The sequence below is a fragment of the Plectrocnemia conspersa genome, unplaced genomic scaffold (assembly GCF_051122295.1).
Source record: "Plectrocnemia conspersa isolate PC_06_02 unplaced genomic scaffold, ASM5112229v1 ptg000009l, whole genome shotgun sequence".
Lineage (NCBI taxonomy): Eukaryota > Metazoa > Arthropoda > Insecta > Trichoptera > Polycentropodidae > Plectrocnemia > Plectrocnemia conspersa.
Window position 1 is genome coordinate 24,585,151 of NW_028277173.1, and position 144,179 is coordinate 24,729,329.

At 31.9% G+C, this 144,179-nt stretch overlaps 9 protein-coding genes across 24 annotated transcripts in view; 7 read left to right on the top strand and 2 right to left on the bottom strand.

Moving 5' to 3' along the window:
• Positions 1–527: 527 nt before the first annotated feature.
• SC35 (SR family splicing factor SC35) lies at positions 528–4,000 on the top strand. 10 transcript variants are annotated; one of them, XR_015810685.1, is made up of 5 exons: positions 528–950; positions 1,013–1,229; positions 2,596–2,672; positions 3,042–3,244; positions 3,549–4,000. XR_015810685.1 is itself a non-coding variant. In XM_088192412.1 (3 exons), the coding sequence occupies exons 1-2, from the start codon at positions 619–621 to the stop codon at positions 1,200–1,202; spliced, it is 522 nt and encodes a 173-aa protein (XP_088048538.1). In that variant the 5' UTR covers positions 528–618; the 3' UTR covers positions 1,203–1,229; positions 2,596–4,000. The 10 variants fall into 10 exon arrangements, 2 of the variants coding, with proteins under 2 accessions (XP_088048538.1, XP_088048539.1); XR_015810689.1 differs by having other exon boundaries at positions 1,025–1,229; XR_015810683.1 differs by having other exon boundaries at positions 2,596–3,244.
• A 2,331-nt stretch (positions 4,001–6,331) lies between these two features.
• LOC148232375 (uncharacterized) lies at positions 6,332–7,456 on the top strand. Its single transcript, XM_088192411.1, has 2 exons — positions 6,332–6,779; positions 7,093–7,456. Exons 1-2 carry the CDS (start codon positions 6,343–6,345, stop codon positions 7,424–7,426), a joined length of 771 nt encoding a protein of 256 aa, XP_088048537.1. The 5' UTR covers positions 6,332–6,342; the 3' UTR covers positions 7,427–7,456.
• A 3,169-nt stretch (positions 7,457–10,625) lies between these two features.
• U3-55K (U3 small nuclear riboprotein factor 55K) lies at positions 10,626–12,135 on the top strand. Its single transcript, XM_088192359.1, has one exon. The coding sequence runs from the start codon at positions 10,725–10,727 to the stop codon at positions 12,102–12,104; it is 1,380 nt and encodes a 459-aa protein (XP_088048485.1). The 5' UTR covers positions 10,626–10,724; the 3' UTR covers positions 12,105–12,135.
• Positions 12,136–13,886: 1,751 nt separating this feature from the next.
• On the bottom strand, positions 13,887–27,462 carry stc (nuclear transcription factor, X-box binding stc). Of its 2 annotated transcripts, none has more exons than XM_088192357.1 (14): positions 27,216–27,462; positions 22,847–24,278; positions 22,112–22,294; positions 21,825–22,050; positions 18,486–18,649; positions 17,328–17,532; positions 17,133–17,260; positions 16,590–17,074; positions 16,401–16,522; positions 15,177–15,446; positions 14,897–15,095; positions 14,671–14,823; positions 14,475–14,602; positions 13,887–14,406 (listed from the first exon to the last, which is right to left on the bottom strand). In XM_088192357.1, the coding sequence occupies exons 2-14, from the start codon at positions 23,982–23,984 to the stop codon at positions 14,244–14,246; spliced, it is 3,564 nt and encodes a 1,187-aa protein (XP_088048483.1). In that variant the 5' UTR covers positions 23,985–24,278; positions 27,216–27,462; the 3' UTR covers positions 13,887–14,243. The 2 variants fall into 2 exon arrangements, with proteins under 2 accessions (XP_088048483.1, XP_088048484.1); XM_088192358.1 differs by having other exon boundaries at positions 22,847–26,239; positions 26,309–27,462.
• Positions 27,463–29,558: 2,096 nt separating this feature from the next.
• synr (BH3-only protein sayonara) lies at positions 29,559–38,448 on the top strand. Its single transcript, XM_088192367.1, has 10 exons — positions 29,559–29,596; positions 29,706–29,823; positions 32,948–33,064; positions 34,367–34,438; positions 34,496–34,576; positions 34,647–34,773; positions 35,224–35,416; positions 35,482–35,667; positions 37,978–38,050; positions 38,118–38,448. The coding sequence occupies exons 2-10, from the start codon at positions 29,731–29,733 to the stop codon at positions 38,268–38,270; spliced, it is 1,095 nt and encodes a 364-aa protein (XP_088048493.1). The 5' UTR covers positions 29,559–29,596; positions 29,706–29,730; the 3' UTR covers positions 38,271–38,448.
• On the bottom strand, positions 38,292–78,109 carry LOC148232379 (thrombospondin type-1 domain-containing protein 7B-like). Of its 6 annotated transcripts, none has more exons than XM_088192362.1 (25): positions 77,741–78,109; positions 65,187–65,327; positions 55,771–55,966; positions 54,729–54,886; positions 53,410–53,580; positions 50,190–50,341; positions 50,017–50,122; positions 46,648–46,856; positions 46,384–46,579; positions 46,197–46,324; positions 46,007–46,134; positions 45,634–45,944; positions 45,396–45,573; positions 45,168–45,335; positions 44,992–45,104; positions 44,731–44,930; positions 44,410–44,673; positions 43,763–44,026; positions 43,544–43,692; positions 43,343–43,469; positions 41,758–41,898; positions 41,538–41,683; positions 41,300–41,478; positions 40,465–40,558; positions 38,292–40,389 (listed from the first exon to the last, which is right to left on the bottom strand). In XM_088192362.1, the coding sequence occupies exons 2-25, from the start codon at positions 65,299–65,301 to the stop codon at positions 40,356–40,358; spliced, it is 3,927 nt and encodes a 1,308-aa protein (XP_088048488.1). In that variant the 5' UTR covers positions 65,302–65,327; positions 77,741–78,109; the 3' UTR covers positions 38,292–40,355. The 6 variants fall into 6 exon arrangements, with proteins under 6 accessions (XP_088048488.1, XP_088048489.1, XP_088048490.1 ...); XM_088192363.1 differs by having other exon boundaries at positions 46,197–46,321; positions 46,384–46,582; XM_088192364.1 differs by having other exon boundaries at positions 41,300–41,469; positions 46,384–46,582.
• On the top strand, positions 57,939–61,537 carry LOC148232380 (larval cuticle protein 16/17-like). The gene is made up of 2 exons (XM_088193561.1): positions 57,939–57,977; positions 61,214–61,537. The coding sequence occupies exons 1-2, from the start codon at positions 57,939–57,941 to the stop codon at positions 61,535–61,537; spliced, it is 363 nt and encodes a 120-aa protein (XP_088049687.1).
• A 21,484-nt stretch (positions 78,110–99,593) lies between the features above and the next one.
• Positions 99,594–127,297, top strand: LOC148232381 (zonadhesin-like). The gene is made up of 41 exons (XM_088191244.1): positions 99,594–99,709; positions 100,787–100,990; positions 101,372–101,551; positions 101,621–101,833; positions 102,368–102,547; positions 102,617–102,829; positions 103,867–104,046; positions 105,195–105,329; positions 107,261–107,455; positions 107,519–107,701; positions 107,997–108,013; positions 110,580–110,676; positions 111,074–111,259; positions 114,392–114,586; positions 114,917–115,108; positions 115,557–115,757; positions 115,878–116,069; positions 116,351–116,545; positions 116,889–117,080; positions 117,515–117,748; positions 119,268–119,441; positions 119,632–119,823; positions 119,881–120,054; positions 120,244–120,435; positions 120,493–120,669; positions 120,807–120,974; positions 121,057–121,254; positions 121,562–121,738; positions 121,933–122,100; positions 122,174–122,368; positions 122,697–122,873; positions 123,064–123,231; positions 123,313–123,510; positions 123,818–123,994; positions 124,190–124,357; positions 124,431–124,625; positions 124,954–125,130; positions 126,260–126,427; positions 126,505–126,702; positions 126,783–126,959; positions 127,031–127,297. Exons 1-41 carry the CDS (start codon positions 99,649–99,651, stop codon positions 127,201–127,203), a joined length of 7,236 nt encoding a protein of 2,411 aa, XP_088047370.1. The 5' UTR covers positions 99,594–99,648; the 3' UTR covers positions 127,204–127,297.
• A 5,435-nt stretch (positions 127,298–132,732) lies between these two features.
• Positions 132,733–144,179, top strand: part of LOC148232382 (zonadhesin-like) — a 41,894-nt gene continuing 30,447 nt past the window's right edge. Inside the window, exons 1-4 of the mRNA XM_088191246.1 lie at positions 132,733–132,796; positions 136,328–136,498; positions 142,401–142,607; positions 143,551–143,748. Of these exons, the coding sequence (XP_088047372.1) occupies positions 132,733–132,796; positions 136,328–136,498; positions 142,401–142,607; positions 143,551–143,748 (640 nt within the window). The remainder of the gene's footprint in view (positions 132,797–136,327; positions 136,499–142,400; positions 142,608–143,550; positions 143,749–144,179) is intronic.

Consider the following 144,179-nt stretch of genomic DNA (forward strand, 5'->3'; position numbering starts at 1 on the left):
TCGTATATTATAGTTTCTGTGCATTTGTGATGTAACTAAAAGTTTGTAATGCATTTACTAAGAATATGCAGTAATAATTATATAATAACTGACTAAATGAAATTTAAAGAAAAAAAACGAAATAAGCAATATGTAAAATAATTGTTCCATAAAACGAATTGTTTGTGCATCACTGATGGATATATTGCTCAGAACAGTGAACACCTCTTTGTTATGATTAACTCTCTGCAACAAATTCTTTATTAATTTACCTTATATTAATGGGCAAAAAGTGAATTTTATGGTACAAATTATTTATTTAAATGCACATATCTCTCATAATAATTTTAACGTAAATAGTAAATAGTAAAGTAAAAATTTTAACTAAGTTAAATTATCGATAATTAATGATAATTGCATATAAAAAGTAAGTTGTAAATTTATCTTATATATAATTGAAAAAATATTTTGTATTCGGACGCTCGTTAGCGATTCGGTCGTTATTGTAAGCGTTCATGGTCGGCGGACGTCGACTCGTTGTAACGAACAGTCGGACTTCCGGCGGTGCGGCCGCATAGCATCGGCGTCGGCGTCCATACTCGCAGTTTTTCGCAGAGCCCCAACGTGGAAGGCGGCACGATGAGTTACGGCAGGCCGCCGCCTCGGATCGAGGGCATGGTGTCGCTGAAGGTGGACAACCTGACGTACCGCACCACGCCCGAGGACTTGCGGCGCGTGTTCGAGCGGTGCGGCGAGGTGGGCGACATCTACATCCCGCGCGACCGCTTCTCGCGGGAGTCGCGCGGCTTCGCGTTCGTGCGCTTCTACGACAAGCGCGACGCCGAGGACGCGCTCGACGCCATGGACGGCAGGCTGCTAGACGGGCGCGAGCTCCGCGTGCAGATGGCGCGCTACGGCAGACCCACGTCCCCGTACCGCGGCGCTCGCTACGGACGCCCCAACAGGCGCAGGTATGATTCGTACTATTCGTACGACGATGAGTCCGCACCCTCTAATGAGAGTCACCTTTCAGGTCTAATTCCAGGTCCAGATCGAGGTCTCGCTCGCGCAGGCGCTCCAGGTCTCGCTCTCGCTCCAAGAAGCGCTCGTACTCTCGCTCGCGCTCCCGCTCCAGGTCGGACTCGAAGAGCAGCCGCGGAAGATCCCGCTCCAGATCGGCGAGTCGACGCAACTCGGGCTCGGGCTCCGGGTGTCGTTATTGAATCAGTGTAATTTTACCTTCGTTAAGGGTGAGTGTGTCGCGTTCCGGACCGTCGGTGAACCTTTTATATACACGCCGCGCCTCACTTTTATTTTTATACCTTTTTACCCGACCTTTTCGTTCCTGAACAACCATGTGTAAATAAACAACGGTACTTGCCAACAATATCAGTTATAAACATTTTGTTGGCTATTCGCTTTTCTTTCTGGATAAAATAACTTTTTCAATTTAACTAACTCCGATTAATTAATGATTCTCTTTTGTCATAATATAAGCATACTACATATAAAGGTGTAATAATTAGAACTAGAACTACGTAATGTATGATAATAATTTAATTGTAGTTACCTCTAATTATTAAAATATATTTCAATTATATCTATTCTCATAAAACAAACTTTCTTTCTGGAGTTCCTAAAACTGTGATTTTGTATAAATGAGGATATGCAGAGGCGGCCAGTGTAACATGTCTTAGTCGCACGATTGCAAAACGCCGTGCTGATGCGTGCGTGTGTGATGGGTCCAGTTTCACCAGCTGCCTTTTGATGATATGTATTTTTATTTTCCTCCCAAACTTCTAAACTTTTTGCGATGTCGAAAGTAATATTTGATAATGCAGATCCAAATAGACTGCTCCTAGTATACTATCACTTTCTAATAACGATATTTCACTATTAGATATTTAATTCAAACAATTTTTTAAACTTTGTCATTTTATTTTGTTTCAACGTTTGTTTCCGGTTTAAAATACTAGTTTTCTTTCATAAATACGTTCTAAAACTTAGTTTTTTATCATTGTGTGCATGTTTATTCCCCAAGTATGTAAAGAAAATGTTCACAACCATTAGTTTTGAGCATGGCGCCGATATTCTTAACAAGTACCAAAACAACGTGAAATATATATTTATCAATGAATTTAAAATTACAATTTAAAATAGTATTTTATTTTATCAAAAACTCCACCTCTTACAATTCTAATAACGTTTTTTTTTTCAATATAGTGGTTGATATGTTAGTCCACTCGCTCTGTAGTTGTGGCTATTGGGGTGGCCGAATCATATTCTTTATTTTATTTTTAGAAACCTGCACAATTAAGAAGTGTTTGGGATCGTTGTCCTGTTTAAAAATGTAGAAACGTAGAATAAGGAAAAAAGCATGCAATAATATAGTAGTGTAGATAATATTTTTTTAAACTTATTTCACTATTTCGAATACAAAAGAGTTACAATATAATATTTTTTTGACAATAACCTCATATTTCCATTGGATAATTATTTGCCGTTTATTAAAATAATAATCGAATAGACAGTCACGAACGAAAAGGTCAAACCACACTATCATTACTACCCACATAGTAAAATGTGCATCTTCTAACTGTTCTTTTTCATTTTCAGATACGTATGGATAGATTAATCCACTAAATTTATTGACCGAAGGGTTCGCGGCGTGCGCCTTCTGCCGCATACAGAAGGTACTTCCCTATACAACCCTTCTGCAACACAATAACGATAGCATTTTTCTTGTCTCAATTACACATACTTAACGAAAGTGGATGTAATTTACTTAAGGTCTAGATTATTACTATTTTAACATAGAGCTCTAAATTTACATTTGAAACATATTCCTATATATATGTATACTGTGAAGAAACGTCGTAGCTTCGCTTTCGAGTTTGCTGCAATCGTGCGTATAATGTCAAACGGACCGTCCCCCGACCTCGCCAATTCCGCGATCGATCGTCATGTTATCATAATACACTTACTATAAGTTTATAATCAATATTTGTACTTTTACATTGTGTGTTTTCATTTATTATATAGACATGTCTTACCTGTGTCAGGCCGCGAGCTGTGCAGGCGGTTTAGCTGTGCGAGGGGGGGAAAGTGGGAGAGTATGGCGAAGCTGATTAGCAGCAGGTGCCTATCTAAGAGCGACAGGCAGAGTCGAGGCGGTGTTTATGGGGGTGTAGAGGTCCCAGAGCGGTGAGAGTAGAATGCAGTTGACCTCTCGGCGTAGCCGTAACTTCCTGTGCCTGGCCGCTTGGTATTTGTTTAATGGTTATCTTATTCGCAAGCATTTCGGCTCGATGAACATAACGGGGTCCTTTCGTTTTTGATATTTTTGCAAAAATAAAAAAAAATAAACGTAAACTGTAAAACATTAAACATGATGTTCATTGCATTTGAGGCATGTCTCGATTAGCTTCCTTCTGTGAGTGTTTATAAAGAATTAATTTTAAAATAACTTGTTATAATATTAAAATTTGAGTCTTTGATGCGAGCACGCCTGTTACTTGACCGTCGAGGATCTGATAATCTTTTGTTAACTTGGTTGTGATGTTCTACAGGCCGGGGCAGTTGCTGGCTGGCCTGTGCTGTTGTTCGTGGCACCGCCGCTGTTTGCTGTATTATAGTCGGTGTCGATCCTGTTGCAAAACGTGTATTTGTATCGATCCATCGTGTGCCATCCACGGTTCGGTTGTTTTATTTTATTTTTTTATTATTATTTTTGGTTACGTTCACGATTGCACGCTTCCGTCGCTACGAAGCAAAACGTCAAAACTGAGCGCACGGTTTTAAAATATAGAAAATGAGTCTCGTTTTACAATTTTGTTTTTTTAAACTTGTCCGATAGCTCTTGACGATTCGACGGCCCTTTTCCGTCGGCGTCGTTAAATAATTGATTTATCTGTATAAATCGCGTGATTGATTTCTTTATTTTTGCTGAACTGAATTTTAATAATTTGATTTGTAAGACGCAACAACATTGTAATTAATTCAATAAATATGTATCAATAAATAATTTGTTTTTGATCACAGTAGAAATTGTTTCCATCCTGTCATTTCTCTCAATAACTAACACTAATATTAGCTCTAGACCCTTCCAAAACTTCCTTTCCAGCAATTGCTAAATCTCTTCCCATGCTCTTTAATTAAAACACTAATGGAACTTCAGGGATGAGACCCTAATGGCATTATTCTATGACTCAAACGTCTTTCACTACTGAGGATTGGAAAAATAGATGGTCGCTTAGTTGTCGATAGAAATAAATTGCTTTATTTTTACAGTTATCTAGAGTTCATGTTGTACTTATGTTACTGATTTCGAATTTGCATTGGAACACTGGCAACTTATTCAAATACATATATATCTAGCAATCATATAGATATGACAATATTTTCTAAAATAAGACATTGTCTTATTAATAACAACTTGCTTCCCTTCGAAAAATAAATTGAGGGTATGTATTGGTTCAATGATGTTCTGAAAATTATGTACTGATTTTTATTATACATATAAATAAACTTTTTATGTGGCAAAACTGACTATAAAAAATTGCCTACCCCTTTACTCGACCCCCAAAATTAGCAAAAGAAAAAGTAATTATGCTGTTATAGAATATACTCTGGATTTTTAAATGATCGACGAAATAAAACATTTAATAGTAGTGAAATGTTATGGGTTATATAAAAATGTAAACTAATAATTTAAAACCTAGTAACAAAAAATAAAATTCACAAGTATTTAAAATGAATTTAGCCAAGTCTAAAACCAGTTTTGAAATATTATTTCATTCGACTTGTTATACCAGGGGTTCCTAACCTTTTTGTACCCTAGAGTACCTTCTAAAATATCACCACCTATTTTTTCAAAGCAAATTTATAGTTAGTAAAAAGTAATACACAAAAAAATTAGGTGCTTGCTTAGAATGATGGCGCCACGCTCAAAAAGCAATGGTTATGTACTCTCCGCTGCGTCACATTGCTGGTTTGGTCATAATGGCTGCGAAAGCGGCCAATAATGTTTGTTACATAAATACGTTTTAAAATTTAAACAGGTTAAGTGTGAGTGAGCTGCAGAAAGCGAGCATTGGTATTGGTCAGAACAGCGAACATCCCATTAAGAACTCGAACGAATCTACTTAAAAAGAGTATTATATATATTGACAAGATTTACCATACAAATTTTAAAACGTATTGATGTTGACCGCTTTCGTAGCCGTTAGGGCCAAACTATTGTCAATCTTGGTAATAGTACTAAATACTTTTTGAGCGTGACTCCGTCATTCTAAACAAGTATTAAAAATCATTTTAAAATATAAAAATTATTGTTTATATTCAGTAAAATGTTAAACACGTAATGGTTGCCTCATACATATAAAATAAACGTTATGTACAAATTATAATATCAATCTCAATCTATTGGCCAGTGCCTTACAGTTAGGAATTTGTTAGTAAACTTCCAATTCAGAAAACCCAAATGCACTAGCCAGTACGTCAGTTAGTATATCAACATTTTCATTTTTGGCGTTAAGATAATTTTTTATTCTTTCAAATCAGAGAATTAAAGCTATTAAATCGTTATATTCTAATTACCATTAATCGACGCACTCCAATAAAGTGTCATCAGAAGTCAGTGCCATGTTGTGACTAATGTCATTAATATTATCTTCTTCACTTTCAGTCTTATTCTCTTTCATTTCTGGTTGAATGAGATTGGAAATAATATCCGCGTCACTCGTTATTTGATAACCTGGATCACATGAATCATATTCCGATCACTCTTCAATATTTTCTTTATCAACTTTAGCTCACATAGTTCAGATATTTAATTTGTTTCAGGCTCGATAGAATCCAAAAATTCGCTTTCTACATTTGGTAGAATTTTTCTCCACGATCGAAAACAATACAAAGACGCAAACGTGATAAGACAAGACAAGGATTAAAAAAGCTAAGGAGGTAACCGACAGAATAATAAACCTATCCAAACAATATTTGAAACTTAACAAATTAAATAATTATTTTTCGGGCTAATGTTGGCGGATCAAAAAATAATAGAGGAAGCGGCGCTTCCTCAGCTTGTGTATATGGATGCACCGCTTCCTTAGCATATACAAAACGGGAGTTCACTTTTAAGATGAGAATAAATTCACAAATTTTCTATGCTGTATTTTGCATCTTCTAAATTTATAAACCCGGCAGTTGAGAAAGCGAGTTTTATTATAAATATTGTTCAAATTTTGTTGCTGTCTATATAAAAAACGAGACCAATGGTAATAAGTACTAGCGGTGCACCGTATAAAAAAAAACATGGACCGCCTTTTGTAATTAATCGACGCGATTTGTCGGCAGTCAGCGGCCATGAGCTTCGCAGATAAGGTTGTGTTGATAACGGGCGCCAGCTCCGGCATTGGAGCCTCCACCGCGGTCCACTTCGCAGAGAAAGGTGCCCTTCTCTCGCTCACCGGACGAAATGAATCCAATCTGGAAAGGGTCGCCGAGGAATGTCGAATCGTGGGCAGGTCCAAGCCCTTCCTCGTGACGGGAGATATGAACGTCGAAGCCGATGTGGAGAGAGTGATTGCATTAACTATAGAACGTTTCGGTAGATTAAACGTGCTGATTAACAACGCCGGCATCTTAGAGACAGGCAGCATCGAAAACACCAGCTTGGAGCAGTACGACCGTCTCATGAACACGAATATGAGGAGCCCTTATCAATTGACGATGCTAGCGACACCGCATCTGATCAAAACTGAGGGCAACATCGTGAACGTATCGAGTGTAGCAGGTTTAAGGTTATAATAATGTATTACAGCTCTGTCCAAACTGTGATCTATTTTTATATTGTGGATCAAGAGTAGGTAGCTAACATTTTCAGCGACGTGGACTACATTCGACTTATAAAATCAATATAACATGTATATCTATGACACTTCAATTCAAGGTCAGAGTGTGTAATACGTATACACCCCAACAAATTGGAAGACTCGACCATGTTCAATTACTACAATTATATATTCTTTCTTTATAAATTAAATAGCTAAATTATTAGTATAGTTATTTTTTTAATTTTAGCATCTGATTCATGTACTTATTTTTTAATTTTAGGTCGTTCCCAAACGTCCTGGCGTATTGCATTTCTAAAGCCGCACTTGACCAGTTTACTAAATGTATCGCCTTGGAGTTAGCACCGAAGAATGTCAGGGTGAATGCTGTTAATCCAGGAGTTATTGTGACCGACATACACAAGAGAGGAGGAATGGACGAGGAGGCTTATAAAGCGTTCTTGGATAGGACCAAGGAAACGCACGCTCTGGGTAGACCTGGTCGTCCCGAGGAAGTTGCTGATGCGATTGCTTTCCTGGCCAGCGAATCAGCTACCAACATTACTGGTGTGACTTTAGCCGTCGACGGCGGTAGACACGCCATGTGTCCTCGATGAAGCAGTCCAATAAAATTGCTTCCCAACGAAGTCGTTTGTTATTTAAAACCACCAATTTTATCATTATCTCTCGTTAAGGTTCGAAGCTAGCACCTAAAATATAACAGTGTTTCAATCTGTTATGGGCCACCAAGAGTTTTTGATCAGATTGATGTAACAGGCGATTATGTCAGTCGTTCTTTATTAAATGGATTCTACATCTTTCCTTTCCTTATATTATAATATATACAAAGAATTTATTGTTAAATCATATAACGCTATTTCACAATCGCTTTAATGAAAGTAAATACCAAACTGGTGGACAAAATGTTAGTCTTATATTTAGCATTAATCATCATGACTATTGTATTAATGTTAAATTAGTACTGTATTTGCATCTACAGTCAAGTGATCGCTTGTGACACTTGTGTAAATAATTATATTATATGCAATAATAATTCTCAAAAAATATGTTGGAAAATACATCATTTTGAGAAAATAATAATAAGCATATTATTTATCTTAGATTATCTAATTTAATTTCTATATATAATATCTGAATAATTTTGCGCCACATTAATTAATATTTTTGTTGAAAATTAGTTATATTTTAACATCCACTACACATTTTTTTCTCAAGACCCAGTGCACAAAACCTACTAACAAACTTTCAATTTACCAACTTTTAGAGATACGAACGAACACAATCGTAAATAAATCTTTTATTCTGCGCGCCATTCCGCCTAGTACAGAATCTAGCCGCTACTAACGCCGCGCAGCACCGTAGCGGCAGAATCCAGTTATTTGTAACCTGTGTTGAAAAGAAAAAATTGATGACGTAAACGTTGACGACCCTCCTCTATCATCTCCATCACCTCAAGCATTTTTTTACCGGTTTCAAAGATAAGTAAATCAGCATTAAAATAGGTATTATTATTAAAAAAAATGGTTTGTGTTTAGCATAGTGATGGGCAAAATTGGGAAATTTTAACGGAACGGAAAAAACAGAAAATTTGTATTGTGGGGCCCCATTTATATATTTATATAGGTCTTATTATAGCCAAAACTTGGCGGTACTCTGGTATCACTGGCGTAACGTACATGCTTCTCTTGCAACGGCTGGTTGTGAGCCCGGCCTGGTGCCCCGTTCACTGTACAATGTGTATTTCACAATCTCAATAAAATACTACTGCAGCAGCTTAATCTGTGTCTAATTGGCATTCGTCACCTCCTATCGCCAAAGTTGGATTGCGATATCATGGGAGTTTTACAATCACCTGATTTTTATTGGACACTCAAAGATCACTGGACACTGTTATCTTTTTTCTCTTTAAATATGTAATACTGAATCATTTTTCTCCTTATTTTTAGCTATTTTAATTATAATTTTTTGACTTTATAAATTTAATACCTTAATTTTTTATGATTGCATAATTAGTATTTATTAAAATAAAACAAATCTAGTAAGTATATAAATTAAAAAAATAATAAAACATAAAAATGATATTATAGAGAAAAAAAAATAATATGTAAATATTAGCAATTTAGTGCAAAATTTGGCAGTTTGCTTGACAAACAAGGTTACCAATATTGGCCTCGATATTTTTATCCGTTATCCTTATTCGAATATTTAAATTTATTGTATTTCATCCCCGAAAAAGTATTGTCAAAAGGCCCAATCATTTTCTTGCAACGTTCCTTAAATTACTGTTTTTTTTTCTGTTAAGTGTAATTAGTAAAATTCACCATAGTTAAACCATGAATTTAGCTCCAAATCTGCCTGAAGCCCGAGTTTCATCGATATGTTGTTTGGTGTAATATTTACAGTAAGTACAGTAAGGATTCGTTCTGGGCATGATCGCGTTAAGCAAAATTTCGCGATAACTGGCAAGTAATGCATTACAGCCACGTTCAACAGCACTCACCCGCTCGTAATTTTTGTCGTTCTCTTCTAACAACTCCATGCATTGATTGTGAAGAGAAAGGGCATTTTCGATGTTTTTAACAGTTAAATTTCGCACGGGAACAGGTTCGGGGACGGCATTTTCTAGGGATGTATGCCAGTCCATTTCCTGCAGTTCTTCGATAGTCAAGTCCATAAATAAATTTTGTGTCACCAAAAAACTGGTAAATTTTTTTTAGAGTAACCTGTAATGGTACGAAGATTTTCTGATTGATAGATCAACAAAGGTTTCAATTTTAATTCTCCGGATGCATTTACACCGAGAAGAGTTCAATTTTAATTCTCCGGATGCATTTACACCAATAAAGTTTAGTCTCATACACATAAAAATTAAATTTGGTGGATAATTTCCCTTTTCTACAATTTCACGGAACTCCATTGGATACTTTTTAGCTGATTCTATTTCTGCACTAGCCAATTCACCAATCATTTTAAGGTTATGCAAGTTTGATCGTTTTCTAAGCCGATCAAACCGACCTTTGCTTGCTTTAAATACTTCTTCTCCTTCATGTTGAGATTTTAAATGATCTCAAAGACAAAGTGATTTATTCATTCATTTAAAATATTCAATATTTTTTTAAATTGTCGGTCGCGATATAACGAATCCGTACTCGCCGGGGTCACGATGAACGGGGGATACCTGTATCTATTGGACGAGCAAATAAAGTGAATGCGGGGTATTTTTTGAGAACCATTGAACCTTGTTTCAAATTGCTCTTTTAGTACCTTCAGTTCATCTTATATTCTGAATCTCCTTTTTTTGATACGGCTCTCGGTATTTTTTTCAAATTTATAAGCGATATTTCGTATTTATCACGATTATAGAACAACTTGAATACACAGTCACGTTCGATGTTTTGAAGTAACTGAACTACTTTTAGTATGATTTAAACTCCACATGTCCACGGACCGGGGGTTACACACATGTGATGTATAGATAGTTAATCATTTAGTTCAGTAAAGATTAAAAAACGTAAATTCAACGTATTTAAACATAATAAAAGCTTTTATAAAATAATTTGGCATTAAAAATGTAGCATTTCTTTGAAATCTATGTATATAATACAATAAAAAATGTTAATATAAAGGTGACCAGATTTTAAAATGATCAAAATAGGACACTAAAAATAAAAAATTATATTGAATTTTATTTTCGAGGAGGATAAACTTTCCCATCGCCATTTATTTCTACCCAAAAAACTGTTTTTTCCGTCGGCACATTCCTACATACTCTTAATTTTATTTTGGCCTGTAGCAACTTATTCCTAACCATGTCAAGTTGGTGCATGCTTTTGCTCGCTGGCAACACTGCGCGTCAACTTTTGACGCACGTGCGAACCATACACTTTTGGAGCCATGCCGTTCTTTCAAACGGCTAAACCTAGAAAAGCCGTGAAGAGGAAATTCGAGCCCAAGTCTAAGAAGAGCAAAAGACCGACTCCCGCTAGAGATCAGAACAGAGATGACGATGGAGACGAGTCTTTGGACAGCGATTTGGATCTGGACGACGTTCGGGACGTTCCGGATCGTTCCGATTCCGAAGGAGAATTGGAGACGCCGCAGGAAAAAAAGCTGAGATTGGCGCACGAGTATTTAGAAGAAGTGGAGCGGGAAGAGAAAAGCAGAGAGGAGAACGAGGAAGATGCGGTCGGATCTAGATTGAGAGACGAATATTTAGAGCAACAAGGACGCTTACGCAGACAAGTGGCCGACGCGTGCGCGAAGCCTATTCCTTCCGACATTCAAACGTTGAGATGCAAAGATTTGAGGCTGTCCGTCACCTGCATGTGTGTATCTAGTGACGGACTCTGGTTGTACACTGGCAGTAAATGTTCGTCCCTAATCAAGTGGTGCTTGAAAGACATGAAGAAAGTCAAGAGTGTAACGCATAAAAAAGGCTCCGTTAAAAACGGTAAATTTGAGCATCACTTCTCGTCCATTTCCTCTGTTGCCATTTCAACCGATAACAAATATTTAGTCAGTTGTGAGCAATCGAACGATATTCAAGTCTGGGATGCAAATTCGATGCAATACTTGCACACGTTCAAAGGACATAGAGATCATGTTACGGACGTCGTTTTTAGAAAAGATTCGCATCAATTGTTCTCGGCTAGTAAGGATCGGTCCGTTAAGGTGTGGTCTTTGGACGAGATGGCTTACGTGGAGACGGTATTCGGACATCAGAGCGCCGTTACGGCGATCGACGCTTTAACTAAAGAGAGAGCCATCACTGCCGGAGGAAGAGATACTACTATAAGAATATGGAAGATCGTCGAAGAATCACAGTTGATATTCAACGGACATTCTGGCAGCATAGATGGCGTTAAATTGATCAACGAAGATAATTTCATTTCTTGCGGAGACGACGGTTCCATTTGCGTTTGGGGCAGTATGAAGAAGAAGCCGCTGTGCAGCGTCAGCGTGGCGCACGGAAGACAAGAGAATAGTCTACCTCGTTGGATAACGTGCGTGGCCGCGTTGTTGAATTCCGACCTGGTAGCTTCCGGATCGCACGACGGTTTCATACGACTGTGGAAGCTTATGAACGGATGTAAAGGAATCAAACCGCTGATGGAAATACCGATCAAAGGGTTCGTCAATTCATTGGTTTTTTCACCGGACGGTTCTAAATTGATTGCTGGAGTAGGACAAGAGCATAAATTGGCCCGGTGGTGGAAAGAAAAGGACGCTAAGAATTTAATTTATGTTATACCAATTATAAATATTGATAGATAGTAAATATTTTTAATTATACCATTTTAATTATTTATTTTTCTTTTCTTTTATGACCTGTTTTATTATATATTATATTTTCATCTCTTAATACACAATTGATACAAGTTCATTCCTGACTAAGATACTATTTTAATATTTTTTAAACAACATATTTATCAAACAAGGAAGTACCTACATTTTATGGGTATTTCGAATCATTTAAAACAATTTGTAGAAAGTGAAACTAGAAGCATTTACTTTATTTTTTTAATATTTCCTATCTTCATTTTGTTCTAAGACTTCGACAAGTTCGTTCATCAACTCATCACTATTATTATCATCTCATTGTGTAGTTTGAGCTTTGTTCTATTAAAACGTCAAAGCTTGTTTATCTAAACATCATACTACGTTTCATTCAGCTAAAGTCAGTAATAATGAAGTCCGATTTATAAATCGGACGTCATCCAACATTTGTAATACTAAACCTTTTTACATAGTCAATAAAGCTTCAGTCAATTTGTCAAAAATACCGGTGAAAAATAATAAAAAATGAAGAGCATGTGAAAGATTGAAAAAGAAAAAAAATTCTTAAATTATTACAACCCGTCAATTTGAGGGGTGCCATAAATCTAGGGGTGAAAATGATATTATTAATATAATAATAATGTAATTGTTGGGACCAACAAGTTAACTGCATATTATTTTTATTAAAAATAAATTCGCATAGCAACAACGAATAATTTTTTAGACGTGTTACAAATTAATTGAATTGTATGTAATCAATTATTTACACGTGCTTCTAATTAATACACGTGTATGGTATTTAAATATTTAGTATAAATATAGAGCGATTTAAGTAAATAAAGGTTATTAACCAGTCGTCACAACGACACACCGTCGTATTATTGCCGGAGCACCTCCGCCTAGCATCCACAATTGTAAAAACCAGATAAATTATATTTTCACTGATAAAAATATGTATCTACTGGTGAAAATGTATTCCGATATTAATTTCACTGAAATGATATGTTTGAAAAATTATTTTCCGGATAGATTCGAGACTGTTTTTTTAGATTTTCTTTGAGAGATAACCCGAGAAGTTTAGAATCAGGGATATCATTTCAACATTTATCAGGGGGGGGGAGGGCAAAAGTAGGCCAATTAGTGGTCATATTTCAATTTCAAATTCAAGGAGAGGGGGGGGAGGGCAAATGTCCCCCACCTGCCGTTCCTGTTGTGACGTGCGACCAAATACAATATCAGGAATGTGCAAATTGATTTATCGTTAAAAGTGTATTAAATCAAAAGATTGTCATTTTTATGACTTGCCGAACAAGTGTATTTGTTACGCCATAAAAACAAAGACCAGTATTTGTAAGTTTTTACAAAGTACAGAAAAATACTATTGTAATGGCATGTGCCAACAGTGTTGCTGAATCTCAAGCTGTTTGAATTATTTATGACTTACACAAAAAAGGTAATAGACATGAACAAATCTGTTTCTATCTCCGAATCTAAAAAATGTTTCAAACGTCGAAAGAGCATAGACTGAGACTTAGTGGTTTATCTTATAATGTGAGGCTATTTCATTCGCTGCATTCAGCAATTTACCTTCATGATCAATTGACTCTGATGACACTATTTATTCGCCGTTTCGAAACCTAGTCCATTCGTACACTTGTCGAGTGACAGATATGCATCACCTTACTAAGCTGTATGCAACACTGCTGTCAATTCACAGAACAATTGCTATTTTGAACGATTATCACAATTTTAAGGTTTTCATTTGAAATTAAAAACGTATTTCATGGAAACGAAACACTTTATTTATTTATTGAATCATGTTCGATTACAGTGTTCATAATGAAACTATAAAATAATTTTAAGAGAAAAATTCTTTCAGCATGGATGGATCATCATCATATCAAAAAACTTAAAATTAATTAGAGTAATTTGCATATTTTTAGATTGAATATGCATAAAAAAATAAAAATGACGATAATTAAAAAAAATTATAGAGTAACAAATACGTTATTCTTGAAATAAATAATAAAATCAAAAGGAATACAATATAATATTGAAAATTGAAGCATTCATAATAAAGGATGTTTTAAGCCGAAATATTTTCATAGCACATCTTCAGTAAAATTAAGAGAGGGATCAATCTTCAGGCGGGGCGTCGAAGTAATCGATTTTCGGTTTGCGTGCTGGTTCCGGAAGAGCATTTGGATCGGCTCCGAGTGACGCACTCGAGGTTAAACGTGTCGAATCAGATATAGCAGCTGCATAATTATTGGACAATGTCGACCAAGCACTGCCAGAACTGAAAAATAAATCTGAACTATTAGATTCATTATGATAATATATTAATACTTTCTAAACGATAATAACCTCGTAGATGATTTAGGTTGTGATCCTGCAAAATTGTTTACAGATCCGCTAATAATGGGTCCAGGTACGCGACGTTGTCCTTTATCGCGTCTAACGACTTCTATCAAGCTCAAAGCTGGTAACCATGACTGGTGAAATTAAATTAAATTAATTAATTTAATAATACATTAATTGTTGTAGAATAAATAAAACAAACCTTTTCTCTATAAGCAGTTGCCACAATATTCCTATAAGGCTCTGTGTCGTAAGCCTTGCTCTCGCATCCAAACTGCTCGCAGTATTCATGCACAAACTGTCTCTTTAAATGGTTCATCGGTTGAAACGAGTGACTCCTAGTCTTCTGCTTAGACTGAATCGAATAAAGATGAATTAATAACATCTCCAAAAAACGATTTTAATACAACACTATATGAAAATAATACTTTTTGTGCCAACTGCACGAGCTCGGTCAATTTTTCGTGAACCTTAACGCAAAAGCTCTCGTCTCTAGTGATAAACTGCTTCATGAACTCGGAATATCTAGGCATCAGCTTAGACGATATGTCGGGATTGCGTATCTGCAGTCCGATGGCCATACGGCGATTGCGCTCTTCCACGTAACATTCATCATCACAATCCAATCTGTTTTTTATAAAGAAATCCATATTATAATTGATGATAAACTAGGTTTTAATGTACTTATATCGGCAGAGTATGACTCACACTACAGTTGTATTTCCTTTTTCAATCAACTCCTTGATATCGATCGGTTTTCCCATTGATCCTTCCAGCATGCCGGTGTTTGCTTGCAAACGTTGAAGATCGCGCATATGTTCGGCGCACGCTTTTACAGAAGTACGTCTCTTGCACATGCAGGTTACGTTTACGGGTCGTTTGCATGGAGCTAAAATAGGGCAAGGGCCTGGATGTCCACATGGAGCGTTGCAAGGATGCGAGCAATTCAATCTTTCCGTTTCACATTGTTGGGTACATCTGAAAAATGTTCAATATAAAGCATCTATAACTATCGAATCAAATATATAATGATTCTCAAAGTTTCCGTCTCACTAAGTTGCTATTTCGTAATGCCATAACGTGATAAAAAATAAGTTACAAGAACAGTCATTCAATGTGGCAGAAATTTGATTGAGATAAATGCTTCTATCATGTAGATTTTGGTTGGGTGATTTTTCCGGACAGGATTTTACACACTGATTATTTTGGACAAAATTTTTTTTTAAAGTTCAACAATCCAAATGTTTACCTTACATTTTTATACATACTATTACAAATATACAGAATAATCTTTTTCGATGACTCACCGAAAAGAGTGAAACAAAGAGGTTTTTGTCAACTTTTCCTTTAAAAATAATTAACCTAATAATCTCTAGACTAAGATAATAATTTTAAGAAACTTGATATATTAATAAATAAAAAACCTATTGAATTAAAATTTTTATTAGGTTAGGTTTGGGTTTGAACAGCAGATGGACGTTTCACAACTGTCAAATTGAGTTTCATAGAGCAGCTTATAATTTCACTTCAATGTCAGTTAAATTATATTTTATAGAAATATTTATCTACTGGTGAAAATGTATTGGGACTTCACTAGTGAAAATACATATTTACTGTAACATTTGTATGTCGCATGTAAATAAATAACGATAAATATCAACATATTACTACGTATGAAAAAGTTGAAATTATATAATTACATTAGCACCTGTCAAATAAATTAAATAATCTATGTCCAGAATAATTAGTGTCTACAAAAATCATTGTCAAGAAAGTTCCTGTCCGAAAAAATCTGAATATAATAGATTTTATGTTTTAAGCTCTATTGTTACGGCTTTATCTCTGAACATTACACTTTTGGTATTGTTCTACAGAGAAATAAATATTCGTTCTCTAAGATCGTAACTCAAAATATTTTTAAATTATGCTTACGCTGTTGGACACGGGCCTTTGTGGCATGTTTCGATACACTTATGTTTGCCGCATGGTAAATCCTTCCCGCAAGGTAGTCCACAGGAGAACTCTTCCTGATGACACGGAATAGTCTTCCTCATCTATACAAATAAAAAAATATACATTATTACAAAGCATAAGTAAAAAAAACAATACGATATAACTCACTCTGTGTCGACCGTAACAGTAGCGCTGCGTCAACACGGCGCAAGGCGGACACGTGGACGGTTCAGGATGACAGAGATGCAACGGCGGATGCCCGCATGGCCTGGTCAAAGAGCACGGCTTGGTGCAGCTCGGCGGACGAGTGCCGCACGGGATAGGCGGATATCGCACTGCTTCTCCGCACCGGCACCTCAGTTCGTCGAAGCTGGTCCTCCAGCACAAATCGCAGCGGCCGCTGTGGCAGGTGTCTTCGCAGCGATGCAGGCCACAAGTCAAAGATCGGTTGCAGGGCAAAGGACACCGATGATCTACGTCTATGCAGCATAAAGTTTTGCAGCGATGTCTGCCGCACGATTGCTTCTTGGAACACTTTCGCTTGCATCTGATATTGTGTCGTTCTTTCTCCAAGTTGACGCATGGTACTTGGACGGTGATGTTGCTGCATCGACAGGGCACTTCAGTTTTGTCAACGCACAGAGGACAATCGCCTAAATTATAAATAGCATTAGTAACATGGTAAGTGGGAAAAATACAAATACAACATACCGGCGTGACAAGAAGTAACACATTTGTGTTTGTTTTCAGAAGGGCCGCAATCGAATTGTTTCGAGCAAATTTTATCACAGACCGGAATAGGATCTTCACACGAATTCCTCACTTGTTCCAACGTCAACCTTGAATGATTTAATATTTAATATTGTCGAGGATATTAAGGGTTAATACTTTAAAAACGTATATTACAATGTTTGGCCACATGGACACTTCTTAACGTTCTTTGGCAGCAGTTGACACTCTTCGCAATCGCCTTTGTGACATATCTTTGTGCAGTTGTGCGCACCACACATTAGTTTCTTCAGACAGATTTCTCCACAGCTGTAGTTGAATATGCCGATGGTGCTTGTGTCGCAAGGTAATATACGTTTTTCGGTTCTTGAACAATAGCACTCTGTAACAAAGGTTATTAAGAGATGAATTTCACGCGTAACTAACAAAGAATCGAAATTCAAAGCAAGATTTTGATGTTGACTGTAAGCCGAAAGTACTATGTTTGGAAGTTCTTCATTGTATGGTTTAGTTTTATCAGGTTATTTTGGAATACAAAAAAACCTCATGCCCCGTTTTCACAAAAAATGTAATTAAATACCAAAATTTTTCAATATATAAATTAGAATTAGACTCTGGGATTCACCTGTTACTCTGTTAGAACAATGTGCATATTTTCAATCTTCTGTCCACTAAGGGAAAGAACTAACTCCGCACCAAATATAATAATTGGTTTTCAGTATAAACATTTAGGAGTAACTGATATATACATATTCGAGTAAAATTTTGGACATGATTATAAGTGCCATGTTTTAGTATTATGATATAAGAAAGAATTTGGCAGCCCGTCCTTGTATAACAGTTTCGTAAGACTATACTCTATTTGCGTTAACACAGTCAGTTACATAGCTATCCATTTCATCATTATTCATAATTGAGAATGAGAAGGCAAGTGTGGGTTTATACCCCTACTATTAGCTCTAAAGTACACAATATACTTATCATCACTCTTGTTTATATTTTGAACAAATTAATAAAAATTAAAATCATTACTATATTTATCAATCAATCGGTGTAATGTTAAGTATATTGAATATATATCTGTATTGTGTGCTTTGTAGCTAATACTAGAGTAAACTCAAATTTGCCATCTCTTTCTCTGTGTTAACGCAAATATAGTATAGACCTCCTACCTGGGCTGTCGTGGGCAAGTAAACCAGAGCGAAACTACCGATGGTTTCCACATAACTAATGGTAGCGGATGTAGTCGGTTATTTTTATCAGTTATTATGTTAATAAGGTGATTGGCTCTCGATTAAGCAAAAACATCATATACAAAGTAATATGACATCTTACCTTGCTCTACAGCTTCACCGCACGGCTCACATGCACCTGCATGACACTTTTCTTGACATCTATGCTCACGACAGTTGAGTTGTTTGTTGCACACTTGTCCACACAATAAAGGTTGACTGTGTGAACATCGCATCGACTGTTCAGTGGCTCCGCATTCGCATTTTCTGAAACACACAATCGGTTAGTTTCTAGTATTCTTCATCCGATTTGTGTACATATACAGGCGGCCCTCGACTTTCACACAATTCGCACATTTTTAAAAAAAAACTATAAACATGAGTGAGAAACGGAAAAACTTCAGTGTTGATACGAACAAAAAGAAACCAAGGACTCATAAACTTCACACGATTCGAGACAAAGATGGAAATTATTAGACGTTCTGATAGTAGTGAATCTTTTGCTTCAATCGGACGTTCGTATGATACAAACAGGTCTACGATATGTTCAATTTTGCAAAATAAAAATATAATTAAGGAATACGTTTAAAATTGTGGAAATTAAAGATATATTTCCACAATCTTTAAAGATGTTTCCAAAAAAAACTTGAATGAAATGGAAAAATCTTTATCATCATGGATCGATGACCAACATCAAAAAGATGTCTCTCTGAGTATTTCAATTATTCAAGCGAAAGCTCTTATTTTGCACAAAGATTGAAAGGACAGATTAAAAAAAGATTTTAATACAGTTTTTCAAACAAGTAAAAGTTGATTTTACAATTTTAAAATGAGGTATTCTTTTCATAATATTAAATTTACTGGAGAATCGGCTGATGCGAATAAAGATGCTGCAAAAGAATTTATTTCCTAATTATCCAAAATTATTGAAGATGGAGAATATTCCTCTAGCCAAATATTTAATGTAGATGAGACAGGTTTATTTTGGAAAACTCTTTAGCAATGGAAAATATGAATGAAGCCTTCACGCATCTTGACAAATTTTTAAATATTATGGAAGATTGTAATCCCAATGGAGAACACATATCTCAAGTGCGTAGGGCGATCAATAAAGACATGGCATGTTATAAAATACTATATGAGGAAAAGAAAAAGAATAGTGGAAAACAGTACTTTTGATAACTTTTCAAAGGAAACACCTGCAAACCCCACTTAAACATGTCTTAAACGCCTCTCAAACATCTTATATTTACATGATAAATAAATATTTTATAATACACACAATTTAAAATTTTTTTTACTTCCCTCTATTTTCATACATTCAACATTCGCACACATTTTCAGGAACCAATTATGTGCGAAAGTCTAGGGCCGCCTGTACATAATGTTAGTTAGTGTTAATTTCTATATAATATACAATGACTAGGGAAAGTATGCACTAATTATGAGTTTTAGTTAAAGCATAGAATGCTACATTTAGTATATACAGTAGATAATGTATGCTTTAACTAGTGAGTGTGTGAACTCTCCGAACGTGAACTAGTTACATCATCAACGAACAAGATTTGACAGACGAGCGAGTTTGACAACCAACCTAATCATAGAGCAAATAAAAGCCTCTGGAAGTTGGGTTTACTGTACACATATATATATATATATATATATATATATATATATATATATTGGGTTGATGCAAAAGTTATGACCCTTTTTTATGATCCTAGGTAAAAAAAAATTTTCTTCAGAAATGATGAATAGTATCTTATTTTAAATGACTCCATTGTATAAAGGATACTTTCCCTCTACTTTCTATTCAGTTTTGGCCTGGCCAGAGTACAGTGAAGAGCCCTTGTATTTTTTCAAAATGTCGGTCGATAAAGTGCATTTACGTCATTTTTTACTTTATGAATTCCGTAAAGACAATACCGCGAGTGTGGCAATCAAAAACATTTGCGAAGTGTTTGGAGCATATGTCATCAAAGTTCGACAGGTACGAAGATGGTTTACAAAATTCCGATCTGGGGATTTTTCACTAATTGATAAACCACGTACCGGGCGGCCATTGAAATCTTATGACGACAAGTTAAAAGTCATAATTGACACCAATTCACGTCTAACCACCAGGGAGATCGCGTCTATGACGGAAGTCAACAAAACAACCGTATTAAGACATTAGAACCGTATGGGGATGGTTTCGCGGTATGACATTTGGATACCTCATCAATTGTCGGCTGCCAATTTATTGGACCGTGTTTCAACGTGTGTTGCTTTGAGTGCGAGACAAAAACATGAACCTTTTTTGCATCGTTTGGTAACGGGAGATGAGAAATGGGTCGTGTACAACAACGTGACAAGAAAAAGACATTGGGCTATACCTGGACAAGCCCCATTAACAACTTGGAAGGCCGAAATCCATAAAAAAAAAATTATGCTTTGTTTTTGGTGGGATTGTAAGGGTATTGTGTATTTTAAACTCTTGGAACGCAATCAGACAATTACAGCAGAACGATATTGTCAGCAATTATCCAAATTGAACATCGCCCTTCAAAAGGATAGACCAGAATTGGTAAACAGAAAAGGAGTAGTATTTCACCACGACAACGTGCGACCACATGTGGCTATGATGACCCAACACAAGCTAAATGAGTTGAATTGGAATGTTATCAAGCATCCACCGTATTCTCCTGATCTTGCTCCTTCCGAATTTCATTTATTCCGATCACTGAAAAAATTTTTAAATGATAAAAAATTTGATACAATAGAGCAGGTAAAAACATCCCTTACTACATTTTTCGCATCATAATCCACGGAATTTTACACAAATGGTATTTATAAGTTCATAGAAAGATGGAAGAAGGTTATAAGAACTGATGGAAATTATATAATTAATTAAATAAATATTACAAATCTAAAAAAAAATGTTTAATTGTATATGTAAAAAACGGTCATAACTTTTGCATCAACCCAATATATATATATATATATATATATATATATATATATATATATATATATATATATATATATATATATATATATATATATATATATATATGTACAGTAAACCCCACTATAGCGTATTAGTGTATACTGTTTGTCCCTTGACTTCGCTAGACGTATTCTGTGCCGCACACTATAACATTCCAGGGATATTCATCACAATACAGTAAGAAAATATTTTTTTGTATAGCTATGGAAAAAATTATGTACAAGCAAATCAATGTACGTTTTTTTTAAATTATTTAATTACGTAATACATATCTATTACAAATCTAAAAAAGTATTAGTGAATCATAAAATATATTTAGATATATGATATGACACTACCCAGCATTCAAATATTTGAATGGTGCCTAGTCCCAATTATAACGTAGTATTCCTATAACGAAGTCTAAATCTTTACGCTATAGGGGAGGTTGACTGTATATATATTAGTACTCACTTCAAGACGACAGCATCGCATTGAGGACACGGACCCGCGTGACACAACAAGGTGCAAGGATGTCTCAAGCAACTGGCCGGCAGTTTTCCGCAAATGTTTCCACACGTGTGGGCGCTGTCACCTCCTCTCGCCCACTCAGGATTCGTGTGTTTTCCGCAGAAGCATTTATACTTGTTCGGTATGATGGTGTTGTTGTTTTGGCACGCTGGGCAACGCCATCCGCCATCTGGAAGCAATATTGAATCAAGTTTCAAGCATAAACATCAGTCCAATGAGTCAATAGTTACCGGCGATACTGCTGTTCGCCCATTTGATGATGCACGAGAGATGTAGCACGTGGAAGCAATTGCTGCAAGACCAGATACTATCCGGTTGCTTGATGCATTCGCAACAAACCAGGCATTCGAGCACTCCCTTATTCAACTGCTCCGTGAGCCTCTCTTTTTGCGATACCTCGGGCATGTCGATATCTAGACACAAATAGTAGTGTTAATCAAACGGTGCAAATAATCAAAATGCGTGGTTATTAAATGTTGCTGGATATTGCGAAATTGTGAAGCAGTGCTGGAAGATCCTAAACTAAAAATACACCTGGGGGCCGTGCATTTGGAAATTACTTTATTTAACCAAAAAGGTTAACTCTATATTAGGTTTTGTACATCCGATAATGTACAAGGCAGTGATAATATGATATAATAATAATAATACATTTATATTGAATTATAACGCGATTTTTTTTTAATTTTAGGGGCCATATGATGGCATTATAGGCAAAAATTATTTGAAATAATTTTAACGGGATACAAAAAGAAAATTATTGGTTATAAGCAAGCTGTTAATTTATAACTTTTATATTAAAAAAATTATTTTGTTGATTTTAAAGAGTGCGTGTATTGTTAAGTGTTTTAATTGCATTTTAAAATCGCTCGATTATCAGAATTGTTTTTTTTTTTAGGAAATTAGAGATTAATTTGATTATGGCGTCTACTCAGGTATTAAATATCCAATCAGTTTTATTGTACCTTTTTTCAACACAGGCGAGCCTCTTTTTTTAGTTTGACCGAACGGCTGATTTCTTGACGATTTTCTCACAGCTCCCCGACCCCCATTGCCGTAATCGTAATCATTCTCCTTACTGGCATATTCATCGTTTCTATCGGTTCTTCTATCCGAACGATTGTTTCTCTGTCTAAACGTCTCGTTCGACATGTACGATTTTTGACGGTTTCCATATTTGGCACTTTCGGGCTCCGCGCTCTGTTCGTAATCGGCGTTCTGCGATCTGTAATTATTGTAAGATCGGCCGCGATCATTGGAATTTCCATTTCCATTCCTGCCGACGGGTTTAGAGCTCTGATACGGTTCCTTTTTAGGCTTGAATGCGCCCGAGTCGCGCCAGTTTGCCGAAGAACTAGATTCGTTTCGGTTATTTTCGAAAACGACTGACGTTATTGGAGCATTGCGTGGTTCTGAATATTCTTCTTTCTGTCGCCAGTGAGCGTTCTTGTTATTACCCTTCGACGAATTGTTTTTCGGTGCCGATTTTACAGATGTAGTGCTTTCGTCTCTAGATTCAATCGGTGTTTCTTTATGTTCCTCTTTCTTAACATGTTGAGTCTGTTTAGTATGATTTGATTCTTGGGAATTATCCCATCTTGACTTTGAAGGTACAAATTCTTCGGCGGTTGCCGTCAATTTAGATTTAGAACTGATTTGCTTATCGGACGAACTACTTTCGATCGGATTTGAAGCGTTAGCCGGTTCTGCAGTGTTACGCCTTTGAGCTTCGGAAGGCACTCGTGAGTTTTGATAATGCGGTTTATTTTGAGCCGAATTTGACTCTTGAGGCTGATTGGTGTAATTCTGTTGCTGTTGATTGGCAAAATTATAAGCCATATCGTTATTCGCGGCGAAAGGAAATCGGTTATAACCGCCCTGATTCGGATATCCGTTGGCGAATCCTTGAAAGGATGTTTGTTGATACTGATTCAAAAATTCTTGGAATCCGACGTATTGCCTCGAATTATTACTGCCGTTGTTCGCGTATTGCTGATTGTTGTAATAATTCGATTCGGGCGGTTGTTGTTGTCTGTTAGAATAACTCCTATTCCCGTCGTACCCATAACCGGGGTATCTGTTGTTATAATTCCACTCTCCCATGTTTAAAAATCGAAACTTACAACGGATAATAAAATAGATAAAAAAATATAAATAATAACTAAAATTAACGGACCGATCCTTGGTGTGCTACGATATAATTCTTATCAAGTTTTACGATAAAATGTTTTCAATCACTGAATTTATATAAAAGCTATCACCCATCTAATTCAACATAACAAGCTATGTGATAATCTAATGTTTTTTTAAAAAAATATTGCAAAACTAAGATTGAACTGCTTGTCAACACGAAGCGATCCAGTGTTGGATGTCATTTCGACGCCGCATGGCATCCACCTAAAACAATAAAAATATAGATGAAACAAAGAAGTATACCGAAGATTTTATTATTATAGTGTCGGATGATCGCAATACAGGAATATCTGCTTCTAGTGGAAAGTATTGTATATCTGCTATGCCGATGACATGGCAACAACACAGAAGTTTTGATGTATTGTTTGATGAAAAAAAAATATTTTTATGCAAAGTTATAGAGGAATTATTGTTCAATAAAACTAATTTTATGCATTACAATAATAAAAAATGAGCATTAAATAAATGCATAGATTGAGCAATATTTTATTTGTAGTGTGCATTAAAATATATAAACTGCGCATTAGCGTTTCGTTAGAGCAGTGAACGAGTGAAGTTAAGCAGCATTGAGTGTGGTCAATACTTAGATGGGTTACCACTTATAAAATTCCTGGAATAGTTTTGTATGTTTTGGAATAATGTTTAATTCGAGTTTATTATAATAAAATAGAGTATAATTTAAATGAGCAATATGTATATAAAATAAAATATATGTGAATTAAAAAAATATGGTGAGTTTTCTTCCGTTATCCTATATATGCAATATTTTTTGTGCTTCGGTTGGGTTAATTGCTTAAATAATATTTACAGGAAAATTACATTACACAATAATAATTGTAAGCTATAGAAAACGCATTTTCAATAACTTACAAGCTTTTCGTGAAGAAGTAAGAGTAAGAACCCATATTCCTGAAGTACTTTCAAGAAGAACGGTACAATAAAAACAATAATTGGTATGAGGGTGCTTCTCCAGGAACTCCCAAATACTAACAATAGTATTGAATCCATAAATCGTGTAATAAAATATGAATATACATTTAGGAAAAGATTACAACTTTCCCGATTTTATGTGTTGATGGAAATGATATAATTCTTATCTAAAAAGTATTCTATTTTATTATAATAAACTCAAATTAAACATTTTAATGCACACTACAAATAAAATGTTGCTCAGTCTATGCATTTATTTAATGCTCATTTTTTATTATTGTAATACATAAACAATTAGTTTTATGGAACAAAGTTATTTATTTAAATGCTAAATTTCTTAAAATAATTCCCTTTTATATAGCACCCAAAATTATATAACTCAAATAAATTGTTTACGAGGCAGGGATGTCCTAAACTATATAATTAACATTTTCTTGCCATATATGTGGTTTTATATATCGAAAATTACTTTTAGGAGGATAATGTTGTTACACGAATCTGTGGAAGAATTAGTTATATGAGTTTATATACATTTAAAACTATGATATTATTTAAGGTTATGTCATGCATGCCTCTCGTAAAAATATCGTTAGCTATTACCAATAAAATATGGTATTTTAAATTTTATAATGGTTCATACGCCTTTACCTACTGTTTAACAATACACAATAACAAAAAGCTCCTCATAGCTGATATAGAATATAGTAACGTACAATGACAGCATATTAAGAAGTTGGATGTCTGTTGTTAATGTTGATGAAAGATATTGCAATATTGTAATTTAGATTGACGATAATTTAAAACAATTGTTCCATAAAATGAACTGTTTGTACATTACAATAATAAAAAAACAAGCATTGAATAAATATAATATTCAATAAAAATATTAGATTGAGCAACATTTTATTTGTAGTGTGCACTAAAACGAATGATTTGTGCATTTAAATAAATAAGCTGTGCATTAGCGTTCTGTTGGTGTATATAACGACCGAAGTTGAGCAGCATTGGGTATAGTCACTACTTGGATGGGTGACCGCATGGTGATATACTGGACGTCGTTGGCCATAATGCGACAAGTTATTAAAATATTTATTTAATATAAATATTGTTGCCAATTTATAAAATATTCATTTTAAATAGATTCGAGGCAGAGTTATTCATGTGGTGTTCACTGTTCTGACAAACACATCTGATTTGTTCAACAGTTAAATGAAAAACTTGTAGTTAACAAATAACTAGTCGCATTATGGTCAGTGACACCTGGTGTGTCACTAAGTAGCCACCCATCCAAGTACTGACCACACCCAATGCAGCTTAACTTTGATCGTTGGCTACATTAACGGAACGCTTACGCATAGCTTATTTCTTTTAATGCACACTACAAATAACATGTTGCTCAATCTAATATTTTTTATTGAACAAAGTATTTATTTAAATGCACATATCTCTTGAAATAATTCCCTGTTAAATCACACCCATTTAGGTAATATTAAATATTTTGTGCTTATCCATTATCGTTATAAGAGCATATACTAAACCTTAATGGTTATTAAAAGCACTTTTTACAGAAAATTGTGTAGAAGGCATAAAATGGATACAAAATAAAGTTAGGGAAATAAAAGGCTTTGATTAAAGTATGATTATTCAAATTTCAGACTCCGGTCACTTGAGACAACTCAAAAACGATTTCTTTATTTGATTCTTTAATGAAATGTAGCTATTTATTAAAGTAATATTTAAAATTTTAGTATCATGTATTACTTTTCATTTGGAGTGCTGAAGACATTAGCACAATAATGTAAAAGATAAATGAAGATAGTGATCAAAGAAAAAACAATCTCAACAATATGGTCGTATGCATTTTACGCTAAAACGTTGAGTAAAAAATTCACTTCAGTATGAAACTCAAAAGATTAAAAAGTCAGGTGATGGCTTAAGTTGATAAGAGATTTTTGTTTATATTACATATTATGATGCAATGTTTTTAATATAATGATAAAATAGCACGATGATTCTTCGAGTATGTGTTTTCACCTGTTTACATTGAATCAATATATTAAAGTAATGCATAAAATGAGGTTATGTGATAATAGAAAATGTATAATAAGTGAAATTTGACAGTCGAAATTTTGGGGTCAGCAGGTCCGTTCGTCCATCACATGCCTGTCACCTAAATAACGCTAAAACGGAACAAATACATGAAAAGAATACCAAGTGACGGGGCCGCGCCCCGGCGAGTGACGGTGCGCCAAGAGTTTTTCATGCGTGGTGTTTCGGTGCGTACTGAGCGAATTCCCAGTCGGGCATATCCTGGGCGCCCCCGTTCGTTCGAGCCCCTCGCTCGGCGCTCCGCCCCACCGCCGCTTCGCCCCCGTCGATCGCTAGCGGCCAAAAGTAGTCGCAAGTCCGGAGAAGTCGCAACTGCCAAATCAGTCGGGCCCCGGTGGCGGCCGAAAGCGACTTTTATTCGACCATGGTGAATGTGGTACGAGCGAAAAAAGAAAGTTTGATATAAAAGCATTATAATAGATCGTTAATATTTACTATTAAATATCAACAGGTTATTTATTGTGTTTTTAGTCAACTTATTTACATTAATTGTTTTATGTAAATGTAAGCATATATTATAAATATTAAGTGACATAGAAATCGGGGTAATAGCGAACACAATTCTAACATTAATATTTTACAGAATGCGATAGCATAGCGTTTTCCAACTCAAGAAATCTTGACAACAAAAAAAATATCGTTTTATTTTTTTTAAACGTCTATTTGGAGGGGCCAGAAATCACAACTAGAAAATCAATAATAGTGTGTAAAAATAATTAAAATATGAATTGAGAAATAAAAAATTCAATTCATTACGGGGATTTACTATTATTTAAAAAATAAATTTAAATTACCCAGATATTATTTTCAATTGTATTCTGAAAATAAAACGCGTTAAGCGACTTACTCGATAAAAAAAGCTCGTAACGCCCGTCTAAGAGTGCCCCGTCGGATTATATGTATTCCCAATTCATTTTTATTTCTTGGAATTTGGCAAAAGCAAGGTTGCCTTACACAAAAACACGTGCCGTTGTTTTCCAAGTAAAAATATTTATATATAGGTTGTCAACGGCACAGATACTTATACATAGCCGTCACGGTTTCACACCATCGATCCCATTTAAGCACATCGGTCCCGGTCTTATCGAAATTGTCCTGGTTATATATCATTTGGTCTTGGTTTCATAAAAATTTCGAAATTACTTTTTATCTGTCCCGGTTTAGAGTTTCATAAATATGGTAACCTTATTTATATAGTGTATAATATTTCTTAATCCAGTTCCTTGGCTTACGCTATCTACCTTTATTATTTTTCTATTTATATTTTTTGAGAAAAAAAAAACATTACATTATAATATTAGTTCAGTTTATTTAGTTTTCAAAATTTATTAATTAAGATTTTTACTTACCGGGTTAAAATGATTTTTGTTCCTTTTGCGATATTTACTTTTAATCATCGGATGATAACGGGTGGTACTTAGATTGGAGATAAAAAACATTTTCACTTCGATCGTCAGATTTGGCACTATCAAGTCGTCATCTTGAGTTGGAATTTTATCGATTTTGCAACCACAAAATGTCGAAAAATTTATTTGTGAGAAATGTGATTATAATAATTATAATATTTTTTTGTGTTTTAATGCAAATCAAGCAATGATGAATATATTATTTATATAAATATTGTATTTATTGAAATTATTATCTACTGTTTTCAAAAATTCTATTACATTATCATATTTTGTAACAATTTAATTTCTTTAGACCTGAATTTTTATTTTTTATAAAAAAATATTTTTGTTAAAATATTTTATTGAGTGCATTAAAAGGGCAACATTTTTATTTACTATTTAGTACATTTAATGGGCATAAAACTTTTTTTTTTGTAATTTGAAATAATATGTTGTACATTGTAATGTATTATATAAAAGGTCCCGGTGAAAATAAATCGAAAATGGCTTAAAAAATAAGCAATAAAGTTACTGTACATTGCAATGTGCAGTGAGTCTGAGAAGGTTAAAGACTGCCTCTTAATTATTTAAGCATATACGATTATAGTACACAATGAAATAAAAAATATTTAAAATTTTTAGTATTTTGCTTACTTTGTGTAGGCCTATTTATTTATTATGACAAAAACTAGGCTGCACTGGTAACACTGATGTGACAGCGGGGGCGTATTATAGTTATTATACAATGAATATTTTCTTTTATTTATTATAATAAAAATCACTTGAACATATTTTGGAGTTTCAGTTCTTTATTGTATATTTCATATACAGTTTTTAAATTGTAAAATTAGAGTGCATTTTATATTTTAATTAAAATAAAAAATACCACCAAAAGGTTTTGCTTTGATTCACAAATATATGTACTATTTGTAAAATAGAACAATTTTGAAGCAAAAAATTGAACAACGTTCATTAGAAAATTGGTAAAAGTGGCAGTTTGAGAAACACATGCCTAGATTTCAGCGATACGAACGGGAAATTGTTGATCACACACGACAGTACACATTTAGCTGGAAAGCGCAATAGTTCCGATATGTAAATTACACTTCGATATTATTTATTAAAATTATATTATTAAAACGTATTGTATATGTAGCAGAATATTATTATATATATGTTTAACTTTATACTTTTTCATGAGTAGCAATAATGTAATAATTTCTTCGAGGATGAATAATATGGGCTGTTTTCCCAGCAAAACTGCTACGTCTTCTCAAGCTGCGAAAGATTTTCAAAACAACATTAAAATGATGCAAAACACAGTGAGTTATGTATTTTTATTTATAGTTACGTAGTGTAATATAGTGTCAATATTATATTACTCGAAGGTTGCAATTAATCAAAGTCAACATCAATCTCGAATGTTTCGATGGTAAATAATGGTAAATAAGATAATTTGCAAATCATTGTATTGATTTTAGCACACATTTGTTGTAACATATACAGGTGTATAAATATGATATTTATGTTGCTAAAATATGCATAGAGTTGAATTGCCATTAAATAACATGTTTTTCAATGAATATTCTAAATTTAGAATGTTAATTCAATTTTAATTTAAGACATGAATGTTCTTGTTTTTCGATGAATAAAATATATGTTATATATTTTTATGCAAACATAATGATGAAAATCATTATGGCACGTAATGTTTTTCTTTGTATACATACTAAATGTACTGTATTGTAAAGGGAATACATAAATAAAACTTTTTTGAGGTCTTTAAAATGTTGTTTCTTTCGTTCATATTAGCAAAAAATATTATAAAACAAATTTATGTTTTTCAACTAAGAGATTTTTGGTTACGCTCTACAACAAGATTTTTGCTATACAAATACAATTTATAGGTTGGATCTTTTGTATCAGATGATGGGATTGAAATAGCTGGTTTTGAAAGTAGGGGGGAGTCTTGGCTGGAGTGGCAGGTTGAATTATTACCAACTGTGTTCTGTCGTGACGATACTGGACGATAAGTTGATGTGTCCTTCGAGTTTTTAGAACACCTTCCTCTGTTTTACAGTATGCCCGTCTATCTCTCTGCCCATCTCTGACCAAGTGTCATCTTTAATACTGCTGGTTCAAAGCTGCTATGTCGAATCGCATATGAGGATGATGGCAGGCCAATTGCATCGCCTCTTGGACACATCCACAAAATGTCTGTACGTCTTAAAAGTGAAATATTAAAATGGCCACTTTCGACTTACAACGATCGTTGTTACAAGGGTGTAAAGAACTATAGTCAATTTGCATTGTCTATCGTGCATCCTTTCCATTTAAAAAGGTATTTTTTTTCAGTATTTATGGGGGATAACGAGTGATTAGCGTGTTTATAGCAAGGTGACTAGATTTTAAAAATATCAAAGAAGGATACTAAAAATAAAATAGGTCATTTCAAAAAAAAGGAGGTCAAATAAGGACAAAGGAGAACGTCTGGTCATCTTAACTAATAGGCAGTCCGTGAGATATTAGCAATAAATAATGCAATTGCTTAGCCCCCAGATCTCTCTTCCATTATTAGACCTTACTTTGAGACAATATTTCCTTTTATTATTTCGAAATGGTGGTTAGAATGACTTATAAATTAACTGTGGTGCAAGTGGTTGAAATTTTCACAGATTATATGCTGATTTTGGTTACATCATAAGTTCATAGTTTTTGATTTTTCAAAATAATTTAAATTGTGTTATAAAATTTATGCTATTTATGTTATGTATAGTGATACATATATTTTTTTATTATAATTGATTACAATTAATAATAATTAACATTTTAGATTTTTATTATTGAACTATAAGGTATTAAAGAAAAACTAATGCATATGTACATATATGAATTCTGAACTTATGTAGCTATACATATAAAAAATAATATTTAATATTTTTACAAAAATGTATTACTTTTAAGTGCTATAATTACAATCTAAATAACAAAACTTTAAATGGATCGAAATGTACTACGTATCAAAGTTGATCATAATCAACCATATTAACGTTTGTCAAAGCAAAAGTGTTTTTTAAGTACAGGAAATGTGAATAAAATATTTTGTTTGGATTTTTTTTGACACAAAACGTGCGCAGTTTCTGCAAATAGTTTTTTGGTAATTATGTAAAGGTTAATACAAAAGGCGTTGAAAAATAACACAAAAAATCATAATTTCTGACTACCAATGAATTTTAAGAATCACTTTTTTGATTGATGGTATGATTTTTCAGCCAGTTAGACGCTAGAAGATTTGTTTTAAACCTAATTTATTGCGCACTAATAAATCTCTCATGTCGATATATCTATGTACAATAAAAATGCAAATTTCATTAAGTGAATCGTAGAGTTTTGCAGTGTTAAAAAAATTCTCTGGTCTCTGATTCTTCGTGTTCAGTCAGTAAGTCTTTTTTGCCGAAAGCAAGTTCATGTAGTAAGTGATGCTCATCTGTGAGTTCGTGTTGTAAATATTGCGACAAATAATCATTTGTAATATAGTTTAGTTTCGCCTTCGGCACATCCCTTAGGGAAAGCTTAATTTACAAGGTGCAATTTTTCAATAATTACGAAGGATAAGTACAGCAATAACAATGTATTACCTTAAGGCGTATGAAGAAACGGTTTAAAGCAATTTTATGTTATGGTAATTTGAAAGTCTGCGTGATTATTGTGTACAATTCTTGAGTGTTCCAAAACTCTGATTTCACTCGTTTTGTTTAGCCAAACATTATTTTTGTAGCTTTCTATAGTAACATTCATGGAACCACCAGGCACTTTGCCAGACAAAAACATTAGAATACCCAAAAAAAATAAGAACAACTAAACTTACAGTGGCCATACAGACTTTTGTAGCAAAAACTACTATACAAAAACAACACTTTGCTTTTAGCTTTAAATCTATGACATCATTTGGAACGTTTAAGAAAGTTTTCAAAAAAAAATGATGTTAATAAAGCACTAGGAATTACGCTTTGAGCTTATTTTTAACTTTAAGGTCGGATATATTTTGATCAACATATGGATGTGTAGATAAAAGTCAGCGATCAGTTGACCTGTTTTCGCGATAAGGTTATTTCACTGACTGTATACCATATAAATATATAAAATAAAAATCCATCAGCAGCATAAATTGTATATCAGCTACATATTTAACGAGTGGTTGAAATGCGCGCGATAATTACAAGTTTGCATGTGTTGGTTCGACGAACGTTGAGATTAACGGTTCTCAACATTAAAAAAAAATTTTTTTTTTAATGAATAATTCACTTATTCGTGTGCGGTAGAGAAATGAATATAGAAGCCTATCGATTTTTTCAATGCAAATATTTATAGAGCAATTTGGTCCAATTAGGGGCGGGTAGGTCAATATTTATTTTCGTTTTACTATAATCATTATTGAAATTTTAGGAAGAGACCGTGGTTCAAGCTTACGTAAGGCTCGATAATACAATAAACGAAATGGAAAAGAACTCACCGGCTCCGCGTTTGGCAGGACTAGTTCCATTATTGCAGATTTCACAAGAAGTAAGTAGGATCATATAAAATAGTTTATATTATTTGTAATTATCTCTTTTCTGCATATATATAAATATACAATTTAATTAAACTCTCCATTTTTTGTATTTCCCAATTTTATTGTTTTTAATAAAGTAGATATATACAGGTGGTCGTTGACTTTCGTATCTAATTGTTTCCTGAAATGAAAAACAAAGATTTTTGATTATTCCCAAGCTGCTAGTATTATAAATTAAATTGTTGAAGTTTATGCAAATTGGGTGAATAATTCGAATAATCGAATATTGAGAACTCTAGTTATATATCTAAATTTGAACTTGAAATAAACTCGCTTGATAAAAAGTTAGTCTTAAGAATAATTAATTATCAGCTTATATGTTTTTCTTGTTAGTCAGTCAAGCTTGTATTTGACAAGAAACTTGATATAAATTATTTTTACGCTTCAGTTTTTTGGACGAACAAATTTGTGAAATAAATACATATTTAGATACGCGATGGGTAGTTAGTGACGTGGCTCTGCATTGAAAAATTTGTAAGACGTATCGAAATTCAAGATAACCCTAGCCAACTTAAGTTAACGATATAGTTAGAACAAATCTGAAGTTTGAAGTGGGAATTTAACTTATTTAGAGCCTAAAGTTCCAGGCTCATACTAGGTCAACTATGTCGATTTGGCGTAAGATTCAGTGGTAGCGAGTTCAGGGCTGAACTTTGGTGTATTAACAAGTCTATACAATAATAATAATAATAAAAAGCGCTTTTATGTTGTCGAATAAATTAGAGAGCAATAAGTTTTCAGTCAATCATGGGTGATTTGCGCGGTGCTGAAATCTAGTTTATATATTATAATATTTTCTTGCACCTGTAGATGCATTGCGTTTTAATAATTGAAAATTTTGTTGCTTTTTTGTGTTTATGCAAAACGGTCGATTATTTTAAATGACGCATTCCTTTGTCATTTGAACTGTGCCAGGTCGCAATAAATCTAGTTTTAAAATTATTAATTGCACAGGAAAGGAAATTTTAGTGTCATACCGCCGGTACATTATCATCAACATTATTTTCTTGTCATACGTTCAAATTCTGTTGTTTTTAATACATAGTTTCATGACTTGTCGCATATTGTAATATTTTATTACATTACGTTCCTACTTTTATAATTTAATGTAGGTACGCGGAAGAAGGGATGATAATCGCACATTAAAAATACTTTTTTTTAAAACAAAATTATAATTTGTAAATTAAAAATATATATAATACCTTTATATACTACTTAAGAAGTAGGCTATATTTTTGTTTTCTTTATTGCAGGAAATTATGAAGTATGAAGAAGACTCGATACGAAACTTACAAGAAGACCAAAACGATGACCCTTTGACTCAAGTATTTTTGTAATCTCAAACCATCCTTTCTTCAATGTATAATGTTTGACTATTTTAGGTGTTGAGCGATTTAAAATTGTCACAGAGTCCGCACTTAGCCTCTGAACACGAAGAGTTCGTCGCTAATATTAACAGGCAGGTCAATAAAACACGTAATTACTTTTCTATTGCTTTTGGTGAGTCAACCACATAGCGTGTCCTATTTACAGGCTATCAACAAAATTATAAAAGCGCTAATGGAGGCAAAGTTCGAAGAGCTGAAGAAGACAAAACTAAAATTGGAAGAGGATGTTGAAAAGTTACAGCTCACGTATAAAGAACAAGACATTCTTCTAGGTACTCTCCCATCCTTCCAGATTTTTTTATACGCCTTGGCCATGATAGGAGGCACACTTTTAAATCTTTTTTCACAAGTATGACATATAATTATTCAGCTCAGATTATTTTTTGCGTTTTTATTTAATTATCAATTGCCGTGAATTTGAGATTAAAATAAAAGTCAGAGAGCAAACGTAACTTAATGAATCTAATCTAATTAATAGTTGTAAAACAAAAATATTAATCAATGCTAAAATGGGCTCGGCAGCACCGAGAGTGAACACTTGAAGATTGAGTGAAAATTATTTACTATGAAACCAACTTAAGAGATATGTCTAAACTCTCGTTTGTAAAATTTATTATTGATAGTTTAATTATTTTTGCATTAGGGTATATAGTACATGCATTAGGGTGTTCACTATTCTGGCCAAGGCTTTGTGTATAGTTGAATTAAACATTTTTTGATAGAAAAGGTTTTGGGTAATCAATACGGGAGTGTCGATGAGCGTTCTTTGGAAGCAGCTCTTTCAAGAACGCGTGCCTTGAGGGATACGTTAGCAGTTGGTGCAAGAATTTGGAAAAATGCTGGAGAAGCTGCTCTCAGAGCTCATACGCTTGCTTCTTCAGCTCTTTTATCTTGGCAGCTCACATCACAGACTAAGTAAATAATAACGATATACTCTTCAATCAATTTGAAATCCATGTTTGTTTATATTTTTGTTCAAGGGATGTTTCCGAAAGGGTCAGATTAGGGATCGAAGCCCGAAATGGAATAACAGCAGGAGCACAGGAAGTTAGGGCTGCTCAAAATGCCCTTTCAGACGCACCCTTTCCCCATTGCACGGCCAGGCAGTTACAAGCCCTATCGTTGACCCTTGACTACATGTTCACGGATATGTATTCGAATGAGAGGTAATTTATAAAATTGTTTATGTACATATCTATATTATTATAAAATTTTTTATAAATATTATATAAAAAAAACAATATTTTATTACGCTTATATTACAATGTACATACCCCCCTTTTTATCATGGTTTAATTATTTCTTAATTTTTTTTATTCAGTACTCTTAAATCAGTCTTATTTTAAGGTTTATACTAAGGGAACTATATACAATTTTGTTTCTCCTTTTCATAAACCAACACTACATTTTATAAAATATTTATAACTTTACTAATTCACCCTAATATGGAAAGGATTTTTTTTTATATTGAGTACTATCTGATAAATTATGATCAGTTAACGCTAGATATTTTTTGAAACAAAGTATATAATTGTATTACCAAAATATTTGGTGTTGCGTGTTGGTCTAAAATTTTTTGTGTTCGTAAGCGAAGGGGTAGAAAAATCAAGTTTTGACTTGTAGAAGTTCCTGATTGGAAAAGTATTAAGGTTATAAATATATTGGTTATACATATTTGCACTTATACATATAATATTTGAGTGTTAAGATAGGTGCTTCGCTCTTTCCTATTCTTGACCGTTTGATCAACGTGGTGCTTTAGAGTGGAAGCAGACTATTTTAATATATGTTACTTTTCTTATAATAATTATTTTGTAAAACGATCATAATTATTATCATTAAGCACTTATAATTCAGGTACTAGCTATGCACATTTTTTTTAAGGCTCATTTGAGTGGTCCTAATCCACTCGAATAGGCAATCGGCACATGCGTTTGTATAACGCCGGCATAAAAATACTCTTTCTTGGCTCTTTATTTGCATTATTCCTTGAACAAATAATTGTTATTAATTTATTCTCAAGGCAAAGTGCCAATGCAATCATTAAACCTGATGTTTGCTTAACAGTAAAACTTTTTTTTACGATTTTGGTTAGGTGTTCATGCAAAAAATATTCAACTGCTGGTCGTATCAAATCTTGAGTTAAGTTATTGGCTGTTCTCTGGCGATTCGTAGCTATGGTGGGGCGGAGGGGCGGGCTGCCCCGGGCGGCACTTGCTTGGGGGTGGCATATTTGCGATGAGATCGTCTAGTGTGATTCTTAACCCTGAATGCACTAAAACATATATAAATCCACGAATAACAATATCTTAATAATAACCAATTTATTATTTTAAGAAATGCTGATTTTATGACCCTGCAAAAAATGTATGTGGGGGTGGGGGCGGCGGCAATTTTAAGGATCATTCTGGGCGGCACATACCCTAGCTACGCCACTCAATCAAAATCAAAGTATACTTTTTGGCTTCTCAAGCCTGACTGAGAGTAATCCTGGACTGGCAAAGTTTGTATCTTTATATCCAATGTAAATCTTTGAAGCGAAGTACTGACTTTTATTTTGAGTATTGACTATATGAAAATATGATAGATAATATACAAAATTGGTAAATTGTGGTTTTTCCAAGTTGTATATATTGTAGATAGTGTTTCTTATCTAAAATTATTTTTCGAGAATATTTGGAGAAAAATGCCAAATTCTCGAGAATTTTCACATATTATTTTTTGTTAAAAATTAAATATGTACGAATATTTTTAAATGTTTTACAACCACTACATTTTTTATCAGCCGCATAAGAAAAGGTAGGTCCGCACCAGATGTTTGAAAATATGTATGTTTGAATAGGCAGATTGCAAAAATGTATGGAGGCTTTCCACAAGAGTTATGCTATAAAATTTGCCTGACGGTGAACTTAATTTTTGTTTTATCAATAATCCAAAGGGATTTTTTTTATCTTTATCTTGTTCGAAATTTTAAAAATATAAAGTAGCAATTGCTGTTATTGACAATTTTATGGAATTCCTTCGTAACTAGACGCTCTGTAATCAATCGAAGTGGATCGATCCGTTCTGGTCCTTATAACAAATCATCATCCCATTATTTTTTTTTGTTTTTAACGACGATCTAGTTCTCTGTTTATAAATATTAAAATTAATTTTTAAGACTAACAATTAATTTTAATCTATATTTAATAATGAAAAAAAAACACTGAATAATTTGCGATTCTTATATAAAAATGTCGAATCACCTGATTCAAAAAGTGACATGTAAAACTGATAAATATATGTTGACATAAATGAGGTAATTGTGGACGAGTTTTTTTTGTTCATAAATGTAAATAGTATTAAGATTATCTTGTAATTATAATATTTTCGAAAGCTTCTCGATTATTAAAAATAAAATTAATTTAATACAAATATAACGACAGGTTCTAGTGATAATCGTAGAAAAACATCATTTTTATCTCATGTTATGTTAGGTATCAACACACCACGAGGGTATTTTCTGGATTTTCCGAGCGCACTTTGTCACTGGTCTCTTGGATAACCAACGTAAGTTATCAATATCACGATCCGTAACTTTAAATTGTTAAACTTTGAATCGCTTTATCTTGCGCAGATACTGAACACAAGTTTGGAAAAGGACCTCTCGGAAGTGGAAAAGGACCTCAACGGGATATCGGACCAACTTCGCTCGGTCAGGGTGAACTTGATAGTTGAAAAGGGATACGGAGATGTCAGATATAAACCACCTCAAGAAATAAACTTTTAAAAGGTAGATTAAATAAAAAAGTTTTTTATAAGAAAGGTAACATTTATTTGTTGTTTTTTTTTGTTAAGAAAAGCACAAGTATTTCAATATAATCCACATAACATAGACATGTCGATAATGTTTCTTTATATATGTATGTATATTTTTATATAATATAACTCTAGCTACAAATATGAAATGTGCTCCTTTTTTATTAATAATTTTATTCGTCATACGTAAAAAACATTCAGTATACAACGGAGAAAATATCTTCAATAGCTATACAGACCCTACTGTTTTTTCGCTTATACTTATAGCATTATATATGGGACGCATCGTGATTATGTAATATATTCAGTACATTGTATTGATTTTATGTCATCATCATCTTCATCGATTTAATCTATACAAGTATTCTAATAGTAAATTCGCTTCAAGTGAATGTACATATATAAAATATATATATGTAGAGACACACAAGAATATATGTATATAATATTCCGAATAGGGACGTTCTGTTTCCTTATGTAGTTACTATGTAATGATGGGGGAAAATACAATAGAACACGGTTATAGCAAAATATAAATGCATCATTGTTTGTGGTTAACTTAGAATGATACGCGAAGATACGATAGATATGTAAGAATAATTGTAGCGTCGTTTGTGTTGGTCGTGGTGTATTATTTAAAATAAATTGTGATAACTTAATATATAAAATAATAAGTTAAGTAATGATTATAACCAGCGGTCCAAAAAATTGTTTAAGAATATAGAAAATCATCTAGTTTTAAATTTTATTAAAAAAATTGAGCAACCATTAAATTTCTCTATGTCTAAATGCTTGAATGGTAGTTCTTGAAGAAATTATCACGAAATTTCTCGCTGCGCGTTCAAATATTAAGGCATTTTCTTCATAGAAATAATCAGTCCTCGTAAAAATAACAATAACTAAATCACGTGAATCGTTCTACAAATTTTAGAAACCACTGGATCAAATCATTACTGTGAATTTTGCTTTATCTGTTAAGGTACATGAATATTAGATAGGGACAGTGTATTTTTAGTAGCGGCTCTTTACAGGGATATTAAAACAGTCCATGTACCTCTTAGATAAATATAGTGTTAGTTAAGCCATGCCGTATATTTTATTATTACGATTTATTTGGCAATACATATAATACCTTAAATAAACACACAATAAACTTAATATTTTTCAACTAGAGTACAACAACGAACGTTTGATAGAGATACAACAATGTTTTTTTTTTATAAAAAGAAAAACGCTATGTACATAAATATAATTATTGTTTAGTAAAAATATATAAACAATCATGATACTAAATATTTATTTTTCTTCATATTTATATTGTCATTCTGCACTTTGAAAGTTTACAACCTTAGGTTCATAAAGTACTTAGAAGAACACTCTAACGATAACGTCCGCGTAGTTTATAACATAAACTACACCCAATTTCGAAAGTTGTTTAACTTTTTTAAACTTACACTTAACAATCCCTCCTCATATTTATGAAACATGTCCATAAGCAACATTCGGTTATTATTAATACAGGACCATCAAATATTCCGTAAGCCACCTGAATTCATACTTTTTTAAATATAGAATTATTTTGGTGACGGAACTTTACAAAAACAAATCCGAGGTCTAGTCATTATTATTATTAAAAAAATCTAAATAGGCGTTAAAGAATCGGATTTTATGGTATTAATAATACATCGTCCTTAGTTAAACCTAACATTATCGAAAATACTCGCAAACTAATACGATATGTGGCTGCTTAGATTTAACATTGATATGTGGAAGGACTATTTGCTAAGAACTTGACCGATAAAACAATACAAGAGTCGCCTTTATCCATTATAATTATTAATATTAGTATTATTCTAAAATTATGTATAATAAAATACATGATATAAAATATGCCCTTTTCTGAACAGCGTCTTACTGATGAACTTAATTTTAGCAAACATTTTTTTATTTTATTATCCACATTTATATTTTGTGCGAAACACCAACGCTTTGGTAATGAAACATACTTTTGTTGATGTCGCTTACTATGCAATAATGTATTAGCTTCTTTAGCTCCTTAAACCTTATGTATCGTACGCTGCTTATGACATCTGAAAATTTAAAGAGGCAGTCTTATAAGCATGTAAATAATTAGATACTTTTTATCAACATGTAAATCTACTAACCTCACTGTCAAATAAAGCACCAACAACATAATGACTAATGAAGCAGAAGCAATTCCAACTGCAAGTGCAGTATGTTCATCGGACATCTTCCTTCCTAAAATAAAATAAAATAAAAGTTTGTATGTTAATTTAGTAATGGTTTGTTTTAAAGTTAATTTAGAAATTCAATTGTAGAAATTATTAAAGTTTTTTTTCATCAGCGTAAACATATGATTTTGCGTATCCGAGCGGACAGATCATTAATACTTTCGAAGCACCTGCATAAAAACTGGTTCCTGTCTAAAACGAAAGTCTAATAAGATCCGTATTAAACAATAACAAAGAGTCCGGTTCCGTCCATACTATTGCATTAGTGAAATGTTATACTTTTCCCAAATTATCAATGGTGTATGGAATGACTTAATAATTTGAATCACCTTCAGATACCATAACAGACCTAGTTTTTGGTCAACAGCGAATATCTTCAACGAACAGGTACTAAGTACATTCTATAGTATTATCTTTGCAACCAGATTTATATAATATTGGACAAAAACAATATTTTTACAATAGTTCTACTTCAAACCTACAGATTGAGGACTGGAAAAGACGCTAGACTCCTTCGCTAAGCTAGACGCTTTGCTTTCCAAACAATAGAGCCATATTAAAGAATGATATAAACTAAGGTATAATATATAACGCGAATCGCGAATAAGTTGTTAAAGTGACACGCGCTCCGCGTAACGAAGCCGAGCATCTTTAGCTGCACCTTCACTCGAATGTCAGGACAGAAAAATAACCACACCGGATCATTTGATATTTGTCATTAAATATACATAAGCATTTTATGCAATACCTGTAAACAGCAAATAAGTCTTTTCTGGTTGATCATCATTGTGAATATAATAATCATCTTGCTCTTGGTCCTGAGTCGGTGTAGGTTCGTCATACGTGTTCCACTCTGACATGTCTCTGTTCAGTTCAGATTCCGTAACGTTGCAGTTTGCGTATTCAAACACTTCATACCTAAATAAACTACATAGTTTAAATAACAAAAGTGGCAATACTTCAAAATTATTTTTTAAAAATATTACTTGAAAACTGGACCAGTCGGGCACGGAGGTCCTGGCGGTTTGAAAGACACCCTCTTTCTATAACGCACACCTTCCACGTCGCAGGATGACCAGTGACTCCACGGAGAGTGCCTGCAGTCGTCATAGCAATCTACGAAGCAGGACACCTATGACGATACAACGACAACAAAAAACGGCACGTGAAATATGTTTTTTAAAAGTGTATTCAAAAGCTGCAAACCTCGGTTGAAGTGTGCTTGAAGGTAGCTAGTTGGTTAGCGCAGCGCGACAAGTGTACTTCAACTCCGTCCGGCTGACGGATGCAAGTAACGTTGCGGTAGTTCACTCCAAAACCGCACACTGCACCAGTTGCTAGCTCGCCCTGGAACACAGTGGAATGTCCTCAGTTGCGAAACTCTCGGCAGTCAGGCACCGTTTAAATCCTCGAAAAAATCTAGAGTGGTTGTCAAGTGGAAGCATGTAGCACACGTAACACACTTTTCAAGGAATGCTATATTCAATTGTGGTCTATATTTATTATAATTTTAGGAATAAACATATAAGGGTAGGAACTGACAAAATATGCTTACAGGATAGTAACAATAATACTTTTAAGAAATGCTCGAGATATTTCCGGGGCAATTATGTATTATTACAATGGATGTAATTTTCAAGCGCGTATGGTAAAATTTATTCCCTTTCGCTCGCTCGCGAGTTAAGACGAGAGCGAGTGAGAGATAGAGGCGTGCGTTATATGCGTTCCGCACGCTCGCTTCTTCTCACTCACTCTCGTCACTTAACACGCGAGCGAGCGAAAGGTAATGAATAATGAAATAAATGATCAAAAGGTAATGAAATAAATTTCACCGTACGCGCCTGGTAATTATATCCATATATAATTATGAAACGGAAAAGGTTGTTTCAAATCGATTGCATACTTTAAATGGATACTTAAATTTTTTAAAGATAAGATAAAAGATAATAAGTTAGGTATTGACTGTAGTCAAAAACGTCAAGGGATGCAGATAAAGATATTATTTCTGACAAGCAGATTTGATTATATCATAGCAGCAACTAGTTATAAAAAAGTGGTAAGTAATAAAGATAAAGCTATATTTAGGTTACATCCCTATAGCTTATTTTGCAAGTCGAGACACGTATATACAATCGATATGATCGAGATCAAATTTATATCAATTAAAATTAATAAGGTGAAAGAAATTTATCGGAATCTATTTAACAGAAAAACTACTGTTTGTGTATAAATAATGCACCAAGCAATGCATCTATTCGGCATAAAAACCACCTTTGAATCTCATCTTGAAAATTTCATTTACTCAAGGCATGAACATATTTCGTTGATCGAATATACATATAAGCGGTGTAATTGGCCAAGCGATTTTTATGATTCGCCGGAGACGTCTCGAATCAAGAATATTAAAGATCTGACACTTAGACCGAAGCACGAGAGACCTCAGCGGATCACCCGAGGATATCATTTCTCTACCAGGGCCTAGTCAACAAAAATATTTGCGACTCGATTATATTTCGTTTTGGGAAGTTATACAAATTTTTTTAATAATCCTAAATTTTTCTCTTTTTTTTCTTATTATATAAAATAGCATGTGTCAGAACAGTTTTTGAAAATATATAATTATGTATTCCTATTTTACTTTTAATACTTTTATTGTACTCCACAATTTGAAAGACGCTGTATAAATTAACTTTTGACTTAGGTATATATTATCGTATACAATCGATATTCTTAACATAGAAATGCAAATTATGTTCAAGAAACACTACCCTTTCCTATTTGTTATACTTACGTCTAACTGGCAACGCAACATGTGCTGCTTTCGCAAAGTGTAGCAAGGAGTTAATGGGCATGCCACTTGTTGGAGCAACTCGGTGGGGCACGGTCTTCCTGTAGTAGACGCTGGAGTTACCACCCTCCTAAACAAAAAACACCCCTCTATTTTAATACCATCCTTCCTTAAATCACAACTCGAGTAAGCAAATATGTTAACCTCATTCTCGCTATATAATTCTCGTCGGTTGGCAAAGAACCACACTTGCACTGCGAAAAGTCCCAAGTGGACCATTCCGATATTTCGCAATCAATCGGACAGTCCACGTAGCAGAACTTTTCCGTTGGTTCAACTGGTTTGGTAGATTGCTGTATAACGCAACAGTCATATTAGTATGTGTGAGTGAATAAGCTTATGACAATATGGTGTAAATCTTACATCACACAACGAGTCAGGAACTTGTCTTCCATCGCTTCTTTCGCAGTACACTTCCCTTTGTTGCATTCCTTCGCCGCAAGGAGATCCACCCAGCGGCAGGCAGTCTCCCCATGGAGTCGTCTTCCAAATGTGTCTGAAGCAAGTCCTGTTCAATAGGCAAGGTTGGGCTTGGAGTAGTGGCGGACAACGCTGAGAACTCACTGCTCGGGCAGCACCACGCAGTAGAGCTCTAGTGCGGTCTCTCTGCTCGTGTGGGTCGCATCTCTACCAAATATACATGAAATCATTTTTAATTCAATGACCTCTGATTATTATTATCAACAAAAATATATTTGATTCACATTAACTACTTTCACGTTGATATGCCATTTACTTGAAGCGAGAACAACATCAAACAAAAATACGCTCTCATATTTTGGAACACTCAAGCAAAGATTCAATATTCCGCTACTAAAATTAATTAACCGCTTGTATTAACAATACTTTTATAATTTATTTATGATCTTTGAGACACGCATTGTTTCGCGCAATGATTTTTATTAATTATCAGGAAGCGACCACAATGGTTTAGCTTATACAGATCACCCGGAATTGATGTTTATATTAATATTGAATTTAAGTACGATAAATAATCTAAATTAGCATACCTGTGAACATTGACTCCACTCACTCCATTCGCTCACGACACATTCACCAGGACAAGGCAAATGGCAAGCGTTCAGATCAGCTGGCTGAAGAAGCGGATCGCAAAGAGCATCGGCTACAACTCCTCCAGTTGCCACCTCGATACATCTCACAGTCCTATATTGGTCTCCAGTGCCACAGCCTCTCAGTCTATGCCTTGGAATGAGGCGGCAATCACTCCATCCTCCAGCTAACCAGGTGAACTGCTCGCAGGATCTTGAACATACCTAAATATACAAATGCGATTAGAATCTTTCAAGCTCCATCAACTATTCTTAATATACCTTAGTTTGAGCTGTAACACCGCACGGTCTTCCGCCTGTTGATGCATTAACTAAGATATTTCTAGTGCGAGTTTGTAGTCCGACACCACACGGAGACCCAACGCAAGGACCCCATGTACTCCAGCGACTCATTCTGCAATCGACTGGACAAGACAACCAGCAAGATTCTCTTACAAGTCCTTTCAATGCAGATTCTTCATCTGTACAAAAAAAACAATCAAATAACATTGCACAACTAGACTAGTGCGTAAAGATATTCACCTAATGATTCGGTATGAGCTCGGCAAGCTTGAGGTTCTAAACGATGTCCAGAAGAATCTTGGCACGATAGTTTCCTGTATCGTGCGCCTGCTCCACATTCTTTGCGCTTTCTACTGCAATTTGGATTTTATTGTAACGTTGAAGTTAGTTCAATACAAAAAAAATAAGGTAATTACTCTTGAGTAATATCCCAGCTTTCTAACGGTAATACTGAATCTGATTCTAGGATTATGCAAGAAGACCAAGTTCCGACCAATTGAGCGTTGACGTTGTCGCAAGGACAGGCGTGTCCTTCGAAGACCAGAGTATTAGAACAAGCAGAGTTGCTTAAAAGTTTTCTAGATCTAAAAAAACATACATAGTTAAATAAGAGTCTTATATGAATATCTAATTAACATTATTACCTTGTGCTATCTCCTGAACATTCATTTTCACACTTTGTCCAAGTTGACCAATCACTGAATTGACAACCAGTTGTGCAATCGACTGTGCAGCGAAGAGAAGATATTGGCATTTCTAATTCTGATTGTTCCATACAAACAGATGGTGGAACTTTATGGTGATGCAAAGAACACCATACGCCTAAAACAATATGATGTTTTAAAACATATTAGGAGTGAAAAGTTTTAAGATTCGGTTCACCTCTAGTCATCAATCCTCCTTCGCCGCACATAAGACCAGGTGGTAACTGACACGATGACCAAGCACCATGAGACCACTTTGGATCTGATGAAGATGTAGTGGGAGGACAAGCTCGCTTCTCTTTCAAAGCACCACACGGAGCACCATTACCAACAGGCTCGCGCAAAATCCATCTGGTCCTCCATTGACTAGCTCCTTCACCCAAATTGGAAGGACAATCTGACCAAGCAGACCATTCTGACAATTGGCAATCGCGTGTTGGCACAGGTGTGCAAGTCCTACTTGTCTCCGGGCGTTTAATAGGCGCACAGCTACAACATTAAAAAAATGAGCACATCATACAAATATATGAAAGCCAACAATTCCAACTCACTGTGAATCTTTGACTAGTCTATCATTATTCTCAACACACCAGACTTCTCTACATTGTATATAATTAGGAGGCAAAGTTGAATTCTCTATTGCGAATGTCTCAGGATCTGTCTTTTCAGTGACGTCAATCTATCAAAATATTAAATTAGTATCACTACCATTCCAAACGATCACTAAGATAGTATATTTACTTCTGGAATTGCAGGTGTAGCAGTGCACGGCTGCCAAGGTAGAGACAGCCATGAATATCCAGAACACGAGTGAGAGTTGCAAGATTCGGTTTGCATTAATTGGTCAGATAGCGGACATGGATGACCTTCTATAAAATTGGATTGTAAGTAAAGTGTGGCATTATAAGAAGCTTCAGAGTTTCATTACCTGGTCCAGGTGGTGCAATTACGGTGCGATTTCTGGATTTTGAAGGCCTGTGATGTCTCGTGGCACAAGTTCTACTGCAAGCAGTCCATGTGGACCACCCAGAAACGACACAATCGTGGGGACAAGCGCGTTGGCATGGCTCGTTTTCAGATGGTCTCACTCCAGCCCTGGCGCACTGCTCTTCATTAACCTCAATCTGCTTTAAATAACATCGTATAAACTGGTGTAAGAGCAATGCACAGCATAACATCTTTGAATGCTTACTCCTTGAAGATCAGCGCAGGTGACACGTCTGATGCGTTGTCCTGGGCCACACGGAGCCCGAGGTTCTAAAGGACGACATGGAGCCCAAGATCCAGCAATCCATTGAGTACAAGCCGGTCTTGAACAGGCTTGCACCTCTGCTAAAGCTCCGCATGGAGCACCATCGTCGGATGCTGCCACTATGACTCTGCGAGTCCTCTTGCGGTAACCTAATATAAATATGATTAATTTACAAAGTCTTTTATAACCTAATATAAATATGATAAATTAAAAAAATTGTATATGTGCGACGTGTCAACATAAAAAAATTCATCTGCTTTATCTCAGGCAAATCTAATGGTACATAAAAGTTCATACTAATTCTGTCATGTAACCAAAAAATGACTACGCTCTTTTTATGATAGTGATGGCTGGCGAAGTAAAATCAATAGCAGGTATTGCATAGACGAAATTCTTTTTAATATTTGTATATTTTTATTCAGACATATTTTTACCCAAATAGTCCACGGAATATGCTATATTTAACTGGGAAAAAAATAATAAGTAATATATTTTATCTCTGGCTTCTAGTTTAAAAATTTAGAGGGCATCCAGAAGCAGTCCATCAAAGACGATGTTGTTGTAGATTTATTGTTCCAAAAGAAAAAAGATTTTTCGAAAATATTTTTTTTTATAAGTAATGAAAATGTTTTGATTGAAACATGTTGTAATTAATATATAAAATATATGAAAACAATAGTTGCCATGGTGTAGTCATTAAGTTTGGTGAATTGTGTGAGCGTTACTCGGATATTTTTTTTGGTTAATTAATTAAAATAATAATAATAATGTCAACATCGGTTATACCGATATTGACTGTTTTTCTCTCGGTAATACCGGTATTATCATAATCCCTAGAGGCGATCTACTTCTCTACCAATATGCAAGATGTAAATAATATTAATATTTTAGCTCATAAATAAAGAATGCTTATTAAATATAAATCATTCGGAATTTAATTATTTCTTATGCTTGTTTAATCTGATTTGCTTTAAATATTGCAAATATTTTAATTGAGATTTCTTCTATATTGATATCTATTGATATATAAAAAAAAGTGGGATATTTTCAATCTTTTCAAATCATCGAATATCGCCTTAAATTGCTTTTTAACATTATTAATTTCGAGGATCGTTTTATTTGAGTCGAATTGAATCATATCAGGATATATATGTACATAAAAAATTTTTAATGCACGGGAAATTCTTAAATATCCTATTTATAAAACTTGCTTAAATAATTATAAGTTGTTGAAAAGTTTTTATAGAGCTTATCATATTTAGTAAATATTTATCTTTGCCTTGTAATTTAAGATTGCAATCACTGAGTTTTGGGTTGAAGTCTACTAAGAATGATATTTTATATAACAACTCTTTGTTTGTTAATTGTGATATCAGAATGAAATCTTTTTATCTCTTCTAATAACTTTAAGGACCTCAAATGGACTCGATTTCTGCTAAGCTAGCAAACATTAGTGTGCAACAAAAGTCCCTTATCAATATCCTCAATTTCTAATCTAAATAGGCATCTTAAATGAACACTGCCTCGTATAGAATTGATTATTTTAAAGATGAAGTTTCCATTACATTATGTGTAATAAGTCTCTTTGAACATAAAACTTGTTGGTGGATAAAAAGTTAAGATAATTATTATCTTGCTGGCATAAAGAAATAAAACCATTATTGCGACCGATCTGTCGTACACGAAAACAATTTATAAACAGGATATTTTATTTATATTATTAAGTTATTAAACACTGTATATATATATACATATATATTTTCCTCTTGTTTTTCCATTCGTAAGTATAAATTTAAGAAGTTGTTTTATTGATAAAAAATCTACAAATACCATCCGGATAAATATTATTAATTGTGCAGGATCTACCACATTAGTTTATTCCTCAAATTGTAATGAAAAGGCAATGTATTCAGTTGCCATATTATATATTTACTTCTTTTTTTAATTTGCCTCGTGATTGTATTTCTCGAAAGTTGTATATAATATATTTTTGTAATAATATTTTTTTATTTTTAAAATCTGATAAGAGTAAATCTGCAGCCGCCAAAAACGATTCTTTAATAAAATTTCCACAAGAAAATCCTTTTTCTATTTTTTATTAATATTTTGCACACTCTCAAAGAAGTAATGGTTACTCCAAGAGATTTTTTTAATAAATTTTAAAAACATATTAAATCTTTAATTTTTGATTTGCTTATTTTGCAAGAAAATGGTTAAAAAATTGTTTTTAAAATCCATCGATGGATTAACAGATTTTACGACGAATTTTAATAATTTGACCATTACAGGTTAGGTTATAAATACTGAAAATTTTATCAACATATCATTTAAAACGGCTTAAAAAAATAGAAAATATATTAGGCATGATATAAATGCCTTTGGACTTCTAAGGGTTAAGGAGTACCAGTTACCAGACGTGGATAAAATAAATAGCACGATTGAGATTGGTCCGGCTCTAAATATTGCTGTCACTATTTGAGAAAACATTACTGCCACTATTGGATATTCAAGACAAGAAGCTCAATACTTGGGTGCCGCATCAAGAGAGCGATAAAAAATGACTGCTCACTCTTTTTACTTATACGCAATAAAATATTTTTTTTCTTAAACAAAAAGGATAACAAAAGCAAAGACTAGATTTCACCCAAAGAATCATGTTATGTGTATGTATCGTATACTACAGGTTGCTGCCACCAAACAAAACCTTCTATTCCACTAAGTACTGCTCACAATTTAGCAAACTGAAAGAAGCAATCAACGAAATAGGGCCAGAGTTAACTAAAATGGCAAAGTGTTCAACATAATTTATTAAACCTATTTCAGATTTAATTTTATAAGCACGGCAAATATATGCAAATACTTAATTTTATAATTTTTCTTCATCACCTAAGATAAATGCCTTTATAAAAATAATAATTAACTCTCCCTGATTAAGTTGTAGAAGAGCGTACTCTTAATTGGCCCCAAGAAAATATATTAATGATAATAAAAAATTCACGACACCCGAGGCAAACCGCACCCTTTGCCTCCCTATAATCCGTCATTGTCTGTCATTATTTTATTGTACGCCATAAAGTGTTGCATTTGCAATTAAAACCAAAAGAAAACCTACTAAATATTATTAATATGCTCAAAAAGAAACGATATAAAACAACCTTTCTTTGTATTTTCTCGAATTATTAATGTATAAAACTTGTATAAGGGTGCTGTAATATTTCGGCCAAGACGGAACATAATTGGTACTGATGTTGATGGCGACGACAGAGACATGATAAAAAATGAGTAGTTAAGAATGAAGATGACACTTACCGTTAGTGGTTAATTGCTCCACCGGCGACATGGGACATCCGGAGAGGGGTTCGCACGGACCCCACGCGCTCCACTCACCGACGACGCAGTCCCTCGGACAAGGCACCTGAAAGTGTGGGTGGTCGTTTACGTGGGCGTTTTTTTTAATGATCCGACTTTTAAATATTCATTACCTCACACCGCTGAACGGTCAGGGGCGGTGGCAAGGTGGAACAGAACTGATCCGATACCGCAGCGCCACTCAGGCGACTGACGCAGTTAGCTCCGCGCCTCTGCGTGCCTCCGCCGCAGCGTCCGGCCGCAGCTCCACCTTCTGGCCCACCAGCTAGATTAATTATGGAGTTAATCTCAGCGCTGCACATACATATATCATGCCAAAAGTCTTGATTGACAAATTTTACTAATTTATAAAATATTTTTTAGGCTAAACATCCAGAAAATCAAAAATATAAAAACACTTCTGTCTTATTTTAAATTAGAAATAATTTCGTAAGCATAACCATTTATTTTTGAATAGATATTATTAAAATTTTGCCGTAAAATCTTAACGATAATTTTGGTATAAAAAAATTGAGATTAATTTAAATGTATCATAGTTGAAAGAGATGTGTGTTTCAACTTTGCTCAAGTTACAAATATCGGTCGACAGTAGATTAATTAAATACTAGCATCACAACACCTTTTCTCCCGCTTTTAACCGATAAGCGGCGCGAAACGATGATTCTCGTCTCCAACACAAATGTTAAGTTAATTTATGAAACGATGCAATTGTTACATCACGTTACTGCTATGTCTTAGTAAACATTATTACAAACAAAAAATTAAATTTAAAAACATATTTATTACACATTATATCTAATATCTGATTTTTATTATTTTAATATAAAAATAGATAGTTATTTTAACAATGCACAATAATTAAATTTGTAAGAAAAACATATAAATTTTTCAAGATAAAACAAGAAATAAAATATTAAAAAATGTTTTTCTAATAAATTGATGCTTAAAAAAAATTTTAACCAAAAAAGAAAAAAAATACAAATAATATCATAATTTAATCATGTTTAAATAATATTTCCTATACACCTAAGAATATAAAATCAAATTTTTAAATATAAAAAAACGATTGTCAAAGTTAGGTTAGATTTTCATTTATTTTCGAATTTATAAATTGAAGTTTAAAAATACTTAGTTTTATGAAATGAAGTACATGTGCTGTAAATATAAATAAAAACATATTATTTTATAATAAAAATGTGGTCATATAAACGTTTGAGTTAGGCTAGGTTAGGTTACGATATTTTTACCCTAACCTAGCCTAACTCAAAATATTTTTATGTAAATGTATTATTATTTTAAAAATTATATCACTTTAACCCTGTAAATAGTAAAACAAAATTATTTTATTATTTTAGCAGTATTTTAAATTTTAAATGCAATTATTTTTACTGAACAACAAAAAACATAATTAAAAAATGACTTTGATATTTTTATCCTAGCCTAGTCAACTCAAAATATTTTTATGTATATGTAAAAAAATATTTTATAAAATATTAAGCTATTTTAACAAAAAAAAAACATGTGGTTTTTTATATTTAACTACAAAAAACTGTAATTTTCATTAATAAATAACAAGCAAATTCTTATATTATATTATAATTTAAATTAAAGATAAATTATTTTTAAATAATTAAATAATATAATTGTGCTAAGTTATTTAATTTTTTAACATACCTAAAAATCGAAAAGAAATTTTTCTTTATTAAAAAAAATATGTTAAAATATTTTAAAATATTTTATTAAATCCAGTAAATGTGTATCTAAATTGATAAACATAAATAAAAACGTATTATTTAAAGATAATATGTTCGTATAAACGTTCTAGTTAGACTTAGTTAAACTACAATAGTCTACAATATTCTCACCCTTACCCTAGCCTAATACAAAATGTTTTTATGTGACTAGAAAATTCAAGAAAATCAATGTACACGTGTGTTTATTTTTACATAATATTTGAAATTGCTTTTTTTATTATAAGTATAAGAAAATATAATTTTGCAACAAAAACATATTTTTTTTAATATATGAATATACTTAAAAAAATTGTATTGCTTTAAAAAAAACAAGTAGTTAATAATATAATTTAACAAAAAATTTACCATAAAAAACCATGAATCAAATTTTTATTTACAATAAAAATATTGTCTATAAAAAAAATATGCTAGGTTTGTTTTACTTTTTATTATTCTTGAATTTATGAATTCAGGTTTATTACTACTTATTTTTATAAAATCAAATATACGTGTACTTTTATATAAATATAAATACAAACATATTATTTTAAAATAAAAATGTGTTCAAAGAATCGTTTGAGTTAGGCTGAGTTAGGCTACGATATTCTTACCCTAACCTAGCCTAACTGAAAATATTTTTACTAATTAATTTTATTTATTACGTTTTTTTGATAAGGAATCCGTGTTATAAGTGGTGCTGTGATTAAGTGATAATTTTTTATATTTTTTGGATCTCATTGGTCTTTTGATAAAGCTTAGATGGATTGGAGAGAATTATAATTCAGAGCTAATCTTATTATTGTTTAACTCCACTTCCTGGACATTACTCAGTAAAAGCTCATCTTTTAGTTGGCCGTTTTTGGGTGAGAATTTATTAATTACAAAGGATAGGAACATCAATAAACAATAATTGTATTTAAGAGTAAGGAGTGTACCTTAAAGCTTATAAATAATATATTTGAAAAGGTAAATGGTATGGTAATTGATACGTGTAGCTATTGTTAGTTAGTTGAAATAATTCTTGTTTCAATCGTGTTTTGGTTAGCCAAATCATTAATTTTATAATATTTTAAAAGGCCATTGTTGGAACCACTACATTATTTTTCTGTTATAAATTATGTTCTTAAAATTAAAATAAGGGTGGGAATAAAGCAATTCTATTTATACCTAAAATTTTATAAACGTTTTATAAATTCACATCCTAAATAATAGCATTAATTTCTTAGCTAATTATAAAGAAAAAAATGCTACATATTCGTGACTTACTACTTAATATTATTTGCTATCAAATTAAGATGTGGAAACTGTTAATTTATTTCTACTTTCGTGCTTCTATTTCTATAATAAATCAAAAATAAATCATATCTCATACCATGTGAGCCGGTGCATTATCATGGTGAAGCAGTTGATATCGATTTTAATTATATATGTTTAAATTAATATAATACTTGTTCTAACGAAGCTACTACTACGTTTTTTTAAATTATGAAATAAAAAAAGTATTTTAGATTAATTAATTTCTGTAAATTAGTATCGAAGACTTTTGGCATGATATTAAAAGAAACGGAGATTGGGACACTTGATGTTATGGGTGACTCACCTTGAGAAGGCAGCACGACCGGCACTGGCATGGGTAGGGGTGGCGGCTCCTCTGGTAGGTGGCAGACACCCCATTCTCCCGGCGCCCATCGGAACAGGTCGGCAGCGGAGGCAGGGACCCCACTGCCGGTTGTTTTGCGGTCTAATGTGTTGCCACACACGATGCCATTGCCTGAAAACCGTCAGAAATTTGAGTGACCGACTTCCAGCACATGTTTCTAGAAATCGCTTTATTATGAAAAATGTATCTTTTCAGTAGTGTCTTTATTTGCACTATCTAAGTTAATAATATAACTAAATCACATAACCAAATTTGATTTTATCTAACATTTTAATTAATCAATGCCTATAAGTGATCTATGTACAAGTAAGTTTCTATATTATCTACAAATTTTTGCATAGTATGTGAATAATACAAACGTTTGTAAACGGTTTTTTGTGTGATTCATTGCTATTCTGCAAGTAAATTTGTTTATCTTGAGTCAGATAGTTAAAGCTTCTTAAGATTCTGCACTAATTATTATAGGTTTGATTCGCCGCAGTAAATTTAATTATTATTTATAATTAACATTACGCTTTCAACAAAAAATTTTAAGCTATATGTTGCCATATAGTAAATGAAAGTTTTATAAATATCATTGAACCCCATACTATATTTCTAGCTTGGTTTTATCTCAAAAATGTGTATGATGTGCTATTGTCATAACATGTCTAGTAAATCCGTTTTAAGGCAATAGGATTACGATTACCATGTTGCAATAATACAATAATTGATGACAATCATTTTGATTATATAAGAGTGTCTTGACTTGCCAGGTAAAATTTAAGTATTAATACTAACGAAAGATTGTGATTTTTGATTCGAGTATAGTAGCTAGTAAAATCTAACAGAATTATTTTTTTAGTACTGTAGATCGAAGCGATATAATTTATTACTGCTGGCAGACCAATCATATTTTAATAAGGTTTACGTATATTTTTTCCTTTCTAAAAAAATCTCATTTAAAAATAAAAAGGTACAGCAAAAACGGAACGATATGCATTTGGTATAGGTATATTTAAGCCGCAGTACTTCTACCTGTACTTACGTAACAGTGAAAACCACACACTTTACATACTGCTCCTTTTTCCATATCGAATCCAAAGCCCGCACACCGTAATAACCTTTATTACTTCCATTAACCTCCACAATGGATAGGAATTATTTTAAAACCTTTTGTTCCACAAGTCAATTATACTCCGTCTGTAGGTGGCTTCTCTTGTATATAGTACCTATCCCCACAAGTACTAAATCTAAAAATATAAAATACACAATAATACCTTGCGGCAGGGATATGACCGATCTGGTCCTGACAAGCGTGGGGTTCGTTGCTCCTTCTTCCGGTCTCCATGGCGACCAGTCGCTCATCATACAGTCTTCTGCCAGTAAACAGGCTCTGCGAGTACTTGGAACTCGATTGGTATCGGGTATGCATAGACTGTGAAAGAATAAAAGTACAAATAATTATAGGATTGGCAATAGGGGGTTTTTGGCAAATTTTATTTCACTTGAATGATGCGTTTTTAAGAAAATAGATAATACTAGACCCTAAATATTAATATGTTATATGGAGAAATTTAAAGTTTTTTCTAGTAAATAAAGTGAAAGGATAAAATATTTAGATTTATCATATTATAATCATAACACAATGCTCAAAGTTTAAAGTAGATTTTTTAAGACTCATGGTGCGATCTTAAAAAATAATAAAATCAGTAGCAAACGATTTTCGATAGAAGACCCCAAACCACCATCAGCTAAAATTAAAAAATTAAAACTGTTTTATATGTGTTTTTCTTCCAATTGTATAGTTTATTTTATAGGATTGCTTTGAATAATAGATTTTCTGATATATTTATTATAAAAATCTGTATCCAAACAAGATAATAACAAGAATATTTTACAAATACACAGATTTATTTGTTGAAATGTTTCGTGGATTGTACTAATATAAAATAATATTTGTGCAAATATTTAATAAAAAATAATTGTACATAGTTGAAATGAATTCAAAGAATTGTCCACACAAATTGCGCAAGTTATTTTAAATCTTCAATTTTTATTTAATCCAGTGGTGTAGTGCTAAATAAAAAAGGACCAGAGTGATATTTTAATTTTATCCCCTGATTACCAGACTTTGATTTCAGTTTGCTGTCTCACTACTAACTTTGTAGCTGTGATTTGTGTTTACCAAGTTGCAACGCATTGTGATAACGTCTGTCATGTACAATATATACAATTAAATGAGATTAATCTCATTTTAATATATTTTTTATTTATAATTAAATTAAAATATTATAATTTATTGTGAATAGAGATTCTTACTTTATGTCTACCATCGATTCGTAGGCGTCCTGGCATTTGACGTCTCTCGTCTGAACTCCAACTTGCGGTTCAAAAGTCAAACTTCCTGGAAGCGGTGGTCTAAGTGCATCTGACGATAAAGAGCCGCTCGGTTTGCATCCGCTCCAAGCTCCTAGATACAGCATGTACCCTTGAGAGTTGCGCTCTATTATATTGTCTGAAATGAAAGATGTGACTGTGATAAGTACATTGTGTATAGACAATATGATATAGTTTGTAGTTGACGGCCTCTCCAGCGAAGCTGTTTTAATTAAATTCAGAGTTTCCTATCAGTAACTGACATAGCTAAATAAATATATCTAGATATGTAATATAATACTTAAATACCAAAGTTTGTCCCTCCGGATATCTGTCTATATTAAATGGTTGTCTATAAATTAATATATCTTGATTATGATTGTCTGTCTACTATTTAATTATATATAATAGATAGATACATACATAAAAATGATGTCAGATGTAGCATGCTTATTTTACTTAATCATTAAGTCTTAATGGACGAAAAATTAGACCAGTCAGTTGAGTTTAAAATTATCTGAATCTAAGTGGATCACCACATTACAACTATATCCCCTATCATATAACGTTGCACGTTTATCAGTAAATAATCATTCATAAAAAAATACGTCTTTAGATTTAAAGTAGGATTTATTTATTAGCCATAAACCACGTTACTTCATTAATTATAAATATGTAAAATATATGTTAAAACTTTCTTTTATCAAAAAAATATACATATCGCGTTATTTACATGTCATTTTAAATTTCGCTTTAATTATTTGTGAATACATAATTAATCAGGTTTGTTAAAATAGAAAAATGTACATTATATTTTATATTTACTTGTTGGAGGTAAAATCTTCTGGATTCTTATTTTGGCAACCTGCCATTGAGTTAATAAATAATTTAGTATGATTATTAATAGGATGTTAATTGATTATTTTATTGCTTTCTCTATTATATTTATGTTTATTTATTCAGATAGAGTTTTGAGATTTTCATAAAAATTCCATAGGGATAATAATTTATGTTTTTAAACACTATTCACCCATTGGCGTCCAAAACTTTTCTGTTCTACACTACTAGAAAACTAGAACAGTTCAGCCGTCTTTTTAATTTGTCCACATTGAGGAGCTTGCTGCTTCAATGTTGACGTGCTGATGGAGCCTCGCTTAGCACTAGCGACATCTTCGACACCTAGGTTACGACGTATGTTTCTATCGCAAAAATACAAAATGTTTCGTAACACTTTATTTTTAATCTTTTTAATCATTTTAACATGGCACTGTTTGGCACATATTCAGAGTTTTATGCTAGACCTAAACTGGTTTCAGGATTTGGTTGTATAATTGTACATTCAGCTTAATTTAGTTTTTAGTTCTACTCGGAAACTTTTCCAATCTGCGGTTTTATCGGTGAGAATTGCTCAAATTTTTCTCCTAGTTATTCCTTCATTAAAAGCCAAAATCACTGCTGAATGATCAGAACTCAACTAAAGGCTCTCTTCTATGTTTAGGTAGCTGTTTGCCACCTTTCTGGGATCCTTTTAAAATTTTACTTTAGCGGACAATCTACAGCTAAAATTAGTATATTTTGCTTAGTAGCTTTATATCCTACAATTGTTAATTTAATTTCTTCTGTCAATACTCTCTTTGATTATGATACCTCCTCTTGCTTTATTTTGGGGGGGGGGGGTGAAATGAAGGTTATCATAAATAATAGTTTTTGTATTATTCGTCCGTTTTCTTCGATCTTTCCAATTTTATTTACCACATTTATAATTTTGAGGTTCTTCTGGTGCAATTCTTCTTCAATTTTATTTGGTAGGCATGAAGGGGCAAGATTTCAAGCCATTATTTTTATTGCTCTTGATTGTTTATTTTCATAGGTATGCTTTTGTTATTTTGTCTCGTTCTTGAGTTCTGTTAAGTTCTACATTAAACTCTTGTGCATTTTTAAATATCATGAAATAATGCCGTCCTAGAAATCAGATCAAAAATACGCTGTAGAGAAGCAGCGAGACTGACTTCTCAACCTTTATAAATAAAATCAACCAAATCAGGCACAGAAAAACATCTCATCTTTAACTTTTCAAACCATATTTATGATCTGAGTACTCAGTTTGATTAATGGTCAATGCCGATAAGCATAAAGTGACTGAGCAAAAGGTAAAAAAGATACATTGAAAACGTAACGGCCATCAAATTTTGCGTTTCTAATTTCGTTTTGGCAACTTTTATAACCTAACCTAACCTAACCTAACTACAGTTGCAAATATTTTTGTTAATTAAAATCACTCCTAGTACAAACCACTATCATTTCCACTATGTATTTATAGACTCAAAACATTTTTTAATCTATGCTACATATCAGGCGCGTACGGAGAGATACATTCCCTTTCGCTCGCTCGCGTGTTAAGTGCCGAGAGTAAGTGAGAAGAAGTGGGCGTTCGGAACGCATTATCTCTCACTCATTCACGTCACTTAACACGCATGTATCTCACCATACGCGCCTGGTATATACACTCATCAAATTTTCATTTTGTCGTCAAAAAAATATCTTGTAACTTTTATCTCAACAAAGCTAGTGGTATATCTAGAATGTATTGAGAGAAAAATCAATTATTCATTTTAATTGTATCTAGTTTTGTATTTATGGTAGGGTCCACGATCATTATCGCCCTTATAGATCCGGGCGAATGTACCGGGCAAGGATAAATTACCAGTGTTTCGATTTAATATATTATAATGTTCAGGCAGAGCAAAACTGCTTAGTTCAGCAGTGTTCGGCACATTGGGCCGATAAGCGATACAGCCGACGCGGCAATTAATCGGCTTTCACATGTGCCGGGGTCAAATGCGAACCCACGAGCCCAGGGCCGCATCGGCATATGCTGTCGCCCCATTGTTAATTAACTTTACAAACACGCCTATTAGTTGTACATCTCTGCTATTCTTCCCTAAGCCAAAGTCTGATCCGATTTTGCCGAGGCCTTCTCTATTATATTGTATCTCACTCCGGAAAGGTTTAATAATGTAATAACTCATAATAACGTCCTCAACACCCTGCAATAGATATATTGTATATGGCCTTAAGTATAGTGGAAAGCTGGAGAACATGTAGTTGGGTAAAGCACACATGGGACTTAACAGTGTGACAAATTGCCAATAATTTTGTGGCGTCCATAGTACGTTGACAAGATAAAACGCAGAAACAAATGAATATATTTATAAATTTATCTTCTAATTGTTTTATTGGTAGCTAGTGTAGCAATAATTAATTATCCAAAATTCATTAACAAGGAATCAAGACAATAGCGTAAAGGATGGGACCACACAAAAGCCCTCGTTATGACCAGAAAAATCATATAAATAACACGCAAGTGTTTTTACTGTAAATATTGAATGAATATTTCTTTGTTATGAAACGCTCACAGAAAACAATGTATCACCGGATGACAAATATTCCCGTTACACATACACAATTTTTTGACCTCAGAGATATTCATCAAGCAAATGCCACTTTCTAAAGGCATATACTTATTTAGTTGATTCTAAGAAGCAAGTGCATCGATTGGTTGGATAATCGCTGCATAATTGTGATTGGTCAGCAAATTTTGAAGCCCTGGACACTTAAGCCTGGACTTTGATGAGAAGGCAGTCACAAGCAGTCACTCGCAGATTCAGGCAGACACTTGAAGAGAGCAGCAGACGCCCGCCGACCGCGGACAACATACTGTCATGGGCCCTCGCACCAGAGAAAGATCGTCTCCACCATACGAGCACCGTAGCAGAAAAGGATCAACTTTTGTTGTACACCCGCTGTCACGCCACCTACAAGACCTCTAAGGACCTTCCACTGACATCATCCCTCCGCCAGTTTCTCCACCGCTCGGAGAATATGTATATGTATATGTCGCAATATGTAATTATATTCTAATAAAACTCAGAAAGTCAGAATTATTAATGAATGGTCATACTAAAATTATTCAGGGTCAGAAGAAATATCATTTATAAATATAAATGGGCAATAAATTATTTATTTTAAAAATATCTTATAAAATACCTCGCTTGCAGCAAAACTGTTGATCAGAACATGAATAATTCTTAAGGAATCTATTTAATTGTATGTTAGACGCGAAAGTATTTAGAGCAACGAACGAAGCAGGAATAACAACAGAACGGCGATGGAGAGCATGTTTAGCTTGTTGTGTTGACATCTGACAATGTTACAAGCCCAACCAAGTAAGTTGCCTATAAACATATTGATAATGATAATGATGATAAACTCCCGACATGCCAATGAGAGTTCGACCTAAATAATGCACTATACGATAACATTATTGCAAACTGAAAAATGATAATGACCACCTGGCAAAATAATTCTTACCATTCAATATAAATTAAACCATCTAATATTTATTCTGGCTGTTTATATTCTGGCCTATAAATATAAATTCTGACCACAACCGTATTAAAATTCTGACACAAAAAATACAAGTTCAATTTTATTGATAATTTATCAAAACAGATTTAAAGAAAAATGTTTGTAATATAAAATAGATTACCCAAATAGCAATTCACAGCTAATAAAGAGTGACTATGAAAAAAAAAATTCGCCTAAAGTAAACGTCATATTCGACAAGAAGATGACTGACTAAAATAGCATTAAAAACACCGAATTAAAAATTACCGAGGAATACAATAATTACACAGGCAAATTCCCCAGCGAAGGTAAATATATATATATATATATATATATATATATATATATATATATATATATATATATATATATATATATATATATATATATATATATATACATACATATATATATATATATATATATATATATATATATATATATATATATATATATATATATATATATATATATATAAACACCGCTGAAGTCACTTAAAAAAATCAAAACTTTCAGTATATTTAATTGAGAGTTAAACTTTTTTTTAAGAACAAATGGGTGCCGCACAAACTTTAAAAATAACAAAGAAATAAATTAAAATATATTAAGATGCTAGTTCATACACATATGATAGTAAAATCAAGTTTTAACACGAGGTAAACAACTACATTATTAAAGAGATGTGCAATAACAAATCATTAGACTAATGGCAGTACAATTGTTAGTTTGATATTTTGCAACATTGAAATTGTATAAATACCCTTCAATATTTACAAATGTTACTTACTTCTTCATCGATCTTCAGAGAGCGATTATCCCTACCAAAATCACGAAAATGAAAATCGTAAGTAGAAATTTTAAAATTTCCTAATGTGTATGTGGTTAGACGTTACTATGTCAAAAACATGAGAGAAAGTGTATCGATCAGTAATTACAATTCAGTATTAGTACATAATATAATTATGTTTAAATTGTCCAGGCTATCGTCTTCGCTTTGTGCGCTATCGTGGCTATCTCTGGTGCTCCCCAGAAAACAGTCAAGATCATTCCAGTGTTGGAGAGGACTGAGAAGCATGATGAAAGAGGCCAATTCGTATTGAGATATTTGAGTGCTGATGGAACCGAAGTCAGTGAACAAGGAGCTTTGAAGAAGACTACCGATGGCAAGGATTACGTACTCGTCAAGGAAGGAGAATACAGCTTCACTGCTCCCGATGGACAAGTCTTCCGTACCAAATACGTGGCTGACATCAACGGATTCCATGCCACCGGAGATCATTTGCCCAAATCCGTCGTCGCTTAAATGAACTTATTACCAAAGATTTTTTTGATTGTAGGCAATATGTTTTTTTATAATATAGAAGTGGTATTATTTGTGTTTCTATGTTGTATAGTTGAAACTGTCATTAAGCATTTAGAGTACTTTTTGTTTTCGTCGCACAATTGACTGTTTAAAGATCTGTTTTGTTTCGCAGTTAAATTTGCACTAAAATTGTTTCATAAAATTAGTGAGTCGCAATTTAAAGTATTATTATATTTTTAACACTTGCGTTCAATCGGTTTTTTATATTTTTTTTTAATTCTGCATAAAATATCTATAAACTGTGGCTCACTATTTTCATAAAACAACTCAAATGCATACTTTAATGCTAAGCAAAATAGTTTACTTTTTACGTTTTTTTAGTAATAAAATAGCGCGTTTGCTAATATAAAATTGTGCGACGGGAGCAAAATGTAATCTAGACCCGAAGATGCTGGAAGACAGATTGTACAACATATCAACGTACTGCAATATTATACATATATGTATATATATATACAGCATATTTACATAAGAATACATTTTCTATAATATAAATATAAACATATAAACATAAAAAGTTATTCTAAAAAACATTGGAATGTACTTATATTTTTAATAAAATTTCCTACTGCAATCAATTTATTATTTTGTATTTTTTGCATAAGTTAAAAACGGTTGGTTTAGCAGCAAAAACTGCTCGCAAACTAAACTGCTTTAAGTGTAAATAAATTTAAAGAACGTAAAAATCATGCTGCGGATGAAAATCTCGAAGATGAGCTTGCTCAAAATAAAACATATGCTCATTCAAGAGCTTTCTCAAAATTAAACATACAAAAGCTTCAAAGCAAAATAATTATGTAAAACAATTTGACGAATGGGTGCCGCATCAACTAAACGAAAATCTAAAAAATTACCGTTATAAACTTTGCACTGTGCTTCTTCTACGCAACAAAAATGATCTATTTCTGGGTCAATGGACCACTTGAAATCACATTAAAATTGGATGCCGCCCTAACCAAATAAAAATCGAAAAAAAATACTGCAACAACATTTTATCTGCGCTTTTTTACATACGGTTAGTCGTGGACTACAAATAAAAGCTTTACAATTGGGTGCTGCACGAGCCGAATAAAACAGTTCATTACGTTTTCAGCTTCTCTATTGCAACAGAAACGTTCCATTTTTCGATATAATTAAAACGAATCGCTCGTGTATAATTCAAAGTGTAAAAAGCGTATATTTAATTACAACACAAATTAATCTGCATAATGATTGGACAAAAATGAAGACCCAAAGAATTTAACAAAACTAAAACTATACAAAATTACTACGTATGTACCCGGTATAACCCATTATTATTTTTAATCATATCAATAAAATCATGCCGTCGCCGCCGCAGTGAAAAATACTTTTTGTAGCAATATTACGACTTACAATGAAAATCGAATGAAGCTCTCCTATTTTGACAAATAGGAGAGCGCAAACAAAAGAAGTCAAAAATCCACGTCAAAAGCAATAAAATCGTGCCGTCACAGTGGGAACGCTCGTTACATATGCTAGGGCAATTATTTATCAGAACAGAAGTCTATTTATCAGGTTTTTTTAAATAGAAAATTCAAATGAGCATTATATAAAATATTTGTTCCATAAAACGGATCGTTTGTGCATTTCTGTTGGACAGATTAGACGCGAGCGATATGAATAATTCTTTGCAACAAATATTTTCCGTAAAAACTTACTTTACATAAATGCACAAAAACTTCGTTTTTTTCAAAAACAAAGTATTTATTCATATGAATATATTTCTTAAAATATTTACTTAATTAATTTATATATATAGGCATATATTACTTATTTATAGTAGGAAGTCTATTCTATCCCACTGTGCAGTGTTCGGGTGAACGGTCCCTTATAACATAAGCGACCCGCACCCAGCATCCGCACGCTGGGTGTTTACACCGTCGTTCGTTTATTAACTTTGTGTGCAAATATTGTTAGGGCCTCCGGTTCGGGTAGAGACGTAGGTAACGAAGTTGTGTCAGCCATTAGTGTGGCGCGATCTTAATTGGCCTACTCTTGGCCCGGGGGGCTCTCATAAATACTAGTGACTCGGTGCCCTCCTGCGGGACTGGAAGGAAATTGTCCCTTAAAACTTACCACATTACCCGCCCCTAATGGCTTTAACGGGGGTGCGAAGTGGCAAAGTGAAAAACGCTAATGAAACGAGCCACCACACACGTATGTATACGGTGTCGTGTGACGGAGCGCCAATTAAACTTGGCCTGATAATTCGGAAATGGATTTAATGGGTGTTGTTATTGGATTTCGAAGGTGTATTTATACGCTTAAATTGAGAGTAAATAAAATAAACCGATATCGCTAAATATTATTTGTATTTTTGTATTAACACGGTGATATCCTTTTGAACACTTTCAAGTCATTGAAATACAGTAAAAATCTAGGCCATTAAGACTAATAGTAACTAATAAAAAAAATTGTAAAAAATTTCGCAGCAAACTATAATGTCAAATCTTGTTCAGTGCTTTTGACCACTAAGTCATTATGGCTGTTCACTTCTATGAATAACGAATAATATGTAATTGCGCGTGAGGCGTAACAATGGGTATAGATCACTAAACCAGACTAATAAAAATGTGCTTTTTCGACGATGACAAGATACAATAAAATAGAAAGTCACTACTTGAATTCGCAACAGACATAATAATTCTATGTTTTCGATTTTCAGAGCTTAAATGATTAGGCGTAACTGTACAAATAAATATGTAATGGTCAACACTTCTAGCTAATTGTTATGAAAATGTCATCCCTTAATCACATGTAAACTGTTACTAAATATGATAGGATGAAAGAGTTCTTGGTACTTGTTAGTTAGCACGGTATCATGCTCAAAAATCACTAGTTGTTACTCATCATTGCGTTTCCAGTGCTGTTCAAACCCAAACCTAACCTTAACAAATGAACCATTACACATTTTTTTACTGCGCGGCTAATTTTATAGTACAAAATTAATTGTTATCAAAGGATTTTTTTAGTGCAAAATCAATTGTTATCAAGGGAATTTTTTATGACGCGAAATTAATTGCTTTCAAGGGATTACATTATGACTGCAGATAGAACTATTAAATATTTTTAAGAGAAGACGATACCTTGGCAAATACTACTTCATGAAGAACATTGGTGAACACTCTCTAACCACTTGAAGATAAACAGCTAATGAAAACATTATTTCAATGCACAAAATACTCATTTATTAACTTTACATCGTATGTTCATGTTAGTTAACATGTTCTTGACTTGAAGTATTATATTATTACCGATAGAAATAGCTTTAAACTGACTGGTTGTATCTGGGACAAAGTGAAGTTATATAATACGTGTCACTATTTCTGAACAAACTTTATTTGCGCGGCACGTCTGGCAACCCTTGTTCGCTTGTTTTCCGGAAATCGTGCATCACAAAGGGTGCTTTCGAATCGGTAAAGGCGCACAATAAACCCACACAAACATACACACGTTTCGGCGTTGCCTTCGTTAGCATATGTCTTTTGACCCGGTGGGAATTAAAACAATGAGGCCAATCGGCGTGAAAAGCGCGAAGAGCCGAAGTACCACTCGTGGCGTTACCCACCTGTTGCGACGTGACGGGCGAGCCTTTGTCCCCCGGCGTGCACCACCACCACCGTTACAGTCACCGTCACCATTACGACCGCCGTCACCGCCATCCGAGCGCGGTCCACCGCCATCTCGCGGTCTATTCGAAGCTGTCGGTCTGAAACAGGCAAAGAAAATTTCAGTCAATTTACAAATTACTCAAAAAATAATTTAGATACTACTTTAATAAAACATGTAATAACTTAGGAACTAAAACACATTATTCAGCGACTTCACAATCAGATCCAGAAAACTACTCCATTCCTAGACCCTGCGTTCCTTTTAGTTACACGCCACTAGTAAAATTAATGAAAAAATAATTTAAAATAAACTACAGTATGTCCGAAGTAATCCGTCTTCCTCCTCTTGATGGTTAAAAGAAGCTAATCAAAAAATCAAAGAAATGAAAATATTTTACTTTTCCCTTGAAAAAAGCTTAAATGACGTCCCTGATTCCAAACCAGAAATTTTAGGGTTATCCCTCAAAAGAAATCTAAAAATAACAGTCTCGAATCTATCCCGAAAATATTTTTTAAAATATGTCATTCAGTGAAATCATATCAAAATACATTTTCACCAGTAGATATATATTTTTATCACTAAAAATATAATTTATTTGGCAGGTGCTAGTAAAATTATATAATACTAAACTCTATACGTACATACTTATCATTATTTATTTACATCCGATATATAAATGGTTGTATTTTTCAGTGAAGTCTAAATACACTTTCATATAAACCGAATTTTGACCAATAGGAGAACGCAAATCAAAAATCCACGTCAAAAGCAATAAAATCGTCGCAGTTTCCACAATTTATTTAACATAGATATAATCTTAATCACTAACACATATTTTTGAGTTTTATTTATAGAATACAGATAAATTTATGATTGAATTTGGGAAAGAAGAAACGGAGGTTCAATGAAAAATATAAGTTAGAAAAGTGGGAGGGGTTCCTAAGCTACAATCGGCAAATTAAAATTATGAAGTCCACAGTCAAGATTAAATTTTGTCATGATGTGAAAGTAAGATAGAAAAAAATGGCAAAGAAATATTTCAGAATTACTCTTGTTTTGCCTTTTGTACGTGAGCGTGGGACAATTTTAATATATGAGTTTTCTTATCGTAAAAGCACGTGAAATAGCTTAAAAATGTGTTTCTACTATGAGTCAAAGGATTAACAGAAACTTTATGAAGTGCCAACCATTGTCAACTCTCGCGGATTTGATAACTTAAAAGCATCATCAAATTTTGAATGAAAATGTTATATTCTTCTATTAATGAATCACCTAATTGTACATGCAAAATTTATTTTTTGCATATTTGCAAAAAAGAAAATTAAATATTTATATGTAATTGGTATCAAAATTGCATTGAAATAGTATTAAAAAATCTTGGACTAGCTGTGCTAATCGCTTGTTATCCATCAATGGATAACAAGCGATTATAAATCACTGACGGTAAGTAGTAATAATAGTCTTAAATGTCATTTTGTTTGTGTACAACCGTCCCCCGATTATGTCGTGTGTATTTTTAGCAAATACTTTTGTTAAACGGCAAATGTTTGATGATGCCGGGAAGAAATGTGTCATAAACCTTACATTGTGAATCCATACTTTCGGACTGTTAAATAGGGATTTCCAGTCCCTTTTCGATACACCGCTCTATATGTATATTTTTTTATTATTTTATTTATTGTATTATATAATGAGTTATTAGCTATAAAAATTAATGAAAAAATAAATATTGAATAAATATTAAAAATATATTCGTTTCCATGAGCTTTGCGAAGGGGAAAAGCCATTTAATTATATTTTTCAGTTTGTGAATTATTACGTCGTCAATTATTTAAAGGGTTTCCCAATTAATTTTTATTTGTTGTCCAATTTTCTTTTTAAAACTGAATTTTACTCAAATCGACAATGCTGGGATTACGAATACGATATTATATAACGTAGCCTTGTTTTTCTTAATAATTGTAAATTGCGACGTTAATTTTTTGCTTATTATGACACAAGTTCGAAACATTTCTGGTATTATGTAACTGCAAAATGAGCATTGGAATCAAAAGTAATAAAGTTCTAATTGCTAATAATTGCCAATAAATCAGTACTTTAAAGCAATGTTTTATATTTTAAATGAAATTTTTATTGTGTAATATTCTCACTTTTTATATGAAACATGGGCTTAGTATATCATATAATCTTAACCAGGGGTCGGCAAACTAATGCTCATTAGATGGAAATAGATTTTACATTAGCAAAGTATGCGCTATATTGTATTGTTAAGGAGTTGCGAGATATGACTGTATGTGGTGCTCCTATTGCTTCGCGTTCCATTCTAATAATTCGAAAGCGTCGTTAGTACAAAGCATTTTCAATATATTTTTATTTATTTTATTATCCGCGATATTTTTCAAAAAAAAATAGACTAGTGAACTTTGAATGTCGTGCTTTTAAAGAATAATAGAGTGACGGAGAAATAATTTTAATATCAAATTAGATATTTATTGTTCGATGACATCATGTTTGTACTATAAGAATACAATATATGTCAACGATCAGAACGGATTTTTTTCGCTGTAATAAAATAAGACTATAACATAAGTTTGTTCAAGAGTAGCTCTTTTTTAAGTAATAAAATAAATCCATTTACTGATGGTAAAGTAATAAAGCTATATTTGATTTTTACAGTCTTATTTCCATCTATCATGCTTTATTAATTTTATTAAATCTTCCGTTGTAATCTGACAGGCGTAAGCTAATGCGTTACAACGGGCAAATCTGTACCAACTGAGTAAGTCAAACGGACTGAATTGGTGATATCTATAATATTAATTATAAATTACTATGAGCTATACAATTTATAATCAATAGATGTCACTGCAGCTAAAACCGTTTTTTTAATTATAGCGCATTTTCTTATAAATTAAAATTTGAGTGTCACCGCCGGGTTTCGAACCAGCAACTTCAGAGTTTTTAGTCTGAGACGTTACGGACTATTGTTGTTAGAAGTGTTGAGCACATTGTGAGTAACATCAATAGCCAATTTAATAGCAAAGAAAATTATTTTTAAATATATACACTGACTTCACCCAATGGTTACCAAACTTTTTTGCCTTCGAATGTCCTTGCTAAATCCCAAAAATAAACTAAGAGATTTCTCTAAATATGTCTTTCAGGTGACGAATATGATTCATTAAAATCATATCATTGAGGATTTATATTTGTATTTGTCCGCACCCACATAAATAGATGTTTTAAGATAAAGTACATAAAATCACAAGTGATGAATTTCGAGCCCCGGTTTGATAAAATGTTATATCAAAAAAAAAAGCCATTACAAAATTTCCTCAAGTTAAGCTTTTCACTATCGACGCGTATATTGTATATTTTAGTTTAATTTAAGTTTAGTTAAAATTGTAAATTTTAGAGAATAGCAAATGTTTCGTTTTTTGAAACTCTACTTAATTTTTCGTAGTGGCACATCGAGCCTAAAATATTTTTAATCCGACCTTTTACGAAAAATAATTGCCAACCGTTGCTCTAAAAAATATGATTTATGATTTTTTTTAGATCAACAATATTAAATAAATCATTTCTAGTACGCCGCTGATTTTATTGTTAATGTTTGTACATTCATAAGATAATTATTGAAGTCACTGTCAGTTGGTACATATTTGTTACCGTTGTACTGTAAGCAAACATTATCAATGATGAAATATTTAATGTAGCGCCGAGTCTTTGACGGATAAATGTTATGGAACATCAAAGTGATGAAGGATGCTCCGTGAATAATACGACTGTATGATTCTGTAGTTCTAGTGATTGGTATTATTTAGTAAAAAAAATTCAGTACATAGAATGACTGTTTTGTGGCACTTTATTGTATTTAGGTTACCGACCGCTGTTCTAGACTTTTTATAAAGTGAAACAGCTAGTATTATATAACATATAATATGTATATGTATATCATATACGTATATACAAATATTTCTATAGTGTAATATATTAGACCACGAGGTACTAATAAAGGAAAATGTGAAAAGCACATACACACATAGTATAACACATGTGCACGAATCGATTCGCAAAAAAACACATCAACAACAAAGACAGGTTGCGTGACTGAGCCGCCGATCACGCAAAGGCGTTTTAATCGCATTTCGTAAATGTGTATAAAATTTCAACCCGCTGTTACTATTATGACGGTATTGAAAACACTGATGTGATTCGATTTGGTCGATCGAGTGGTGCGATACAAACAATGTCTAATGATACAAACACAATAATGCGTGTGTTGACTTTGGTCGTTTGATAAATAGATATTCAACCAGAACTTGAACAAATACCGAGTTTGGTAAATATTTACCCGAAGAGGCTTTCACTGACGCCAAATAGCTAAAACTCCTGTTAAACCATTATAAAGTCATTATTATAGCATTAGTCTTTACATTTAATGTCTCGATTGGGTTTATTCACGAAATACTTTTACTTTGACAACAAAAAATAGCATTTTAATTAAATATTTAAAATTGATTACATATGTATATAATAAATTATAATACACTGCATAATTATTTTTCTTGATAATTTTAAAGAAATGTTCATTTTTGTTATCGTAGTGATATGTTTATAATGTATTCCTATAATTATTTGCTACCATGTATAGAATTATTGTTAGAGTAGATTTTGTATTTTTATGTAACTTATAATAATATTATTTTGCAACAAAAATTAAAATGATAAAAAATACATTCTTTAGCGTTAGCCCAATGTGTTACAACGGAGTAAACACAACCAAGTTTGTGACAGTGACATATATTTTATTAATTATAAACTATTATTAACAATTACAATTAACAAATGTCACTATTTATCATTATGCCATAATTTATTACGATATTCATTAGTGAGATTAGGAAAATCTAGGAGCATCCAATTATGTAATAATCACAAAATCCTATCTCTCAAGACAATAATTTTTTAAAAACACTGCTGAATTGTCACAAAGCTTGTCATATTGTCGCAGACCAAGATTTTGGCGAAAAATGAACTCCACAAATCAACGCGCGGCACACGCGAGAGTGTACCTATATATTCGAAAGCCCTTGCATTTTATAATAGTTAACTCTGATATGATTAATACTAATATTAATGTTATATAACATAAAAATAAATATTTATGTATTATACAATCTATATATAAATATATACAACTTATATTTTTAGAAAAATAATAATTTAAGTGTGTATATTATATTAAAATTCATTGATCCGATAATCTTGTGATGTAAATGATGAACCACCAATTTATAATCCATTTGCATGAAAACATAAAAATATAATATAAAAATGCTTTTATATACCAATGGATTTACACAACGTTGATTCATTATAGCTTATGAATCATAGGTCATACTGTCATTGATCATTAGTATCCTAAAATTTAGTTAATATATCTATAATTCATAGAAGTAAAATAAATAAGAACTTATCATAAGTTAATTAATATGGACAACATAGGCGTGGTAAACACAATCAACAACCACTAAATAAGTACTGAGACACCAGACTAAAATCAAAGCATGTAAATCAGTGATATATAATTAATTAATTAGTTAAAGCTTTATTTTTTAAACGCACAATAAAATTATATATTATGATTTTCATTCGTGAGATAAAGAAAATCTAGGAAAAACTAATTTGTAATGCTTGATTGGAATTATTATATATAATTATCACTAATTTGCATTAATTAAAAAGCATTGAATTTCATAGGGGATTTAAAGCAAGTCTTTCAGGCATTTTCTTATCGTGCTGGAAATATGAATCTATAGATACTTTGCAATAGTTAAGTAAGATACAAAGAAGAATAAAAACAGCCTGGTTAAAGAATCATCATAAGTGTTTTAGAATAGCACTACCTTTTTGCTTAGGATTATAGGACGTAAATACGATTACTAAGGTCCGATAAAGGATAAAATAAAATAAAAATATTTATAAGATTGGAATAATTAATATGGGTCCTTTTTCGAATCACCTTTGTATGTTATAGCTTACTGTTTGAAAACCACTGACCAAACGAGTAGACCTTCTCAATAATTGAACACGGAAACGAGGCATCGACGCGTAAAATCGTTGCCTACCTTATCACCCAGTCCCGTGTAAATATTTAATTTACCTGATCAATGGCGCAATGAAATCCACGACTGTTTCAAAATAACGTTTGACGAGGGTTGTTTGCGCGCCAGGTGTGTTGCTAATTCGATCGACGGTACTCTACCCAGCGACTCGGGTTCTTTTGGACCCCTAAGCGCCTCCAAGGGGTTTTCTGTCGCAAAAACAGCCCTCAAACACCCGGAAAGTCTAATAAATTATCATACATTATTACTCGGACCATTAAAAAGCCATTTGAGGCGGCGGAGGACGCCAGGTGGAGACTAATAATCCAACCTGAGGGATCGATATGACGTCACGGGAAAAGTGGGGTGTAATCGTTTCGCGTATTTCATGGAAATGAGGGATATAATTTTTGCTCCAAGCCTCCCCTCTCGAAATAACAAAAGGCTCCAACGAACTGCGAAAACCAAACCCTTTTAAATTGTGTAATAACTGTAATATTTAGCTTATACAATTTAATTCATTGGCAATTTCTGGAACATAAATATCGAATGGCATTCTATACTTTACACATACGTCGAAATGGTGTAATCGGTAAGCTGTTAGACTAATGCACATAGCTGTGATTTAGATTTCAATAAATAAAATATTTTATTAATAATATAAACCAGTCACAGCTGCGTAGTGATTTATGATGATTAAAAACAATAATATATTTTAGGCAGGGATGTGACTTATCAGAAAAATAACCCTTAAAATAATATTAAATAATCAATCGTCTTGAGGTTGACATTGTAATGTTTATAATTTTATGGTATAAGGACGACGGAAAATGGACGTTTTCCTTGATTTACATAGATTCCACTTGTATAGAAATGGCAAAATGTAAAAGTTTCCTCTCTAACGCGTCAGTAAATAGAAATTTTGCAACACTATGTGTTTCTTCTATTGGTAGTTAATTGTTAATGACATCACTTTACGCACTGTCATTGTGACAACAATAGTACTTATTTTGATACTTTGCCCCTTTTTGTTAAAAAAAATTTTTTAAGCGAAATTTGAAAAATAACTAAATTGCCAACGTGTGCCAAAATTTAATTACACTTTTTTCTGTATAGAGAAGCTAATATAAATCCAAATTATTTATATTATTTTTAAAATGTCTTTAAAACTAAATATATTTTTCTTAAGAAATAATAATATTTTAAGTGTTTTACAATTTGAAACGATAAAATCAATTCCGTAGTTCGTTCTTAAGCGCGCCAAAACAAGTATTTCCCTTAAATGTCAAATTTGCTTACATATGACAACTCTTCTGTCATATGTTAAGCGCATGCCACGCACAGTTAGTGCAATTAAATAAACAGTTAAATATGTTATAAGTGTAAATTGAAAATTATTCAAAATTATGTAGCACTTGGAATTATAGACAATATAAACAAAACTTTAAATTATAAGTGTGACAGTAAGTGTTTGGTTATATGAATAATATATCACGGTTATTCTGACAAAATTACTATTCACTTTATAGGATAAAATATTAAAATACAAACAGCAGTGATTTGTCAATTAAACATGTACATACCAAAGTTAATTAAACACATTACACTGGTAGTAATAATGTTCAAAAAGTTACATTTTACCCAATAGATAGTATCGTTTACAGTAAATTTTCAGAAGCAATGAAAGATCTAATAACATATTCCAAACATTTTATCAGTTGAAGAAGAGATGCCAATCTACGTATTTAATCCTTTACGGATACTTCCATTGTTGTTTGAATTTAATTTCTGGATTATATTAGTAGCAATAATGTGTTCAATATTTAACTCCTAATAAAGATCTTATTGTTTTTAATTATTTTTCAGAAGCAATGATAGAACAATTTGATGACCTATGTGACGATAACGTAGAATTGGTATATATAAACAAAAAGTGGATCATCTCAAGTTGAAGTCACTGTCAGCATTTATTATCTTTTTATAAAGAACATACTACATACGTTTGATGTAACTAAATACCCTGAATTTCGTTGTTTCGAAAGAAAAATGTTTGCACGGAACAAAAATTGATAAAAAAACTATGACGTCATAATAATTTTGCCATATCGGAATTAAAAATAGCCCACTGTTAGATATTTTGGCTATGGATTATTCCAGGTATGCAATCATATATTTATAATCATTGTAAAATGTCATTTATTAGATAGCATCCAAGAAACTACACATTTATAAGCTGTCCGTTGGCTGATGTATTGCGAATTTTTTTTGCTGCAATAATGATTTTAATTTAGTTTGTTTATATGCCTTGGTGTATACAACAATTTACTCACTACCCTAAATATTATTACTATATGGCACAAAAAATGTAAAAATCAAAAAGGTGAGAGCCCATGACTGACGTTTTAGGATAAATGTACATCGTAAATAAATAGATAAATAAATATTTTTTATTAGCATTTATATGATTTGATCAACCTGGTATATTTGCGATGTAATTTAATTCAGTCAAATCTAACGAATATATACATTAAATCGGAAGCAATGATATGTATATTATGTATTGTAAAAGAAAAAACTCACTTTTTGGCCTTGGAACTCAAAATTTGAAGATTTCAACACGATCGTTTATATAGTTTAATCAATGTATTCTTCTAATCCACACACACATTATGTATACATTTATTTTCATAGTTATAACACACATAGTTAATTTGCAATCCGAATATTTGTATAGCCAAAACGAACAACGCACATAACGAAACAATGAAATTAATTGTCGCGAAGCAATATTATTTAAAACTGTTGCCACGTTACTGTCGGCCATCTTGTTTTGTATTTGAATGCTTATTTTTCATTGGTCGAAACAACAAAATTCATTACCGGAGACAATTGAGCAATTTTAAATTTAAAAATTATAATTAAATATATATTATATACACATTTCATACAAAGCGATATGATTTACACAATACAAAATTGAGCATAAACTGTTTAATATTAAAGCGTGCCGCGTCCGGAAGTGGAAGTGGAAGCGGCATAGAACAATTATATATAAAATTAAGATTAAAATAAAATCGAGCTAGGTTGCATATAATGATTATTAGCTGTAATAATAGTATATTACTGATTTACAGACTTTATCTTAAATCTGTAGTCTCACTACTTATAAAGTACACGTTGAATATGTTCACCCTATTCACATATTGTAACGCATTGGGATATTTCCAGCCGTGTTGTAACAAAATACTTACAATGATTAAATAAAATATTTCATTTTGAAATATGGATCTCTAAATTCTTTAGCTTTTTTTCTTTGGCACCGACCTTTGTGCACTTGTTCGAATATGTTATATGAAAAAAAATATTTTTAGAAGATTAAAATGGCAAGAATCAATTGTTTTATTAATTAATATTTTAACGGTACATTATCAATAATAATAATACTAAAAATAAATGCACAACAATTGTAATCGAATGCTGATAAAGTTAAGTTGTGGTAATGTGGTAATATACATTTTTTTTTTGATTAACCGTTTATCATAGAATAAAAGTCCTTTTAAGTGATGTATAATAAACAAAGTCAAAGTATTTTTTAAATATATACAGACAATAAAGACAACTTGAACTTAATTTGGTGTAGCATTATTAAGACATTAGAATTTTTCAATTCACTGTATAATGTTTTTAAAAACTGGTCTTTAGACGGAATAAGATGCGAAAATACCCTTAAATGAGATTTTGTTATATCAGTCTTTTTCGTTTTTAACGGCTGCTGTTCAGATTACAATGGTGATATAATTTTGAAGCATAGAAATAACAATATATTTAGGACAACCCATTTGCAAAATTGAAAAAATATAAACGAGTGATTAATCAATGTAGTGGTTTTGATTATTAGCCATCAATTTAGGTAGGTGTGGCTTATCTAAGGTACGGCTGTATGCAGCACCCATTATAAAATTCAAAATGTTTCTTTGTATATATTTTTTGCTTAAAATAACAAAAAGTGGTTTATACTTATATATGTATCTTTAGCAGATTATTGATTTTCCGAGATTTTAGATTAAATTTTATAACGTAAAATTAAAGAGGAGTTAAGGTGTATGTGAAATGTCTTAAATGAAACTTATTATTTGTAAATATATTATATATCAAGCGCTTAATTTAATTACTTAATAAATAAAAAAGGATTTTACATTTAAAGTGATGTAGGTGTATTTTTTAATTTGTTAAATAGAACAATATTTCTTTCAGTTTAATGGGAGATTTAAATACCCCACCCTATCTTTATTATAAATCTTACACGTTCCCAGGAATTTTTATTTGTAAAATATTTGTTTGATAAAAATGTACACGGAATTTAATTATAGAGTAAGCGAAATTAAAAATTCAGGGGTGGCTTTAAAATAACAGTGTGGTAAAAATTTACACAGACACAGTATAACGCAGAAAAGGGTAAACATCATATAATATGGACAGGTTATGAAAGCAAAAGGTGCAAAAGGGTATAAAGGTAAATGGAAAATGTAATACGAACTCAACGAAAATTCTCAGATAAGACATGAAAAATGTTCATATGCTACCACCTGAAATTTTTATGCTGTGTTTGTATAAATATATTTAAAGTTACTCTCGTGTTTGTGTTAAAATATTTTACTTACATTACAAAATATTTATTAAACTTTGAAACGTTAAAAGCAGATTAAATATTTTTTTATGTTTGACTTTAATCATATGCTAATAGTTTCTATTTATTCACAAAACAATCATACCTCTTTAAAATATATAATCACCTCTAGTATTTATATCTAAATATAATTTTCAAATCAATTATATGATAAAACTAATATTTTTAAAAAACGATAAGAGTTTTTTGTTATATGTCAAATTATGGCATTCAAACACTAAAAAAAATACAACACAATCAAGAGTGTGGGTAAAATTAGAGTTAATGTTTGAAGAGCCACATACGCCTATGCAAAGAGCCGCATGTGGCTCGCGAGCCGCGGTCTGCCGACCTCTACCCTAACCGATAAATAACAATAAAAAATATGCAATGACCAAAGATTATTTTTCTTATTTATACTCCACCATACAGCACATTTAAAAAATCAGAACGAAGCAAAAATAAATTTTAAAGCCCTAAAAATTGAGCGTCCAGCACCCGCACGCTCGTTGTTGCGGTACCTGGCGACAGTGAGGAACGGACTACTACAATATAATAGTTGTATCTATTTTTTTCTTAGGATACTAATATATACTGTAATAATACGTTTTTAAAGTAAAAAAAATATTATAATAAATATATTAGAGCATCAAAGTCTACATGTAAAAATAATATCTATTAAAAACGTGAATCATCGCTTACTTAAAACAATGCGCAGAAAAACAGGTTGAGTCAAAACCAACACATTTACTAATTTCTCAAGCTGTGTAAATAAAATGTAATACATATTTTCTTCTTTTTACTATATTGTCGGTTAGTTTAGTTTACTCCCTAGTGATATTTTTTTTACATATACATAATTTTCCGTTGAATTTTTAAAAGGGCACAAGTCTAGTTGTTAATAATACTATTTTAAATACAATTTAACACATGCCAAAATAATAATAAATACATAGATATAATTATAATGCTCTTAATTTATTTGCAAGTGAAATAATACATATTTTATTTATGTCTTTAAAGATTACTTAATTTATTAATTTGTTATTTTGATCATGTAATACGGTATAAAAAATCTAGAACGGGAGTCATTATGTTCTTGAAGCGACGCACTTCAAAACATATTGTGCCAGGGCCAACGCATTCACCAGTTTTTCAAGCTGTTTGATTGTCTCATATACTTTATTTACAGCTAAGTTGCAATATAATATTACTTTGCATTCATGTTTTATTAGCAATTGGATTAGTTTACCTTTGATTTTTAAACGGGCACAAGCTCACATAATATTACTATAAATATAAAATCGCTAAATACATTAAAAAAATTAAAACATAAACATTCAAAACAAATGATAATTTCAATTACAAATAAATTAGAGTAAATTATAAGAAATATTTAGATACTATCAAAATAAAAGTAAGCAATATAAAAATATACAAATCTTCTTTAGAAACATTTTTAATATTTTTTTGTAAATGTTTAAAATAAATTAGTATTTTTTTTATATAATAATAATATTTATATTGCCACCAATATTTTACTATTTGTTTTATTATTAAAAGATTCACATTTCACATAGTCATTTGTTTTATTATTGTCGATTTTTGTTTTTTACGCAAAATTACAATTTTATAAGCTATTCGAATAACAATAATAATTATAAAAAATATAGTACCTTTATATTATTAAAGACTAAAGCATCTACAACATATAGAAGTAATAAAATAATGTATAACCTTCGACAAAGGAAAAACTCGATGCACCGCTGCGGTCATGCTGCAGAAACACGCTCAACGATCACACAAATTTTCATCGATCAGCCGTGTACTAATAGACCGTTTGTATTAAAATATGATACCGATATGTCTACTATACAGATACAAAAAACGTCTTTTCAAAGACGACGTTCCGATGAGATATTTCGTGAGTTGAACTGGTTTTGCGGTTGTTATAGAAGCGCGCCCCCGTGGCGGCGGCACAGGGTGAACTGGCTCGGGCGGAGTCTCCTGCGAGGAGACCCCGCGCTACCCCTTCCATTCTAGGGGTGGTGAGCCCCCCGAGGCCCCGTCCTCCCGCCAGTTCTCTACAGACCGCGCCCTCACACTGTTGATTCATCTACTTCCACATACTTCAGAAATCAATTAGTACCGCAACATCGAACGCACACACGGGAAAATATTATTCTGTGTCTCTTTTCATAGAGATCCTTCAATTTTCATCCCTTAATAATTAACTTAAGAAATAATTTTAATATTTAATATTTCGCTATATCATTTTAATACAAAAGATTCACATTTCACATAGTTTTTTACAAGCATATACATGCTCATTGTCAGCAGGCTTTAGTATACCAGCAACGCGGTTTTCGTCTTTGTTCGCATATGATTTATATCGCTTGTTTAAAGGTTTCGCGAAAATCCACTGCTTTTTCCCCCTTTATTTATGACATATTACACATGCACCAATCGAGAGCTCAGAATATGCGCTGATGAACTGAAAGTGTTTTATAGCATTAGCTGTATTTATAAATGGATATTTACTGTGGAAATGGTTGATCGACTACCAACTCTAGTGGCATATTATTATAGCATATGTGTTTTAAAGCATTAAATATATTTGGAGTTGGGGCATATTTTAAGGCGATACTTTCAATTAATCATAGCTATTTTCTTTTCGGCTTAAAGCAGCTTTAATTTACTATTCTTCATGGCTTAGCTATGGCAATCCATAATTCATAAAGATAGTCATAGATGGTGACAAAAATTGTCTTGCAAGATGAATGCTTCTCTTATAGTCAATTTTATGTCACAATGTCACGAATGATGCTTAAAAAAACTCATATATGTGCTGGCAAATTTAAATAAATAATTAATTTAACATAAAAATATACGACATAACAGATAAAAAAATACAGGCAAAGCCCATTAAAAAGCTAGATGCTTTTTTAACGGATACGATGATATAATAATATTGTTGTATTTTATAAAATCAGATTATATATTTTTTTTTTTTTATACATATAAGTATGTAGTAAATACAGGCATTAAATCTATTCAAATAGTTTGTATTTTATTTTTATTAATACTAAACGATTTTGTTATATCCTGTCAGCAAGTAGCGTAGCTAGGATATGTGCCGCCCAGGGCGATCCTTAAAATTGCCCCCCCCCCTATGCATTTTTTGCAGGGTCATAAAATCAGCATTTCAAATAATAAATTGGTTAATATTATGCTTTTGTTATTCGTGGTTTTATATATGTTTTAGTGCATTCAGGGTTAAGAAACAAACTAGACGATCCCATCGCGAATATGCCGCCCCCAAGTAAGTGCCACCCGGGGCGGCCGGCCCCTCCATAGCTACGCCACTGCTGTCAGTGTAAGTCTAATGCGTTACAACGGGGTAAATCAGTACCAACTAGTGACTGATGAATCAGTGACATCTTTATAATTATTTATATGTAATATAATGTATTGTAATTAAAAGATGTACCTTTTTTAAAATGTAGATTTTGTAGATAGCGAAAACTTTATTCTTTAAGAACAGCTTTTGCTACCGTAAAGAAGAAAAAGTTAACTAATGTCAAGTGCGGAAAATTTGATTGATCTGAATAGCGCGATGTTTACAATACAACAAAAACAACTACAATTTTCCTGAAATTTTTCTTTTTTCATGTAAGAAAAAGTATGACAGTTATTTTGTAATATATTTACCACAGTTTTACGAACTTAATAGAACTATATTTACTTTGATTTATTGATAAAACTAGGTTATATAATATTGATGATTTTAAGTATTGGTTTTCAGACTCAATAGCTAATAAATTTATAGTGCTATTTAAAATTTTGCAGTATTGATTTTAGTTTTTTAGACATTCTCATAGTCTGTGTATTAAAATGATGGGATCAAAATAACATTTTTGCATATTTTTATTTTTATTTAAGCGAGCCAACTTATACTTAAACCAATATAGGAATTTCATGTACACATCATTATACATATATGTGTATATGAATATATGATAAGCCTATTTATAACTCGACCGAATAAATTTGTATTAAGCGGGTAAATCTTATAACAATCGTAGCTATAACTTTAATTTATGCGTGTTGTAGTTGAACGCCTCCCTTCGGGAAAGTCCCGTTCGTAATGACTAAGTATTATATCACCTTCGGGATATAGTACATAGAACGGAAAATAAATAAATATCTAAGTGCTACAACATGGATATACGGTATAAAAAGACTCGTTAAAAATGTAAAATATGCCGTCCTTTATGAATGCATATTTTTTAATTAAGATTTTTGTACAACGGTAAAAATATAAAAATTGATATGTGCTACATGTGCACCTTTGTTGTAATGTAAATACGGGTATAAATATTTAGCTCGGGAAAGAGTTTCCTGACGTACGCAACATTCCGCAGACCAATGGAAAAAAACCATGCGTTATTTATGGCAACCCTCGATCCGGAAAATATTAAAAACGTGGCACATGTTCAGATTTCCAACCGCATTTTTATGTCGGTCCATTGTTATTGACTGTGAGACCGACATAATGCTGATGTATGTGGTACTATGTATTGTTGATCCAAAAATATAGGCTTTCATTTTAGAATATTAAAAAAATTCTTTTATATTGACTGATTCCTATTATAAAAAATTGGGTGGCAAAAAACAACAAAAGATATTTAAATTACGTTGTACTTTGATGCTAAAAAAATATATGAAAGAAAGGGTTTAGCAATAAATATAAAAGAGATATAAAATGATTTATTTATATGTAAAATTGATTAACTTTCATTTCAGCTGTTTCCTTATGTATTTATCTGAAAAAAATCAAGATGTGGCGACACAAATTTTCAAAAATATACGCACTCGTACAATTATGTAAATTAAGGCGAAAAAATATATCACGTAATTTTTTAATGGGATTTTGAAATGAGCCGCCGAGGTGATGCACTCAAGAGATCATAAACCAATGCTAAAGATACATACATATTTTTTGGCACGCATGTAACATACACAAATTGTCAACAAGCATTATAGACTAATAGTATAAATCGGTGACTAATACATGAAAGATCTAGATTCGAATCCCATATAAACATCAAATCTCTGCTGAGATCGGAATTAGTGATTATTATACAATTATTATGTGTTTTAGACAAAAACAAAAAGTCTGGTTCCTCTCCGAATAATCAACATTGGTCAGAAGGTTGCTTTTTTATAATTCTAGATGGTATAGAAACCAGAAAACTGTCTCACTGAATTATGTCCTTTATATATTTCAGTTAGAACTTGGCTATAGGCAATTTCGACTTCGGTTCCGAACTCTGTTTAGTCGATCTCACACCAAACAGAACTACGCTGAATCGGCCGAGACGACCCTTAGAAGAACGAGTAAAGCTTCTACTTCGAATCTTAAAGAAATAAGAGAAAAATAAATACGACAAATTGCAATGCCATATTTATATTAAAAAATTCTATTGACTAAAATAACCGTATATAAGCTGCTCTGTGAATACGAGAGAATGTTGAAACTCAGTGACTTAATGAAATCTGAAATTGAAACCTGAGCGAAAATTTTCAATAAAAATATTCCATTTTTATAGGTATGTCCATTACACTTTTATCTCTTTCGTGAGTGCACGAGTGTACGCCGCTTATGAAATAATACCGGAAGTAATTCGAGAATACCGTGCAAAGGAAATACGATCCGCTGTTTTGGCAACAAAGGTCACAAACACATTTGTGTTTATGACATCAGATATTAATGGCGGCTATTGTTGGCGATTCGTTCATTCTTTTTCCTTAGAAAATTATAACGCTAGACGCTATGGTGACTCACTATAATTATTTCTATGATAGCATACAATTCCTCGTAATATACACACACTTTCAATAAATTTTCTTGGAAAATTCATGAAATTTTAATAAATCATTTTATTGTAACTATTGTATTTTTCACGTACTGTAGATATATTTCACTGCAACCTTGTCCCAAATGTAACACTGCAAAGTATGACACGTGCGGATTTTGCTACAGTTTCACATTGACCTAAAATCTTATACAGCGTCCCTGTTTTTATTACAATTTTACAGTCACGTGCTACTTTTGAAGCTTTACTTTAAATATAATTTATGTAAAATTTAAATTACACAGTAAAACAATATTTAACAACAAAAATATTTAACTAGATTTATAAGCTGATTATAAGAATATAAATTAAATAAAAAAATATCAGTATAACTAAGCTTTTTCAACAACAACAAAAAATATATATTTAATCTGTTTTCGTTTCGAAACCCTCTAATACTGTTTTGTTGTTACATATGCATGCAGTTCACTGTACATAGTCAATACTTTTTATATGCTTTATAATTCTGATACGATGGAAAAAAGTATGAAAAGTCTTTTTACCTTTATCATGAAAACTTTAAAAAAGGTTTTAAAATACGATGAATTATATAAAAAATATACAAGTTAAGTAACAAATATACAATATCGATAGAGCCTACTATAAGACATTAACCCTTTGAGTAGTGAGTTAATTTATAAGCATTTGTTAATTTGATAGTATTTAATGTTATGTATTTTTCCATAATTATTTTGGTGTTATTTATTTATTAGTATTTTATGTTGCATTTATAGTAAATTATAGAAAATATCAGTGATTTTTAACGTTTTATTGCTCTGATTTATATTGTTATATTTTTGTATTAGTACGTTTTAATAAACTAAAAAAAAATATTCGCCTTTTATGGATTTTTTTATATCAATACAGAGGCTATCAATATTTTTATAACATTAATATAAAATATTTTTATTATGGTAATTAATTTGGTACTCTTTAATTTATTAATATTATTTTCTATAGAAATCATTTGATTACATTTAAATAATATTATATAATTATAATGTTTTCTATTTAATTTTTTTTCAGTTATATATGTAAATTTATACTATCTGGGGTACCTCAAAACAGTGAAAGATCGACCGCCGTACATGTACGGCGACACTTCCGAAAGGGTTATTACTTGACCACGAGTCCTAATAATGACTTGATATCGTAACATGTTCTTGCCAAATATATTTTTTTTGTAATTTATGTTATAGATACCTTTGCCTACCATTAAATATTATACACTACATAATGATTCTGATGTAAGAGATTTGTAATCTATGATGATGAATATATTAATTAGAATATGGATTACTTAAACTTGTAACTTTATTAAAATATATTTAATTGTTTTATAAGAAATAAGAATATATAAGACTAAACTGCGTTTATCAAAAATAATTATTCAAGAAGCAATTATAAGAAGAACAAAAAAATATGCATGAATTTTTTTTATAATCTACTAAAATCGCTAACTATTGACCCGAAAGACCTGGGTTCGAATTCCATATGGACCTTAGTGTTTTTTTTAATTTTAATTGTGTCTGGAGAATCGGAATTAATGATTATTATATAATTATTCCGAGGGATCATTACAGATTAGGTTTACCTAAATTTTCTTAATCTTACTGATGAATAATGAAGTCGTACATATTAGATATTAAAAATTCTGTAATGAGCTAGCCTAGTTTATAAATAATCTTATACGTATGTATTAAAAAAATATACTTGATTCTACAAATTAAAAAAAACGATTTTTAAATAAGATCTTTGTAGTGAGTTTATTCGTACAAAAGAAAGAAATGTAAATTCATATATATATATATATATACAAAACATTTCTTAAAATAAAGTAAAAGACTCTCATAAATAAATATATAAAAATAAAATTTGTGTAATTTTATTAAAAAAATAAGATAAAATAACTAAAGCCTTGAAGGCCGCAAGAAACCAGTGATTCACTTGTTGATAATTTTTTAAAACTAATTTATTAATTATTTACATATTATTTTTTCTTAATTCGTGATGATTATTGTATAATCATCATAAGAGACTGACGCGTGAGTTGAAATAACAGGTGACCCACTAATTAGTTAATGGGGTTTAAAGCGTTTATATGGTGGCATTTCAAATTGATCTGTTTAATGTCAGCTTCGAGAAACTGGCCCGGTTCGTATTATTTAATCTTTTTTACTACGTATTATTTTTTATTTTACTTGTAATATATTTTTTTATGATTACAATTGTCTTAATTTAATTTAAATAAATAAATACATATTTCTTTCTTTGACAGACTCAATGATATTTGAAGATAATTATAATTTTATGTTTGTATTTAGGTTAATACTAAGTAAATTGACTTAAAATTTCGCTTAACTAGCTATTGATTTATCATTTTCATATTCAAAATTATCTGAATGATACTAGCATCAAATAATATTATAATAATAATGTTACCATGGAGATCAATCATATTGTCTGAATATCATCTTGAGCGCTATCATAAGTCGCCGGACGTGACGTCACAGCGAATCTCTGTCGCTACTACAAAGAGGCTGAAAATGCTTGCGCATCGATCTTCATCGGGCCGTTTCCGTTTTTAATACTTTATTCCGTAGCGTGACCCGAAATCGGGCGATGAATACAAAAACGGGGCTCCTAAAGAGTGACCCCCGCGGCTGGAAGGGCTCATTGTGCCGCCGAGGGCGACGAAACGGCCCTCTGGCTTTCCGAAAAACGAGCCAATCGATATTTTCTCGGAACGCTACCTGACGATGTTGTCATCCGTGTTATTGTACGTGTAACACGCGTGAACACATCGATCGCTTATTCATGCCTTGTTAGAATTAATGTGTAATCGCTCGCAGCGAATGAAAGAGCACATCATATTGTTTTTGTATATTGCTTGCCCAACAAATAATCACATATTTTTCGATAGCAATAACACCCAGTACAGAAAAAACATGAAAGTGACATGTCGATTATCACACAGTAGTTTCGTCACAAATATAATTATTGATATAAGCATTTATTTTAGAGATTTATTTATAAAAGCTCCATTTTTTATATAGGATATATTGCAAACTTATTAAAATTCAGAACAAAATGTATGATGCAGTTACAGTTCAATTTCGTTGTATATTCTAAGCAACTACACTGAAAACATATACCGATGTTCAAGAAAGCCTGCTAGAATATTTAATACATTTTTGTATACTTATATACGATATTATAATTTTCTTTTATTTTGCAACTTTTTGTAATCCACCAGTGGTTTCGAGCCGAGGAACCGCTGCATAATGAATACTTGAAGTGATATTCAATTTATAATACTCTGCTTCGTTTCAGGAAAAGCCGCCCTGGTATATATTATTTAATTAGTGTCATCAAATTACCAGTGGGTCGAATCTTTATTTTTTCCAGCGACAACCGAAGAGTCCTTGGATAAACAAAGGGCGATGTTATTAATATTTCATTCAAGGGCCGATACTTGCTTTGATTATCGTCGTCGGAGCTTGTTAGACGAAGCACTCGTTCTATTTCGGTCGCGTTGAGAATTGACAAAGAGGTCAGGTTCCGTCACATATTTATGTAATCCTCGTTATATTGAAAGAATAACTTGCAATTCGAATTGGAATAAATCGATAGAATATAAATAGTTTGTGAAAGGTAAGAGCTGCCTTGAACGATTCTCCTTCTCCTTTATGTAGGGCGTTTTAGACAATCGTATGCGTATTTTTATACAATGCGATTTTTTAATTAGCAACTATTTAAACAACATTCATTAACGAGTAACGTTAAAAAACAGGTGTAACGTCATTAAAACAAATTCGTCTGTTCCAAGTCGGAAGCGAAGTGTCAGGTTTTGTCCAGGGCATCAAACCGTTATTTTTTGCTCCGGTTTAATAATCGGTTCGGTTCCGGTTTTCATTCCGTCATAAATATCGGTTTTTATGGTTTTCGGTTCAGCTCCGGGTGATTTTATTTGTATTAAAAAATATTTTTTTACCATATTTTAAAACATTTTATTTATTCTATTGTTGTATTTAGTGCAAACTGCGGTATAAATACTTGCAAATAATATGACCCTACGAGTCCAACCCTTCGGATGGGCACCCAGCTTGTAACGGCCGGGTGAGCGGTCCCCTACCACCTCCCGGTAGTACTAAATATGTTATTGGAGATATATTAGTTTTTCTTCCGAGCGCTCAGACGCGGACTCTCGTTGGCTAACTGACATTGCATATCATCTTAATAATAGCACTACCCCCCAGATCTACGGGTGGTATTTATGCTATCTCAACCGCAGCCTTTAGCACCCGGAACCTCCATAGGGGTCGAGCCCTTTAGTTTGCTTGCGTAACTATGCGATGCTTTACCTCAGACGGCCAGCCCAAGAAATCCCTTCCTCTCAAGAGTTTGGGATTTAATCCTTGCTCTTCCACACTGATGGATGGCGGGAGTCCAGCGTGTGGTGGACTGGCGCCCAATTATAAGCAAACTATATTAATTAATAAAATAATATAATATAAATAGTAATAATTAGTAATTAATTAAAGGTATAATAATTAAAAATGAAAACAAAACAATGATTCCGGGCATCATGACAAAAATTGATTTTATATATTTTTAGCATCGTAATATAATTTCTTGAATAAATAATAACAGGTACCAGTTAGCCCTTTCTGTGCTACAAATAAATATAAAAATTGGCAATCGTTTGGGACATATTTTCTAAAATCATATTTTATGCGAAATATTTTAATTAGGCATTAAAAATATCTATTCATAATAAGTCGTATTTTTATTGCTGCTCAGTGTTGCCATATAGTGAATTTCCAATCCAAGCCAAAAGCAATAAAATTGCGTCATCGCGGTGAAAACGCTAAACAACTAGTTTAGTTCAGATTCAATATTTGAGGTTGGTTTTTAATTTTTTTATAAGTATATTCTTGCTATGATTTTTTTCAGAGTTGGGCACCGGAAATTTGTCCCCTCTCCCAACTCCCTCTCGGCAGGCCTGATTCTAAGTATTTAATATTTAATATATGATGGCAATATAATTTATTAAGCATATATAAACAAAGCAAATTCGTATATTCAAGGTTGAAGTACACAGAATTCTTAGGTATATTTATTCATAATTAAAAGGGATGAAATTTTCTTTAATTATTAATATTTATATCTTCCAATGTATTTTCATTTAAATCATTTTTATTGTACCGCAAAATAAACTTTACGCCAGAGAAAACCCTTTCAACACTAATTTGTGTGCCTGGAACTCACCGCTATATTTTATATATGTATAATGCTATATTTTGATATATATTATATCTTATATTCCGCTTAGAAGTACTTATATTGACCTAATGTGTCTTTGAATAATATATGCCACACAACCTATTGCAATAAAGTTAGTAATGCTATTAAAATAAAATAAGCAAACTTGTACAGTGTCAATGTTTTGTCTAGCTCTAATTCTAGCATCCTAAATTAAATTCGTCGTATTGACGCCTTTTTATTTTAATCTTATTACAAATCTAACCTCCATGACTTAACAAGTTTATCCAATGCGTCATGATGGTCATTAAAAAAAAATTAACATTTTATATACATATATAGACATTATAGTTTATTAATATTTTTTATTTCTTGAGAAATGTGAATTATTATTTTTAATTCTCGATTTTCTCTTTATTTTAATAATAAAAAAATATATGTAGCACATTTTTTTTATTTAACTTAGTATGTGATTATATTATTATATTAAAATATTATTGATATCTTTATATAATTGATAAGCAGAGAATGATCGTTTAAGAGAGCAAATTTTAATATTATAATAACGTGAATAATCGAAGGAGCAGATCAGGTCGATCTAATTTGATTGATTATAGAGCGGCAAGTTATTAAGAAATTCAGGGCTCTCATATTTACATCCAAATTAAAGAAAAAATTATCGCTACTTTACGATTTTTATATTTCGAACAAGATACAGATAAAAAACAGAGGAAATTTAAATTCACCGACATGCAAATTTATAACATAACTTTGTAGAAAGCCATCAAATATTTTTTAAAACTGCTGATTCCCACGTGGAGCGGTTTCTTAATATTTTAATGTAGTTCTTAGATAACCAAAGCAACATATATTCAAGGCTTTTAAGAAGCATGCATATATTTTCCACCACCACCTTTTTTACGCTGTGTTATAAAAAAACAGCGCTTGTAGAATATTTCTAAATATTCGTACAAAATTATAATATAATAATAATATATAAAATATGCAATTCCTTAAATTATCTTTAAAAAATAATATTATTTAATTGTATTTCGTTATGGTTTAATATTAGGTTAAATAATCAAATTTTACAATATGTGAAATAATAAAACGTAATTCAATTAAGTCTGGTTTATTATCAGGTTAAATTTTAATATTAGCATATTGCCATATATTCTCAAGATTTGCATATGTTATCTTAGCTTTTAATCAGAGCGACCTTTTCCCCCTATCGTTTCAGATTAAAAAGGATTTACATTTTATCAACAAGATTACTCTTACGGTTGCGACATAAATCGTTCCTCTAATCTAAATATGTAAGAGTTTTATATACATATATACATACATGTGTATATTTACTTATTTACCATTTGCGTTTTGCCATATTATACTACGAACCAATAATAGCACTAATTAATATAATATTCCGGTTTTGAACCAATTAATTGCCAGTCTATTAATTGACATTGTCAACAGGTGATCCAAACTAGAACAAGAGGGACGGGTGAGCTATAGATTTAATTAAAATAATAAGACCAATTTGCATTTCGATTGAAATATACCAATAGTACTCCAAACTATATCTTGTTACTAATTTAATATATTTTTATTATATTAATTATGATTAAATATATTATTTATTTTTTTAAATAAATCTACTTACTGTATTATACTGTTATAATTAGCATATATAAGTTTTCAACTTAGTATAGATCATGTAGTGTAGCATAGTAGCATGTAGAAAGATATGCTTCAGTGGTTCTAACACGCTTGGTACTTACAGGTAAGCTGCTGTGAAATTATGTTTGTAAATCAATATCAACTGCCAGGACCACACATAATCATTGTTGCAAAATTAGTTGTGTATGACATAAAACTGATATATTTTCGTCCCTCGAATTAACTTGACGTCATAACGATAACAACATAGAACAATAGAGCAGCTATCCATTAACAGTATAAATGTGCCAAATCAAAAGAAAAAAGGGGTCAGTCCCATATATCTTAACTGAGCAGGATTTTTGACTTAACATCAGTTTTAAAATCCAATGATACCAATAGATAAAGTTCCAATAAATTGTTTAGTAAGTTATTTTTTATAATAACAAAGTTTTTATGTATTTTTAAAATCACAACGCTTTAAAAGATTGTTGTACAATTTGTATCACAAAAATACATAAGTGTATGTTCTATAATATCAATAGTACTGCGTCATAAAATTCTATAATTGAATTGAATTCTTGTTTTGAAATCTAGTGCTTTTTTTCCGGGTATCTAAGTGTTGTCTCGGTCGATTACGCTTGGTGCAACTCATGCTTAACTCACATTATTCCAAGTCAGGAGCGAAGTGACGGAATATTTTGGTGAGTGTTTCGTCATATGTCTTTCAGAAAATAGAAAAAGTTCAATGGCTTTTCTGTTTTTGATGTTGATGAATAGGGTAAACTTTATTTTTCTTTAAAATAGATTTTATTAGACTAAGGTATGTAACGGTAAATCTGAAAACGGACATTTGGCAACGTAGTTTTATTGAATATGCAATTCGGGTGTGCTCTACCTGCTGGTGGGAATATTTAACGCCTATTATTATTATTATTTGTTTGATTATAGTCTTAACAGTTTTTCGTCAATAAAAATTCGCTCGGAGACGCATAATTGTTTATTTGTTACGCCGACGAAAAGTGTAATTGTAATTGTTAATACGATTTCCATTCGACTTTTTTTTTTTTCACGAACGCTTTCAATCATAATTTTTATTTGATTTATAACTTTGAAATATACTAATATATTAATATTTTTGGAAAGAAGAAACATACTATTCGATTCAGGACATGAAGGATCGCCATATTGCGATTGAAAGCGTTCGTGCAAAAAAAGAATATCCGCAGGAAAATCGTATTAACAATTACAAACATCAAATATATACATGCGATATGATAATAAATAATATTAATTTATTCTTAATACGAGAATATTTAAAAATTATGAAACAAATGAAAAATGTTATTTATTATTTTTTTGTTGTGTAGTAAAAAATACAATTTTTAATTTGTTTCATTGTGTCAATATCCGCGATTTAATTATCATGTATCTTTGGAAGAACAACGCTTCTGCAACATTGTGGGTCAATAGATTATTGCAAGGATGCTGCCGAGAGTGAATCCGGGCCCTGTGAAAACAATGATTCCGGGCCTCATGACTAAATAAATAGTAATAGGTATGAGTTAACCCTTTCTATACTATAAATAAATATATAAATTAGTCACCACTGCGACATATTTTATGAAATAATATTTTTTGAGAAATATTTTAATTAGGCATTAAAAATAATTTAAAATATCTATTCATAATAAGTCGTGTTCTTTACCGCTCAGTGTTGCCATATAGTGAATTTCAGTACCGATTAAAAGCAACAAAATCGCTCGATTGTTTATATTAGGACTTTTAAAAACAATATTACGTAAGAATTAAATAAAGCACATCTAAGCCGAATTTTGCCCAATAGGGGTGCGCAAAAAACAATCATCCCTTCTCAGAGGTCAAAAGCAATAAAACCGTGCCGTCGCCATCGCACGATTTTATTGCTTTTGACCAGAATTTTTGCCTTCTGAGAAGTGATAATTGTTTTTGCGCTCTTCTATTGACCATAATTCTGTTTAAAAATACTTAGATCAGTCCTCTTATATTAGAAGTCCATAGTAATAACGGTAAAGATAGCTATCATATTTTTAAAACATAGTATAATACGAAATGCAGACAAACTATGGAGTAATATGTGAGATGCGATGTCTGTCGGTAATTGTTCTTCCGCTCATTTTCCCCTGAGGAATAAGTTGCCTTAGTCGGTATTTTTGCCCTGACCTAATAAAAGTTCGAAGACTATAATTAGTTTTAGAACTATCATTAGGTTAGGTTTGGGTTTGAACTGCTACTAAATTACATTATAATTATTTTTAAACGTTCAAAAAGCAATAAAGTCAGCAATAATTTGCAAATAAATTAAAAACTACAATCTGTCCCTTAATATAATATAACAATGTTTATCGAGAAAGTACCTCCTAGAAAGTGGATGCCTTTGAAGGCAATGTTCCGCTCCTTTTATTTCCTGTATATATGAAAAGGGCTGAAGGAATTTATACCTGAAATACATCAGCACATTAATTTCAAACAACTGTAGGTTAGCTCAGATTCATTTTTGGTCGGTTTTTACTTTTTTTTACATATATTTTTGCTATGACTTTTTCCAGAGTCGGGCCCTAGGAATTTGTCCCCTCCTCTAACCTAATATATATAAACATATATTAGATTAAAAATTTTAACGTATTTATTTAACACGTTAGTTAGCTTTTTGTGATGTGAGGGCTTGCATACCGTGCCTTTTCTTACTCGCATCTCTTTTGCCGACGTTTCGACCTCCGACGCTGTGGTCATCATCTAGTGCGTAATCTTGATCTTATCCTAGTCGTCGCAGACTTTTCAGCTGCGTCATCATTGATTCAATTTTGTATTTTGTTATTTAAAAGAAATAAAAAAATAATATCTCAGTCACTGATTCCCATACTTTCAGTTTGATTATCTTACCCAGTTGGTACTGATTTACCCCGCTGAAACGCATTTAAACAAATACTCGGTTTCCGTTGTATATTACTTGTACCCTGTTCATTTTGAAGAGGCTGTGGCAAAGCCTATCTAATTACAATACATAATTAACAAGGATAGTCGGTTAATGTGATTGTAATCGCATTAAGGGATGGTTGCTTCCCTAAAACAAATATGCTGAAAGATAAAAATAATTTCATTTAAACATCCTCTATAGTGAAGGATATTTAATATATAAAAATTTAATTACATCGATAGCAAACTATGTATTCATAGACGAAGCATAGACAATGTCGCCGAGGGATAAGCAGCGTTTCGACAGGTTCGATAGAAAGGTTCTGAGAAGGATCTTTGGATCATGTTGGGACTCAGTAACAAAAAAGTCCCAAGAGGAAAACATTAAATAATTAATATGTAAAGAAATGTCCCTTTATCGACATTTGCTAGTGCTTAAAAGCTTAAATGTAAAAACCATATAAAAATTGAGTGCTAAACCACTACTACCTTTGGGGGATATAGACGTACCAGATTCTGCTTGGGCGTCCGTAAGAAAGAGGCAAATGATTTTATTTTGTTTTTAGACTTGAGCTGTTTTGATTTGCGCATTAGCGTGTGTAATTATTACTATTAGACACACATGTTCGACCTATCGATTGAACCGACACACTTGTACGACCGACCACGGGTCGATGCAAATGCTTTTTTTATGTCCTCAGATCTGTCGGCGAGAAAATGTCAGCAGGAAAAAACAACAACGGAAAAGCGACCAATGGAAAAGCCATTATGTGTGGCATGTGACAAAGCAAACGATGGATACATTCGGGCCTGATGGCTGTCTGATTCAATACGGAGACTGGGTAGGGGGCTCGGGGGTGGTAGCACGCCGTCGGGTGGAGTGGGGGCGGGTCGCCATGGTAACATCGATTGCAGCAACAGCCCCCGCGCCGTCCCCATCCCCACCACCTGGCTCGCTACCTAGTACATACTACTGTAAAGTTTTCCGTGCCATTATTTCACATCAAAGGAAAAACACATTGCTCTCGAAGAAAATTTTCCGGAGTGAAAATAAGTCGCATAATTGCAAAACACACAAAGCGCGGCGGTCGCACTTTGTGCAGTGCGCATGCGCGAATGACGCTGAATGCTCGTCGCGCTTTGTTTGATCGACTGTCATGCTTTCTGTAATTGAATTACTATCTTAATATAGGATGTATATTATAATTATTTAGAATTGTATGTTTATGTGTTTACTATCCCTCTCGATCTCAGACAAGATCACACAGGACGACCGATTATCTGAAAGACAAAATATAATCCAGACGAAATAACAATTTTATCACTTCTCAAATCTAAACCTGTTGTCTTGAATTATAGCGAAGTAAAGTACGCCTTGTTGTTAAATAGGATTAATAATAAATTCTTTATATATTTATACAAGAGGTACATATCTTCTTATTCTGGTGTATGTCTGATTCCAGTCCTTGTTGATAACTTTTAAGTACCTCTTATTGTCCTTTAATTCATGATACACAACTTCAGCTGTGATCCTCGTCCAAATGAGTATGTTTTTCAACCAATTGATCTTCTTTTTTTTTTATTCATTTTTTCTTCAATTATTGCCTCGAGGCTCATATATTGGACCTCGAATCATGTGATCGTTAAAAGAAGTCCTCCATCGCGTACTATCATAGTAAGACTCATTGCAGACTTTTAGTCCATGGATATTTTAGCATATGCCTATAGAGCTACATAAGTACATCTTAAACGCTTCCAGTGTAGAAATAAATCCAAGTTTTGCATCCATACAATAATACTGACCAGAAATAACACTATACGAATTTATTGTTAGATCAGCTTAAAATTTTAAGGAACGGATTCTATTTTTACTTTTTTATTTTAATAATTTATTAAACTTATATAGCTTATTGTTTATACACTAAGCAAATATAATCAAAACATACATATAAAATATAATACTTTAATATTATATATTATTAACTATTTCTATAACATATTCATCTATAACTATTTTTATATTATTATTTACAATTTTATCTTTTGTTACATCAGCAGACGATCTAGCGATTCAAGATGCGAGAATCACACGCCGCGTCAAGAGCAGACGATTCGAGACGATAGACAACCAGACCTAGAACGAGAACAAACAACAAATACAAGAGACCTCTGCGGATCATCCAGATGACACTATTTTGCTTTGGTAAATTATACACATTAACGATAAACATTTATCAGATTTTTTCTGCGTTTATTTTTGTGTGAAAAATCACACCGCATTGGCCTGAAAACCCGAAAATTATTTAATATGGAAAATAACTTACTTTAATGAAATATTTCAAATCATAAGCACTTAATGCATAATTTAGTTGTCATTAATGTCACTCTAGTGCCAAACATAGAATGCAATCAATATCTGAATTTTAAATATTACAAGTTATTAAATTGTTAGTCGTATTTTTGACTAATTATTTGTGTGTAAATGTAACATTAACAGTGATATAAACTTTATGAAAAATGCAGTCATGGTTATCAAATATTATATCAATAGATTTTGCATTAACTTTATTTTAATTAAATATCACTGTCTCGAAAGTTCGATATATAGTGTTATTATGTATTTTTTTTACTGCTTGATTTCTGATTTTTTTATTATTATTAAATTGATTTATATAATTTAAGATACAATTTATAATACTTTTATAACAAATACTTAAAATTCTGTTTTTTATTATTACTACATTTTTATTTATCCCTGAACAAGTAACAATTCTTACCAATGAAAATGATATTTTCATATTTATCTTCCTTGTAATTTATTGAATAATATAATTCTTGATTCTGACAAATATTGGGTAAATGATTGATGATCATAACTTATAATAAAGCACAACATATTCATCATAATTTATAATCGTCATACTAAAGCAAACATTGTATTGACATATAACATTAATTCTCTATTTGCCTTTCAGGAGGAAAATAATATACATATAGCACTATAAGATTTTTCTCCTGAAAAATTAAGAAGCTTGTTCTTTATGTAAAATGACATGATGTTATAAATTAGTTATATTTAAAAAATATCGACAATATTTTATATATTTTCATAAATTATTTAAAGTTAAATGTGATTAAAGAGTAGAAATAATATATCTCAAATATCTTTAAATATAAACTTATGTTATAATTTTAACTAAAAATATCTTAACTTTTATTTATTAAAATTAGACGATTCTATTTGTTAAATATATTATTATTTGCTTTATACCAGTACTATCTATGTAGGTATATTATATCGATTAGTAATCCGCATTATCCTTATCTGCTCCGACATTTTAATAATGAAGTAGTGAAAGCGTAATTCGCAACTTTTCCCAGGCGAGAGAAATTTCTCTTTCTCCTTTTACGCTTTTCCCTTTTGCCGAAATACTAAGGGAAAAGTTATCGATGGATACTTTTGGCGTTTCGGTCACGATTGATGCTTTTTTGCTACGGACCCGCTAAAATATTCAATTAAATTGAACGTTCTGCGCAACCATACATTTCATAAGTATTAATTAAATACAATAATGATGAATATCAAATACAGAATGCTTAAAAAATATAATAAAAAAATATGCTTAATCGCTGCAATATGTCCACCGTGTTCTATCATAATTAGCGTGTAATTTTCCTAGTTTTTTTGTGACAAATCACAATATAAATATATACAAAAAATATATTTTTATTACCTTGAATATATGTAAAATTTCCTTATTAGCTTGCATATTTTTTTCAATGTATAAACTGATTAAAATCAATGTCAAATTATTAAAAATCTATTTTAGAATATACCTCCAATATTATTAATTCATTTTATCGCAAAAATATTTTTTTTTTATTAAATTTAATTAAGATTTTTTTAAACTTTTTATATCATATTAAAACTTTTTTTACATTTAATGTAAATAAATAGGGTCGATATATACTTATTAGTTTATTAACGTGGATATCGTATCCGAACAATTTTCAATTATATATATACATATATATATATATATATATATATATATATATATATATATATATATATATATATATATATATATATATATATATATATATATATATATATATATATATATATATATATATATATATATATATATATATATATATATATATATATATATATATATATATATTACATGACGTGGTTCTGCTTCGTTGAATGCCAAGGTTGTCTTGAAGCGCAAATTAAATCCTAGTGGCTCAGAGGAACTGCTGGGCTAGACCAAAATATGACGTTTGAAATGGAAAGGCTTCTTTGCTGCCTCTGTCGACCTAATGGTTTAAGCTCATATTTCAATAATTATTGTCGTTTTGGGAAGCTCAAGATTTGAACTAAAGTATAGTCTGAAAACTCTACTGTTGCAATGACTTTTATATGGTAATAATAAAAAATCAAACATATTTTAAATCAAACATTCTTTTGTAGATTGTATACTAATAATTTCTAATTTACTAGTAATTAAAATTCTCAATATTATCGATATACTACAAACAAACAAATTGTAACGGTCTTAAAATTTTCTAAAAAGTGTTTTTAAACAATGATTTTTCTATTCAATAGTATTCATGCACTTTTAGTGATAATTGCAACCGTTCTACAAAAATATTTTAGTAATCAGTTATTTTTGGTCAAATAATTTGCATGATTTTAATAGTGAATTTAATTTTGTACTCTTCTATTGGTCAAAATTCGGTTTAGATGCACTTCATTGTATTCTTACCATTTAAAAGTCGTAATAATAATATAAAAACGTCACAGAATGAACTTTAGATAAGCAAGCATTTCTACTACGATGGCAACGGCGTGATTTTATAGCTTTTGACTTCTGAGGACTATTTTTTTTTGCACTTGATAGTTCCAATGTTTCTGCAAGGTGTGCAACCAAGTTTCATTTTGTGTTTGTTCAGACTAATGATCTAATGATCAAACAAATCCAGCCAATCATTTTGAGATTGGATTTGCTCTCTAATATAATAAAAATTCAATTGAACAATATTTCCATATTTTCTGTCGTTACTTCTGTTATTGTTTTAGACATTTTTTTAGTGAAACCGGCGGTTGAGAACTAACTGGAAACTTCTTTCATTTAAACTTTGGGTCAAATTTTTACATTTAAAAATAAGGAAAATGAAAGTAATGACGTCATATTTATGTTCAAATAAAGAAAGAAAATGTTACGCTTGTTTGTCAATCACAATCGCAACGCAAGTGTATTCCATAATAATTGTTTTTGAAACAGTAAAAATACCGTAAAAAGGTTACATGACAAAAAAAGCCCTGTATGTCATTATTGAGATATAGTGTAATATTTATTTTAATTATTCATCCGTGAGATTTACGCAAACATAATCCGCAATGATCGATCATAATTATTAACTTATGAAAGTCTTTCAGGTATTATTCATCGATTTTTACTACTGATCTATCTTGCTGATGACATACGATTACCCCTAGAGTTTTTTGTAAAGCGCTTTCGTTTTAGTGGCGCTTTCTAATAGAAATGTAAATGTAATCTCTACATAATATAAGTATGAATTAAAAAAATAAAAATAAAATAGTACCAATGTCAATTTTTAGAATTAGTTTTCGAATACCATTTTTTTAAATATTTTATAGCCAATTTAAAATATTTTTTTACATTTTTGGTGAACTTACTCTTAGATAGTAGATATTATTCAACTAATATTACTACACGAAATATTAATATAACATTTAATACGGGTCGACTTTTGTGTTCGAATGCTCGACATTAAATTATATTGTCTTTCTGCTATGTTCCTTTATTAAGTTTACTTACGGTTTAAGTTTGAGGCTATATGTTGAAAGGCAACTCGAGTTTAGTTACAGCGTTTCTCATAAGCCTAAACACATATTATAACACATATGTATATATGTAAAATTCTAGCATATGCCGAAATGTAAACAAAATGATAAATTTTCTAACAATGATTTTTCTGAATAATATAAATAATTATAGAATTACTTACTGTATATTTAATAACGATGATCAAACATTGTGGATTTGCTCAGAGTAAATCTTATTTGATTTATTTTTATATTTGCCGTACGACATAAGGTCCAAAAATGTTTACACATTCTGTTAACGTCTTTGAAAGTGTACAGCTTCATGAGCAAATAATGGCACAGGTGCGGAGCCGGGATTAAATATATCAGATTGTTAAACGTTGGTTTTGGCTAAAACCCTCGCCGCTTATTCCTATAACTTAATAGCGTACGTATGTGTTATATGTGTGCTTATAATACGTGAGAGTTTACCCTCGTGTGGTAGTGGGTCAGTGTAGAAACTGAGGCCAACATTACACGGAAAACTAATTATTAAATTATAAAATAACTATTCCACACCTGCACTCATTTTTCTCACTTTACTTAGTTAGCTGTGAAGTTTAAGCATCTATCTGGGTCATATCTCTAGAGAACATCATAATAGCTTAGTTGCGCAAGAGCAGCGTTTGGCACGAATATATTCTGTGTATTAGAATCATAGTCGTTAAAACATAATTCCGCCCCCCAAATTTAGAGCAAGAGCAGAGAGACCTCCTTTGTCTCAACCAAGCGTATATAAGCACATCATCAATACAATACTCTCGACTATAATAAATATCAAAAAAGCAGCCGCTTCCCTCTTTACGTCAATCTAGAATTGCGTACTACAAAGAGTTTTATAATATATTTTTTAGACAAAAACAAAAACGTTGAACTTTTTTAAATTTTACGGGTATACATGTCGAAACTCTGCCTTACTAAATTACTTTCTTCTGGTATCAGTCAGAACTTGAACATAGAACTTTAGCTTCACTTCCGACTTGAAATTACGTCTAATCCATCAATTCGCAAACACAAATATACATATGCATATTATTGAACTGGCATTTTTTTAATTATATAAATTATTAAAAAAATAAAATAAACATAATATAAATTAAAAATTAGTGGTTACGTACAGGCGCGTATGGTAATATACATTCCCTTTCGCTCGCTCGCGTGTAAAGTGACGAGATTGAGTGAGAAGAAGTGGGCGTACGGAATGCATGTAACGCGTGCCCTTATCTCTTGTTCACTCTCATCACTTAGCACGCGAGCGAGCGAAAGGGAATGTATCTCACCGTACGCGCCTGCTTACGTACCAAGTTGAACACTGCAGGAGATTTTATAAATAATTTAAATATTAAATTTAATATTAATAAGGAATTTAATAAATATTCAATGAAAAACCTTTACTTTATGTTGTTTTAGCCGTTTTGGGAATAAAGTATAAAATGTATTTATTAAATTACAAATATTTATGAACTACCCAATTATTGTATTTTATATAAAAAAAACATATCTTATCTATTGATTGTAATGCGTGAAAATAATTTATTGTAAGTATTAATACAGTATGTTATATTGTACAATATTTATAAACAATATGCCTACTATAGTATAATTAAAAAAATATTAAATACATTTTTTAAAGGTTTAAAAAAATATTATTTTACTTGTAACAAACTTTAGTGTTCATTATATTAGAAATGTCTATGTATTACCTTTATTCTAGTCATCGTATCAAAATATTACATTTAATATTACGTTATATTAATATTTAATTTATTATAAATGCGATATTAAATAATTAAAAAAATAAACTAAAACAGTTATATAACCACTGATAATTTGTTTAATCAGTTTTAAATATTATAACAGTCACTATATAAATCATACAAGCATTAATATTATCAGTTAGTGCGCAATTATTTATTACTGTAACTAACTACAATTATAGTAGTACAAAAATGAAAAAGTATATTATTTTATTGTGTACTTTTGCGCATCTTACCCAAGGACAATCATGCGGTAAAATTATACTTAACTTAATATTTTTCGGCTATGTAAATTACCAACTAATTTACCTCCATAATTGCATTATCATAATGTAATGTGTACGTGTACATAAACGCGTTCCTTAGATTAGTTATTTTACAAGTGTTGCTTGAGAGCTTTTAAACTGAATTATTCCCAAACACGAGAACCATAAATAAAATATCTTACTTTATAACAAAATTTAATATTCCATCTAGGTATCGCGTTTCGAACTCTCTGTAAACAATTTCATATTCCATCAAAGTATTCATTTTTATATGAATATATTCATAACTTGTCCGTCGAACGAAAGTACTGGTCGTTGAACTGAAATTATTTCTCCTTACATTTCATCTTGACCAGTTGGTCGATTATATATGAAAATTTTAATATAAAGTGATCAAGAACATTATTATATACAATTTATTCTTTAGTAACTTATTTATCTTACTCTTAAGTGTATGAAAATAGTTGCATAATCCTTATTCTAAATATAATTTATTTTCTAATCGATTGAACGGTCTATTTTGAAGTATCGTCAATATTTTTTTTTGTTTGAAAAAATCAATATTAAATATATTAAATTGCAACGATTTGCTTTTAAATTAGAAAAAAAATTATAATTAATAAATTAAAAGGTTATTTTTAATGATATGATTATTAGTTTACATAATTAATTTTGTCTTATTAAATATTTTTTTGTATAGCCATTAATATATATACAACTATTTATATCATTAGAAATTATATAAATGCAACTTACAGTGATTTTTTCTAGTATTTTGTCAAAGCAGTAGAATAAATTTTGTAAAAAAAATTCTAAAATGAGTCTAGGAAAAATCTCGCCAAAATTCACCGCCAGCAATAAATTTATCAAAGCTTCAATGTCTGTAATATAAACAATTTATAACCTTTATGAGCTACATTTTTTGATTTTTGGAATATGCAGATACAAGCCACATATAAACATTTAATATAATTAAAATCTATTCGACTCATGACTGAGAAAGCTCTAATGCTGTGATTAATGTCTTAATTTTTATACACAATAATAATAATTTATCATTGCAGAATTAAAATGCAGCAAGAAGCGCGAAGTTCTTAACATTCGTCCTGGCCCTTGTGTACCTGGAGTTATAACCACTTGCTCTGAGCATTTAAGGGGTAAGGCCGATGTTTGCCGACGTGGCACCAATACCAAACTAGCACCAAGATGTGACTGTGTCGAAGGTTATCTTCGAAGAAGCGATGGCGAATGCGTCAGACCAGATAAATGTAAGCATTATTATCTGAACTCAAACATTAATTTTACGGGTTAAAGTATTCGGCATACTGACCGCTCTTTTTGAACGTTGGTGACCGACTGGTGCAGTTAAGTGGTGCTCGCAAACATATGGCACGCGAATCTGGCGGACAAAAGGAAGGCAGCTCTCAAGCATATTTTCTAATTCCTAATCATGTTTATTTAGGGAGCATTCTGATAGGGCTTACTAAGTATAATACAAAAAATTTTTGACCTGCAGATACAGATGTCTCATTTTTATAATCTAATAAGCTTTTCATATATTATTGTTCATTTGTCTACGTCTTCTTAATTTTTATTGTGTTTAATATTATATTCAAATGTAACAAATATTTTTGTTTTATGTTAATCAGGTTGCCCTGGCGACAATCAAACTGTTGTCAACAATCCAAGCGCTTGTCCCATCACATGCATTAACATGGATACTCACGCTACTACGCCATGTGCAAGAATGCCATTAACCAGAGGATGCACTTGTAAAAATGGATACGTGAGAGATGCCAACTTTAACTGTATACTTCCGAAAGACTGCCGTAAGTCAATTTACTCTTCTTAACTACCGCATACATTATAAAAATTATCTAAATTTATGAAATTTCCAGCTCCAAGACTAGTATGCATCAAGCCGAATGAAGTACTGAATTCTTGTCCTGGAGCGTGTGTCCCAGGTGTAATGAGTTACTGTTATGAATACACAAGTGGAATACCTAACGAGTGTGTTCCTCCAACTGAACCTTTACCTTGCGAACCAAGGTGTGATTGTATCCAAGGATACCTCAGGAACGATTTAGGAGAATGTGTCCTACAAGAAGATTGTTAGTATATTTTACTTCTTATATTTGTTCAGGATTGTTCGGCAATACGACAAGGGTTTTTAATTTTGATATGCTGCTGTTCCTTTTGTTTTTATATGCATTATAACCCTTTTTTTAGCGATAATGCATTGCTAAATTGCTTTCCGTTTCAAAAATGCTTCCGACAAGGTTTGAGATGGGACAGACATGCTGAGAGGGAGAGGGAGGGGGGTACAAATTCCTGGGGCCCGTTCTCTTTGAGGGGCTCTGGAAAAATCATATCAGGAATATATTTATAAAAAATACTAAAAACTGACATTAAATAACGAATCCGTATCCTTATCGGTACTACTACAAACTTTTGATATGAAAGTATTGATCAAAGTGTATTTAAAAACAATTATCACTTCTCAGAAGTTAAAAATTCACGTCAAAAGCAATAAAATCGTGTCGGTGCCGTTGCAGTGGGAACGCTCGGTAACGAGCGTTCCCACTGCGACGGCAACGGCATATTATATTCAAATGTAACAAATATTTTTGTTTTATGTTAATCAGGTTGCCCTGGCGACAATCAAACTGTTGTCAACAATCCAAGCGCTTGTCCCATCACATGCATTAATATGGATACTCACGCTACTACGCCATGTGCAAAAATGCCATTAACCAGAGGATGCACTTGTAAAAATGGATACGTGAGAGATGCCAACTTTAACTGTATACTTCCGAAAGACTGCCGTAAGTCAATTTACTCTTCTTAACTACCGCATACATTATAAAAATTATCTAAATTTATGAAATTTCCAGCTCCAAGACTAGTATGCATCAAGCCGAATGAAGTACTGAATCCTTGTCCTGGAGCGTGTGTCCCAGGTGTAATGAGTTACTGTTATGAATACACAAGTGGAATACCTAACGAGTGTGTTCCTCCAACTGGACCTTTACCTTGCGAACCAAGGTGTGATTGTATCCAAGGTTACCTCAGGAACGATTTAGGAGAATGTGTCCTACAAGAAGATTGTTAGTATATTTTACTTCTTATATTTGTTCAGGATTGTTCGGGAATATGACAAGGGTTTTCAATTTTGATATGCTGCTGTTCCTTTTGTTTTTATATGCATTATAATAGCGCTGATTCTGCGTTGCTAAATTGCTTTCCGTTTCAATAATGCTTCCGGCAAGGTTTGAGATGGGACAGACATGCTTGATTATCAGGTCTACTGAGAGGGAGAGGGGGGGGGGTACAAATTTCTGGGGCCCGTTCTCTTTGAGGGGCTATACTCAGGAAAAATCATATCAGGAATATATTTATAAAAATAATAAAAACTGACATAAAATAACGAATCTATATCCTTATCGGTACTACTACAAACTCTTGATCAAAGTGTATTCAAAAACAATTATCACTTCTCAGAAGTTAAAAATTCACGTCAAAAGCAATAAAATCGTGCCGTTGCCGTCGCAGTGGGAACGCTCGGTAACGAGCGTTCCCACTGTGACGGCAACGGCACGATTTTATTGCTTTTGACGTGAATTTTTAACTTCTGAGAAGGGATAATTGTTTTTTGCGCCCTCCTATTGATCAAAATTAGGTTTAGATATGCTTCAATCGATTCTCACTTATTGCAGATTGTAATTCTTAATTACCGATAATTTCCACTGCACGATTTTATTGCTTTTGACATGGATTCTAACCACGTACCCACTTGAATTTGGCCAGAAAATGCATGTCATTTAATAAAATACTATGAAACTTTATGAAATGGAAATATTAAAAAAACACATCCTTTTTAATAAGTCGCTGTAAAATCGTACCTAATAATATTTTCCAGACTTTTTTTGGGCGGCCCTGATTATAATGTAGTATCATTTCCAGAATTCCAGATAAACTTTTTGTTAGAGCAAGTACAGATTGTATCCGTATTTGTAATCCTGATTTTAATTTAAAGTTTTGTGGCACAATTCCTCGTTTTATTGACTAGTTACATTTGAACTGGGCATTCCTGTTATTTTAGATTCGTAGATATTTTGTAATAACTTTCATTTGTGTTTGTCAGGTTGTCCTGGTCCGAACCAAGAGATGGTAGAATGTCCAGATCCTTGCCCGCTGTCTTGCGATAATCTTGCTACCCATGGCAGATTTCCTTGTGGCAGAATGTGCATAAGAAGAGGATGTGCTTGTAGGAGTGGATTTGTAAGAGATGCTAATAACGTTTGCATAGCACGAAGCGAATGTCGTAAGTATAAAATCTAAGGCAGTAAGCATTATTTATAAATCTTATACTAACAAAACTAATGCTGTACATTAAATAAGTTTCATTTTTTTGTTACTAACAGCGTTTCAAGATCCTTCTTAAAGTTGTTAATCTAGTTGAGATATATTGTACCATGAAATATGAAATATTAACAAAAGGTGACTTACTCCCTCTTTTCAATCGATAATCTATCAAGGTATTATTAATAGATAACGAAAATATAGACGCAATTTCAATAATTTGCGCAAGTAGTAGTAAAATAACGCTCGGAAAGAAATCAATATTAGAACATACGTTTAGGTCTATGATAGAACTAATATGCCCCTCCGGTTTTTGTAATAAAAAGAACGTTTCAAAAGGGAGAGCGTTTTATTACCCCTTGAAACCCCAGTTAATCTGGCGTAGGTACTACGGGCCATTTTCATCCGTCAGATTACACGTTTTCCTTGCCTTTTTTGGGTAGGTTCGTTTCACTCTTGAACCAATAATAAATGCTCATTTTATATATTTCCGAATAGATTTTATTTTATCGTACCCGTTGAAAAACCAACTAGCTCTCTTATCAGCTTAGCCCGCGCTTTGTTCCCAGATGTATCGTATCCTTCAACACAATCTTTTATCGAATTATTTTATCTTCCAACATATAGTAGGTGTTTTGAATGCTCCACTCAATATATCGCGACAAATATTTTACCATAAAGGAAGCATTCATCTTGCAAGTCAATTGAGCGACTTTATTATTTGCGAAACATACAATAGTCTAAGACTATCAGATGTCTCAAAGAAAATAAAAATCTTTTCCTGAGATTGAATATATGGTTTTTAATAGCAAATAACATATTCATATAATAAACTTTGGCGACGGGATCGTGAGAGGTGGCAATTAGTGTTTTATTGAAATATATAAAAAGTTAAATTTGTGTTTATAAAATATTTTGAAGCGATTAAAAAATGATTAAAAATGTGATAGTCCGAAGTAAATATGGCAGATGTTTACTAATTTTTAATTATAATTAAATTTAACTAAGAAATCAAATATATTTTTATCATATATATAAATCAGGTTTATTAAAAACGGTAACATCTCATATTACATAAATTAATAATTATTCTGTACTTTTTCTTTACAGCAATTGTCTGCGGAGAAAATGAAATTTACTCATGTTTGCCTTGCCCTCGTGGAATGTTGTGTACAGAAATCTGTAAAAAAGGTTGTGTCTGCAAAGACGGTTTCATCAGAAACACTGAGGGAAGATGTGTAGAAGGTATGTATTTGAATAATTAATTAATAAAACGGGAATAACACTAGTTTAGAATTATTTAGTGAGAAGGCTTTGATAATGTAATTATATTTACTCTTGTGCAAATCAATCAGATTGCTCAATAGATAAATTGTCTCAAAAATGGCACTCATACGCACATACATTATCTAAAAGTACAATTCACCAAATATGTACAGAGAAATGTAAATGTGACAGTCGAATTGGCAAGTGTTCGAGAGTCTTCACTGTAGTCGTCAATGATTGCCCGTGATTGGTGAAAAATTATTGGTAGTCAGTGCAGTTCTGTCTCTATTACCTACAATCATAACCTACTTTTTATAATTATTATTTGACCGTAAATTATATAACTGACCATTTATTCTTAAAAAAATATTTATTTGGCTGTGCAGCACGAAGTTGTTGAATATTTATACATAAATTGTTATACTGTTGATTCACGATAATCATAAACTCGTTCGTGCGGTACGATTTTTTCATATTTTTACACACACACTTATATTTCACTGGCAATTTGTAAGCGTAGCGTAAATTCTTCTTTAACTTATTAAAGCCAGAAACTCATAACTAGATATAATATTACGCTTGAGGACTAAAGGTCAGATTATTTTGTTTGGCCGTAAGTTAGCAAACTCTGATTTAGATATAATTTAGAAATTTATAATTAAATAAATAAATTTATAATTTAGTTATTTTTATGTTATTTAATGTAATACTTATGTTTTTTGTTGTTATTGTTCTATACACGACACGTTTGTATAGGACAATACTATAATACTAAATACATAGTATTCGTCCCCACTGTTAAAATAGCATAAGTAATTGGAATAAATCTTGGCAATATCCAAAGGTTTTTTTATTAAAAGTATATTTTTTCATTTCAATACAGTTTACTTTTAATACTTCAAATTACCTCTAGCGAATTTATCAAAACTTCTAGTTAATTTAGCCGTGTCTTAAACCATTTAATCTTATTTAATTATGTTTAGGCATAAGATGTCTCAGATTATATAATATATGCATTTTTTAATTATTTACGCTAACAAAAAATTGTAACACAACTTTTTTAAATTTATGAACATTAAAATAAAAAATTCGACGCAACGATTATGGATGGTCCCGACAATATAGACAATAGACAATAAAATTACATTTTAACACGCTAAATAAATATTAGTGCTTATTTAATATAATGAGTCGGAAATGCTCTTAACTTTTTACATATTTTTGTGATACACGAAAATACATGACAGATTTATAATCGGTAAATTAATTTTTTTAGTTTTTATTAATTATATACGTATCTTCATCTTTAAATATATTATTCAATTTTATTATTGTCTTCATAATTTGTACATTGTTATATTTTTTACCATTTTCTATCAACCTAAAATAAGGGAGAAACTTCATTTGCAGTTTCCACAAAATAAACATAAAATCATCTGCGCAAAATCCTTTGAGGATTAGCGAACCTCGTTTATAAAGGTGTTGTTTACGGGAAAGTATTTTGATTTTTCCAAATATTGCGATGCCTGAAATCGTATTAGTACTTAACGATTTATGCACTATTATAGAAATTATCAGGAAACTATATCTAAATTTAGTATAAAATCACAATAATGAAGAAACCATATAAATATGGTATTTAATTCATTTTTATTTTTAATATACATATTTCTAAATTTAAAAAAACTGTTGATTTATCTACCTGGTAAAATAAGAAGAACTTTCTCGGAAACAGTAAAAAACGTGTGATAAGATAACACTAGAAAAGGCGTTTTAAAGTGGTTCCGAGAAACGTCTTGTTTGTTGAACGGTTGCTAGAACTTATTTGTTTAGAAGTATGTGCTTTATTCACTGGTTCATTTTTGACAAAAATGTAACACGGTGTCCGTGAATTATAATATTTATTACAGTGTTGCAATGCAAAAAAAATGAGGAATTCAACCCTTGCATCCGCTACTGTACATTCGACGACGATTGTGCTAAAATACTTCTGGGTATTATCAGAGATTGTGCTGCCCCACCAGATGATGTACAATGCACTTCAGGGTGCCAATGCAAAGCTGGATTCGTAAGAATCGGAGAAAACTGCGTTACACCAGATAAATGTATTAGATTATCTTGTACATATTTTATTCAGCGTTCAACAATCATTGTTTATATTTTTAAAGGTTGCGAAGGTCCTGACACACCTAATCAAGTGATGGTGACATGTCCATCACCTTGCGACGATACTTGCGATAAAAAATCTCCTGTTGGCTGTGAATTGTCTCCTTGTAACAGAATTGGATGTCGTTGTAAAATGAATTACGTGAGAGATGCTAATGGAAAATGCATTTTAAAGAAGAACTGTCGTAAGTGTCCTGATTGTCAACAAAATATTTTTGCTTAATCCTACGATTTTATCCAGACATCATATTGAAGATTTTTTATCTCATGATATGTTATGTATTTTTTACTGTTCTGAGAATTTCTCTTTATTATCCAAACTATTTAATACTTATGTTCACTAGAGTTCCCTTCATGTCGACCCACGAGATGCGTAGTATTCGTTATACTATATTTAATCACATATCTAAGGCTTCTAATCTCTTTTCTATAGCTTCAGTTATCGCGATAGGAAGAACGTAATATCAGTTTTATATTTAGGCTTCAACTACATAATAGTAAATTCATTCTAATGAAAGAATTTTTGAGGCTTCTAATCTTTTATTCGCATATATTCTCCAGTATATCATTGTACCATTGTCTTGAGATTATCTTAGCTCTTTTTAATGTTGATGCTTAGACATTTGACAATATTTGCTTTATAAACATTATTTAACTTATAGTGACCATGTCATATGTCAAGTTGTTAATATGATGTCGTTGCCTCTATTTACGTTTTTGATGACAGTGCAACCATTAATCTATCTACTAAACTTTTTTAATAAATTTATTTTTATTTGTCTTAGCTTGAAAATGTGGTACTACACCGTCAGCAGAAGAAATAGTAACATCAGTTACAGAAATAGTGCAACTAAAATGTTAAATTTATTTATCAAAGATCCAAATGTGTCAATGTTAAATCAATAAAATATTTTACCGATTCTTCATATTTTATTATTTATGTTTATATTATACGCTATGCTTACTAACCCATACAAAGTATTTTTTTTGATACAAAAAAATATGATATTCAAGCAAAGATAAAATTATTTCATTCAGTATTATTATCATAAAAGATGATAATCTGAATAACCTTCATGCCAAATTTAATACTCCAGTAAGCGTTATCTTTCTACAACTCATGCAGAATCTACGGCGTAATGTGATTGCTAGGGTAAAGTGTTTGTGACTTTGGAAAGTTTACATTGAGCCCGTGTAAATAATTACCGGGCGACGTCTCGGGATAATTCCAATGCATGTGTTAAAATATCCGCTTAAAACCACTTCCAAATAAAAACACAACAGTTGCAGCAATTTTATTGTTTTTAAACCCTAATATTTAATTTGAATTACGACCATTTCTACCTTAATTATTGTTTTATTGTCATTTTTATAAATACCACGATTTTGTTGACCTTGAGAAACCATTCCTCTAGAGATAGACAAAGCTAATATGAATGTTGTACTGGGCTAGGCGATAGTTTATAATTAATTCCACATCAATACTTTGATTCTCTGAGGATGTCTTAGGTTCACTGTGAAGATCTGCAGTGGACATAGGGTCTTGGAGAGGCTCCTTAGCGCGGAGCACTTAATTATGAGTGCAAGATGCATAATTTCCAGATATGAGCTCATTATTCAAAACTGTACACTGTTGACGAGCGATATTATTATTATAGATTAAAAATGTAATAAAAATACATTGTTTGTGATAAGAAAAACATTCGTGCCGTTACAATATTTTTTATTGTAATCACGATATTTTGTCGTCGTTTGTAAATTATTTTTCACCTTTACCAGTAATTACTTTATAATATAATTTCATGTTTAATAATTGTTATATTTATCTACGTAAATGCTGCACAAATTGTTTTAATTTTTGACCCATGGATTGACGTATTTTTAATCGAGAAATTATTTGAGGAGGTTGTTCTTATTTTTTTTGCTTGTTAAAAGTCTGAATGAAACATATACTCTTATGTGTGTAAAATATTTCTTAAAACTTTAAATATATGAATTTAATGTGAGGTACGTGCTTACAAAAAGCTCATGATTTATTTTATGTTCATTATTCTATCCTCTGGATCTATTTGTGTTCGATACATATTTTGTTTTAATGCAACTAACTTTGAAAGGCCAGCTTTACATAATTAGATCGATGAGTACGCGATTTGGGTCGCGTCGCTTGGCACTCCATCTAGCGGCAATTGTCTCTGCTGTCGTCACAGAAAAAATATAAATTTTATTTCGATATTTTACTGGCACTTGATTATTGTTGAATTAATATATTTTTTTCTCAAATAAATTATATTACAATATTTAATATTCTTGTTAAAAAAAATTGTAACCACCAAAAGTTTCTCGGGAGCGATGGCTTGTGAGTCGCGATCGCGTCCTTAATTCTTGGATATCGCGGTCAAGACGACAGCGCCTGAGAACGTTCCTCTTGCACAACCCAGATTTAAACAAGCTTGCCATTAACAAAGATATTTTTGGCAATAGCTATGAGGAGCTGGAAAAAATATGTAGGATAGTGCTCATCTATTTTAGGTGTGCGTAAAAGATAACACTAAATAATTCTTAATCCACACAATTCAATAATGCAATTTTGTTCTAAAAAATAATCACTAAATCACATAGATATGTGCTTATGTTTCATTTTTAAATGATAATTTCAATTACGGAGTATTTAATGGAACCGTTTAAAAGTGGTATCAAGGGTTCGATTTTATATAAAATATGACAATTGGCCAACATTTACAGCGTGTTTTTGGATTACAATTAATTTATTTGATTCTGACAGTTGAAATTTGTTATTCAGGAGCAAACATTCGACTAGATACAGACCAGTTAGGCTTTTAAATTAAGCCCACCTTGCCCACTTGAGACGACCTTTTTATGAATCTGCACATGTGTTTACAAAATTTTGTATTATGCGAGTCAAAAGCGTGTAAAATGTATAAAATGTATCAACAACCGTACTTAACAACGGTTTCAAGTCGTGATTTACATATAAAAAAATGCAATATAATAAACATTAAATACTTATACATATAAACTAATGTTTTGCGTAATTATTTTTAGTGTCCTCTTAAAGACGAATGTGAAATGTCTAAATACTTTTTGACTGTGATTGTTTGGACACTGTTGTATTGTACAAAAATAAGTACGGGTGTATATGGTAAGTATAGATTTTAAATGTTAATAATATATCCTTTCAACTTTATACCGGCATTGTAATAGGTACAGCAACGTTTAAAAAAATGAAACGTTTATCTTGTTGAAGTATAATAACACACGTACAAAAATACGATAACCTTTGGAGGCAAAGTTTGTTTTATCTTTGTAATACACTTTCCTATTATACAATATTCAGGTATATTGTTATAATAGGATTCTGTACATATTAAAATGATACTATGACCTTAAGAGTATACATATTTAAAAGGGTTTGAACTGAGGTTCTTAAAAATAATTGTATTTTTCTTTAAGATGAACGGCTCATCAGATATAATCATTTAATCATCCGTTTTAATATTCATAATTTATTGTATATATAATAAAATTAAATATTGCAGAAAAATGCAGAGTAAACGAAATATACACCAAGTGCAAGTCACCGTGCCATAAAACATGTAAAAATATTCTAGAAAATAAACAGATACAACCATGTTTACCACCATCCCCATGTCCTCCTGGGTGCATCTGTAAGAAAGGTTATGTCAGGAATAAGTTCAACGTTTGCGTGAAAATATCAGATTGTGGTAAGTACCTTTTGAAAAATAAAATATAGAATGTTTTATTATATGTATTGTGTGTTAGCCCTAAAATCCTTGCCTAACAATAATTCTGCACAAACAGATATATGCAAAACTCTCTCAACGTATGCATAAAATGGATCTATGTTTTAATAATTCAAAACCCAACAATTCTACATTAATTTCTGAGCAAAGACCCTCTATAAAACGCAATTATTAAAGCCACGGAAATGTTTTTTTAGATATTAATAAACGATCCACATTTGTATTCGCAAATCATTTTATATATTTTCTGCGAGCAGCTTTGAGGAAAGGTAAACCGGTTTATTTATAATAATTGTATCAATTTTCAATTTAATTCTTAAGCACCCTTATAATATTTGCTAAAAAAATAAAAATGCCAATTTCTTGCAAAATTGTGAGAAATTAAAAAAAATTAAATAGCATAACTTCGACGTTCAGAGGGGCTAAACCTGCATCAAAATAAATATTCTTATAATAAATGCCTTTGCATCCCTGTGAATTTCCTTATGCTGATCATCCTCAAATTAGTATATTATTCCCATTCGTTATTTACTAATAACATAAATAAGCCAGTTACAAATTCAACTTTAATTTTGTATGATTCTGTGTATATTTGTTAATTTGTAACTCATGCATCTAAAAAACGGAATACACAGTTACTGTCAAGAGATCTCTATCGATCCTACGAGATACCTCAAGAGAGCATAATATGCCCTCACTTCTTAAATATATACATTAGTGATATGAAAGTTCTCATCGAATGCCATACTCTCTATAAGTTCTAATAACACTGCTTTTTATTTATATGAATATTCCAATATTTCAATACCAAATATATTGGCTCTTATTTTAACTATACCTTGTTCGAATATTTGTTCAGCTTTTTAAAAATTATTCGTGCATATATTAAGATATTTCCAACTTCTAAATAAATATTGCACAAAATAAATACACAGTTTAACAGCGCAGGTAGTCAACTCTCATCCCTCCTTGATGTACCATTATAATATCATTGTGAGCTTGTCTGTTCTGCGAAATTATTTTTTTATCTTAAAGTTATTATTGAAAGCAATGAACAAAAAACCCTACAAACAAGCAGTCGCATACAAAACGAATAAAATACATACTATGTAATTGTTAAAGTTCCAGAGATTACTTATATTTTAACTTAAAAATTGGGAACTGGTTTTAAATTTTTAGCTCCTACAATTTTAAATGGTAGAATTTTTTTTAGAGTGTTTTCTCAAATATTTTATACCACTATAAATTTGATACTTTAATACTTTGCACTCTAAATGTAAAATTTTGTGTCATAAAAATACAATCCAACCAGGAACTTCATTCCAGGTTTTTACAGGGGGCAATCTGTGGTCGTTTTTTTAAATTTAGATTTCATAGTATTATATTAAATGCATTTTTCTAGCTAAATTCAAGGGAAGGTAAATGCCATCTGCCATCCTTCCTAAATGACGTCCTTTGTGTAGTGACATCCTTTAAGTTAGGTTTTGGTTTGAGCAGCAAATAGACGTTTCGCAACTGTCAACATATGTAACGGTAGACCGCACGCTAAAATGGCACACTTTCCACTATAAAACGAATACTTTCCAGCAGTAGTGTAGTTCTAAGAAAAGTAGTACGGTTACACAATTCCTTTTTAAGGTAATCAATAAAATATGTGGATTATGCATATCTTCTAAAAATGAATTGTTAGAAGATCTGTTTAAATTGCACGAAGAAACAGATATTCTAAAAAATCGTTGTTAAAATATATGTTTTTTTTGCATATTTTTTTAGTACTTGCTTAATCTTTTCACCGCGGATGGCTTCTATAGAAATCATCAAGAAAATCGTTAGTACTCATTGGGCATCTAAAGGTAAGAATTTAGAAATGGCGCCAAAACATATCAGTTGTGGTGGGTTAAAATGACAGCGACACGCTTCAAAACCAATGGTTATGTATTCCCCGCTGTGTCACATTGTTGGTTTGGCCCTAACGGCTACAAAAGCGGCCATCAACGTTGTGCTACATTAATGCGCTTTAGGTATATAGCACAGTAATGTGGCGCAACAAGGATTTGAGGGGGGGAGGCAAGTGAAGGCATCTGCTTAGTTTTGAATTTGGCCATAAAAATGCATGTCATTTAACCCTTTGAACGCGTAAATCGACTAAAGTCGCTTAATTGATTTTTTTATCTCTTTACGCAAAATCAGTAAAAAAATGCTTTTTAAGAAAAAACTTTTTTTGGTGAATAAACATAAAATATCATGCTAAATATTTTTTTTTTAAATCAGAACATTTAAACACAGTATTGAAGTAAAATTTGCATTTTTCAAAAAACAATTTAATATTTATTTTTGATTACTGTGTCAAAGGGTTAAATGAAATACTATAAATCCTAATGAAATCGAAATTTAATAAAAAAAAAACAACCAGACTGGCTAATTTTAAATCTGGATAAAAAGGAAACAAAGTTCCTGGATCTCATGCTACACGTGCAGTCTATTTTTATAGCGCTAGTTTTAAATTTATAGTAAAAAGTATTAATTTTATAGTGCCAGTTATTCAAGTGAAAAGTATCAAATTTATAGTGGAAACTATTAAATTTATAGTGCAAAGTATTACATTTATAGTGCAAAGTATTACATTTATAGTGCAAAATATTCAAGTGAAAAGTATCAAATTTATAGTGCAATTAATTTATACCCTATTTTAATTATTTTTAAGTGTTAACGTTAAAATATGTATGTATTATATTAACCTGTATTTATTATTTAAACTGTACTTTTAAGTTCTACATAGCTTTTAGAATATTTTATCATTCACTATTATTATATTTGAAAATAACAAATATTTGAGAACTTGAAAACGAAACCTCGTTATAAATCGACTTTAGAAATTGTCGAAATACTTTCGTTGTTAAAAGTGCTATATTTACGCAATTAAGCTAGAAATATTACTTTATGAATTTAATTAAAAACTGTAAAAAATATGTGAAACAAATAAATTGTGAATTATTTCTTAAAACATATCTAATTATACATTTAGCTAATTAAAAAAATAGTTCAAGCTAGATACATTAGTTGATTAATCTTTTTCTTTGATTGTGATTTTAGGTTCTCTCAAATGCATAAATCCGAATGAGACATACTACTCTTGCAAGAATCCATGCCCTGAAACGTGTGAGTCTATCTTAAGCAACACTCCTCAGATATTTTGCCTACCGCAATACCCATGTCCAGGAGGCTGTGATTGTCTCGCAGGATATTTTCGAAACGAAAATGGAGTATGCATAAGAAAGGAAGACTGCCGTACGTAAACTCTCTTAATAAATATACTAATCAAATGGTCATGATTGAGAGACTAAAATTAATAAATATTACAATTATAGCTTTCTTAAATTATATTTTATTAAATTTCGCTACTTTGTGGAGCAAAATCTTTAGCTTCGACAAGAATCAGAATTATTTTACTATATTTACAATATTTATACACTAGTCCATCGAAGTTCGATTTGGGGGAAAAGAGTCAGTTAAAAAATAATATATATTAATATGATTAATCCCAATCTACCTGACCAAAATGATCTTTACCATTGATCGTACTTATATACTGTTCATAACTAATTTCATATCTTGCAGCAATACCAACGTGCCCACCAAACGAAGTGTTTGTCAGCTGTAAAAATCCATGTCCTGAAACTTGCATCTCAATCTACGAGACCTCGCCCAGACCAATTTGCGACCCAATATACCCATGTCCTGGTGGATGCCAATGCATCGATGGTTACGTCCGAAATGATGCAAACATTTGCGTTGATAGGAGTACCTGTCGTAAGTCTTTAAAATAAAGATGTTAATATAAAAACATTTGGGACAATCAGAAAATAAAGCTTCATGAATAATTTATTTTTCATACATTATATGTTGTTATTATAAGCTAATATTTCTAATGATAGTTTACATAAATTTTTATTTTCTGTCTTAATTCTAGTTAGTCAATTTAAAAATAAGCAAAATATTTTCAATACAAATAAAAGTTTTTACGAACTTTTTCTCCACCTAAATTTAGATAGTATGTGCAAAGGTAAGATGCACACAACTAATTATATTCATTTACCCAATAAGGAAATGAAGCTAGATATATAACTTTATAAAATATTTAACAAAAATATGTAAAAAAAAATATAACTAATTATACATTTATCTAATTTGGAAAATAGTTTAAGTTAAATACATTACAGTTTATTATTACATTAAAAATCTTTAATTATGCTTTTAGCTCTTCCCAATTGCAATAATCCGAATGAGACATACTATACTTGCAAGAATTCGTGCCCTATAACTTGTGATTCTATGGTAGGCCTCACTCCTCAGATATTTTGCCCACCACCACCACCCTTCTCATGTCAAGGGGGTTGTGATTGTGCACCAGGCTATCTACGAAACAAAGATGGAATATGCATATTAAGGGAAGACTGCCGTATGTAAACTCTTTTTATAAATTTACTAATCGATAGTACATGATTAAGATATAGAAATATTTCGCTGATCGTATTTGTGTAATTAGTTTAGTGTTCATATTTCATTTAATATTTTACAGCAATACCTTCATGCCCACCAAACGAAGTATTCGTCAGCTGTAAAAACCCATGTCCTGAAACTTGCATCTCAATCTACGAGACCTCGCCCAGACCAATTTGCGACCCAATATACCCATGTCCTGGTGGATGCCAATGCATCGATGGTTTCGTCCGAAATGATGCAAACATTTGCATTGATAGATTTACATGTCGTAAGTCTTTAAAATAATGATGTTATTATAAAAACATTCGGAACGATCGGAAAATAAAACATCATGAATAATTTTGTTTTCATACATTACATGTTGTTATTATAAGCTAATATATATAATGATAGTTCAAATAAATTAGTAACTTCTTTCTTAACATTTAACAAAAATATGTAAAAATAATATAATTAATTTTACATTTACCTAATTTGGAAAATAGCTTAAGCTAAATAATATACATTACATTTTATTATTACATTAAAAATCTTTAATTGCGCTTTTAGCTCTTCCCAATTGCAATAATCCGAATGAGACATATTATTCTTGCAAGTATCCATGCCCTGAAACTTGTGAGTCTATCTTAAGCGGCCCTCCTCAGATATTTTGCCTACCGCAATACCCATGTCCAGGAGGCTGTGATTGTGCACCAGGCTATCTTCGAAACAATTATGGAGTATGCATATTAAGGGAAGACTGCCGTATGTAAACTCTTTTTATAAATTTACTAATCGATAGTACATGATTAAGATATAGAAATTAATATTTATTTAAATTAAAGCTTTCTTAGATTATATTTTATTGAATTCCCATACTTTGTGGAGCACAATATTTGACTATAAAAGAATCAAAAGTATTTTAGTTAATTTTAAAGATTGTTTAAATTTGCACGCTCGATAGGTAGTTCTAGCAATCATATCTGAGTAGCAGATTCTTCTCAAATATAAATCTACTTTCTGTACAAAAACATTCATCACTAACCTATTTCGCTGATCGTATTTGTGTTATTAGTTTAATGTTCATATTTCATTTAATATCTTACAGCAATACCTTCATGCCCACCAAACGAAGAGTTCGTCAGATGTAAAAACCCATGTCCTGAAACTTGCATCTCAATCTACGACACCTCGCCCAGACCAATTTGCGACCCAATATACCCATGTCCTGGTGGATGCCAATGCATCGATAGTTACGTCCGAAATGATGCAAACATTTGCGTTGATAGGAGTACCTGTCGTAAGTATTCAGAATAAATGTATTGAATACAAGAAAGATGTATGTACATATAAACAAACAAACTTAACAAACTTCCAGGACATAAAAATAAAAATATATGCTCTTTCTTTACATAACAAACTTTCCAACAGCAAACAATATTACTATTGCAACAAATAATCGATATGTGATGCTTGTGATACAATAAGGAAAGGGGGGGGGTTCTCATAAGCACTCACAAACGTGTGACTAATCGATACTCCGTTGATAAGCCAACACTTTCTATATTCTAAAAAATCTCGACCTTGTCTATCTCGAAAACCAGTTTTAAAGACATTAAAATTTACTTCTAAGAAACGTAGATTTTTTACTTGCTGGTCGCTATAAAACTTTATTTTTTCTATAGCACACGATTGTCACGCTTTATTTTAATGTATTTATTTATCTCTTTACAGCAAAACCAACTACCACACCAATACCACCTACCACAAGAAAACCAACTTGTACTGGGGCCAACGAGACATGGGCTTCTTGCATGAGCACTTGCCCTATTAATTGTAATGTTATCTTGGGCTATTTTCCTCCTCCACCGTGTCCACCACCTCCGTTTCCGTGTCCACCAGGCTGTAATTGTTTACCTGGTTATATTCGAAATGAGAACTTCGTATGCATCAACATGGATGATTGTCGTAAGTGATCTGCCAATATGATAAAATTAAAAATATGTTTAAAATGTAAATAACATTATTAACTTTTTCGCGGCATCGTAAGTTATTTTTTTCATACGAGGGTTAAATAATATCAATAATAAAAATCAGTGTTTCTTAACTGGTGGTCTCCACAGCATGTTGTATTTTTATTAACTGTCAATATAGGCTTTTTTTATTTCTCTAATTTTGTATTGAATCATTTCTTTCTTAATATTTGCGTAAATTAGAGTACTCTATTTTTAACAAAGAGCCTTGTTATAAAGTGTCAGAAAATCAAAATTAACTTATAAACGGCTGAAGAAGCTTTTTAAAAAGTATTTCCAGAATATTACATATAGATATGTACATGTTAAAAATGTAGTACACCTGTAGAAGTTATTAAGAGTACAGTTAAAAAAAACTGTGAAATGGCTTGAAAATTGAATTACACAAATAGCGTTCTCGAGTCTAATTTTACTCATCTCACATGCAAATATAATATTTTTTAGACTTTTTGTACTTAATGTACAAATTGGTGTAGCTGGAGGTTGTTCCTATATGAGAATTATGTTATTCTAAAATCTGAATACACTAGGACTAAATCAAATATACTGTGGCGTCAATACTAAGTTGATGATGTGAACGCCGACAACAATGGATATTGTACAAAATCTAGCCAAGGAATTTAAAATAGTGCATTATATATACCATATATTCTTCTTCTTAAAATTGCTCTCTTACTACTGATGATCGTGACCATAATGGCATATATGCAGGGCCACCGAAAGCGAACCCGGGCCCTGGAAAAATAATGATTCTGGGCCCCATAACAAAAAAGCATTTTGTGTATTTTTTACCGTCGTAATACAATTTTTTAAGCAAATATTAATAGGTACAAGTTAACAAGGACTTATTTTAAATGGAGGGTGGTCTTTTTTTATTATTTCTATTTTATAGTATTTTATTAAAAGACATACATTTTTCTGGCTAAATTTAAGAGAGTCCCTGTTTAGAATCCACGTCAAAAGCAATAAATCGTATAGTGAAAACGTTCTTTAGCGTTCATATTAAGACTTTTTGTAACAAAATTACGACTTACAATAAGTGAGAATCGAATAAAGCATATCTTAACTAAATTTTGGCTAATAGGAGGGCGCAAAAATAATTATTCCTTCTCAGAAATCAAAAATCCACGTTAAAAGCAATAAAATCGTGTCGGCGCCGTCGCAATAGGAACGCTCGTTATCGAGCTTTTCTAATGCGTTAATTGAATGTTAGTATATTATATTAGATTAAAGTATATTCTAAAAATTAATTAATATTGAAAGAATTATAAAAAAACACATATTAAACACTAATATAATTTTTTTATAAAACTAGTATTTTTATCCAGACTAATTTGCTTAATTATTTCTTATACACGATTAACAACTTTTCTATTATTAATATATTTCATTTTCATAGTGTTGTTTTAATACAACCACCAATTTTATTAATATGATTGAATTTATTTTAACAGCTTGTAGAGATCCAACCACAGAGGTGGCAGTAAACTGTCCGCAACCTTGTGAAGACACATGCCTTGGATCACCACCCATAGATTGTCAAATAAATTGTAAAGTAAAAACGTGCATTTGTAAACCAGGGTTGGTAAGAAATACAAACGGAGACTGTGTGACTAAATCGAAATGCTGTGAGTATAATTTAGCTTGAAGAAATCTCACTTGAATGCTCTCATAATTCATCTAAAGGTGGTGCAGTTTTGCTGCTCCCTGGAAAAGCCTCCAGTAAACATTTAGAAAACTAAAATATCTTATTGTTAATTTTTTTATAATTTTTAATTATTATCATATATATTAATATGATTGAATTACTTTTAACAGTGGTTTGCAAAGAAGACGAAGTGTTGAATGCTTGTCCAGCTTTTTGTACCTTCGATGTAGATTGTCTTTCCTATATGGAGGGAGTAATAAGAGATTGCACTACTCCATCTTCAGATTACAAATGCATTCCAAGATGCGACTGTAAACCAGGCTATGTGAGAGTTGGTCAAGATTGCTATCCTCCGAATCAATGTAAATAAGCATTATATTAATACCAAAGCCTACATTTAACTGTTAATAATTTAACAGGTTGTAAAGATCCAACTACAGAGGTGGTAGTAAGCTGTCCGCAATCTTGTGAAGAAACGTGCCTTGGACCCCCACCCAAAGATTGTAAAATAATCTGTAATGAAAAAATGTGCATTTGTAAACCAGGGTTGGTAAGAGATGCAAACGGAAACTGCGTGCCTAAATCTAAATGTTGTGAGTATAATTTAGCTTGAAGAAATCTCACTTGAATGCTCTCATAATTCATCTAAAATTGGTGCAGTTTTGCTGCTCCCTGGAAAAGCCTCCAGTAAACATTTAGAAAACTAAAATATCTTATTGTTATTTTTTTATAATTTTTTATGATTATCATATATATTAATATGATTGAATTACTTGTAACAGTGGTTTGCAAAGAAGACGAAGTGTTGAACGCTTGTCCAGCTTTTTGTACCTTCGATGTAGATTGTCTTTCCTATATGGAGGGAGTAATAAGAGATTGCACTACTCCATCTTCAGATTACAAATGCATTCCAAGATGCGACTGTAAACCAGGCTATGTGAGAGTTGGTCAAGATTGCTATCCACCGAATCAATGTAAATAACCATTATATTAATACCAAAGCCTACATTTAACTGTTAATAATTTAATAGGTTGTAAAGATCCAACCACAGAGGTGGTAGTAAACTGTCCGCAATCATGTGAAGAAACGTGCCTTGGAACCCCTCCACCCAAAGATTGTAAAATAAACTGTAATGAAAAAACGTGCATTTGTAAACCAGGGTTAGTAAGAGATGCAAACGGAAACTGCGTGCCTAAATCTAAATGTAGTGAGTATAATTTAGCTCGAATAAACCTCACTTGATTGCTCTTATAATTAATCTAAAGGTGGTGCAGTTTTTCTGCTTCCTGAAGAAGCTTCCAGTGAACATTTAGAAGACTAAAATATCATATTGTTTAATTTAAGATCATTGCCCCGGTCCACACGAGGAATATAGACGTTGCGGAACAAAATGTGAACCAACATGCATTAAAAGATATCCTGTATGTAAAGCAGGATGCAAAAAGGGATGTTTCTGCATGGATGGTTATGTAAGGAGTGAAAACGGCACATGTATACTGATAGATCTTTGTCGTATGTTGTTTATAATAAAAAAAACATATAAATATATATAAGGATTTTGGTTATTATATTCATATGATTGAATTACTTTCAGCAATGGTGTGCCTTACAAACGAAGTGTTGAATAATTGTCCAGAATATTGTACCTTCGACGAGGATTGTGGTTCTTATATTGACGGATTAATAAGAGTCTGTACTCCACCACCACCAGACTACAAGTGTCGACCAAGATGTGAATGTAAACTAGGATATTTGAGAGTTGACGATCAAGACTGCGTTTTACCGAGCCGTTGTAATATAAAATTATTATCCCAGTGGTATTTTGTCATATGTGTGGTTTAGTTATAAAGGCTTTGAATGTTATCTGTAACGGAACTAACAATATCCTCATATATATTTATTTATACTGGTATTTTAATAGCTGAGTGCAGTCGTATCTCTCATTACCCTCAGGCGGCGATTTTCGGCGTTAGAATATCAGCCATAAAGTTTAGACTAAATGTTATGTATTTGTGTCCATCAAACTACACAAATGATGAAATAGCACTGGAGCGATGAAATATCGAAAAAAACTGTTAAATACCATATTCTTCCAACAGGTTGTAAAAATGCAAGAGCCGAGATAGTAGTAGACTGTCCGCATTCTTGCGAAGAAACGTGTAGTGGTCCACCAGCTAGCGGTTGCCAAATAACTCCCTGTAATATAAGAACGTGTATTTGTAAACCAGGTTTGGTAAGAAATTCAACTGGAGACTGCATTGTTAAAAAGAAGTGTCGTGAGTATAATTTCTAATTAAAAACGAACACTATTCTAAATTAAATACTTACATAAACATGCTGCAAAACTGTTTTTCCTATGTGAAGCCGCTGGTGATCATTTACATATTATTATATTATAACTATAGTGTTTTTTTTTAATATATCATATTAAAAAAAAAATACTATAAAATATCGTATTGTTTAATTTAAGCTCGTTGCCCCGGTCCACACGAGGAATATAGACGTTGCGGTACAAAATGTGAACCAACATGCAATAAAAGATATCCTGTATGTAAAGTAGGATGCAAAAAGGGATGTTTCTGCATGGATGGTTATGTAAGGAGTGAAAACGGCACATGTATACTGATAGATCTTTGTCGTATGTTGTTTATAATAAAAACATATATATGCACAATGGTTTTACTTATTATATATGATTGAGTTACTTTCAGCAATGTTATGCCAGAAGAACGAAGTGTTGAATACTTGTCCAGGATATTGTACCTTCGACGAGGATTGTGGTTCTTATTTTGACGGATATATAAGAGACTGTACTCCACCACCACCACACTACAAGTGTCAACCAAGATGTGACTGTAAACCAGGATATTTGAGAGTCGATCAAGACTGCGTTTTACCGAGCCATTGTAATATGAAATTATTATCCCAGTAGTATTTTGTCATATTTGTGGTTTAGCTATTTTGAATGTTATATTTATTTATATTGGCATTTTAAAATCTGCGTGAAGTGGTATCTATCATTCCGCTTAGACGCCAATTTTCGGCGTTAGAATATCAGCAGATCGGCATATCCGTCAGCGGAAAATTACCTCAGTCGCCGGCACATTTGAATCTGCCTTAAAGCTTAGACTGAATGTTACGTATTTGTATTCATCAAACTACACAAACGATAGAATAACACTGGAGCGATGAAATATTGAAAAAAACTGTTAAATACCCATCTTCTTCTAACAGGTTGTAAAAATGCAAGAGCCGAGGTAGTAGTAAACTGTCCGCAATCTTGCGAAGAAACTTGTAGTGGACTACCAGCTAACGGTTGCCAAATAACTCCCTGTAATATAAGAACATGTATTTGTAAACCAGGTTTGGTAAGAAATTCGACTGGAGACTGCATTGCTAAAAGAAAATGTCGTGAGTATAATTTCTGACTAAAAACAAACTATTCTAAATTAAATACCTACATAAACATACTGAAAAACTGTTTTTCCTATGGGAAGCCGCTAGTGATCATTTACATATTATTATATTATAACTATAGTGTTTTTTTTAATATATCATATTAAAAAAAAACACTATAAAATATCATATTGTTTAATTTAAGCTCATTGCCCCGGTCCACACGAGGAATATAGACGTTGCGGAACAAAATGTGAACCAACATGCAATAAAAGATATCCTGTATGTAAAGTAGGATGCAAAAAGGGATGTTTCTGCATGGATGGTTATGTAAGAAGTGAAAACGGCACATGTATACTGATAGATCTTTGTCGTATGTTGTTTATAATAAAAAAACATATAAATATATATAAGGATTTTGGTTATTATATTCATATGATTGAATTACTTTCAGCAATGGTGTGCCTTACAAACGAAGTGTTGAATAATTGTCCAGGATATTGTACCTTCGACGAGGATTGTGGTTCTTATATTGACGGATTAATAAGAGTCTGTACTCCACCACCACCAGACTACAAGTGTCGACCAAGATGTGAATGTAAACTAGGATATTTGAGAGTTGACGATCAAGACTGCGTTTTACCGAGTCGTTGTAATATAAAATTATTATCCCAGTGGTATTTTGTCATATGTGTGGTTTAGTTATAAAGGCTTTGAATGTTATCTGTTACGGAACTAGCAATATCCTCATATATATTCATTTATACTGGTATTTTAATAGCTGAGTGCAGTCGTATCTCTCATTACCCTCAGGCGGCGATTTTCGGCGTTAGAATATCAGCCATAAAGTTTAGACTAAATGTTACGTATTTGTATTCATCAAACTACACAAACGATAGAATAGCACTGGAGCGATGAAATATCGAAAAAAACTGTTAAATACCATATTCTTCCAACAGGTTGTAAAAATGCAAGAGCCGAGATAGTAGTAGACTGTCCGCATTCTTGCGAAGAAACGTGTAGTGGTCCACCAGCTAGCGGTTGCCAAATAACTCCCTGTAATATAAGAACGTGTATTTGTAAACCAGGTTTGGTAAGAAATTCAACTGGAGACTGCATTGTTAAAAAGAAGTGTCGTGAGTATAATATCTAATTAAAAACGAACACTATTCTAAATTAAATACTTACTTAAACATGCTGCAAAACTGTTTTTCCTATGTGAAGCCGCTGGTGATCATTTACATATTATTATATTATAACTATAGTGTTTTTTTTTAATATATCATATTAAAAAAAAAAATACTATAAAATATCGTATTGTTTAATTTAAGCTCGTTGCCCCGGTCCACACGAGGAATATAGACGTTGCGGTACAAAATGTGAACCAACATGCAATAAAAGATATCCTGTATGTAAAGTAGGATGCAAAAAGGGATGTTTCTGCATGGATGGTTATGTAAGGAGTGAAAACGGCACATGTATACTGATAGATCTTTGTCGTATGTTGTTTATAATAAAAACATATATATGCACAATGGTTTTACTTATTATATATGATTGAGTTACTTTTAGCAATGTTATGCCAGAAGAACGAAGTGTTGAATACTTGTCCACGATATTGTACCTTCGACGAGGATTGTGGTTCTTATATTGACGGATATATAAGAGACTGTCCTCCACCACCACCAGACTACGAGTGTCAACCAAGATGTGACTGTAAACCAGGATATTTGAGAGTCGATCAAGACTGCGTTTTACCGAGTCATTGTAATATGAAATTATTATCCCAGTGGTATTTTGTCATATTTGTGGTTTAGCTATTTTGAATGTTATATTTATTTATATTGGCATTTTAAAATCTGCATGCAGTGGTATCTATCATTCCGCTTAGACGCCGATTTTCGGCGTTAGAATATCAGCAGATCGGCATATCTGTCAGCGGAAAATTACCTCAGTCGCCGGCACATTTGAATATGTTTTAACATTTAGATTAAATGTTATGTATTTGTACTAATTAAACCACACAAACGATAGAATAACACTGGAGCGATTAAATATTGAAAAAAACTGTTAAATACCTATCTTATTCAAACAGGTTGTAAAAATGCAAGAGCCGAGGTAGTAGTAAACTGTCCGCAATCTTGCGAAGAAACTTGTAGTGGACCACCAGCTAACGGTTGCCAAATAACTCCTTGTAATAGGAGAACGTGTATTTGCAAACCAGGTTTGGTAAGAAATTCGACTGGAGATTGCATTGTTGAAAGAAAATGTCGTGAGTATAATTTCTATAGTGTTTTTTTTTAATATATTAAGTTGTTTAATATCAAACGATCTATTTTACTCAGTCGAACATGGACTGTGATTGGAACAAAACATTTGTTGTGAAAAACTATATTTTTTTATTATATTCTAACAAAAAAACAGTTAGTAAAAACCATTTCTAAATACAAAGCATATTACAATGAATTAAATTGTAAAAAAAAAATATAGCGTTTTACATCTCACAAAAATATTCGGTCACCATATAAAACAACCTAATATCATAAGTAACATTTTTATTTATAAATTAGCTAATCGGTAAAACTACAGAGCCAAATTTATCGCAATAACATGTAAACTATGTATTATAACACATACTTATATAATATATGTAAGTATAAGAAGTGTAATAAAAAATATAAACACAAATTAGTAATCAGGTATGAGCCGGTGAGTTATCGTGGTGCAAAATTCATGAGTTATTTTTCTTCGAATTGACTCTCGTGAGCGCCGTAAAGCTGTAAGGTAAACTATAGTGAACCAGTATAATCAACAAAAACAATAAACAAAACGTTAAAATTCGATCGAATTTGGCGGTTTTTTTATACTGGATCTTCAGAACGCTTCCATTGAGACAATTGAACCTTTGCTTAGATATCATAACCATACGTATCGTATCCGTATTTGCATCCCTAGTCTTTTTTTCTAGGAGCTTTGACACAATTTATTGCATTTTTTGCTTAGTATGTTTTAAATTAATCTCGAAAATCCGTCAATGCTTAACGATTTTAGCTGCGTACCGTAGAGAGTCGCGATTACATCCCTTATTCTTAACATTCAGCTTCTCAATAAGCTTGCCAGACACAAGGATGTTTTCGGCAGTAGCTACAAGGAGCTGGAACAACTTTATGTGTAATGGTGCACATCTCTTTTAGGTGTGCACTACAATAAATCTTAAATATTTATTTGTATACTGCATTTTTAATAGTAATAGGTGTGTTAACTTGTATTAGTGTAGATGTGTAAGAAATAATTAATGAAATATTTTGTATCAAGTCCATATTGTAGTATCATTGAAACCTGTAAAATCAAGATGGTCAAATTTGTAATAATAATAAATTAATTAAACATGTATGTTCTAGCTCCTTGTCCTGATCCAAACGAGGAATACAAAAAATGCGGAACTAAATGCGAACCAACATGCAAAAAAAGACATCCCGTATGTTCTCCTGCGTGCAAAAAGGGATGTTTCTGCATCAATGGTTATATAAGAAGTAAAAATGGCACCTGTATACCAATAAAGGAATGTCGTAAGATGATTTAAAATATTTATATAAAATGTATTATAAAATTTTGGTTTTAATAAAAATGATTGAATTATTTTCAGCACCGGTATGCAGTAAAAATGAATTGCTTAATCCTTGTCCACCTTATTGTACATTCGAAGAAGATTGTGCTTCTTATATGAATGGTGTAATACGAGATTGTCCCGTACCACCACCACCAGAATTCAAGTGTCGGCCAACATGCTACTGTAAGCCAGGATACGTAAGAATAAAAAATTTATGCGTTTTACCCAGCCGATGTGAGTGATAGATTAAATGGTTTAAAATAATATTTTAGTTTCATATTTTTTTTAATAATAGCGTAATTATTATATAATAGGCTGTAAGAATCCCAAAACCGAAAAGGTAGTCAGTTGCCCACATCGTTGCGAAAAGACTTGCAATGGACCTCCAGCTGCAAAATGCAAAATAAATCCATGCGTCAGAAGAACGTGCGTTTGCACCGCTGGCTTAGTAAAAAACTATTCTGGAGACTGTGTACCTAAAAAACAATGTCGTAAGTTAATATTTATTAAGAGATTAAGAGTATTTATTAAATACGGGCTTTACTAAGTTTGTTTCTTACAGATATTTGCACAGGTCCAAATGAGGTTTACAATACTTGCGGAACTGCCTGCCAGCCGACTTGCAAAAATAAAAATCCAATATGTACAAAACAATGCGTCAAGGGATGCTTTTGCAAAAAAGGATACATCAGAAACGACAACAATGTATGTTGTTTGATTGCCAATTGTCATTAATGTTTCTAATTGATATAAGATAAAACAGCAATAATGTTACCCATATAATCAACTTTTTATTGGCTTTACAAATAAAATACAGTTTTGAAATTTAGTACAGAATTGTTTTTTTTAATCCCAGGCTACTAATTTTCAGCAATTTTTAACAAGAATTCTGTTATTTTATATTCTTCAATAGTAGCCAATCCAAATTCATCATATTTTTCATCACCAAACGGATTCTGTATCCACGCAAACTTTGTCAAATCAAGATTTTCTTAATTGCTTCAATATTATCACTGGCACAGAAATAATTTAAAAGTAGAAACAGGTCGAATTTATATTATTCTAATTTTACATTCCATAGTTTTAATTTTTTTTATGAATATGGTCCTTGAATTGATTTATTCAAAACACTCCATTTTCCAAATATTTCAATCAAATCGGTAAGTTCACTAATAAAATGTTATTCCTAATCAAATTTGCGAATTCATTATGATTTTTATGAAGAAACACTGCAATTCCTTCTTCAATCTCTAGTTTAAACACCCTTTAACCACTTAAACGCCAGCGACTCACCAGTGCGTCATTTGTTGATAATTTTTTTAAAACATTTAAACGAAATATTTTCAAATAATATTTTTTTATTTAGTAAAGATTGTTGTACTATCTTCATTTATCAGTAAGTATTTTATATTTATTTAAAAAAAAGATATTTACCCGTAAAGAAAAAAAACAGGTGACACACTAAAAAGTCGCTGGCGTTTAAAAGGTTAAATCGCTATTGCACAAGATTCTTAGCGCACTACACAATTGTATAAGAGTTAAGTATAATTTTCTTGCATAATACTATAAAAATGGTTTTAGAATATAAAAATTATAGAAATGGTTGATAATATAAAATATTAAGGATTTTAATTAGACTTTAAAAATAATGTAAAAATAGTATGTTATCTAGGATGAAAAATATGTTATGCATAAATACAAAGAATAATAATCTACAATAATATAATATTGCCCGACAATTATTATGCCATTATATATGCTTAATAAATATGATAAAATTAATTGCAAAAATTACAAAATAAGACAGTGATAGTAGTTTGAATTAAAAATAGATTTACTGGTTGTAGAAGTATCATTGATTCATTGGAATAGTTGAATATTCAATAAATATTGAAGATTAATATTAGTTCGAAAATAATATGTTATCAGAGTATTTCAATTAGTATTTAATAATAAATAAAGATGTACGGAGGTGTGATTGATATAATAATATTCCTAGGACAATCTGAAAAAAAAATTGCCGGTTTCCTCATTACAATAAAGAAACACTAAGAAATAAATTATAATATTCAAGTATTTTTTGTACTCTGGTTATATTTATACTATGTTGTATATGTATGTTTTAACCGTATTTGGATTGTGTATAAATAATCAGCTATATAAACTAAATAAATTACTGAGAGAGTACGCAATCTGCGTCGCGTCGCTTGACACTATCTAGCGGCAATTACAGCTGCCCCTTGTTTGCCTCTGCGTCACAAAAATAAATATAAATTACAATGTAACACTTTTAATTAGCTATTTTAAAGTATTTGGTTATTTTAAAATCAAAGTATTATGTTTTTTGACTAATAAATTATATTACAATATTTAATATAAATTATATTATTATTTAAAATAAAAACAATTTACGGTCACAAAAAAGCTTCTCAAGAGCAATGACTTGCGCACCACTGCACTAAAGAGTCGCGACCGCGTCCTTAATTCTTGCCTATCGCAGCCAAGACGACAGCGCCTGTGAACGCTCTTCTTGCACAAGTAATCCAGATTCCAAGCAAGCTTGCCAAATCTTGTTTTTGACGATAGCTATGAGGAGCTGAAAAAAATATGCTTATCTTTTTTAGGTGTGCGTCATAATTGTATTTATTTTTATTTTTTATTAATTATTAGTAAAAAAATAATTATTGTAAAAGAGACCATTTTAAATAAGACTGAATATATACAAAATTTTAGTAAAAATACACAATAATAATGTATGAAAGTTCAAATTTTCATTCACAAGTTTGACGTAAATCAAATAATAGAATTTTGCTTTAAATTAATCGCTAAATCGCATAGAGATGTAAAAATGTTTTATTCTCTATAACGCATTATTAATAGGAACCGTTAAAAAAGCATTTCGCGTAAATTTAGAGATGGTTCAGTTAGGAATTTAAATTAAGCCCACCTTGTCTACTTGGGACGACCTTTTTAATAATACGTACATATTTTTACAAAATGTTATATTATGCGAGTCAAAAGCGTGTAAAATGTATCAATAACCGTGCTTATCAACCTTTTAAAGCCGTGATTTGCAAATAAAATAATGCAAAATAATAAACAATAATTACTTATACATATAAACTAACATTTTGCGTAATTATGTTTAGTATGCTACTAGAAACGAACGTGAAATGTCTAAGTATATTTTGACAGTGATCGTTTGGACTCTGTTGTCGTGTACAAAAAAAACTACAGGTATATTTAGCAAGAATTATATTAGAATTTAAAAAGCAATTAACATCATAAGTAAAATGTTATTAAAAATGGCATAATTGTGAATGACAAGAAACACGATTTCATTTAGAAATTTGTTAAATTTACTTTTAAATATGGAGTGAAAACAAGTGAGCGAGTGGGTTGGTGTTAAATCTGCCTTATCGACCTTCTATGGAGCACTATATTGTGCATTCGATTAGTACTTCACTCGAAAGCGCCCGTGAGTGCTTGGCGTGACATATCCCAGATGGTTTTCTGTTTAGATCATTTCATTGTTTAAATATATATTTATTTTCTCTCTAAATGCAAATAATTTTCTCTCTAAATGCAAATAAATATGATTTTATTTTCTACCTGTAAACAATTGAGATCGCTAATAATTTCTATAAAAAAGTAATAATACCGTTAAAAAAAATCGTTTCAGAATTCCAGAAATTTCCATCTGCTTAGCCATCGCACTGTGATATGTAAAAAATATCGTTATAATTACTATCAATTTCTTCCAAGTTCTTGTGCTCGGATATAGTTTATTATATTTATGACAGTTTTAATAACAGCATATACTTCGCCGATAGAAACACTTGCTGCCAAATTTTCTTGGTGTAATATAAAGTGAAATGATATGAGCTTTGGTAAATTATTTTTTTCTTTAAAAGCAAAATAAATCACTTTTTAGATCTGATCATGGAAGGACATCCGTCGGTGCATACACAAACAATTTTTTTTTATATCAATACTATTCTTTTCTAGAAATGTAAAAGATGATCCAACATCAGTTTCTGAACTTTAAAAAACACACAAGTACAGATAGATTTCGATTTTTTTTATGAAAAAAATATTATCAATTACATGTAGGCCTCTGGACTTTTTGCAGCAGTCGATCCTTTCAATGTAATATTTTATGACTTTTTTATACTTATCTGGAAGTATTTTAGTTATAACTTGATGGATGTTGGCTTTTAGATGCTCCAACGTTTCTGATTTGCTTATTGATGTGAGTGTGTGTGTAATTTTTTGTCGTGCAATAATACTAAATTTATGACGGGGTATAACGACTAGAATAATTTAAATCGTGCCTCAAAAGATAATTTAACTATATAATAACTTTAAAAATATTATCAATAGCTGGGCGCGTTGATTATAAATTGATCCAGCAAATTGACATAGAACAAAAATATTGGTGAAATGTTTTAGCGAGAATTCTAGCCACTGTATAATTGTTGCTTATTCTAAATTGTTTATTATGTAGCGCATGTAGTTTTTGAGGGCTACGTAATTAAAACGACCTTTTTGGAGAGATGGCGGGGATGCGGGGTGTTAGACCATCGTCAAGGCGAGAGACAGCAAGAATGAATATATTAGGTAATCCCGGAATTAATGTCGTTTTTTTAATAGGCAACTTTGGCTTAGTATTTTTGGGTCCGATGAGCAGTGAAGACGTGCGCTGTAATTTTTTTCTTCTCTGTGATTCTTTGCCTTTCTTTTAAACAAAAAAAATCTTTTCTACCCCATTTACAAACAATGGCAGAGACGTGTTCTTCGGAAACACATTTAAGAAGCTGTATGCTGTTTTCGTTTCATTAAAAAAAAACTGCGACAGAAGCAACAGAATGCATTTATGACATTTACGATGATATACTGGACAAAAGAAAGTGCCAAAGTTGGTTCAAAAAATTTCCAACGGGCAATCTCGATTTGAAGGACGAGCTTCGAAGTGGACGGCCCAGTCTAGTGGATAGTCCAGCTCTAAAGGCGGAAATCGAAGCAAATCCGATTATGACCATTGATGAATTATCGAAGAAAGTCGGCACATCACGGTTGAACACCCATCGTTATCTTGAGAAACTGCGAAAAGTTAAAAAATAAGGTATCTCGGTTCCTCGCGCGCTCACCGACGCAACAAAGCTCAACGCCTCAACACATGCAAAATACTGCAAGAAAAGCAACATTTTACCCCGTTTCTCCATGACCTTATCACCAGAGACGAAAAATGGGTTCTTTATCATGATATAAAAAAATAGAAACAATGGTTAAATCGAAGTCAAACCCCAATTCCAACACCAAAACCAGGACTACATCCTCGGAAAGCATTATTGTGTGTGTGGTGGGATTCGAAAGGTGTAATTTATTATGATGTTTTAAAACAAGGGCAAACTGTTACTGCAGCCCTCTATTGTGAACAGATGGACAAATTAAATACGACGTTACAAAAAATTAGACCTGCTCTTGTGAATAAAAGTAATGTCATTCTTCAACATGATAACGCCCAGCCGCATGTTGCCGATATTACCCGTAAAAAAATCCAGGACCTTAGCTGGAATGTTTTATTGCATCCACCCTATTCTCTGGACTTGGTACCGAGCAACTTTCACTTATTTCGCTTTTTAGAAACGCAATTAGGGAACAAAAAATTCGACAATTCGACAAAAACTGAAATCGGGTCTTTCGGAGTTCTTCGAATCTAAACCAAAAGCCTTTTATGAGAAAGGAATTTTAGATCTAGTAACAAGATGGCAAAGAGTCGTAGATAACACTAGAAATTACTTTGTATTAAAAAAATATTAAATAATTGAAAAAAAAAATAAGTTTGAGTTTTAATAAAAAACGACATTAATTCCGGGATTACCTAATATTACCAGTTGTTAAAAAACCACCTGCTTCACAAGTTGAGCGGTGGTGTGGCAACACTGGGAACTGTCAGAACGCCGCCACAATTATTATTTTAGATAATAAGCAACTATGACATAGTTTATGCATGATTATTTTTAAAATATAATTCAAAGTAACATACAATTTTTACGTGCCTGTCGGCATAAAACATTATTTTTTCGATAGTACAGTTTATGAGCATTTATATTAAACATCACGCTTCATTGTTATGTATTTATTTAACTCTTCACAGCACAATCACCTTTCACAGCAAGTTCAACGCCGATATGTCCACCAAACCAAGAGTTCGTCAAGTGTAAAAACCCTTGTCCTGAAACTTGCACCCTTTTCTTCGATATGACGCCTGCGCCATTTTGCAAATACGAGTTCCCTTGTCCTAGTGGATGTCAATGCATCAGAGGTTACGTCCTAAATGATTCAAAAGTTTGCGTTGATAAGAATACATGTCGTAAGTATCTTATATATAATTGTTCTAAGCCATCCCTGTCGCTTTCAGACGCGCGTAGCTTTAAATGAAACATTTTCCGTTCAATTCTCTACTATTTAAATCGTATCGCTTTGTATGAACGGTGTATAATAATACACGTAAACAAAGGAATTATATTAAATTATAAAAATAAAAATTAAATTTGCTTCGTTGCTTTCCGAGATACCGGTAATGCGACCCGTTATTTCGACCAACGAAAAATAAGCATTCAAATATAAAACAAGATGGCCGACAGTGCATTGACAACAGTTTTAAATAATTATTATTTAAAAACAAAATTTTGTTACGCAACAATAATTTTCATTAATTCGTCATTTGACTGAATATAAATAATCGGATTGCAAATTAACTAGGAAATATATACATAATGTGTTGAGGATTAGAGGAATACATTGATTAAACTACATAAACAACCATAAAACAATCTTCGTAATGAAATCATCAAATTTTGAATTCCTTGCGACGGGCTCCGAGGCCGAAAAGTGAGTTTTTTCTTTTAGATTACATAAACAATATAATTGCTTTCTGATTTAATACACATACAGGTTAGATTTTAAGAATTGCAAATAAACCAGTAATGTTTAAACGTAAACGTGTAATATATCCTTAGTATGTAGAAGGATTGAAAGAGGGGGTTTCTCAGAAGCACTCATAAACATCGAAATTTAATTGATATCGTTATATCTTTCTCGAAAACCAGTTTTAAAGTGCTTTCGAGAACCGTTAGAATGCAGTTTAACCGTTTTTGTGCCGCAATGTGTATTACGTATCTAAGCAGTTCCGTGTATTTTTAGATTTAAAAATATAGGTGATAAACGTCAGGAAAGCACGTGTTGACCCTCTTCACTTTTCTGAAAAGCCTCAATATCATAATTTTCTTGATATTTATTTTACATTTTATTATATTTGCGAACGACATATTATGTATGCACGTAGTAACAGCACTGGCGCCGCTCAAGAAAAGAAAAAAGTCTCGCGTTGTGACCGCATTAAGCGACAAAATGCTCGAGCGGCATTAAAAAGGTTAAAATATAGTTTTAAAAAACGTCGATTTCTTGCTTGGTTAAAGGTCGAAACAGTATTTTATTTTTTATTGTATTTATTAAACTCTTCCACAGACGCTTTAGATTGTGTTGGGGCAAATGAGATTTGAACTTATTGCAATGAATCTTGCCCCCTTACGTGTAACGATGCCATGAGTATTTACCCTCCTCCACCGTGTGAAACAACTGAGTTTTTTTGTCAACCAGGCTGCATTTGTTTACCTGGTTATGTTCGAAATGACAACAATGTATGCGTCAAAATAAATTACTGTCGTGAGTGATCTGTTTATAAAATTAAACATATGTTTTGAAACGTAAATAACATTGTTAACTTGCAGCTAAACCTAATTGTTACGGAGGCAATGATACATTTAACGATTGTGTAAACCTTTGTCGAGATACCTGTTTGGTCTTCATTAGACCTGATTTCAAGCCGCAGTCCTGCGTCAACCCTATTCCTTGTCCTAAAGGATGTGATTGTCTTCCAGACTATTACAGACTTAATTCTGGCCAATGTGTTAAGAAAGATGATTGCAATAAGTACATATATAAATATTTTTATAACGAATACTGTTTAACCGAAATAAGTAATAAGTTCGTACATGCTTTTTGAGTTGCACAATTATTTTTACTTTGTTGTAATTTTAGGGCAATTATGGATCAGGACCGGTCCTGGGTACCCTGCACCCCTGTGCATGTTTTTATAAAAAACTCTTAAATTAATTCTAATACTTTATTGAAATCGCAATAGTCATTAGAATTTGTCTAACGATTAAATATTCTGCGAATAATTTCTTTCCCCATTTTATATATTTCTGCTTTTGAAGAATTACTAAAGAAGTCATTTTATTACCTAGTGAAAGATTCTGGATTTTGCAAATGTTTAATTAATAGCATAAATATGTAGATTCTTTGATTATATAATTTCTCTCTAATTGCCGCTTGAAATTTCGAGCTTAGCTTAGAATTAATATTTTCTAATTGTTTTAACTAAAATTTTAGGACCTTAAATCAATAATAATCGTGAGACAATTGGCAATAACAACTGATGCTACTTTACAAAAACAATGTAATAGAACCTTTTTGGAATATGTAAAAAAAGCCTTAAAACGTTTTGCATTTTGCCGATTTCCATGCTTATTTTTTTCTTATCGGAGCAGATTCTTAGATCATCAAAGCAGAGATAAAATCGCCGGCCGGTTAGTTAAATAGAAATTGCAAAATAATTATTGGTCATTCAAATACTTTCAATCTTCTGAGAATATATGCATATTTCAAACATCTGGTACACATTCAGAAAGGTTTCTTACCAGAGTGTCTTCTTTTATTACTTAAGCAAAAATAAGGCGAATTCGAGTGTTAAATTTTTTTGTTTACAAATTTTACCAGACCCTTAAAAAAATATCTCGAGAAATGAGAATTCTTGATTTGACATTTTTCTCGAGAAATTCTCGAGAATTAACACTAGCCATCATGGACATTATACAAATAATAATTATGCAACTGAACTTAAAAAAAAGACAATTACGGAGCACATCTAAAATAGATAAGCACAATCCCACATTTTTTTTCAGATCCTCATAGCTATCGCCAAAAACATATTTATTTTCGGCAAGCTTGTTTAGAATCTTAATTACTTGTGCAAAAGGAGCGTTTTCAGCAAAACCAACTACCACAGCAAACCCAACCTTCTCATCAACACCAGCATGTCCACAAAATGAAGAATACGCGAGCTGTGTAAAACTATGTCCCGAAACTTGTAGCTCAATCTACGATAACTCGCCCAGACCAGTTTGCGACCCAATATACCCATGTCCTGGTGGATGTCAATGCATCGATGGTTACGTCTTAAATGATGCAAGCGTTTGCGTTGATAGGAATAGCTGTCGTAAGTATTCAGAATAAATGTATCGAATTCAAGAAAGATGTATGTACACATAAAAAGTTTTCTTAGTGACTGAAAATTATTAATACCAATCGTATTGTGGCGTACATAATAAAGCAATTACTTAACAAACTTCCAAGACGTAAAAATAAAAATAAATGCTATTTCTTGACATAACAAACTTTCCGACAGCAAACAATATTACTATTGCAACAAATAAACGATATGTGTTGCTTGTGATACATTATGTAAAAGGGGGAGGGTTCTCATAAGCACTCACAAACGTATGACTAATTGATACTCGGTTGATAAGCCAACGCTTTCTATATTCTAAATAATCTCGACCTTGTCTATCTCGAAAACCAGTTTCAAAGACATTAAAATTTACTTCTAAGAAACGTAGATTTTTTACTTGCTGGTCGCTATAAAACTTTTATTTTTTCTATAGCACAGTTTATGAGCAATTATAAAAAATTGTCACGCTTTATTTTAATGTATTTATTTAACTCTTTGCAGCAAAACCAACTACCACACCAATACCACCTACCACAAGAATACCAACTTGTACTGGGGCCAACGAGACGTGGGCTTCTTGCATGAGCACTTGCCCCATTAATTGTGATGTTATATTGGGCTATTTTCCTCCTCCACCGTGTCCACCACCTCCGTTTCCATGTCCACCAGGCTGTAATTGTTTACCTGGTTATATTCGAAATGAGAACTTCGTATGCATCAACATAGGTGATTGTCGTAAGTGATCTGCCAATATGATAAAATTAAAAATATGTTTAAAATGTAAATAACATTATTAACTTTTTCGCGGCATCGTAAGTTATTTTTGTCATACGAGGGTTAAATAATATCAATAATAAAAAGTCAGTGTTCCTTAATTAGTGGTCTCCACAGCATGTTGTATTTTCATTAACTGTCAATATAGGCTTTTTATATCTCTCTAATTTTATATTGAATCATTTCTTTCTCAATATTTTGCGTGAATTAGAGTACTATATTTTCAACAAAGAGCCTTGTTATAAAGTGTCAGAAAATCAAAATTAACTTATAAACGGCTGAAAAAGCTTTTTAAAAATTATTTACAGAATATTACAAATATATGTGTACATGTTAAAAATGTAGTACACCTGTAGAAGCTATTTAGAGTAAAGTTAAAACAACAACAATACAATGGCTTGAAAATTGCATTACACAAATAGAGGTCTCGAGTCTGATTTTACTCATCTCACATGCAAATATAATATTTTTTAGACATTTTGTACTTAATGTACAAATTGAGGTAGCTGGAGGTTGTTCCTACATGAGAATTATGTTATTCTAAAATCTGAATACACTAGAACTAAATCAAATATACTGTGGCGTCAATACTAAGTTGATGATGTGAACGCCGACAACAATGGATATTGTACAAAGTCTAGCCAAGGAATTTAAAATAGTGCATTATACATACCATATATTCTTCTTCTTAAAATTGCTCTCTTACTACTGATGATCGTGGCCATAATGGCATATATGCAGGGCCACCGAAAGCGAACCCGGGCCCTGGAAAAATAATGATTCTGGGCCCCATAACAAAAAAGCATTTTGTGTATTTTTAACCGTCGCAATACAATTTTTTAAACAAATATTAATAGATACAAGTTAACAAGGACTTATTCAAAATGGAGGGTCGTCTTTTTTTATTATTTCCATTTTATAGTACTTTATTAAAAGACATACATTTTTTTGGCCAAATTTAAGAGGGTCCCTGTTTAGAATCCACGTCAAAAGCAATAAATCGTGTAGTGAAAACGTTCTCTAGCGTTCATATTAAGACTTTTTATAACAAAATTACGACTTACAATAAGTGAGAATCGAATAAAGCATATCTAAACCGAATTTTGGCTAATAGGAGGGCGCCAAACCATTATTCCTTCTCAGAAGTCAAAAATACACGTTAAAAGCAATAAAATTGTGTCGGCGCACCATTGCCCTAAAGAGTCGCGACCGCATCCCTATTTCTTGCCCATCGCAGCCAAGACGACAGCGCCTGAGAACGCTCTTCTTACATAAGTAGCCCAGATTCTAAATAAGCTTGCCAAGAACTTGTTTTTGACGATAGCTATGAGGAACTTAAAAAAATATGCTTATATTTTTTAGCTGTGCGCCGAAATTGTATTAATTTTTATTTTTTATTAATTATTAGTAAAAATTTAATATTGTAAAAGAGACCATTTTAAATAAGACTGAATTTATACAAAGTTTTAAAATAATAAAAAATAAATAAACAATAATAATGTATGAAAGTTCAAATTTTACCATTCAATTATACATGAAAATTTTCATTCACAAGTTTGATGTAAATCAATTAATACAATTTAGCTATAAATAAATCGCTAAATCACATAGAGATGTAAAAAAGTTTTATTCTCTATAACGCAATACTTATAGGAACCGTTAAAAAAAGCTACGTATTTTGCGAGTTATCAGGGGTTCGATTTTCTAGAAAACATGGCGATTGGCTAAAATGAATCCATTCCTTATGATTTCTAATTACAATTACACCTTCTGATTTTGAGAGTTAGAATTCGTTATGCAAAAGCAAACATTCAACCAGAAATGGACCAGTTAGGAGATTTAATTAAGCTCACCTTGGCTAATTGAGACGAGCTTTTTAGCAATCCGCACGTATTTTTACAAAGAATCAAAAACGCATAAAATGTAACAACAATCGTGATTAACAACAGTTTCAAGTCGTTATTTATACATAAAACAACGAAAAACAATAAATATAAATTACTTAAAATCTATTATTTCGCATTTATAATATATAAACTTGCGTTTCGCGTAAATTTAAGTAATTTAAATTAACCCCACCTTGTCCACTTTGGACGACCTTTATAATAATACGTACATATTTTTACAAAATGTTATATTATGCGAGTAAAAAGTGTGTAAAATGTATCAATAACCGTGCTTATTAACCGTTTAAAGTCATGTTTTGCATATAAAATAATGCAAATCACGACTTTTAATTAATTACTTTTACTTATACATATAAACTAACATTTTGCGTAATTATGTTTAGTATGCTACTAGTAACAAACGTGAAATGTCTAAGTATATTTTGACATTGATCGTTTGGACGCTGTTGTCGTGTACAAAAAAAACTACAGGTGTATTTAATAATTTTTATTTTGGAATTTAAAATGCCAGTAATATAATCAATTAAATTCATATCGCCACTGTAATAGGTACAGTAGCCGGTTTTAAAAAATAATTGTGTCATGAAACATCTTCCTTAGTGAACTATAAAACAAATATATAAAAAACATTATCTTTGAAGGCTAAGCTTGTTTTATCTTTGTAATATATTTTCTCATAACTAAAAATATCACGTGGCGCTAATGTTAAGTAAAATGATATTAAAAAATTGCATAATTTTGAATGACAAGAAACACGATTTCGTTTAGAAATTTTGTAAATTTACTTTTAAATATGGAGTGAAAACGAGTGAGCGCGTGGGTTGGTGTTAAATCTGCCTTATCTACTTTTTATAGGGCGCTGTATTGTGCATTCGATTAGTACTTTATTCTAAAGCGCCCTGGAGTGCTTGGCGTGACAAACCTCAGATGGTTTTCTGTTGAGATCATTTCATTGCTAAAATATATATTTATTTTCTCTTTAAAAGCAAATAATTTATTCGCTATTTGCAAAATGGTTGTATTTTCTCCCTGTACACTATTGAGATCGCCATGTTTTACTGTTATGGCACACAGAAAAGCTAAAAAAACACCATTCATAATTTTGAATTATTTTGTAAAAACAAAATAATTTCTATAAAAAAGTAATAATACTGTTAAAAAAAATCGTTCCAGAAATTTTCATCTGCTTAGCCATCGCACTGTAGTATGTAAAAAAACATCGTTATAATTACTATCTATTTCTTTCAAGTTCTTGTGCTCGGATATATTTTACTATATTTATGACAGTTTTAATAACAACATCTACTTCGCCGATAGAAACACTTGCTGTCAAATTTTCTTAGTGTAATATAAAGTGAAATGATATGAGCTTTGGTAAATTCTTTTTTTCTTTAAAAGCAAAATAAATCACTTTTTAGATCCGATCATTGAAGGACATCCGTCGGTGCACACACAAACGATTTTTTTATATCAATACTATTCTTTTCTAGAAATGTAAAAGGTGATCCAACATAATTTTCTGAACTTTAAAAAACACACAAATTTATTTTTGATTATTCGATTTTTTTTTATAAAATTTTATAAATTACATGTAGACCTCTGGTTTTTAGATGCTTCAATGTTTTGGATTTGCCTTTCGCATTAGTTCATTTTTTCAGAAACTAGTAAATGTATTTATTGTTGTGTGTGTATTTTTTTGTCGTGCAATAATACTAAATTTATGACGGGGTATAACGACTGGAAAAATTTAAATCGTGCCTCGAACACGAGCATTTAAAATATATATATATATATATATATATATATATATATATATATATATATATATATATATATATATATATATATATATATATTTTTTGGATTTTTAGATTTTCGCGAGTAAAATTATTTTTTAAATCTCGGGATTCATCGCGATTTATGCTTACTTGTTGTATTCTATATTTCGGCCGTGATTTTCCGGCCATGATCACGAATTGCTTGCGACTGCCGCTCTTGTTCTTGACCTTGTCATATATACTCTTTCCGGTGGGGCATTATTAATTATATTAATTAATTGTCCATTTGTCTTGGATGAGTCATTTGTGTCTGTGTTAATGTTTTTGTCTAATGGTGTGGCAATTTGGCTGGTGACATTTTTTTGTGAATTAACAAGACACTGTCTGAACTTCACATATTTCATCTATAAAGGGGACTTCTATAAACAAGTGGAAGGAGCGCCTATGGGCTCACCACTATCACCAGTAATAGCTAATTTATTTATGGAATACTTTGAAACAACAGCCATAGAAAAATCGATTAAAAAACCAAAAATCTGGTTAAGATATGTAGATGACATATTTGCAGTGTGGCTCCACGGAAGAGAGGACTCTCAACACCCAACATCCGAAAATAAAATTTACTATAGATATTGAAAAAATTTGCTAATTACCCTTCTTGGACACACTAATCATAAAAAAAGAAAACGGCTATCTAGGACACACAGTATTCAGAAAAAGTACACACACCAATAGGTATCTACATGCAAATTCAAACCACCATCCGGCACAAATCAAATCGGTAGCAACCTCTCTATTCAATAGAGCTAAAATATTAGCCGACAAAGAACATATCGATGATGAATTAAAAACCGTGAAAATAGCAGTACAATCAAATGGTTTTATAAAAGAAAACTTGAAAGAAACAAAGAAGAAAACAAAGAAAATTGAAAACAATTACATAGGACATGCTCGTCTTCCATACATCCAAGGGATAACAGAAAAGATCGGAAGAACCCTAACGAAGCATAAAATCAGAACTATTTTTCAGTCTGAGTAGCAGATTCATATCTGAGTAGCAGATTCTTCTCAAATATAAATCTACTTTCTGTACAAAAACCTTCATCACTAACCTATTTCGCTGATCGTATTTGTGTAATTAGTTTAATGTTCATATTTAATTTAATATCTTACAGCAACACATTCATGCGGAGCAAACGAAGAGTTCGTCAGATGTTTAAACCCATGTCCTGATACTTGCGACTCAATTTTGAATACCTCGCCCAGACCAAATTGCGACCCAGTATACCCATGTCCTAGTGGATGCCAATGCATCAAAGGCTTCTTCCTAAATTATGCAAACGATTGCGTTGATATGCTTTCCTGTCGTAAGTATTTAAAATAAATATATCGAATGCAAGAAATATATACATATGAAAGTTGTCTTTCTCACAAACAAGTTTTAAACTGGTTTCAAGAACCGTTGGAAAGCAGTTTATAATTTAGTTTTAGGAAACGTAGATCTTTTTACGTCCTGATCGCCATAAAACTTTATTTATACATATTTACATATTTTTTATTTATACATATTTACATATTTTTTCTATAGCATGTTTTTGAGCATTTATAATAAAATGTCTTACTTTATTAATAAATATTTATTTAACCGTTCACAGAATTACCAGTTACCTCAGCAGAACCAACACCAGCATGTCCACCAAATGAAGAGTTTGTCAGAATTAGAAACCGATGTCCTGAAACTTGTAACTCTATCAACGGTATCAGGCCTGAACAATATTGCGACCCAACGTTACCTTTATTTGGTGGATGTCAATGCATCAATGGTTACGTCCTAAATGATGCAAACGTTTGCGTTGATTTTAATACTTGTCGTAAGTATTTAAAATAAATATATCGAATACAAGAAAGATGTACATATGAAAAGTTGTCTTTCTCACAAACAAGTTTTAAACTGGTTTCAAGAATTGTTGGAAAGCAGTTTATAATTTAGTTTTAAGAAATGTAGATTTTTACATCCTGGTAGCCACAAATCTTATTTTTTTCTATAACATAGTTTATGAGCAATTATAAAAAATGTTTTGCTTTATTCATAAATATTTATTTAACCGTTCACAGCAAAACCAACCTCTACGACATCAGCATGTCCACCAAATGAAGAGTTCGTCAGCTGTTTAGACCCATGTCCTCGAATTTGCATGGAAAACTACGACCCTACGTTCTGGCCACCTTGCAACCCAATTTTCCCTTGTCCTAGTGGATGCCAATGCAAAGACGGTTACGCTAGAAATGATAAAAACAATTGCGTTGATATGCTTAACTGTCGTAAGTATCTAAAATAATTATATTGAATACAAGAAAGACGTGAATATGAAAAGTTTTCTTTGTGTCAGAAAACTTTTAATACAACAAACGGTAAAAAATAATAATAACAATAGTACTAACAATATTATTTTTATTCTTATTTTAAACTGCCTAGATACGCAATGTGTATTACGTTCCTTAGCAGTTCCGTGTATTGTCAAATTTAAAAATATTGGTGATAAACGTTAAGTAAAGCACGTGTTGACCCTCTCCACTTGTCTAAAAAGCCTGAATATCGCAATTTTCTTGATATTTATTTTACATTTTATTATATTTGCGAACAGTGGCGTTGCTATGGTGGGGCGGAAGAGGTGGAAGGGGCGGGCCCCGGGCGGCACTTGCTTGGGGGCGGCATATTCGCGATGGGACGTCTATTGTGGTTCTTGACCCTGAATGCACTAAAACATATATAAATCTAGGAATAACAATATCTTAATAATAACCAATTTATTATTTTAAGAAATGCTGATTTTATGACCCTGCAAAAAATGTATGGGAGGTGGGCGGCAATTTTAAGCATCGCCCTGGACGACACATACCCTAGCTACGCCACTGTTTGCGAACGACATATTATGTATGCACGTAGTAACAGCACTGGCGCCGCTCAAGAAACAAAAAATGTTTTCGTGGTTCTAAAACTCGCTATTCAAATTATCATAATTTTTAATGCGTCTTTATAAATGACCCAGCACGGCTTGTAATATTTTTTCTAAGCGTAAATAATAGTTTCTAGCCAGAGAGAAAAAAGTCTCGCGCTGTCTAGCGTCTTGACCGCATCGAGCGACAAAATGCTCGCCCGGCGTTAAAAAGGTTAAAATATAGTTCTAAAAAACGTCGATTTTTTGCTTCGTAAACGGTCGAAACAATACTCTATTTTTATTGTATATATTTAATTCTTCCACAGAAGATCCAATTTGTACTGTGGGAAATGAGACGTTCTCTGTTTGCATTGAACCTTGCCCCCTTACGTGTAACTATGCCTTGAATATTTATCCTCCTCCACCGTGTGAAGACACATCCGGACGTTGTCAACGAGGCTGCGTTTGTTCACCTGGTTATGCTCGAAATGACAACTTTGTATGCGTCCTTATAGATGACTGTCGTGAGTGATCTGTTTATACAATTAAACATGTTTTGAATCGTAAATAACATTGTTAGCTTGTAGCTGAAACTATTTGTTACGGAGGCAATGAAACATTCTACGATTGCGTAAGCCTTTGTCGAGACACCTGTTCGGTCATCATAAGACCAGATACCAAGCCGCATAACTGCATCAACCCTATTCCTTGCCATAAAGGATGTGATTGTCTTCCAGGCTATTACAGACTCAATTCTTACCAATGTGTTAAGAAAGATGATTGCAGTAAGTACATATATAAATATTTCTATAACGAATACTGTTTAACCAAAATAAGTAATTAGTTCGCACATGCTTTTTAAGTTGCACAGAAACACGATAATTATTTTTACTTTGTTGTAATTTTAGTACAAGTATGTATCAGGACCGATCCTAGGTACTTGGCACCCATGTGC

What these genes read in the sequence shown, in the direction of transcription:
- LOC148232381 (XM_088191244.1), top strand. Translation starts at nt 99,649, where the DNA reads ATGAAAAAGTATATTATTTTATTGTGTACTTTTGCGCATCTTACCCAA. An exon ending in TGAGGGAAGATGTGTAGAAG is followed by an intron (nt 105,330 to 107,260) that starts GTATGTATTTGA and finishes TATTTATTACAG; the next exon opens with TGTTGCAATGCAAAAAAAAT. An exon ending in CTGCGTTTTACCGAGCCGTT is followed by an intron (nt 121,255 to 121,561) that starts GTAATATAAAAT and finishes TTCTTCCAACAG; the next exon opens with GTTGTAAAAATGCAAGAGCC.
- LOC148232380 (XM_088193561.1), top strand. Translation starts at nt 57,939, where the DNA reads ATGGTCAATGCCGATAAGCATAAAGTGACTGAGCAAAAG. An exon ending in ATAAAGTGACTGAGCAAAAG is followed by an intron (nt 57,978 to 61,213) that starts GTAAAAAAGATA and finishes TAAATTGTCCAG; the next exon opens with GCTATCGTCTTCGCTTTGTG.
- LOC148232375 (XM_088192411.1), top strand. Translation starts at nt 6,343, where the DNA reads ATGAGCTTCGCAGATAAGGTTGTGTTGATAACGGGCGCCAGCTCCGGC. An exon ending in TCGAGTGTAGCAGGTTTAAG is followed by an intron (nt 6,780 to 7,092) that starts GTTATAATAATG and finishes TTTTAATTTTAG; the next exon opens with GTCGTTCCCAAACGTCCTGG.
- SC35 (XM_088192412.1), top strand. Translation starts at nt 619, where the DNA reads ATGAGTTACGGCAGGCCGCCGCCTCGGATCGAGGGCATGGTGTCGCTG. An exon ending in GGACGCCCCAACAGGCGCAG is followed by an intron (nt 951 to 1,012) that starts GTATGATTCGTA and finishes GTCACCTTTCAG; the next exon opens with GTCTAATTCCAGGTCCAGAT.
- synr (XM_088192367.1), top strand. Translation starts at nt 29,731, where the DNA reads ATGAATAATATGGGCTGTTTTCCCAGCAAAACTGCTACGTCTTCTCAA. An exon ending in TTAAAATGATGCAAAACACA is followed by an intron (nt 29,824 to 32,947) that starts GTGAGTTATGTA and finishes TTGAAATTTTAG; the next exon opens with GAAGAGACCGTGGTTCAAGC. An exon ending in GATATGTATTCGAATGAGAG is followed by an intron (nt 35,668 to 37,977) that starts GTAATTTATAAA and finishes ATGTTATGTTAG; the next exon opens with GTATCAACACACCACGAGGG.
- LOC148232379 (XM_088192360.1), bottom strand. Translation starts at nt 65,301, where the DNA reads ATGGCGGTGGACCGCGCTCGGATGGCGGTGACGGCGGTCGTAATGGTG. An exon ending in CCTGCGCTGATCTTCAAGGA is followed by an intron (nt 46,583 to 46,647) that starts GTAAGCATTCAA and finishes TGTTATTTAAAG; the next exon opens with CAGATTGAGGTTAATGAAGA. An exon ending in AATTATATAGCGAGAATGAG is followed by an intron (nt 43,470 to 43,543) that starts GTTAACATATTT and finishes TTTTTTGTTTAG; the next exon opens with GAGGGTGGTAACTCCAGCGT.
- stc (XM_088192357.1), bottom strand. Translation starts at nt 23,984, where the DNA reads ATGGGAGAGTGGAATTATAACAACAGATACCCCGGTTATGGGTACGAC. An exon ending in TCGTGCAGTTGGCACAAAAA is followed by an intron (nt 14,824 to 14,896) that starts GTATTATTTTCA and finishes TATTCGATTCAG; the next exon opens with TCTAAGCAGAAGACTAGGAG. An exon ending in CAACTGCTTATAGAGAAAAG is followed by an intron (nt 14,603 to 14,670) that starts GTTTGTTTTATT and finishes TAATTTCACCAG; the next exon opens with TCATGGTTACCAGCTTTGAG.
- U3-55K (XM_088192359.1), top strand. Translation starts at nt 10,725, where the DNA reads ATGCCGTTCTTTCAAACGGCTAAACCTAGAAAAGCCGTGAAGAGGAAA.